Genomic DNA, 144179 nt, shown 5'->3' on the forward strand with positions numbered 1-144179 from the left:
AAACAGAAATGTCCCCATAGGTGGAAGGCTCCTGAACCAGGGGTCAAGATCTTTTATCTCATGCATAGAAGAATATTGCCTAATGGGGTGGTGAACGAAGATGCAATTAGGTCATCCAAAAGGGAATCGGTTAAGCACCTAAAAGAAAAAGTCCTGAGGGCCGCGCAGCAAGTGCAGGGGATTGTGACTTCGCAATTGCACTTGCAATGGCTGACACATATACAACATGGTAAATGGCCTACTCGTTCTACGATTAGTTCAAGAATATGTTGGCCAATACACTAATTTCATTAAATCAATGTTATCACTACAGCTATTTACAGTGGCATCATATATGTTGGCTGCACATAAAACGATGCCCATTTTGTACCGATTCACAGTTGGTTAAGAGTATTTTCCATTCCGTCAAACAATGCATTTCCAAGGCAGTGTGGTCAGACAGAATGGGAAGAAATTTGTGTAGCTTGGCCCAACTCCAAAAGAGCTGAGCAGGCACAGGAGAACAATCATCCTGGGTCTGTTCAACAATATACTAAAGCACTAACAAAACCCTGGCTTGGTCAAATCTAATTAGAAGCTAGCCTCACGTCAGATAATCCCTGGTCCCTTCCACTAGCACAGTGATGTGTTAGCATCTGTTGCACTGAATAAATTCTGCATCACATGCAATAACGCATTAGCATCACGTCAAAGAAAATAATATCTATGAGAGAAGGAGTATGCGAGCTAGTACAGTGCTGTCTTTTCTGTCTTTATGAAATGGGTTGCCGAGGCAATAGCAGCAAGCAGAAGGGGCATGGAGACTTGTAGCTTGGCTCTGTTCCAAAATGGCAAGTCTAGCACAGGAACAGCCAGCAATCTTGGACCATTCAAAAGTTTACTTTAGAAAAAATATGTTTCGAGGCAACCCCCATTCTCTCTCTCTCCCAACCTACCCACCCCCTCCCCCCACCACTTCCAGTGCCTCAGATGTAAACATGCTGGCATGTGAGGAAATAAAATTGTGTAGACCATACAAGATTCTACTTTTGACTTCCAGTCTGTATTGTAAAATGTGCTGCCCAATAGCTTTCTTTACATGCTATACAGAATACCTGGATCCCAGGACCTAAAAGAATCAGTGGGATGGTGTGGCAGGATAATTGGGACAGGGGAATATTGATGTTAACTAATAATTAATTGGGTAAAAACAATGACCCTGACCTTAAATTTACCTGGACCATCTCTGACACCTCGCTCCCCTTCCTGGACCTCTCCATCTCCATCTCCATTAGTGATGACCGACTTGACACTGACATTTTTTACAAACCCACCGACTCCCATAGCTACCTGGATTACACCTCTTCCTACCCTATCTCTTGCAAAAATGCTATCCTGTATTCCCAATTTCTCCGCCTCCGCTGTATCCGCTCCCAGGAGGACCAGTTCCACCATAAAACACACCAGATGGCCTCCTTCTTTAGAGACTGCAATTTCCCTTCCCACGTGGTTAAAGATGCCCTCCAACGCATCTCGTCCACATCCCGCACCTCCGCCCTCAGATCCCACCCCTCCAACCGTAACAAGGACAGAACACCCCTGGTGCTCACCTTCCACCCTACAAACCTTCGCATAAACCAAATTATCCGCCGACATTTCCACCACCTCCAAAAAGACCCCACCACCAGGGATATATTTCCCTCCCCACCCCTTTCCGCCTTCCGCAAAGACCGTTCCCTCCGTGACTACCTGGTCAGGTCCACACCCCCCCTACGACCCACCCTCCCATTCTGGCACTTTCCCCTGCCACCGCAGGAACTCTAAAACCTGTGCCCACACCTCCTCCCTCACCTCTATCCAAGGCCCTAAAGGAGCCTTCCACATCCACTAATATCATTTATCGTATCCGTTGCTCCCGATGTGGTCTCCTCTACATTGGGGAGACTGGGCGCCTTCTAGCAGAGCGCTTTAGGGAACATCTCCGAGACACCTGCACCAATCAACCAAACCGCCCCGTGGCCCAACATTTCAACTCCCCCTCCCACTCTGCCGAGGACATGGAAGTCCTGGGCCTCCTTCACCGCCGCTCCCTCACCACCAGACGCCTGGAGGAAGAACGCCTCATCTTCCGCCTCGGAACACTTCAACCCCAGGGCATCAATGTGGACTTCAACAGCTTCCTCATTTCCCCTTCCCCCACCTCATCCTAGTTTCAAACTTCCAGCTCAGCACTGTCTCCTTGACTTGTCCGGACTTGTCCGACCTGCCTATCTCCTTTTCCACCTATCCACTCCACCCTCTCCTCCTTGACCTATCACCTTCATCTCCTCCCCCACTCACTCATTGTACTCTGTGCTATTCTCTCCCCACCCCACCCTCCTCTAGTTTATCTCTCCACGCTTCAGGCTCACTGCCTTTATTCCTGATGAAGGGCTTTTGCCCGAAACGTCGATTTCGCTGCTCGTTGGATGCTGCCTGAACTGCTGTGCTCTTCCAGCACCACTAATCCAGTAATAATTAATTGGTACAGGCGTTAGGGTAGAAAGTGAAAGAAGAATCAGAATGAATTTGGAGGAAGGCAAAGCAGCTATGGGTATGAACTGCAGTGGTAAAGAAGTGAGAATGTCACTTTAGGGTGAAGGGGGAGGAAGAAAAGATGATCTCCAATTGAAAAAAAATGCTACTGCATCACTTTGGCAACAGCATATTTTAAAAAAAAATTAAATTGTACCACTGCACACTTACTTACCATCTGTAATCACTATTAGAAACGAATGAATCATTCTGAAAACCCTCCTCTAGATAGGTCATGACATTCTGGGTGTACCCACAGCCTCAGTTTTGACGGCTTGCTGCCCTTTCAGTATTAACTCCACATCGTAGGCTTCTTTAAATAAATGAGATAGAATTTGCAGCATAGAAACAGGCTATTCAGCCTGATCTCTGGTGGTGTTAAACCTCTTGCCACCCAAACTTCATTTATTCCTCAGTTTATCCTTCTATTTTGTTCACCCACAATTTAGCTTCAATTTTAAAAAAAAAGGTGTCTTAACATTATTTGTCACAATTATTTCTTGTGGTAGTGATTTGCATATTCTAACCACCCACTTGTTAAATAAACTAAAAATCATCATAATCCTCAGAAGGTTTTTCTTGTCTGGAGCTTTTGCGAAAAAACCCTGTATTGGACCATTAAATGTATCAATGTTTAAAAGAAACCCCAAATACTCTCTCTCCAGGCAACCCACTTTTGAGAGGACAGACTCAGAATTACTGAGTGTAAAACTCAACTAGAGACAGGACACAAACGTTTCACTTGCTTTTCACTGAACAGTATGTGAAGGGAGAAAAGTCTCCTCTGGGACACACTTTTAAAACTGAGAAACAAAAGAAATTTATTCTCTCAACGAGGGTAGTGAATGTTTGGAATTCTCTAATCCAGAGAGTTTTAGAGGCTAAATCACCAAAAATATTGAAAGAGGTGGTGGTTAGATTTTTGAAATATTGAGGGGTTAAGGGTTATGTTGAGTGGGCATGAAAGAGGATTTGAGGCTTGGGGTAAACTAGCCATGATCTTATAGAGTGGCAGGTAGACTCGACAGATTGAATGCCCTACTCCTGCTCCTATTTCTTACGATGTTCCAATGACTGTGGTTTTAAATCCGATTTCATTCCTGATACAAACTTTTGATTAAAGCTTATTTCAAGGGATTTTAACAAGGATGTACTGGGGCTTATTAGGCATGTTTCCCTGCTTTATAATCACAGAGCATTCTGAGAACCAATGATAGGAAGGGATAGGGAAAAATAAATATAGTTTGGTCTGATAATGATCATCCCAAATTTACAAAATTATACAATATAGGAGGACCCCATTCTGACCATCTTGCTGGCTGTGTGACAGAGCTATCTAATTATTACAGCATTTTCCCTGAAGGCCCTACAAAGTTTCCCTGCAAAATATTTTCTTTGTCAGCTGCTGTTGACTCAGCTTCCATTGCCCTTTCAATCAATGCATGTAACAGTATACCAAATCAAAACATATATACAGGTGTCGCAAAGCATTTTCTCTAATCACAACTACTGCGACAATTTTCTGGATCTCACCGGATCAACGGAGACCATTTGATTCTTGTCCTGATAGACAGCATTGTTCTGGTTTCCATATTTAGACATATAGGTCCGTGGAGGCACCTGAGGTGGAAGAGTCTTACTTCGACTAACGGGTTTCCCAGAGGTTTCTTCCTTTTTATCTTTTCTTTTGCAGATGGAGTTGGGGCCAATGCTGCCAACTCTTATCAGCTTTGTATTTTCTCCATAGGTTGACATTAAATTCAGCTTTGTTATGGCATCATTCAAATCATCATAGTCAATCAACTCAAACTCTTCATCAGAGATCCTTTGGTTGGAGTAAAAACTTGGTGGTTCTACTATTTTACCATTCGAGTCATCACTGTTGGGAGAGAATATATTGATGTCATTGGGTATGGTCAATTTCTCAATGCTGTCACCAGGCTGCCCCTTGGACCAATGATCTGTTAACGTGGCATTTCGACTGGGACCTAGAGGAACTCGTGGTGGAATTGGTGGAGCATAGTCAATGATGGAATAATCCCCTCGTTGGCAAGATGACCCCTCAGTGGTGAACAGCCCTGTACGGATTGGTTGCTGTATGCAGCCACTGATGGTGGAATTGGTGGTGGTGGCAGTTGTGGCTGTGGTAACATCCTTCCATAATGAATGGTATTCTGAGTCTTCTTGGCACTGGGGGTTTGGTGGCCTGGGAACTGAGGTAGTTGAGGAACACGCGATGCCTCGACTTGACAAAGAAGGGCCTTTGCTATAACTGAGACCGGGGTCTGACCCTGACAGACCATGGGTTCCTTTAAAGGTATTGCAGTCATTCCTCAATTGGCTGTATTCCAACAAAGGGTCCTCAAATGAAATCAGTTGCAGGCTGTTAATATGTTTGGACTTGCTGTCGTCTCTTGTTGTACTACTCTGCCGCAGCCTCGATAGGGCGTCATATTCCATCTGAAGAGCTTCTGCCAGTGCCAGCTCCTGACGGCTGATCCCAGAGAACTCCCAGGGTTTCCAGTGTTCCTTGCTGCCTGTGGGTTGAGACATCCTAATGGCCGGTATGGGTGAATCTTACTTCTTCTGGAATAGGTGACTGAGGGACAAAGTCATAATGGATTGCAGCTAAATAGAAAACACAAAACAAAAAAAAGGTTTAAATTCAATTTGTTCCTCAGCTAAGAGATTGATTTTTATTTTAGGCAGAAATGCTGAGAGACTGGAGAGGAGGGGAGGGAGAGAAGATGGTTGCATTGAAAATAAATTTCAAAACTAAAATCTTTGCAATAGGGCTAAAGAAATCTTATAGGAGTAGTTACATTTACCCATATATTTTCATTAAGTGTTCAGTTAAGTATTATGAAGATTGGACCCGTTGTTTATGGATACCACTGCAAATTCAATTTCTAGCTCCCGACTCCATCCTTCCTCCTAGAGAAGGTCTGAGATTAAGCCATTCATTTGCAAATTTGGTGTCGCATTTGACCTAGAGTTGAACTTCCAACTTACCATATCATCATGACCACCTATTACTAGCACTGTAACATCTCCCAACTTCATCCTGTCTCAGCTTATCTGCTGCTAGGAGCTTCATTCATGCCATTGCTACCTTAGGACTAGCTATCCTAATGCATTCCTGGTCCTTAGCTAAATTTGAAATTTTCCAAAACTCTGTTTCCCAAGACCGAACCCTTCTGCTTGTATTTGCCCTCCCAAAGAGCTACTGCCTTGATTATTAAACTCAATGTTTTTTTAAATCCTTCCATCGTCTCTCATCTCTTGTGTTCTCTCACACTGGGACTTGTAAAGGGACAAAGTCATGTCGTAGCGATTTACAGCATGGGTTCTGTTTATTTGAAGATCTTTTACAGGATTGCTGAACAGGTAGAAAAGCATAGCTACATTGCTACATGCTGTTAGTTAGATGGAGAATAGCTGCTAGTCACATGATGGAAGTGGGTACTGCAGATGCTGGAGATTAGAGTCAAGATTAGAGTGGTGCTGGAAAAGCACAGCAGGTCAGGCAGCATCCAAGGAGCAGGAAAATCGATGTTTCAGGCAAAAGCCCTTCATCAGGAATGTTAGTCACATGTTCTACATCGCGGTTACTTGCTCATTAGCCTGTTCCCTCTCAAAGTGATATAACAATAATCTCCAATCGCTTAAACTTTACTGCTTTAATTCTGGCCTTGAGAACCCTCAGAGGCTCCCCCATTGTCTAGGTACAAACTCTGAATATGCTCTCCAGATCTCTTCTCCTGATTTCCCCACTTTAAGATACTCCTCGAAACCTAATTCTTTGACCAATATTTTCAGATCTAATATCTCATCTAGTTTAGTGGTCTGTTTGTTTTGTAATGCTCCTGTGAAGCACCTTTTATTATGTTAAAGGTGCTATAGCTTGTCAGCATTCGAATAGTAAAGGAGTTGGCTTGGAGCAAGAAATTAGCTAAATGCCAACCTGGTGAATGAGGTCCAGCCCTGTGTGAAATAGGTATACAGACACAAGTGACAGGACACAAAACCCAGTACAGCAATTACAAAGTGCAGTCATCTGTCAAAGTCAAAAGGGTTCTATTTAAGAAGGGGTGATAACAGTGAATCAGACATTAATTGGGGTTCAAATGCCATCAAGACCTGAGGAAACTACCTGCCGGCTCAGATGTCCTACAGTCATCTCAATCAAATTCAGTTCCTGGTAGGGATGGGTGCATAGCATCAAACCGATCATATTTCTAACAGACCTCTGAAAGCTCCTTCCTTTATCTAGCCACATTTCCAGCAGTCTGCATTCTTAGCTATTCTCAGCAATTTGTTATCACCTGCAAATATCAATTTCATTTGAACAAGGAGCAGGAGTAGGCCATTGGGGTCCTCTGCCACTCAAAAAGATTGTGCCCAATTTGATTGTAACCCAAATCCACGTTCCTACTTATCGCTGATAACCCTACGACCCCTTCAACAATCTGTCCACTTCCCTCTTAAAGATATTTGATAGCTTAGCTATCACCACCTTCTCAGGAAGAGAGTTTCAAAGACTCATTATGCTCAAGGAAAGAAAAATACTTCACCTGTTTTAAACGGACAACCCCTCATTAAAAGTGACCCCTCATTCTTGTTTTTCCAAAACAGGAACCATCCTCCCCACATCTATCCTGTCAAGACCTCTCACAATCTTCTAATGTTTCTATCAAACCCACCTGGTTCACTAATGCCCTTTAGGGAAGGAAATATGCCATCCTTACCAGATCTGGCCTACACATGACACCAGCTCGACAGCAAAGTGATTGACTCTCAGCTGCCTTTTATGCAATTAATGATGGGCAATAAATGATGGCCTAGAATTCTGTGAGTGAGTCAAAAACGTGATATCACCTCTCCCCATTCTAAACTCTGTAATATCTGCAACTACCAAGTTCTAATCATTTGCATCGCAATGGGGTCCCCAGATCATCATTCCTCATTATTTGCCAAGCTAAGAAACCTGCCATAGCTCATAACCCACATTTTCTATTTTCTAAGCTATATATTCTGTTACCTGACAGGAGTCCACATGTACGATCTTTATCATGATCCACTGATTAAAGGCATTCTGAAAACTATTATTTTGATCAACACAGTCGTCAAGCCAGTGTTCTGCTTCCATTTAGACTCACCTAGCACTCTCCCCAAAAAGTTAGATTTCGTCTCCCCTTGCTCAACTCTTGCTGACCCACATACACTCAAGTGTCAATTATCCTTCCACCTAACTCAGTCTAGCGTCCTTCATCCCTGCAACCTCATCTCTAGAATTGAGGGAACTTAGGTTATGATAAGGGTGTTTAAGGGACTTTTAGAGTAGCACATGAATATGCAAGAAATGGAGGGATATGGACCAAGGGCAGTTAAAAGGAATTAGTTTAGTTTGGTGTCATGTTCGACACAATATCATTCTATATTCTACGTACTATAGTTAGAAGTCACATGACATCAGGTTATGGACCAACCGGTTTATTTGAAATCACAAGCTGTCAGAGCACTCCTGATGAAGAAGCAATGCTCCGAAAGCTTGTGCTTTTAAATAAAGCAGTTAGATTATAACCTGGTGTCATGTGACTTCTGACTTTGTCCACCCAGCCCAACACCAGCACCTCCACATGTTGTATAGGAGTTAGAAACTTGGAACTTGGGAGTAAGAGTAGGCCACTCATCCCTTTGAGAATTGCTTTGCCATTCAAGATCATGGCTGTTCACAATTCCACATTTCTGCCCCCGTTCTCTCTCATTTTTCTTCATGAACTTCAAAGTTCCATGTGTGGCAATGGCAACAGGAAGTAGGGATCATACAGCGACATGACAATATTCCCAGGACTTCCCAGCAACTCTGCAGCTTTGAGGGAGTGTTGATTCTTACCTACCCTTGATAACCTTTCAACTATAGAATTTCTGTACATAGTAGAAGCAAAAGGCCATTTGGCATGCCATGCCTGCGCTTCATATCCATTTTTCCCCTATCTCAATCACCTTTCTCTTTCTCACTCCCCACGTGACACCTCAGTGCAGTTCATCATCTTTTCCAGCACAGTTTCTGGTTAATCAACTCAGTCTTACCGGAAACATTGACCTCCCAGTACTGCACAGCTGAGGGACTGATTGTCACTGAATGCTGTGGGTAAGCATTCCTAAATCTCAAGATTTCCTGCCCACAATGCAGCAATGTTTAATTGCTTACAGGAGCAGGGTATCTCAAGAACCAGAAATACTGCTAAAGGGAGGAATCCACAGTGCTGTTACCTTTCATCAACAACACATGCACACTTCTGGAAACATTGACGAAATGCAAGTGAGCTAAAATATTTGCCAATGCTCGCCTTGCTTGCATTTAACAAAGTATGCTTTACATGGTTTTCCTTCAGAAGGGAAAACACTAACAGGTTTGACAGCCAAGAAGAAAATCCATAAAAATAGCACATACACAAATTTGATGCATTTGACAGATTCACTCAAGGAGGTACAGCACTAAATCCTAATCTCAGGGTAAACCAGGCAACAGAAATCTGGCAGGAGAAAAGATTGAGAGATGCCAGTGTTGGACTGGGGTGTACAAAAGTTAAAAATCACACAACACCAGGTTATCTGATGATGGAGCAGTGCTCAGAAAGCTAGTGCTTCCAAATAAACCTGTTGGGGCCACAACCTGGTGTGTGATTTTTAACTTTGACACTAGAAAGGTTGGGATTTAGAGTTTGTACCTGCAAGAAGTCCACAGAGGACATGGGGAGAGAGAAGCAAAATCGAAATCAGACAGACGCTGAAAATTTGAAATAAAAACAGAAAATGCTGTAAACATAAATCAGGTCTGGCAGCATCTGTGGGGAGAAAAATGGTGTGAATGTTTCAAGGCTGGGATCTTTCATTAGGACATTAATCTGTGGGGGCTGCGTGACACTCTGAGCATTTCCAGCATTCTCCACTGTTTGTTTCTGAATTACATCGGAAGTGATTAGTCTCAATCTCAACAGAGATCTAAAGATGTAGAACCGGTTAAGCACAACATGAGGCTCCACCCTCCTTAGGACGAGCTTGAGCAACCATCCAGGAAGGGAAAGGTGATTGAGGGCTAGGGTGTGGAGTTGCTAGCTGGCAGGTAAACAGAACAGCCTTAGGAGGGAAAGTTCAAGACTAGCTAAACCAATAATTGTATTTGTAAACAAAATAAAATCCCAAGAGGTTTCACAGAAGTACTATCGAACAAGACTTTACTCTGAATCACAGAAGGAGGTATTGGAAAACAACAAATCCTGGAGATCACAGTGGATCAGACAATATCCATGAAGAGAGAGAGAGAGCAAGCTAACATTTTGGGTCTAAATTTTTCTCTTTCTCCCTCCCACGTGACACCTCAGTGCAGTTCGTCTTCTTTTCCAGCACAGATCCTGATCTGACGTCAGGCAGAGGGGGCAGCATTTATGCTATAGTTGGGGGGATGGGGGAAGAGGTTTGGTGGTGGTAAGGTGTAGAATACTGGTGGAGAAAGAATGTTGTTAGTTCAGATTAAGTGATTGGAATGTGAAAATGGTAGAACAATAGTGTATCTAACTGTCGGACTGAAGGGGGTTGGGGGGGGGGGGGGAGGGGAGAAGAGGGAGAAGAGATGACATGGTTACAGAGAATATAGTAAGGAAAGCTGAAAGAAAGAGAAGAACTAGGAGTTGGTTCACAATTTGAGGTGTTGAGCTCAACATTAGGTCCAGAAGCATGTAAAGTGCCTAGTCTGAAGATGAGATGTTCTTCCAGTGTGCACTGTGATTCACTGGAACAGTATAAAATGCAGAGGACAGACAAGTGGGTATGTGAGTAGTACGCTGTGTTAAAATGACCAGTTATGGGAAGGTTGGGGTTATGCTTGCGTACACACCAGAGGGGTTCCATAAAGTGGTCACCCAGCCTGCGTTTGGTTTCTCCAATGTAGACTAGGCCATGTTGGGTGCAGTGAATACAATACACAAGGTTGGAGGAGGTACAGATGAAATGCTGCTTCACCTGGCAAGTCTGTTTAGGCCCTTGGATGGTGAGCAGGGAGGAGGTGAAGGAGCAAGTGTTGCATCTTCTGTAGTAAGATGGGAAGGTGCCGAGGGAAGGGTGGGTGGTGCTGGTGATTGAGGAATGGATTAGGATGTCCCGGAGGGAACAATCCCTGTGAAAAAGGGAGGTATTAGAACAGGGTGGAGACAATGGGTTATTATCACTAGATTATTAATCAGAAACTCAACTAATGTTTTGGGGACCAGAGTTTGACTCCCACAATGGCAGATGGTGGAATCTCAATTCAATAACAATAAAACAAATCTTGAAATAAGAATCTAATGACAACCATATAAACCCTGTAGGTTGCCAGAAAAAACCCATCTGGTTCACTAATGTCCTTCAGGGAAGGACATCTGCCTTCCTTTCCTGAGTCTGGCCTACATATGACTCCAGAGCCACAGCGATGTAGTTGACTCTCACAGGTCCAACACATCAGTGCAAAAGAAAAGGCTGAAGCATTCGTAGCAATCTTCAGCCAGGAGTGCCATAGGGAAGATCCATTTCAGCCTTCTTCAGTGGTCCCTTGCATTATAGAGGCCAGTCTTCAGCCAATTCTATTCATCAGATAAGATATCAAGAAATGGCTGATACTGTAAAGGTTACAGGCCCTTTCAACATTCCAGCAATAATACAGAAGACATGTGCGCCAGATCTTGCTGCAGCCCTACTGTTACAATACAGCTACAACACTGGCATTTACCCAACAATGTGGAAAAACCCCAGGTATGTCCTCTACACAAAAAGCAGGGCAAATCCAAACAGGCCAATTGCTGCCCCAATCTACTCTCAAATCATCAGTAAACCGATTGTAGGAGTCATCAACAGTACAGCATCTGCTTAGCAATAACCTGCTCACTGACACTTAGTTTGGGTTCCACTAGGGTCACTCAGCTTCTGACCTTATTACAGCTTTGGTTCAAACATAGACAACAGAGCTGAATTCCATGGCCCTTGATGTCAAGGTCGTGTTTGACCAAGTGTGGCATCAAGGAGCCCTAGCAAAACTGGAATCAATAGAAATCAAGAGGCAAACTCTCCAGTGGTTGGAGACATACCTGGCCCACAAGATGATTGTCATTAGTGGAGGTCAGTCATCTCAGCTCCAGGATATCTCTGTAGGAGTTCCTCAAGGTAGTGTCCTATACCCAATCATCTTCAGTTGCTCCAATGAATTTCCCTCCATCCTAAGTGGTGATGTTTGAACATTATACAACGCTATTCATCACTCCTAAGATACTGAAGCAGTCCACGTAGAAAGGCAATAAGACCTGGACAATATTCAGGCTTGGGCTGACAAGAGGCAAGTAACATTCATGCCACAAAAAAGCCAGGCAACGATCTAACCACCACCCTTTGATATGCAATAGAGTTACTAAAATAAATCCACAGAGGTTGGTATCCCACCAAGTCACCCTTTATTTACATGCAGAGAGTCCTTGACATTGATCCAGCTCTCTCAGAGCCGGCTCTCAGAGTGAACTGAACCCCTGACAATCATGTTCTTATCTGTCAGCCAGGCGTCCATGATTAGACTAGATTAACAGCCCCAGTCAGGGAACTCTTTCTCCAAATCCCCCACTGACAATATCCTGGGCTTTACCATTGACCAGAAATTCAGCTGGACTTACCATATAAATACAATGGCTACAAGTGCAGGTCAGAGACTAGGAATACTGCAGCACGTGATTCATCTTTTGACTCCCCAAAGCCTGTCCACCAGCTATATAGAGATGTACAGCACGGAAACAGACCCTTCGGTCCAACTTGTTTTATGATTAAAATGGCACAAGTCAGATATGTAATGGAATACTCTCCACTTGTCTGAATAAGTGTAGTTCCAACAACATTCAGGAAGCTTGACACAATCCAGAACAAAGCAGCCACCTGATCAGCACCACATTCACAAACATCCACTCTCTCCATCACCAATGCTTATTAGCAGCAGTCTGTACTGAAGAAATTTGCCAAACAGCCTTAGACATTATCTTCCAAACCCACAATCACTTCCACCTTGAAGGACAAGAGCAGCAGGTAATTTGGAACACTACCATCTGCAATATACCATTCAAACCACACAACATCCTGAGTTGGAAATATATCACCATTCCTTCACTTGAATCCCCTAACAACATTATGGGTCTACAGCAACTCAAACAGGCAGCTCAGTACTACCTTCTGAAGGGCAACTAGGGGCAGGGAATAAATGCTGACCAGCCAGCAACACCCACATCCCAGGAGTTAATAAAGTGGGTTTAAAGGAACGACTGAAAAATGAAGAAAAGCGAGCAGCAAATTCTGAGGGAAAGCATCTGGCTTTGAGAGTTGAAGGTATGGTGACAGTAGTGGAGTGGTGATATTGGGAGATAATCAAAGACCTTAGAAGTGGGAGACCTCAAAGGTTTATAGGGTTAGAAAGGATTACAGAGATATAGAAGGATGAGGCTGTGAAGGGATTTGAAAATGAGGATCAGAATTTTAAGACTAAAGGTGTTGTCAGATCAGTAGCTAACATAAAACAACAAGTATAGTGGCAATGGGCAGCACAGTGGCTCAATGGTTAGCACTGCTGCCTCACAGCACAAAGGACCTGGGTTCAATTCCAATCTTGGGTGAGTGTCTGTATGGAGTTTGCATGTTCTCCCCATATCTCTATGGGTTTCCTTCAGGTGCTCCGGTTTCCCCACACAGTTCAAAGATGTGCAGGCCAGGTGGATTGGCCATGGGAAATGCAGGGATTATAGGGATAGGATGTGATGCTCTTCAGAGGGTCAGTGCAGACTCGATGGGCTGGATGGCCTCTTTCCACACTAAGGATTCTAATGACATGACTTGAGATGGGATCGAACTGCAGAGGTATGGATGAGTTATAGTTTATGGATGGTAGAAAATGGGGGGTGGGGGTCATCCAGTGTTGTGTGGGAACAATTAAGACCACATGTAACAAAGGCATTCAGGTTTCAGGAACAGAGACAGGGAGAGGGTCAGTTGGGCTAAGGTGGTATGACGTGACAGTCTGGGTAGTGGCATAAATGTGTGCTTTAGAAGCACATCAGTGGGGGGGGGGGCGGAGAAGAGAGAAGGGGGGGCAAATCAAGGACAAAACCAACACACCAATTCAGCCTCACAGTTAATTATTTGTCACCATGTATACAGATATTAAAATATATTGTTACCTATACACGATCATTTTAAAGAAACACTCTTTGTTTGCTTCTCCCCATCTGCCCAGATGAAGTAGATCTTGCTAGGTTCCAGTTCTACCTCCTCTGGCTCCAACTAACTGGCCAAAATTGGACAGTGGACTATTGGTACCCTCTTCATTCAGAAAAGCAGAAAAAACTAAGCTCAACATGTTTTGAACCAATACACACAGCTTCCAGACAATGATCAGGAGTGGAAATCTTGTTGTGTGATTTCATTCTTTCTTTGGCCAGCGGTTAAAGGGAGACCCGCTTGCACATCTCAGCTGCCTCAACAGTGGACAGGACACAACTGAAGATTCAAACCCAGGATCTTCCTTTACAAATCAGCTAATCACTGGGTTACCCAACTGAACCATTATAGAATTACACTAACAATGCGGATCACCTTTTCAGGACTGAGTATTCCTGAGCATTACATAGACCATTTTTCCTTATCTTGCATTATCTACAAGATTACCTGCAGCACATATGCTCACTCTTAAGTGTGTAACATGTACAGATAAATAGTACAATTCCATCATTTCTGAGACATTTGCCAGAATGCTTTTGGGCTAAAGGACTTTACTTATAAATAAAACATGAGACAGGCTCAGATTATCTCCTTTAGTGCATAGGAGGCTAGTGGGTTTTTTTGTTTTAATTCATTCACAGGGTAAGGACATCTCTGGCTAAACCAGCATTTATTGCCCATCTCTAATTGCCCAGAGGACAGTTAAGAGTCAACCAAATTGATTTAGGTCTGGAGTCACATGTTGGCCAGACCACGTAAGGATAGATTTCCTTCCCTGAAGAACATTAGTGAACCAGATGGGTCTTTCCAACAATGTTGTATGGTTACCATTAGATTCTTAATTCCAGATATTTATTGAATTCAAATTCCACCATCTTCCATGACAGGTTTGGAACCCAGGTTCCCACAGCATTACCCGGGTGTCTGGATTAACAATCCAGTGATAATACCACTTGGCCATTGCCTCCTGACATATCTAATTTATGCAGAAGCCTAGATATAACAGAGTAAGGACCTATTATGTTAAGTGGGAGGGGTCAATAGCCAAGTGCAAATTAGTTGGCATAAAAGAAAAAAGGGGACTTGAAAGTTTTGCTTTACCTCTCGGGGGTCATGGGGGTTTGGAACTCTCTATCCGAAAGGGCAGTAGAGACAGCAACCCTCATCACGTTCGGAAACAGCTTTGATATGCACTCAAAGTGCCAAGAATTGTAGCTTATAAACCAAGGGCTAGAATGTGGGGATTAGGTAGAACTCTCTTTTAACAGCCAGTACAGACATGTTGGGCAGAAAGGCCTCCTTCAGTGCCATGAATTTTCCATGTGCCTAGGCAGCACAATACATTATGTCTTAGTGGGATATATTATCAAACTTGATCAGAATGACCAACTTCACATCATTCATAAACAGACTGTGACTCCACCACAAATTGAACAATGAACAACAATTCAGAAAACCGAATATAAACATGACCTCAACTGAGAATATGAATATTTTCTCTAGCCAGGATGTTCCACACAATTACATGACCTTTTGTACTGTATGAAACCATTAGCAGAAACTATTTTCTTTCTAAATGTTGATTTGTCAAGTTGAGCAACTGAAGAGAAGTTGGTTTGCTTTCTCAAATGCTGTCTGAAGACTGCTGATACTCATCTCAATCTATCCCTGAAGAACTAGCTTCAGAGAGTATGCAAAGGTTAATGAATATGGCTTTAAAGAGGAGAGGTTTCAGTCACGTGAATGGATTTTCTTTTATTCATTCATGGGATGTGGGCATTGCTGGCTGGACCAGCATTTATCACCCTTCCAAAGATGGTGATGAACTGCTTTCTTGAACCACTGCAGTCCATCCTTGGGCTTTAGGTAGATTCACACGTATTGTTTGGGAGGGAGTTCCAGGATTTTGACCCAGTGACACTGAAGGAAAGTTGATATATTTCCAAGTCAGGATGGTGAGTGCCTTGAAAGGGAACTTGCAGGTGGTGGTGTTTACATGTATCTGCTGCCTTTGTTTTTCTAAATGAAAACTGGTTATGGTTTTGGAAGGTTTCCTACTATCTTGTTAATTCCTGCAGAGCATCTTATAGATGGCACACGCTGCTGTTATTGGATGTCAGTGGTGGCCAGAGTCAATATTTGTGGATGTGGTGCCAATTAAGCAGGCTGCTTTGTCCTGGATGGCGTCAAACTTCTTGAGTGTTGTTGGAGCTGCACTCATCCAGGCAAATGTGGACTATTCCATCACACTTCTGACGTACCTCGTAGATGGTGAACAAGCTTTGGGGTCTCAGGAAGGGAGTTACTCACTGCAGGATACCTAGCTTGTGACCTGCTCTTGGAGCCATTGCATTTATGTAGCTAGTCCAATTGAGTTTCTGGTCAATGGTAAATTCCAAGATGTTAATTGTGGGGTATTCAGTGATGTAACGCCGTTGAATGTCAAGGGACAACGGTTAGTTTCGGTCATGTTGGAGATGATCATTGTCTGGTATTTGTGTGTCACAAACGTTACTTTAACTGGAAAAACTAGGACTTTTCTCTTTGAGAAGGTAAAGGAAAGGTTTGAGGTGATCAAAACCAAGAGGGGTCTTCACAGAATAGAGAGAACTGTTTCCATTGGTTCTTGACCAGTTCACCAGGTTGCACAGATGTAACTTGATTAAGAGAAGACCGAGAGGTGGACCTGACTGAAACAAACAAGATTCCAGGGGACTTGACAGGGCAAATGCCAAAACATCATTTCCCTTTTTGGGACCAGGAGGGCAAAAATCACAGAATAACAGGTTGCAGATCTCAGACAGAGATGAGGAGCTATTCCTTCTCTCAGTGGATAGTGAATCTGTAGAATTCTTTACCACAGAATCCTGCAAAGACTAATCATCAACTATGTCCAAGACTGAGACAGACATGTTTAATCTGGTAAGAAAATCCAAAAGGTTGTGGAGAAAGAAAAGAAAGTGGAGTCAAGAATCAGTCCAGCCATGATCTTATTGAATGATGGCACAGACTTGAGGGGCTGAACAGTACACTTCTGCTCCTATGTAAACAGAGACGCATGAAATTACCACAGCAGGCCATTCGACCCATTGAGTCCACACTGACCCTCTGAGCATCCCACCCTGACACCCAATCCCAGTAACACTGCATTACCCATGACTAACCCACATAGCCTGCGCATCCCTGGACACCATGGCCAATTACGCATGGCCAATCCATCTAACCTGCACATTTTTGATCTCTGGGAGGAAACCAGAGCACCCCGAGGAAACCTACATAGACAAGAGGAGAATGTGCAAACCCCACACAAACAAACAGTTACCCAAGGGTGGAATTAAACCCAGGTCTCTAGCACTGTGAGGCAGCAGTACTAACCACTGAGCCACCGTGCCATCCTAATGGTCTTGTGTTTTATGGACTGGCAAAACAACTGAAGTTGGCATGTGGAAAAGTGTTGTGATGTAATGAGCAGTGAAGGCACCTGAAGAGAAAATATTAGTGAGGACATGGGTAAAGCCTGGAAGAGTGGAAGTAGCTAAATTGAGCTGATTTGAACTCAAAGGGCCAAAATGCCTCCTCTTCTGTAACCATTCCATTCCATGTGGCGATGGAGCATTACCAACAGAAAGACGTTGATGCATTTGCCGACCATTCTGCAAATGGTCTCTATGTATAAACTATGGCTCTGTGCAAAACAGGCGTTAACAAATCAACAGCACCTCTCATATTCCTCCCAATGTTCTTTCTTGATTGAAGCCCAATTACAATAACATTTGCAAGTTGTAGTTCACTTGCACCAACTACATACCATCGCAGGAAGTCACATCAGCTTCACAGCATCAGGTATTTTGAAACAGTTTGATTCTGTGATAATGAGGTTAATCAAAAATAATATACACTTCTTTGTCAAACTGCACATCCTGGTAAGTATGGTTACAGATATGGCCTGTCATATTAAAGTCGAGACATTCCTGTCTAATTCATTATCCCTCAGGATCTCAAAGCTGTGCAGCTCCTTAACCTACTGGGGTCTTCTTCAAATCTTTTTCTCCACAAATCTGCTTCTGGTCATCACCAGACTTTGGTTTCTTCCATCAAATCACTCATTACAACATTTTCCTGGACAAACTTCCTTGGGAGAGGGTGACTTGCTCCCACTCTGGTTCAATGGGTTCTGACCTGACAGATAAATACAATTTATATGGAAGGTAGTGCTTGAAGTGGTTGGGTAGGGTGGGGGGCTGCTTGCAGGTTGTGCACTCCCTCTGATATCTCAACGTAACCTCCATGCGTTGACCACCAAGGTGTTTCCTGCTTTTCCGAATGAGCCTGATGTCAGGCTTAGCTGTTTTTGAACAGCAGAGGGTAGTTAGGAGTCAACTAAATTGCAATGGGTCTGGAGTCACATGCAGGCCAGACCAAGGGCAGAAGATTTCGCTCCCTGAAGAACATTAGGGAACCAGGTGAGTTTCATAACAATTGATAGTTTCAGTGATGATCAGTAAACTCTCATTCAACTTCACATTTGTTTATTGAATTTAAATGCCACCAATTACCTAAATGACATTTGAATCCATGTCCCCAGATTATTATTCTGAGCCTGTGGATTACTAGTTGGAGTTGGTTAGCTTAATTGGCTGAATGGCTGATCCACAAAGCGGAGCAGAGAACAAAGCGTGGGTTTCCTCTGGGTGCTCCGGCTTCCTCTCAGTCCAAAAATGTGCAGGTTAGGTGAATAGGCCATGCTAAATTGCCCGTAGTGTTAGGTGAAGGGGTAAGTGTAAGGAAATGGGTCTGGGTGGATTGCTCTTCGGAGGGTCAGTGTGGACTTGTTGGGCTGAAGGGTCTGTTTCCACAGTAAGTAATCTAATCTAATCTAATCTAAACAAAAACACTGTTGGTTCCATTCCCATCTCAACTTCACCGGAGGTGCAGTGACCCACAAGTTAAAAGGTTATCCAATTATCTCTCTACAGTGAGAGAATGGACTATAGCAACTGTACCTTTTACTGTGGTGACATTACCACTGCACCACCAGATTTTTGAAGACTTTGCAAAGGTGTGACTGCTGGTCCTCTGAGGCAGCTGCTTGAATCTTCAAAGCAGTGGGAGCTGCTGCGGAAATGACCCTATTTCTGGACTAGGAGACCTGGATTCATGTCCCACCTATTCCAGAGGTGTGCAATAACATCTCGAAGCAGATTAATTAGGAAACTATATACAGGAGCACAGGTACCCCTGCAATCCAATAAACCATGACCTTAGTCTCCAGTGCAGTTCAGTAAGTCCATCAGTACTTTGACCGAGCAACTTATTAATTCACTTCTGCCTTCCCCCATTTTTCCACAGCCCTGCAACACCCTCCTCGTAACCAGACCCTTCCGAGTGTGAAATTCACGATCAAATCTGCTTCCACTACTTCAAGCGTACATTCCAGGTCACAGCTCACTGCTTAAACCTCCCATGTTCCCTACCCTTTGCCAAATAATCTAACATTACTTTTTTTCCCCTTTTATTTCAAAAAGAGATGTTGCCATACTCCATGAATAAACAGCCCCTTCCTCCCACTTCAGTTAAACACAGCGTCCAATCCCTGAAATTGTCACTGAAACTGACGATTGATGGGGACAGGCTCTCGGCGTTAAGAAAGCAACCCTTTCATGTTCTGTCTCACACTCATATCTCCATCAAAATAAGACTGCAACCTAAATCAGGACACCTTGGGCAAAAAAAAAGCCTCACCTAATTCAATTACAACCCACCAGCCCCACACACAAATACTAAATGCAGTACCCCCCCTCCCCCGAAAACCGACAGTGAGCTAAACTCGCCAACCGAGAGACAGAAAAATCTGCATTATCTCCCTGCCCCCTCGCACTACACAATTAAACAAACGTGTATCAAATCCAGGCAAGCGCCAATCCACCTGCAGCTCACTGCAGACACCGAGATTCCCAGAATGGAAAAGGGAATTCCTCGCAGCTTTCCCCAGTCTTCACCACCCCCCACCTTCTCATTCCCACCCCTACCCAAGACAGCTCACAAGCCCCGGCAATAACTGCAGGAAAACCGCCCAGAATAATGCAGGAATAATTCACCTCGCTTGCTCTGTCTCGACAGAACGCAGGGACACTGCACACAGTCCCTTCCCGTGCTCCCTGTTCAGGTCCCGATGGGATGAAACAGCCTAAGCATCTCCGGGGTCGTTTGCCCTCTCCATTCCTGCTCCACACTTAACATACAGAGAGAGAGAAAGAAGCCCTTTTCCGGTCTGAAGAGGGGAGAGATGAATGTCAAATACAAAGATGGTTGAGAAAAAGCTGTCCCCTGCTGGACATTATCAAGAGCTGCACTAATGACAATGTGCCCCTGTGTGAGATGGTTTTTCTTTAGCTCGGCTGGGAGCGAGTGAGAGGCTCCCTCTTAATTGCATAGCCACTGCCTTCAGGACAGCAGACCAGGCCATTAAATGTGCTCCTTCTCGTTAAAGCAGAAAAAAAGAAAATATTTCCACTTGTGATGGCGCCTGCCAAAGTGATTCACAAAAATATTGTGAAGTTAACTTTTTGCAGTCACATTTGCGGTGTAGGATAGGCAGAAGCCCATTGGCACAGGAAGCTCCCATAAACAACATGAGTGGTGGCTCAGTGGTTAGCACTGCTGCCTCACAGCACTGGGGTCCCAGGTTTGTTTCCAGCCTTGGGCGACTGTTTGTGTGGAGTTTGCACATTCTCCCTGTGTTCGCGTGGGTTTCCTCTGGGTGCTCCAGTTTCCTCCCACAGTCCAAAGATGTGCAGGTTAGGTGAATTGGCCATGCTAAATTGCCCGTAGTGCTAGGTGCGTTAGTCAGAGGGAAAAGTGTCTGGGTGGGTTACTCTTCGGAGGGTCGGTGTGAACTGATTGGGTCGAAGGGCCTGTTTCCACACTGTAGGGAATCTAATCTATTGGGACCAAGGGAAGCTCAACTCCACCCAACACAAAGCAGCCCACTCAATTTTCACCATTTTAAAACATTCACTATTGTTCATGCACAGGGACAACAGTATTTGCAATCCCCTCTCACACAAAAGGTGTCACAGATCACCCCCCCCCCCCCCAATACATGCAACCACTATCACTTTGTTGAATAAGGGAAGCAGAGACATGACCAGGCCACCACCTGATTTGATTTAATTTGACCTGTGATAGTAACATGTACCTAGGTACAGTGAAAAGTTTTAGATTAGATTTAGGTTAGATTAGGTTAGTTTTCCTACAGTGTGGAAACAGGCCCTTCGGCCCAAAAAGTCCACACCGACCCTCCAAAGAGTAACCCATGTTGTAACATGTACCTAGGTACAGTGAAAAGTTTTATCTGTGTTTTATTTACAAGCAGGTAGTACCACACAAAGTGCATTAGGGTGATGGAACAAAGCAAAGAATACAAAGTTACAGCTGCAGAGAAAGTGCGCAAAGAGTGAGATCAACATTTAAAATTTGAGAGATCCATTCATAAGTCTAATAACAGTTGGGAAGAAGCAATTCTTGAATCTTTATGTAAAAGTGTTCAAACTTTTATATCTCCTGTCCAACAGAAGAGTACAACCGGGGTGGCAAGGGGTCTTTGGTTATGTCGGTTGCTTCCCTGGGAGCAGGAAGTATGACTGGAGTCAATGGATGGAAGGCTGGTTTGTCTGATGGACTGGGCTGTGTTCACAACTGTGTGTAGTTTCATACGCTCTTTGGTAGGAAGATCTGAAAATTTTCCTTCAAGCCACAAGTTGTCAGGACTTGGAAGAGACCCAGAGAATACTGGAGAAACTTAGCAGGTCTGGCAGCATCTATGGACAGAGGAGTAGCATTAACATTCCCAGTTTGGTATCCCTCTTTTTCAGAAAAGTCCTGAAGAAGGGTTACATCTAATGCGAAACATTAACTCTGTTTCTCTCTTCAAAGATGATGCCAGACCTGCTGGGCTTCTCCAGTGTTACTTGTGTTTGTTCCAGATTTCCAGCATCATCTGTATTTTGCCTTTATCTGACTTGATACAGTGTGACCATGCTTTCGCTGTTGCTTGTTAGAATCCTGGAACATCCTTCCCAGTCACAGCACATGGACTGCAGCAACTCAAGAAGACAGCTCACCAACACCTTCTTGTAGGCAATTAGGACTGAGCAGTATATACTGGTGATGCCCACATCCCAAAAACAATTGGCAATAGAAAAATCTAATCTGATTTTTGTGGTAAATATTAGCCAGGGGTGGGTGGTGAGTGTAGGGAGTTCTCCTCAGGGCCTTCGGGTCCTGGAGGGCAGTTGGGTGGTTAGTGGGACAGAATCGTGGCACAGTGGTTAGCACTGCTGCCTCACAGCGCCAGAGACCCGGGTTCAATTCCCGCCTCGGGCGACTGACTGTGTGGAGTTTGCACATTCTCCCCGTGTCTGCGTGGGTTTCCTCCGGGTGCTCCGGTTTCCTCCCACAGTCCAAAGATGTGCAGGTCAGGTGAATTGGCCATGCTAAATTACCCGTAGTGTTCGGTAAGGGGTAGATGTAGGGGTATGGGTGGGTTGCGCTTCGGCGGGGCGGTGTGGACTTGTTGGGCCGAAGGGCCTGTTTCCACACTGTAAGTAATCTAATCTAATCTAATCGAGGTTGGTTTCGTGGGCATGATGAGTGTGGAGAGAGAGAGAGTGAAAGGGAGAGAGGGGAGATCGGAGGGAAACTGGGCAATTTCTGAGTGCTGGCCTCAAGTGAGCGGGAAACATTAGAGAAGGTCAACAGGAGAGAAACAGCACCTGCAGCTGAACGGATGGTCTCAAATTAAGAGTAGATGCTCCGAGGACATGTTGGCAGTGAAGGAAGTCTATGATTAAAGGTGGAGCAGGGGTAGGCCACTCAGTCTCTCAAGCCTGTCCTGCTATTTTTTCTGATCTGATTTGGTTGTTGATTTAACTTTACTACCATGCCTGCCCAATAATGCATAAGTCCCTCGTTGATCAAAAATATTTTCCTTCTGAAGAAAGAGGATTTTCTCAGAGCATGTGGCCTGACCTGCTGAATAGCTTCAGTGATTTCTATTTCCGTTTCAAATTTCCAGCAGTATTTTATCTTCTCCTCTCCGTGAAACCTCAGTTTAACCACCATTCCTGATTCATCATCTCACTCAGGATTCACAGAATGGTTCCAGCACAGAAGGAGGCCATTCAACCCATCCTGTCTGCGATGGTTCTCTGAAGGACAGGCTTACAAAATATCACTTGCTGCCTTCTCCTTGTAACTTTGCACATTCTCCTTTGTACAGCACAGAACAGACCTTTCGGTCCAACCTGTCCATGCTGACCAGATATCCCATGCCAACCCAATCTAGTCCTACCTGCCAGCACCCGGCCCACATCCCTCCAAACCCTTCCTGTTCATATACCCATCCAGATGCCTTTTAAATGTTGCAGTTGTACCAGCCTCCACCACTTCCTCTGGCAGCTCATTCCATACACGTACTGCCCTCTGTGTGAACGAAATGCCCCTTCGGTCTCTTTTATATCTTTCCCCTCTCACCCTAAACCTATTCCCTCTGGACTCCCCCACCCCAGGGAAGAGACTTTATCTATTTATCCTATCCACGCCCCTCATGATTTTATAAACCTCGAAAGGACACCCTGAGCCTTTGATGCTCCAGGGAAAACAGTCCCAGCCTATTTAACCTCTCCCTATAACTCAAATCCTCCAACCTTGGCAACATCCTTGGAAATCTTTCCTGAACCCTTTCAAATTTCACTATACCCTTCTGAAAGAAAGGAGACCAGAATTGCATGCAATATTCCAAAAGTGGCCTAACCAATTTCCTGTACAGCCGCAACATGAGCTTCCAACTCCTGTACTCAATACTCTGACCAGTAAGGGAAAGCATACCAAACACCTTCTTCACTATCCTATCTCCCTGCAACTCCACTTTCAAGGAACTATGAACCTTTGTCTCTTTGTTCAGCAACACCCCCAGGACCTTACCATTAAGTGTTTAAGTTCTGCTAAGATTTGCTTTCCCAAATTGCAGCACCTTGCATTTATCTAACTTAAACTCCATCTGTCATTTCCCAGCCCATTGGCCCATCTAATCAATCCCATTGTAATCTGAGATAATCTTCTTTGCTGTCCACTACACCTCCAATCTGTGTCATCTGCAAACTTACTATATCTCTTATGCACACATCCAAATCATTAATATAAATGACAAAAGGTAGTGGACTCAGCACCAATCCTTGTGGCACTCCACTGGTCGCAGGCCTCCAGTCTGAAAAACAACCCTCCACCACCACCCTCCGTCTTTTGACTTTGAGCCAGTTCTGTATCCAAATGGCTAGTTCTCCCTGTATTCCAAGAGATCTAACCTTGCTAACCAGTCTCCCATTGGGAACCTTGTCGAACGCCTTACTGAAGTCCATATAGATCACATCCACCACTCTAACCTCATCAATCCTCTTTGTTACTTGTTCAAAAAACTTAATCAAGTTTGTGAGACATGATCTTCCAAGCACAAAGCCATGTTGACTATCTCTAATCAGTCCTTGCCTTTCCAAATACATGTACGTCCTGTCCCTCAGGATTCCCTCCAACAACTTGCCCACCACCAACGTCAGGCTCACTGGTCTATAGTTCCCTGGCTTGTCCTTACCACCCTGCTTAAACAGTGGCACTACGTTTACCAACCTCCAGTGTTCCGGCACCTCACCTGTGACTATCAATGATATAAATATCTCAGCAAGAGGCCCAGCAATCACTTCTCTAGTTTCCCACAGAGTTCGAGGGTACACCTGATCAGGTTCTGGGGATTTTATGTGTTTCATGTGTTTTATGTGTTTCAAAACATCCAGCACTTCCTCCTCTGCAAAATGAACATTTTTAAAGATGTCACCATCTATTTCCTTACATTTTATATCTTTCATGTCCTTTTCAACAGTGAACATTGATGCAAAATACTCCTTTAGTATCTACCCCATTTCCTGCGGCTCCAAACAAAGGTTGCTTTGCTAATCTTTGAGGGGCCCTATTCTCTCCCTAGTTTCCCTTTTGTCCTTAATATATTTTTAAAAACCCTTTGGATTCTCCTTAACTCTATTTGCCAAAGCTATCTCATGTCTCCTTCCTGATTTCCCTTTTAAGTATATTTCTATGGCCTTTATACTCTTCTAAGGATTCATTCAAACTATCTTATGTATACCTGACATATGCTTCCTTCTTTATCTTAACCAAACCCTCAATTTCTTTCATCATCCAGCATTCCCTATACCTACCAGCCTTTCCTTTCACACGAACAGGAACGTACTGTCTCTGGACTCTCATTATATCATTTCTGAAAACTTCCCATTTTCCAGCTGACCTTTCACTTGCAAACATCTGCCCCCAATCAGCTTTTGAAAGTTCTTGCCTAAAACCATTAAAACTGGCCTTCCTCCAATTTAGAACTTCAACTTTTAGATCTGGTCTATCCTTTTCCATCACTATTTTAAAACTAATAGAATTATGGTCACTGTCCCCAAAGTGCTCCCCCACTGACACCTCAGTCACCTGCCCTGCCTTATTTCCCAAGAGTAGGTCAAGTTTTGCACCTTCTCTAGTAGGTACATCCATATATTGAATTCGAAAATTTTCTTGTACACACTTAACAAATTCCATCTAAACCCTTAATACTATGGCAGTCTCGGTCAATGTTTGGAAAGTTAAAATTCCCTGCCATAGCCACCCTATTATTCTTGCAGATAACTGAGATTTCCTTACAAATTTGTTTCTCAATTTCCCTCTATCTATTCAGAGGTCTATAATTCAATCCCAATAAGGTGATCATCCCTTTCTTATTTCTCAGTTCAACCCAAATAACTTCCCTGAATGTATTTCCAGGAATATCCTCCCTCAGCACAGCTGTAAAAAATGCCACTCCCCCTCCTCTCTTGCCTCCCTTTCTGTCCTTCCTGTAGCATTGGTATCCTGGAACATTAAGCTGCCAGCCCTGCCCATCCTTGAGCCATGTTTCTGTAATTGCTATGATATCCCAATCCCATGTTCCTAACCATGCCCTGAGTTCATCTGCTTTCCCTGTTAGGCCCCTTGCATTGAAATAAATGCAGTTTAATTTATTAGTCCTACCTTGTTCACTGCTTTGTCCTGGCCTGCTCTGACTGTTTGAGTCACTTCTTTTCTCAACTGTACCAGCCTCTCAGTTTGGTCTCTTTCCTCAGTGTCTCTCTGGGTTCCCCCGCCCCCCACACCCCCGCCCCCCCCCCCCCCCCCCCCACCACCATCATCTTAATAGTTTAAATCCTCCCGAGCAGCTCTAGCAAATCTCCCTGCCAGTTTATTTGTCCCCTTCCAATTCAGGTGCAATCCATCCTTCTTGTACAAGTCACATCTCAAAGGGTCGGTTTGGACGTGTTGTGCTGAAGGGCCTGTTTCCACACGGTAGGTAATCTAATCTAATCTAATCTAATCTACCCCAGAAGAGATTTCAATGATCCAAAAATGTGAATCCTTCTCCCATACATTAGCTCGTCAGACATGCATTCATCTCCTCTATCCTCCTATTCCTACCCTCACTAGCTCGTAGCACAAATATTACTACTCTCGAGGACCTTTTTAAATTCCTGCCTCTCTATATTCTCATTTCAGAATCTCAACCTTTTCCTTTCCTATGACATTGGTTCCAATGTGTACAATGACTTCCTGCTGATCTCTCTCACCATTGAGAACTTTTTGCACCCTCTCTGAGACATCCTTGATTCTGGCACCAGTGAGGCAACACACCATTCTTTTTTTTTTGATGGCCACAGACATGTCTGTCTGTGCCATGGACTAGAGAGTCCCCTGTCACAATTGATCTCTTGGAACCCAATATACCCCTCATAGCATTATATCCAGTCTCGATACCAGAAACCTGACTGTTCTTGCTACATTCCCCAGAGAATCCATCACAGCATACTTGTTTGAAATGGGGACAGCCACAGCAGACTCCTGCACTACCTGCCTACCTTTCTTACCTTTCCTGGAGTTAACCCATCTATATGACTGTTTCTGTGATTTTCTCCCTTCCTATAACTGCCATCCATCACACCTCCTTACTCTTGTAAATTCCTCATTGCCTCTAACTGTCTCTTCAATCGATCCATTCGACCTGATAGGATTCGCAACCAATGGCATTTATTGCAAATATAATCCTCAGTAACACGTAAACTCTCCCTAAACTCCCACATTCGATAAAAAGAGCATATCACTCTACTAAAGGCCAGTTTTGCTTCTTCCAACCTAAAATTCCTCAAAAAAGGAGCAGCCTGTTACAGTCAGAAATTTTTCCCGTCCTCCATCTTGGATTACCCAGAATCCACTTATGCCTTGATTGAACTGCCTTCGTCATGTTAGGCCATATATTCTAGATCCCAATCTGTCACTGCATGAGAGCTTTTCTTCCCATGTGGCCATTGTTTCTTTTACCTTAAATTCATGCCCCCTTGACCTTGAGCCTCCATTACTGGGAGCAACTTTTCCTTGTCTCCTCCACTCAGGTATACATAATTTTGAATACTTCTATCAAAACTCCCCATAACCTTCTTTTCTTCAAGGTAAATAGTCTCAACATCTTTCAAGTAACTGATAGTTATTATCCCCAGAATAATTTTTCAGGGGGTCTATCCATAGCCTCCCTGAATGTTTTCACATTTTTCATGAAGTGTAATGCCCAGAACTGGATGCAATAGTCCAGGTGAAGCCAAACTATTGTTTTGTACAAGTTTAACATAATTTCCTTGTGCTTGAACTCTAAGCCCCTCCTAATGCAGCCTAAGATTCTGTTTGCTTTATTAGTTATTCTCTCAACATGCCCTGTAATCTTCAATAATTTATGCACCTAGACACAAAAGTCTTTTCCAATTTCAGTTCTTAAGCAGAGTTATAATTCTATTTCTCTTCACAGATGTAGCCAGACCAGCTGAGTTTCTCCAATATTTTCTGTATTCATTTCAGATTTCCAACATTCATGGTATTTTGCTTTTATTCACACAAGTCTGCTGAATCAACCACTTTAATCTGTTCAGACCTCTCATAGTTTTGAATACCTCTATCAAATCTCGGCAAACAGATCCAACTTGTTCAATCAGTTCATAAAACTCAAGTTTCTCATCACTGGAAGCATTGTGAATCTTGACTGCCACCTCTCAAATTATATTGTATCCTTCCTAAAGTATGGCGTAAAGACGTTTTGTGAGGCATTCGGTTTTTACAAAATGATTTTGTGAGCGCTTTTCATAAGGCACTTTATTCCTCCTGCTCATTTTGAATCTCCCCCAGTGTCTAACATAAATCTCCACATGTGAGATTTGGGTGGACAGCAGTATGCAGCTCCTAGTCCTTGTCCCAATCTGGCCGCTGAGAATGCAGTATTCTAGATGAAGATCTGATAGTGTCAGACGTAATGAGCAGCCAATGGGCCCGACTTCTACTTCAAGATGTACCAAATTAAATGAGGCACTTTTCCACCTCTCTAAGACAGTCCCTTGAGATTGAGGGACTGGAGTTGTGAACCCAATGCTGCATCAATGGTCAATGCTGGATCTGCACACTCTGCCACAAATGGGACAATTGTGTTTGAAGAGGTGGTTGAATGGGATGCGGGTTTTCCTGTGCTCCTTCCATTGCTTATGCCTGGCTTCCCTCTATTGGTGATACTTAAAATGGTTGAGCTCCTTTGTGGATGCTTCTTTTCCAGTATGGGTGACCTTGGGCTATGCATTGTCATGAATTGCTGATAGTGTTACACTTTTTTCAGAGAGGTTTAGGGAACATCCTTGACACACAATTCCCTTTGTCCTCCTGACAACAGCTTGCTGTGAAAAACCTAGTATTAGGTAGTGCTTGGTTTGGAAGACTTGTATTAAGCAAGTGAGGCAGTCTACCTAGCAACGCAGGGACATGATATGTTTCACCATCTGAGTTGTTAATTTTAATTGTTGGGATATACTGATGACAGCCAAACCAACCACAAAAGATTTCATTTGTAAAGATCCTTGTCATTTCATTGAAGTATCTTAAAATGCATCACCCATGAATTCTTGAGGGAGTACATGGTCTGTCACTATTTGAGCAAAATGTAGCAAAAATATTCCAATATGTTTTGATATGGAAGGGTAAATGGGATAAATGGCCTACTTTGGCTTCAATATTCCAAGTCCCGAACTTGGAGAAAGATTTTCAGTTGAACTAAATATGAGTTTATATTGGGAAGACAAAGTTAAAATAACATTAAATCACAGGGATAAAATGCCTCGTTTCTTTCCATTCATTAGAAGCCTGGCATATATCTTGAGTTGGATGTTGGGACTGTTATTATCTTTCATTGTGTGAAATCGCTCCAGCAGAGAATGGCTGCCTGCCATTATCCAGCTTGACTTGTTGGACTGATCCGGAGGGTTTCCATTAACAGCAGCACAAAGCTTTTTGGAAGAGTTGAGACTTGTTAGCTTTGCCATATGTCACATTAAGGAATTCATTGCTGCAGCTTGATATTACCAACGTATTTTATTCCTGCACTGTCTCTCCCTGTCTCTCAACAGTCGACAGAAAGTGGACAATACTTGGAGAGATTTGGAGGTAATCATGTCCCTAGGCATATATTATCCCTGTCCATCTATATTATTTTTGGATTTTACATGCAAAGCAAGTTCATACAGTGCAAGTTCTAAACTGTAAGTGTGGCTGCAATGTGCTCAATCTGCAGGATGTACTTCAGCAATTCACCAAGTCTTCTTTGCCAGAACCTCCCTAGTACCCAGCCTCAACCACTTGTAAAGTCAAGAACAGCAACAGAATCAGCAGGAAATTAGCACTCCTAGAATTCCCTTCCAATCTACTAATTTGGACATTTATATCGCCATTCCTTCATGGTTCACTGGATCAGAATCCTGGAACTGCCCATCCAGCAGTATTTCAGAAGCACCTTTGGTACGTAGATTGTCGCACATCAAGAAAGCAGTGCCAAGAGCAACTAAGTATGGACAGTAATTTCTGGCCTTACTCGAGGTGCCCATTTTTCAAGAATAAGATTTTTGTAATGAATGAATGGTTTTATTGTCACATGTATTTTACAGTGGAAATAAAGTCCTACATTAAAATCCCTACAGAGTGGAAGCAAGTCACTTGGCCCATTGAGTCCACACTGACCCTCTGAAGAGCAACCCATCCAAACCCAACCCCACATTTCCCAGAGCTAACCCAGACATCTCTGGTCACAATTTCCCATAGTTAATCCATCTAACCTGCACCTCTTTGGACTGTGGAAGGAAACCCATGTAGACATGAGGAGAATGTGCATACTCCATGCAGTCACCCCAGGGTGGAATCAAACCTGGGTCCCAGGTACTATAAAGCAGTAGTGCTAACTACTGAACCTGGATTAGTGGTGCTGGAAGAGCACAGCAGTCCAGAGCTGCTCCTTGGATGCTGCCTGAACTGCTGTGCTCTTCCAGCACCACTAATCCAGAATCTAACTACTGAACCGTTGTGCTACCTGTAGATATGAAGTTCATCAGGAATTCTCACTTGAAGTACAGACTCCAAAATCAAAATTTTGAATCGCAAATCAAAACAACTACTCGCATTTTCAAATAAGCTGACTAATGAAACACCCAAACAGGAGATGTGTTGACTCTGGATGGGGAAGAGAATTCAGGATCTTTGGTTGCCCTCTGCTGGTATGTAAAAGGATAAATGACTGCATTTCAAGGTTTTAACTGCACTGATCAACCAGGATAAGCCTACTGTCCATTACTTAGGAGACCTCAGCGACATTAAAAAAGTTTAATCAGTAAGATTCACAAATCCAGGGATATTAATGTATGACATTCTCTTATAATTCCTTTGCAAAAGGGGGCTCCTGTGGCTCAGTTGCTGATGTCTAGTTTTAAGTCCCATTTCAGAGATAAAACCTAGGCCAACTCTCCAGTGCAGGACTGGCAGAATGTTACAGTGTTGGAAGTGCTGCCTTTTGGAATAGAAGCTAATTGTCTGCTCGCTCGATGGGTGTGGATGATTCCACTGCATAATTACAAAAAAAAATAGCAGGGGAGTTCTCCCTTAGGAAGGAGAATCATTCTGGGCTCAAAATATTAATACTGTTTCTTTCTCCACAGATGCCTCCAGACCAGCTGAGTTTCTCCAGCATTTATTTGTGTTTGTTTCAGATTTCCAGCATCCACAGTATTTTACTACTATTTGAGTTCTCTCTCAGGACTGCGCCAATATTTATCCCTCCAGCAACATCACTAAAGCAGACCATTTGGTTATTCTCACATTGTTGTTTGTGGGACCTTGCTTTGCACAAAATGGTCATCATACTTCCTACATTACAATGGCGACTAAACTACAAAAATTGTGAAACTTGGCCTTCTTGCTTTTGTCCTTATGAATTCGAAATCATTCTGCCCTTATTCTGCAATATGCACATTCTGAATGACCAAAATACTTTAAAAATTCTGAATCAGTGTCAAGTCAAAGGAACATATACTTAGAAAGGAAAGTATTGCAGTTCTATGAGGGCGGACAATTGGGAAGTGGAGCTAACCTGATGGCATGGTGGCTCAGTGGTTGGCATGGCTGCCTCACAGTGCCAGGGACCTGGGTTCAATTCCACCCTTGGATGACTGAGTGGAGATGTACATTCTCCTTGTGTCTGTGAGGGTTTCTTTCTACAGTCCAAAGATGTTCAAGTTAGATGGATTGGCCATGCCATAGTGCCCTTAGCTTCTGGATATAGGCTAGGTGGATTAGCCATGGGAAATATAGGGATGGGGGTGTTGGGTCTTGGAGGGGAGTGGGGATTAGTGTGGATTTGATGAACCCCCACACGGTAGGGATTCTAAATGAGCCACTTCAAAATGGAATGAATGGCCTCCAGTAGGTGGGGTGTTTACATAAATGAGGTTCAGGTGGTTTCTCCTCTGGCTGTGGGAGATGGGGCTGGCCACTCATTGCATGCTTCATTTTATGGGGGGTTAACTAGGATGAGGTGTGGGGCTTGTCCAAGAGTAACCCTGAACATCATTGTTCGTAGAAACCAGGGAGCAATCTCCACTTTCTTCTTCCCGGGTTCCAGTCTCTCACTAAACGCTCTACACTTGCCAGTCTGCTTCTACAACGGTGAAATCCCCAGAAAAAAAGCGTACAACACTGGGAACTTTAAACTCACCCTCTGCATTGTAAAATTCTGAATCACAGGGATACTTTCCCATGTGGGAATGACTGGCTCCCTTTGCAATGATGTGCTCAGATACATCACACCATGACCCCTCACACCTGCCAAGCTACAGGTTCATTGGCAATAGTTGACTTACATAAGTATGTGGTCTTTGTTCTGAAATATCCCCATAAACAAGAAAACACTCAGATTGGCTCCTGATGAGCAGTTCTCAGTTAATTATTTACCTGTGCTTCATATCTGCCAGGCCCGGGAGTGGCAGAGACTCCTGGAAAAGGGCAAGGCTATGTGAAAATACCTGTAAATCAGGTGTTGGGATATCATAGGTGGACCTTGGCTATCTCTAACATTGTGTGGGACTGCAGCAGATCTTCCCGAGGTTCCAGTCAGTGCAGGCGGCTTCTGAGAATCACAGCAGCGAGGGGAAGCTGGAAATTTGACTCTTGTTATTGAGTGAATGCCATAGATTTTAAAATCATACAACTCTGGACTGGACTGACCAGGTAAAAAGAGATGTTTGTTTTCTTGATGAGTATCAATCTAAACCCGATTTCTTTTATATTGTATCTTAAACACTTTTATAGGTTTACTCGATGGAAAATGGCGCCGTGCCTAGTGTACTACTAAGGCAGTTGGTTTGGGAAATAATTGCCAGTATATGTTGAGTTAGTTGCTTTTCTATGCGTGACATGTCCTGTCAGGAATTAGCCCACTCTTAGTCATGATCCAGGGTCATTCTTTGCAGTATAGGCAGACGCCGATTTAAAAATGTCCGACGATTCCGATTACACACAGGGGTGTAAATTTTAAAAATCTGGCATACTGGAGCATTGGAGATTGTAAGGCGACCTTATAGAAGTTTATAAAATAATGGGGGTATAGATAGAGTTAATGGGAGTTGTCTTTTCCTTACGATGGGTGATTTCAAGACTAGGGGGTCTTTCTTAAGGTGAGAGGAGAGAGATTTAAAAGACATGAGGGCAATTTTTTTTAACACAGAGAATGGTTCGCATGTGAATTTTAGAATTAGAATTCCTACATTGTGGAAACAGGCCCTTCTCTCCACACCGACCCTCTGAAGAGTATCCCACCCTGACCCATTACCCGACGTTTTCCCCTGACGAACGCACCTCACCCACACACCCCTGAACAACTTAGCATGACCAATTCATCCTAACCTGCACATCTTTGGATTGTGGGAGGAAACCCACACAGACACAGGGAGAATGTGCAAACTCCACACAGACAGTCGCTCGAGGCTGGAATTGAACCCCTCCCTGGCACTGTGAGGCTGCAGTCCCACCCTAAACATTTTTTTTCTTTTTCTTGTAGCTACTTACAAAATCCTGAGTGGAATGAAAATCCATAGGAAGTAGTGAATGTGGATACAATTAAAATGTTTAAAAGACACTTAGATAAGTTCATAAACAGGAAAGATTTGGAAGGGTATGGGCCAAGAGCAGGCAGGTAGGACTACTTTAGTTTGGGATTATGTTTGGCATGGACTGGTTGGACCGAAGGTTCTGCTTCTGTGCTGTATGACTCTGATTCTATAAGGCTATTTTACATTGTCCTGTATTATGCTCTGGCTTATGGACGAATTAACTCAAAAATGGAACTTGTTCACTGCCTCTGGATGTGTATTTTATTTTTTCCAAATTAAGCATCTCTGCTGTAAGTGGGCCTGGGTCTCTAAAGCCAGTGGGAGGGGCACTGCCACTGCAGTACAAGAGCCCTTACACTGCACAATTCCTTTCTTTAACGTATGTAGGAGCTGCAGTAGGCCACACAGTCCTTTGAGGCCATACAGTCCTTCAAGATCATTGCTGATTTTGCACCTCAGTCACAACACCTCACATTTTTCCCATACCCCTTTGGTGGCCAAGAATTCAGAATTATTATGGTACAGAAGGAGGCCATTCAGCTCAGCGTGCCTGCACCTGCTCTATCTATTATCTAGTGCTAATCCCCTGCCTTTCCCCCACATCATACACATCATTAGCATCCATAAGAAAATCCAATGCCCACTTGCATGCCTCAATTGAACATGCCTCTACAACATTTCCAGGCAGTGCATTCCATAAGCTAACTACTCGCTCACTGACCATAATCCTGATGTACTCAATGACTGATCATCCACACTAGAGTAGAGAATTCTAAAACTTCCCTCCAGTCAGACTGAAGAAATTTGTGTTCACCTCAGTCCTAAATGGCTGTCCCTTATCCTGAAACATTGTCTGCAAGACCGGTGCTTAGAATTATAGAATCCCTACAGTGTAGAAACAGGCCATTTAGCCCATCAGGTATGCACTGACCCTCTGAAAAGCATCGCACATTGACCGACACTCCCACCCCCATCCTCATAACCCCACATTTACCATGGCTAACCCACCTAGTCTGCACGTCCCTGAACACTATGGACAATGTAGCATGGCCAATCGACCTAACCTTCACATCCTTGGACTGTGGGAGGAAACCAGAGCACCTGGAAGAAACCCACACATTTCAAGACATGAAAATTGTCATGAACACCCAGTGGGAGCTGGGAAAATTGGCCGAGAATGGGAGCATTGAGGTTGGAGACATCTGAGGATGCTGGGTGGAGATCTGTGAGGATTGGGAGAATGGATTGCTGTGAGAGCAGGAGCAAATCAATCGTAACAAAACTGAAGACACACTATGACCATTGCTGCCTTTGGAAAGCTGTGCCCCAGAGAAACACCCTCCCAGCATCTGTACCGTCAAGCAGCTTGATAAAAAAAATGACCACATTGTGAATGACCTTTTGTAGCTGTATAGTGCTTCATGATAGAACGATAGAAACATGTTGCTGTGAAAGAAATTGTTCAGCCCAAGTGTGCATTTGCCAGCATTTCGAAAAAAAACTCTCCAATCAGTCCATTCCTGGACTATAGGATCATGAAATTGTAAGATGTAGGACCTGAAGTAGGCCATCCAACCCTTTGGGTTTGCTCAATGAGATCATGGTTGATCTGATACACTTTCACTCTCTCTTCAAATCACTGCAAATATATATGAAATCCAATTTTGAACATTGATATTGAATCTGCTTCCACCACCTTCACAGGCAGATCATGCTCATGCAGATTCTGTGGGAGATTGACAGGGTGGATGTTTCTGGGAGAGACTAGAACTACAGGACACAGTGTAAAAATGAGAGCTGGTCTCATTTAAGACAGAGATGAGGAGAACTTGTTTATTTTTTCAGGGATCATTAACTTATGGAGCTCTCTTCCCTGAGGAATGGTGGAGGACAGGTCATTGAACATGCTTAAGGTTGCATTTGATCAATTCTTGATTGACAAGGGAGTCAAAGGGTACGGGGTGGGGATGGAGGGGGATGGTGGTTGGTAGACTGGAACATGAAGCTGAGGCCACAACCAGATTAACCCTTCAAATGCAGGGCAATCTCACCACGCAGACATACATGATAATATTCAAGTTGGATAGGCAAGTGCGGGGCTGGAAGAACACAACGGGCCAGGCGGCATCAGGAGATGGAGAAGTCAATGTTTCGGGTGTAACCCTTCTTCAGAACTCCTTCTTCAAGAAGGGTTACACCCGAGACATTGACTTCTCCACGTCCTGATGCTGCCTGGCTCACTGTCTTCTTCCAGCCTCCTGCTTGTCTACCTTGAATTCCAGCATCTGCAGTACTTTTGCCTCTAGCTGATATTCAAGTTAGAAGCAAGAGTAGGAGCAAATTATTGCAGATGCTGGAACCTATTCTGAAAGCAAAAAATGTTGGAGATCACAGCAGGTCAGGCAGCATCCATGGAGAAAGAGCAAGCTAACATTCCAAATTCATCAGAAAGTCTCCCCATGGATGCTGCCTGATCCTCTGTGATCTCCAGAATTTGTTGTTAGTAACAGATATAAGGCTACTAAACCCCTTGAACCTGCTCAGCCAATCAATAAGATCATGGATGATCTGATCACTCTACATCCTATCTACCCTCAATAAGCTTTCGTCCTCCTTCTTGTCAAGAATTTATCTACCTCTGCCTTAAAAATATTCAAAGACTCTGGCTCCACTGTTTTTAAGAGGTGGGGAATTCCAAAGATTGACAATGCTCTGTGGAATACATCCTCCTTACCTCTGTCTTAAATGGACAATGATGTGGAGGAGCCAGTGTTGGACTGGGGTGGACAAAGTTAAAAATCACACAACACAGAATTCTGTGTCTAATGGTCCTGCTCCACAGCGCTCTGAAAGCTAGTGCTTCCAAGCAAACCTGTAGGATTATAACATGGTGTTGTGCCTTGTTTTGAAAAGGAAAACCCTAGTTCTAGATTGACCCACAAGAGGAGACATCCTTTCCACATCCACCCTGTCAAGTCCCCACAGGATCTTATATACAGTCATAGAGTCATAGAGATGTACAGCACGGAAACAGACTCTTCGTTCCAACTTGTCCATGCCAACCCAATCTAGTCCCACCTGCCAGCACCGGACCCATATCCCTCCAAACCCTTCCTATTCCTTTACCCATCCAGATGCCTTTTAAATGTTGCAATTGTACTGGCCTCCACCACTTCCTCTGGCAGCTCATAATGTTTCAATTCAGTTACCTATTACTCTTCCAAATGTCGGCTGGTACAAGCCTAGACTGTCCAACCTTTCTTCATGAGATCATCTGCCCTTTCCAGGTATTAGTCTGGTAATAAAAACAGCAAGTGTTGGAGAAACCCAGCAGGTCTGGCAGCTACTGTGGAGAAGGAAACAGAGTTAACATTTCAGGTATGGTATGACTCTTCTTCTGATTCCGAACGTCAGGCTAAATCAGCTGCATTCAGACGTTTGGCATCTACAGTACTTAGCTTTTATATTAGCTTGGTAAGCCTTCTACAAACTGTTTCCAAAGTATTTCCACCTTTCTTTAAGTAAAGAGACCAATTCTGTTAGGTTTACTTAGTGATGGAAAGGGATAGGTGTACTTCACCGATCAAGAGTTACAGCTGGGGGAAGGGAAATTACGATGCAATTAGGAAAGATTTAGGAAGTGTAGAATGGGGAAGGAAACTGCAGGGGATGAGCATGTTAAAAATGTGGAGCTTATTCAAGGAAAAGCTCCTGTGTGTCCGAGATAAGTATGTACCTGTCAGGCAAGGAGGAAGATACAGAACACTTGAGCCATAGTTCACTAAGAAAGTGGAATCCCTGGTCAAGAAGAAGAAGGCAGCTTATGTTAGGACAAAATGTGAAAACTCATGCGAAGTACTGGGCTAACAGTAAGATTCTTGGAAGTGCAGACGAGCAGAGAGATCTCGGTGTCCATGCACACAGATCCCTGAAAGTTGCCACCCAGATTGACAGGGTTGTTAAGAAGGTATACAGTGTTTTGGCCTTTATTAATAGAGGAATTGAGTTCTGCAACCACGAGGTTATGCTGCAGCTGTACAAAGCTCTGGTACAGCCACACTTGGAGTATTGTGTACAGTTCTGGTCACCGCATTATAAGAAGGATGTGGAAGCTTTGGAAAGCGTGCAGAGGAGATTTACTAGGATGTTGCGTAGTATGGAAGGAATGTCTTACGAGGAAAGGCTGAGGGTCTTGAGGCTGTTCTCATTAGAGAGAAGAAGGTTGAGAGGTGACTTAATAGAGACATACAAGATAATCAGATGGTTATAGTGTAGGTGGGATGGGCTTCAGATTAGTATGACAGGGCGGCGCAACATTGAGGGCCGAAGGGCCTGTACTGCGCTGTAATGTTCTATGTTCTATGTTCTAATATTATACACAGTACTTAGATGTAGTCTCAGGGGACTGAATGATCAACTTCATATGTTTGCTCATAAGATGCTATATAAATATAAGTTCTTTTCTTTCTATCTTTGTACGTTTCAACATTGACTGCATTTCAGAAGTACCTCATTGACTGCAGACCACATAGTGACATCTTGAAGTTGTGAATGTATAAATGCAGGTGTTTCCTTCTTTATGTCATCCACTCCTCTGCATTATTGGTAACCACAAACTTCACATTCTCAGAATAATGGTTCATACCTCCACCATGGCTCTGTTACTAAGCTGGATGTTGTCAGAAGAGAAACAGCCTCACTGATTGTGGCCTTTTCCGTATCAATAACAAAGCAGAAGCCTCAGCAATTCTGTTTTTGAAATGTTGCCACCTGTGCTGAAGCACAGCAGCACTACAATTACAGTTGAACATAGAAAGAAAATAATTCTAATTGAAGTGTTTTGGAGCTGGCCAATAATTAGACCCAAGTAATGCATTAAGTACATAGGTCACCTACCTGGCAGAAATGATAAGTGACGTACACTGTCATGCGGAAAGGCTGAAACTCTGTTAACTCTTGGTTGATCACAGGCAGATTTTACAGTGTTTCTGACAGGCTTAGAGATTTCAACAGCAAAATGTTAACAGTCCTCTCACTCTCCCTCACTCAAGAGTCTGACTGAGAGCTACTTTGAATATATTAAAAATAGAAAAGAGGAAACTAGGCTGGATCTTGTGATTTCACGGAGAGACCATTCAGCCCATCGAGCCTTCTCTGCCATTCAATGTGACCATGGTAGACAGGCAGGAGGCTGGAAGAACACAGCAAGCCAGGCAGCACGAGGAGGTGCAGATGTCAACGTTTTGGATGTAACCCTTTTCTAATTCAATGTGACCATGGCTGATGGAATTCATCAGTGCCCTTTATTTGCCCCAACTGCATAATCCCAGTCATCAGAAATCTTTCAATCTCCTAAACATTTTCAAAGACTGACTTTGCACTGCCCCCTGTTGCAGACAATTCCAAAGGTTCACAACCCTTTGAATAAAATAGTTTCTCCTCATCTTGGACCTAAGTGACATCCTCTTTTGTGTGTCCCCTGATTTTAGGTTCCCCAACCAGGAGGAATATCTTACCTTCAACTCTAAATAAGTTTATCAAGCCTTGTTCCCCCATCTATCCCACTCTCCTTGAAATTATACAGAAGGCCAATTTTAATTTATTAATTATTTTCTTGCTGGCTTTTCTTCCTCTTCTTGATGCCTTGATGCTGGAGTAAAGGTTGCATTTCAGGATATCTCATCCAGGGACCCATTCCAAGTGTATTGAGAGCTAACATATCTGTGTTTCACATGTTGATTTTGATTTGATGCATTATTGTCGCATGTATCTAGGTACAGTGAAAGGCTTTGTTTTGCATCCATGGCAGACCATACCATACAAAGATCATAGGGAGATGGAACAGAGCATGGAACACAAAGTTACAGCTGCAAAGAAGGTGCACAACCAGCAAGCTCAACATTAGATTTAAACTTGAGAGGCCCATTCATAAGTCTAATAACAGCAGGAAAGAAACTGTTGGCACGTGTGTTTATACTTCTGTATCTTCTGCCTGATAGAAGAGATTGAAAGAGTTTATAACAGGGGTGCGTTAGGTTTTTGTTTATGTTAGTTGCCCTTCCAAGGCAGCGAGGATTATAGGTGGAGTCAATGGATGGAAGGTTAGCTTGCATGATGGACTGGGCTGTGTTCTCTGTAGATTAGATTAGATTAGATTACTTACAGTGTGGAAACAGGCCCTTCGGCCCAACAAGTCCACACCGCCCCGCCGAAGCGTAACCCACCCATACCCCTACATCTACATCTACCCCTTACCTAACACTACGGGCAATTTAGCATGGCCAATTCACCTGACCTGCACATCTTTGGACTGTGGGAGGAAACCGGAGCACCCAGAGGAAACCCACGCAGACACGGGGAGAACGTGCAAACTCCACACAGTCAGTCGCCTAAGGCGGGAATTGAACCCGGGTCTCCGGCGCAGTGAGGCAGCAGTGCTAACCACTGTGCCACCGTGCCGCCCACATTAGTTTCTTATAGTCCTGGACAGAGCAGTTGCTGTGATTTGGAGATAGTGAGAACTGCAGATGCTGGAGAGTCAGAGTGGATAAAGAGTGGAGCTGTAAAAAGTACAGCAGGTTAAGCAGCAAGCCGTGATAGAATCCATCAAGATAGAATTCTTTTTATGGTGCATTTGTAAAAGTTGGTGACAGTCATTATGGACATTCTGAATTTTCTTGCCTCCTGAAGAAGAAGAGGTGTTGTTGAGCCTTCTTGACTGTCTTATTAATGTGGGTGGTCCAGGACATGTTGTTGGTGATTATCACTCCCAGGAACTTGATGCTCTCGACCATCTCCACCTCAGCTCCAATGATATAGGTAGGGGATTCAGATAGTTTGACTACAGGGTATTAGAAACCAGCTGTGCTCCGCCTTTGAGCTTGGAGTCATGGAGATATGTACCATTTCAAAGATTTGAATATATGGTCTGACTAATTGACTATTTGGTATGATACTGAAGGAGTGCTGTAAAAAATCCATGGGCCTATCCATACTCTCAGGTGGGTATCAAAGATCTCACGGAGCTATTCAAAGAGGAAGAGGAGGTCTTTATAGTGTTCTGAAATATTTATTCCACCGCTACAAAACAATTTGTATCAGGAACCTCTTAATCCGGCAGTTAAATGCCCCACCACTGAGTTATACCCCTTCAGATGGATTGAGGGAGCTGTTTGGTTAAAATACATGATTGTCATGTGAAGGAACAATTGTGTGAGCAAGAAAAATGTAACAAAAGCAAAGAACACCAAATGCTGGAAACCTGAAATGAAAACAGAAAGCACTGGAGAAACCCAGCAGGTCTGGCAGCATGTGTGAAGAGAGAAACCGAGTTAACATTTCGATTTGAGTAAGGCTTCTTTGGAGCTAAAGTTTTATGCACTTGGTGCATGTGCACATTGGTGAAATCAGAAAAAAGACAGGAAGAACTTGCATTTATAGCACCTTTCTCTGTGACTCATTTCCTCACTATCCCCATTAATGCAAGGCCCAAACAGGGGATGCCTCCAGAGTCTAGATTAGAGTGGTTCTGGAAAAGCACAGCAGGTCAGGCAGCATCCGAGAAGCAGGAAAATTGACGTTTCGGGCAAAAGCCCTTCATCAGGAATGAGATGCCCCTAGGCCCTATCAATGGTTCAGGACAGAAAGCACTGGAGATTGTAAGCCGAGTCATTAGACAGCACCTCCCAAACCCATAATCACTATTGCCTAGGTCAGCAGATACTTGAGACCACCAGCTGCAGGTTCTCCTCCAAGCCACTCACCATTCTGAGTTGAAAATGTGTCATCGTTCCTTCCCTATCTCTAAGCCAAAATATTTGAAACTCCCTCCCTAACAACACAATGGGTCTAGCTACTCCACATGGACTCCAGTGGTTCAAGAAGACAGCTGACCATCACCTTCTCCAGGGTAATTAGGGATGGGCAATGAATGCTGACTTAGCTAGTGGAATATTTATTCCATGAACGGATAAAAAAAATTAAATCCCTTGATTGGGTAAGCAGAAAAATATTGTATGCCTTGAGCAAGACCTGTCATGTGGTAACAGTGGCGGAAATGAGTCTTCTTATCAGACTGAACATTATGTACTAGATGTGCCCTGTGTTATCAGAGCAATATAAATCTAATCACATTGTGGGAGGCACAGTCATGTTTACACCTGGAAACGCATGCAACAGGAGCTATAGACCGCCCTGGTGTTGCGGTGGTCGTGTCTCTTCATCTGGGTCAGAAGGTCAGTTTTCAAACCCTACCTGCTGTAGAGATGTGTAATAAACCAGGTTGATCAGAATAAATTTACGATAAAAGCTGTTGTAGCTCTGGTGTGCATTGAATAGTCATAGATTGCCCATGGAATCCTGGGAAAAGAGGAAATTGTTCTTTAGAGCACGTAATTCAGGTTTGTATAGGCCCAACGTTGACAGTTTATTCAGATCAGTTTGTATTAGGTCTTTAGACTTTTACACAGGCCTCTTGAAAGGTCAACTTGGTAATATTTTTGTTGGTACCTTTTGTGGACTTGTTCATGCTTGTATATAGTATAAACAGTTTTAGCTGCCCCTACAACACTTTCTCAACATTACTGGACTCAATAGCTTACTCAGTAGGGAGTTTATTTCAATACAGAGTGTCTTCCAAGCTTCAGAGAATCCAACGTAAACACAAAAGCCCTAGTTGGAGCTGTTTGACAACTAGATTGATATCTAACTTGAGGAGGCTGAATGTTAGCTTCACTAAATTAAAATTAATCATTAACCTCATGGAGTTATGGAAACTGGGCAGGTTGCCTCAGTATAAAGAGCTTGTGTCTAAACATACAGAGCTCAGCAGTGCATATTGCATATGACATTGCTTTAGAAATAGCTCTGATGAAGGCACTATTTTCTCCTTGTGTCAACTACAATTTATTTATCTTGACTGACTTTAGGTTGGATTTAAAATTTGGCTTTAGAAATCTAACTCCTTAAAGAAATCTCAGACTGGAGTCTCTGCTTGATCTGCATGGCTCCAAGATAGAACAAAGGATGGATCAAGTACACCAGCATTGCTTAAGTGATCCTGGTGCTCGAAGAGTGGCTTTAAGGTGTAAGTTGACAACAGGCAAATGTCCTGTTCATCGCTCATCCCACTTGCCCGCCCATTTGTCTGCCCACCAGCCATCATTCCCCTCACCCCTATTCTTCCAATATTCATAGTCCACTGAGATTCTTTGTCTCTTTTGTCTCCATGTTGGATGGCACGGTGGCTCAGTGGTTAGCACTGCTGCCTCACAGCGCCAGGGGGACTCAGGTTCAGTTCCATTCTCAGGCGACTGTCTGTGTGGAGTTTGCACATTCTCCCCGTGTCTGTGTGGGTTTCTGCCTGGGCTTCTGGATTCCAAAGTTGTGCAGGTTAAGTGGATTGGCCATGCTAAATTCCCCATAGAGTCCAGGATGTGCAGGCTAAGTAGATTAGCCATGGGAAAAGCAGAGTTAGGGTAAGGGATTGGGTATGGGTGGGATGCTTTTCGGAGGGTCAGTGTGAACCCGATGGGCTGAATGATCTGCTTCCACATTGCAGGGAATTCTATGATTCTGTTTTGGCCAATATGTGAAATTGCTGATCCATTCATGCTTCCAATGGCTCAACTTCTTAGTCCATACAGTTCCACCAGTCCCAACAATAAACTGCATCTTCAAAGTAGTAGTATGGCACTTCACAGGGGGATTGAACATGATTTGACACAGAACGACATGAAGGATTACTAGGCCTGGAGCCTATTGTCTAGTTTTAAGGAACAACTTAGAGAAGAGAGAGTCAGATGGTTTAGGGGAGAGAACTCCAAAACTCAGTGACAAGGCATCTGATGGCTCAGCAGCCCTCGGTAGAGAAATTGAAATGGAGGATGTGCAAGTGGTCAGAATTGGATGCATGCAGTTTAGGCAGTGTAAGTAAATTAATTGAACTTGAAATTTCTTTTGGGATTTCTATCTCGTGCCATTGGAAGAAGGCAGAGAGCCAGTGTGAAAATGCTAGAAATTGTGTATAATTTCAGGGCTACTATTTATAAACCTGATGCAGCAGGGGATATAGAGTCATTGAGTCATAGAGATGTACAGCATGGAACAGACCCTTCGGTCCAACTCGTCCATGCCAACCAGATATCCCATGCCAACCTAGTTTAATCCCACCTGCCAGCACCTGGCCCATATCCCTCTAAACCCTCCTATTCATATACCCATCCAGATGCCTTTTAAATATTGCAATTGTACCAGCCTCCACCACTTCATCTGGCAACTCATTCCATACACGTACCACCCTCTGCATGAAAAAATTGCCCCTTGGGTCTCTTTTGTATCTTTCCCCTCTCACCCTAAACCTATGCCCTCTAGTTCTAGCCTCCACTACTTCCTCTGGCAGCTCATTCCGAGTGATGCTAATATCAACATTAATTTCTGGAAGATAAAAGTCTCCAGTCAATACATCAGGACTTAATCAGATGTTCAAATATAGTTCAGGATGCATATGAAATTCAACACTCAGGTAGACAACCATATCTCACACTGCTTTCACCACGGAACATTAATGAAATTTGTTTTCATCCATTCTTTTTTGATCTTTTCAGACTTTATATTATTTAACTCCTTACAGGCTCTTTTTAATTTTATTAGTTTCCAAAGATTTGGGCATCATCTCTGTAATTGTCTGCATTCTAAATAAATCTAACTCGTGGTTCAGACCAAATAATGATCTGGCAACGAATCACCTTTCAGAGAAGGCAGGAAAATGTGGTATGCTATTCATTGATTTTTAGGGATAATTGTTAGGAACATAAGAGCAGGAGTAGGCCATTCAGTCCATTGAGTCTGCTTCACTATTCAATATAATCAAGGCTGATTATCCACTTCCATGTCTTATTCTCACAATATCATTATATCATTGGTACTTAGAAATCGGTTACTCATGGAATCATGGAATCCCTACAGCGTGGAAGCAGACCATTCAGCCCATCGAGTCCACACTAACCTTCCGAAGTGCATTCCACCTAGACCAACCCCCCCTTATCCTATTCCTGTAACACGGCCAATCCACCCAAACTGCACATCCTTACAAGCAAAACTGATTGCCCTCTGGGGTAGAGAATTTCAAAGCCTCATAACTCTTTATGAAAAAGAAACTCCTCATCCTGCTCCTAAGTGGCCTCCTCCTTACTGTGAAATTGTGTCCCTGATTTTAGACTCCCCAAGGAACCCCCAAGATGTCAGGTGTCCAGAGTTCCCCATTTTTTTCTCCTCTTCTTAAAAGAGTGAGACGACACTGGCTACCTTTTAATCTGCAGGAACCATTCTGAAAAGTATAGGATTTTGGAAGATGATGACCAACTTATTCACTATGTCCAAAGATATCTCTTTCAAAACTGGAGATGTAGAGTATCAGGTTTTGGGGATTTATAAACCTTTAATCCCATTAATTTCTGCAACATAGACTTTTTCCTTCACTTTCTCATTCTCCCTTGTTCCTTGGTATTCTGTTTCTGGAAGTTGCATTGCACCTTCCTCAGTGAACACAGATACAATGTTACCACTTAGCCTCTGTCATTTTGTTTTTCTTCCACATTGTACATTCTCATGGCTTTATTTGTGGTGATCCCATTTTTATTTTGGCCAAACATTTCCTTTTCACTTAACTGTAGAAACCCACCTGTGTTCCATTCTTATCATAGATCAGAGGTGGGGAACTTTTTCATGTTGGAAGGCCACATTATGTTCGTTGTAATCTAATAAGGCCGCATCCAAAAAACTTCAATTATATATTCTTCAAAATTCACATTTTTTAAATTGTGGCGGTCAGTCTGTGAGGATTATTTCGTTGAATTTTCTTTTACTTTCTGGTATTTTAAATACATTAATTTTAAGATTAAAATAAAAATAATAAAGGACGAAAAAACATATTAATAAAAAATAAAAGATTTGTTCTGCAAAATTTGGATTCATTCAAAAGGCCACACACAATGGCCAAGAAGGCTGCATGTGGCCTTAAGTCCATAGGTTCCCCACCCCTGTAGATCATAGATTTCCTACAGTGTGGAAACAGGCTACTCAGCCCAACAGGTCCACACCGACCCTCCGAAGAGTAACCGACCCAGACCCATTCCCCAACGCTATTACTATAGATTTGCCCCTTACTAATGCACTTAACCTACACATCTCTGAACACTATGGAAAATTTAGCCATGGCCAATTCACCTTATCTGCACATCTTTGGTCTGTGAGAAGAAACCAGAGCACCTGAGGAACTCACACAGACACAGGGAGAATGTGCAAACTCCACGAGGCAGGAATCAAACCTGGGGTCCCTGGCCCTGGGAGGCAGCAGTGCTAACCACTGAGTCACCATGCCATTTAATGTTCATTCACACTGTTACTCTCTCTTTCTTTATCATTGTCTTGGTCCTTCTTTGCCATATTCTAAAATTGTCCCAATCCACATTTATTACTATTTCATACAATGTTCTTAGTCTTTTATTTTAACCTTGTACTATCCTTAACTCACTTAGTTAGCCAGGTTTGAATAATTTTTAGGAGGTTTTGCATTTTGAAAGAAAATATAGTTGCTGTAAACTATGTAATAACCCTGTGTCTATGTACCTCTGTACTTTTTAATCCACCTCAACCAATTTGCTTTTATAATTTCCTTTGTTCAAATTTAATACCTTGGCTTCTGATTGAACTACCTCACTCCACACATAATGTAAAATGTTGGTTAAATTCATGGCATCCCTTTTAAGACTCATAGGATAGTAAAGCACAGAAGGAAGCCTTTAGGTCCATTGATCTATGCTGGCTCTATTGCAGATCAATCCAGTTAATCCCAGTCTCCCACTCTCTCCCTCTATTCTTTCGTTTTTTTTTATTTTCCAAGTATTTATACCATTCTCTTTTGAAGGCTAGTGTTGAATACTTTTACACCAAGTTATTAAGCAGTGCATTCCAAATCCCTAAACAAATATTTCATGAAAAAATCTCTCTCATGTTCCGTATGGATCCTTTGCTGATCAGTTGCAGCATGTATAAAGTTGCAGGTATCAGTTCATTAGGAACTTTCTTCTGAATCAAACTACTTTCTGCAGTTAAAAGCTTTTGGAGAAAGTCTGTGTTGGAAAATGATTGACAGAAGTTAAAGTCGCAGTTGACTGTTTTCACCTGCAGTGTCTGGCTGGATGGCAAGGCATGGTGTGGCATTGTAGGTTTCAAGAACATCCATACAGCATTGCCTAAGGCAGCAGGAGTAGAATGGGCGCACAACTTGTAGGTAGGGGAAACATGACGGGTCAGTGCACCAGGTGAATTCTGGGAAGGAGGCTCTTATTAATGGTGTTATATTTTCCCGTAATACCATGGAAAATAATTTATCTGTGCAATGACGTCTTTCATCCATATCACAGTTCAATCCTGCCCTGCAAATGTGCGCAGAAAGCTGTCCGTGTGCTGCACAGCTTTTGTACACAGGACGAAGGTGAAAGTGAGGACTGCAGATGCTGGAGATTAGAGTCAAGATTAGAGTGGTGCTGGAAATGCACAGCAGGTCAGACAGCATCCAAGGAGTAGGAGAATCGACATTTCAGACAGGTGCCCTTCCTGAGTGGGGTGTGTGAATGTGCGTGTGCACTTCATGAGGACAATGAAAGAAAAATGAAAAAAAAGTAATTAAGCTGTCAGTGCTGGGATTAAACACTCCTCTTTCTGATTTTAGCACAAGGTGATTTTTCTCACCTTCCCTTTTATGGTGGCAGGAGGAGAGTGACCTTTTGTAACTAACTAGCCCCAAACAGATAAATAAATTCAGCCTGTCTCTTTATGCCATTGGACACAATAATTGGACCTCCCATTGTTTCTAATCATTTGTAGGATGTGGGTGTCACTGGTTTAGTCCAGGATTTCTTCACTATCCCTAATTGACCTTGGGAAGGTCAATGCACAGTGTTAGCACTGCTGCCTCACAGCCCCAGGGAACTGGGTTCAATTTCACCCTTGGGTGATCATGCAGAGTTTGCACATTCTTCCTGTGTCTGCGTGGGTTTCCTCTGGGTTATCCGGTTTCCTCCCACAGGTCAAAGGTTTGCAGATTGGGTGGATTGGCCATGTTAAATTGCCCATAGTGTCCAGGAATGTGCAGGCTAGATGGATTAGCCATGGGAAATGCAAGTTTACAGGCTCTTTGGAGGAGCAGCGTGGACAAATGGGCTGAATGGCCTGTTTCCACAATGTAAGAATTCTGTGACAGTGATGGAAATTAGAGTGTTCCAAGATTACAGTTCTCTTTCTGTAACACACTTGAGAAATTTGCCAACAAATATCTTCTTTATTGATTGCAAAGAATGTTGGGTCACCCTGAGGTAATAAGATTTGTTGTCTTAAAAGCAAGTCCTTTTGTTGTTTTTGTGGAGAGAATTTAGGCCGGACAATACTGTCCCGAAGTTCACACCAATCACAACATCATTGAAATGGAGAAATGGAAGTCCGCTTAATGTAGCGCAAGAGCCAACATTTCCATAGTTAAATAAATTGATTAGATATGCATCTCACACTTTGCTCCCTGTAAAAAGGTCCATTCCACTCTCCCAGTTTCTCTGAGTCCATCAGATCTGTTCTAATGATACTACCATCTGCAGGGGGTGAGGGTTCAGAAATGTTTACCTTTTCTCCGCAACTGAGGATTCCCTGCCTCTGTGGCTGACAGGACTCTCAGCCATGTCCCAACTCTTCTCTTTCTGCTCTCACTCCTTTTCTTCCCTCATATCACACTGATAGGGTCACCTTGGCCCTTCCATTCCACCTCCCCATCCCCGCAGCATCCACAGCCAAAGGATCACTAACCACCTTTTCTGCCAGCTTCAGTGAGATGCCATCACCAGATAAATATTCCGCTCCCCTCTCTTTCCAGTGTTGCACAGGCACTGTTTCCTCTGGACACTCTGGTCCACTTCTCCTCCACTCCCAACATCTCCCTACATCCTCATGGCACCATCCCCTGCAATCTCAGAAGGTTTAACGCCTCCCCGTTTATTCCTCCATCCTCAGTGTCCAAGGTCCCAACTACACTGTCCAGATGAAGCAGCAGTTTACTTGCATTTCACACAATCTAGTCTACTGTATTGGCTGCTCACAATGTGGCCTCCTCCACACTGGGGTGACAAAACACAAACTGGGCGGTCCCTTCACAGAACATTTATGTTCATTGTGCAAAAGTGACCCTGACTGCCACTTTAACACATCACAGTGCTCCCTGGTCAATATTTCTGTCTTGGGCTTGCTGCATTGCTCTAGCAAAGCTCTGGAGTAACAGCATCTCATTTTCTGCTTGGAATCCTGCAGCCTTCAGTTCAGGACTCGACATTGAGCTCAATAATTTTAGAACCTGGAACACCTTCTTCCGTTTCCATTACCCACCCCACACCCCAGGCTTTGTCATCAAGTTTACCTTTGTCATCAAGTGGGCTGCTGTTACTACAGTCAACCCATTTTCATCTAATTATTGTACTTATTAACAGCTTTTCTCCTTATCATTATGCATCCCTTTTTTTGTCTAACTGTCTCCACCTCCACTTATCCTCTCACCCCTTTACACCACTCCTAACCAGCCCCTCTTACCCACTGTCTTCAGCTTATATACCATCTCTTCTTAGCTACTACTAGTTCTGAGGAAGGGTCATTGGATCTGAAATGTTGACTCTGCTTTCTCTCCACAGATCCTGCCAGGCCTGCTGAGTTTCTCCTGCAATTCCTGTTTTAGTTTGAAATAAATAGATTGTGTCATTTCCTACATTACAACAACAACAAAAGTACAGAATTGGCTCTAAAATGTTTTTTGGACATCCTAAGGTCATGATTCGTGCTTTACAAAGGCAATTTCCTTCTTTCTTTTGCCTGAATGGGCAAGAGACTCCTTTTTTAATATCTTGATGTGGTAGAAAGAGTAGAACTGAGCAGTACACAATGGCTCTACAATGGGGCCCTGTCAATTATACAATGAGATACAAACCACAGAATATTATTAATCGATGCAGAATTGCTGTATACATCACAATAAAAGCTTACTTGGTTTTATTTTTCTGTAGTGATTCCAGTGATTAAATATTTAACTTGCTCTTAGAGAATAGAGGCATTGGTTTAAGAGTGTGTATGTTGCCAAATATGCATGGGGTAGATTGCTGTTTGTCTCCAAATTCATTCAGTGATAACATCATAGAACATTATGGCACAGAGCCTTCTGGCTCATTATGATTGCATTAGTTCTCAAAGAACTCTCTTTTAAAAATAAAATATTCGGGGGACGCGAGCATTCCTGGTGAGGTCACCATTTGTTGACATTAAGAAGATCTAGTTATATCGATTGTCTTGCCCTTTTCAAACTCTTTTTCAAAACTTTCCTTTTTTTTTCAAATTATTATCCCTTTTCTTTTAAGGACCATGAATTTTTCTTCCATCCCTATTTCCTGTGAAGTATTTCAGGTCCTAACAATATAATTTAAAAATCATCCTTCCCTTGAAATACAAAACAATTGTTAACAGATTAGCCAGTATTTTCTTTTATAATTAAAAATATTGGCTTGCCCAAAGTCTGTGCAATAAATCACACAATTCTGCTACTCTCTAAGGTGCCAGGAACCCACTGAAAATGTCTTTCACCACCAATAGTGCAGTCAGTTCTGCATTGAAATATTAGTCTGGATCTAATACTCACTCCAGCCCCCACTATTGCATTTATGCTGCCCTCTCCGCACTTCATGTCAGCTGTGATGAAGAGTCATCTAGATTTAAAATGTTAGCTTGCTCTCTCTCCATGGAGCTGCCTGACCGCCCCACTGATCTCCAACACTTACTGTTTTCAGTACAGATTCCAGCATCTGCAGTAATTGGCTCTCACTTTTCTGGGTTCTGTACATTTTAGATTCAGGAGTCAGAGTTTAACCAAATGGATGGCCGGGAACTCATAACGGAGTTTATGATAGTTTATTAAGTCTACGAAGAAACTTTTTACCATCAAGGACAAAGCAACCCACTTACTTGGCACCACATCCACAAATATTAATTTCCTCCACCACCCACACTCAGTAGCAGCAGTATATACAATCTACAAGATACATTGTGGAAATTCACTGAGGCTCCTTAGATAGCACCTTCCAAACTCATAATCACCTCCATCTGGAAAGATAAGGGCAGCAAATACATAGGAACACCACCACCTGCAAGTTTCCCTCCAAGCTACGCACCCACCAGACTTGTAAATATATTGCCATTCTTTCAGTGACACTGGGTTAATATCGTGGAATTAACCATAACCCTATCTCCCTCCCTAAGACAATGTGGGTCTATCTATTGAACAGGGACTGCTATGTTCTACCTATTGAACATGGAGGGCTTACCATCACCTTTTCAGGGGCAACTAGAGAATTTCTTGTGGGATGCAGGCGTTGCTGGCTGGGCCAGCATTTGCTGCCGATTTCTAGTTGCCCCTTGAGAAGATGGTGATGAGTTATCATCTTTAAATGCTGCTCTCTGTGTGCTGTTAGAGTGGGAGTTCCAGGATTTTGACTCAGCGACAGTGAAGGATCGCCAGTACATTTCCAGGTCAGGACGGTGAGTAGCTTGGAGGGCAGTGGTATTCTCTCCACGGACAATAAATGCAGGCTCATGGTCCATAAGGTACAAGGACCAGAAAAACATATGACCTGTGACACATGTCAAAGTGGACGTTTATCCCTGAAGAACGTATGGACGGTTGGCTTAGTGTTGATCTCTGTAGCTTGTAGTATCTCCTGTCTGCTCAGTGACCAAAATATTAGAAAACGCTTGGCCTAGTCTTCCTCCAGCTGAAGATCAAATAACTGCAGAAGTAGGACTGTCTCGTACTTCTGAGCACACATTAGTATATGTTATTTCTGGATACTTTTTTGCACATCCTATGTTGAACATTTGTTCAAATACCTCTGACCAATGATCCCAGGACAGATATCCAAAGTGACACCTTTTCTGTTCATCACTTTAAACATGAGGTTTCCTTTTCATTACCTCATGCTGGGAGGCATTGTGAGTCTTTACTTTAAAATATATTGCCATTTATTTTGTGTTACTGGGTAAGAATCCTGGAACTAAACCTAGAGGTAAGAGGGCACAAGCCTTGTCAGTTGGGAATGTCATTATGGAAGTCCTCAGCTAGGAATCCTTAGAATTTCTAGGCATTGTTTTCTTGTTTTGCCAGAGAGAAGAGAATCCACCTTTCTGCCAGGTGGCTTCATGTTGTGTTCCTGGTTCCATAAGGATTATCTTTTATCTGACGGGATCTGAATCCAAAACACCTAACGCAACTCTTGGAATTCTACCCACGGAGCCAAGTCTTCCCCTGAAGGAGGAGTCAGTTTCTTCGAAACCCTTCTCCACTCCTCTGAAGGTAATTAATGTCAGGGGACATAATAACCTTGGTAGGCCAGCTTGCAAAGAATGTGTTCAAAGTGCAAGATAGCATGCAGGGTGTGGTTAATTCCGACTGGTAACCAAAACAAACTTTCTCACCAAGGAGCTGTTTGAGGTCAGAGTCTAATTAAGATTCCATCCACTGGCGATCCCAGTTCAAGGAGCAATTTAATCCAAAAGCAGATTAATGTTCATGTTGCTGTTGTGCATACATCCCCACAGGTTACTGTTTCGGTCCCTCAGACAGTAGGAACAAACAGAGCTCTGTAACACCAACTTACTACTGACAACACCAGTGCCCTCCCACATACTGTTCCCCAAAAGAATGGTAAAAACAGTCCTGTTCCTGGAAGGAGCTAAGGGATCAATGATAGGGTTTGTGTTGGTGGGTGTGGGTGATAGATGCATTTAGGGTAGGGGGTCAGTGGCAAGTTTCTTCGCAGGATCTGAACATCACTGGCCAGGACAATATTTGTTACACATCCTCATAAGCCCAGAACTATAAAGTCAACACCAAAATTGCTAATAGTAACTTCAAAAGTATCTGTTTATATGTTGCCCTGGGTCCCAATTGGATGGCCACTTGAAGGAAATAGTTATTTTCTAATCAATTTGTTTAATGATGCTAGCACTCACCTCTGGGAACTTGAATCTAGAATACCTGACTCAGAGGTAGTGACACTACCACTGTGCCACAAGTACCCCACACAAAGGAAAGAAACTTGCACAGCTACAGGATAGAGTGGGGAAATAGATCTCCACCCATTGCAAGGTAGGGTGCTCCTTCAGAATCCTTTCTGGGGAGAACCCACCCAACATTGGCTCAATAATCTATCATTCACCTGTACCTTAAGGCTCCTGAGGTAAGTTTGTAAAAGAATCTACTACAGTAGCACCGTGACAGCTAGTGGAATCTCACTCCAACTCAGACTTACTCAGGATGCAGAATGGCATAGAGCCAGAATTGACCTGAACGTCTAATCTGGAAATGGAATGGGAGGATGACTCTGTACCCCATCGAGAAAGACAAAGCAATGGGGATTAATCAGGGATGGGAACAAAGTATACTCATCAGAGAGAAGATGGGGTAGCACTTGGAAAGATAGGGAGTAACAGGCACCCTGACATTTTCAGAATGTTTTATGATCAAGGGTCTGATCTGAGATGGTTGTGTCCTTACCTTTGGGCCAACAGGTCTGTGTTCAAGTGAGACTTGCCATGGAGAATGGGCACTAACATGTCTTAAGCACTGATATTAAAAAGGTACAGGTAATTTGGTATAAGCTAAGTTGGGCATTTCTTTCTTGAGAGAAGTTTTTTTTAAAGAAAAGAACAGCCTTTTCAAATAGATCTCACCTATTACAGAGAACCAACATGTACCTGATTGTCTCTGTGGCTTTCTCCTGTGACCTAATGATTCTATGACTCTTTAGAAATAGTTCTTTAGTAAGTACAATATAAAAGTTATTAGCCAATGCATTTGCCTATCCTCCAAAACTTGGCAACATTTACTGCAATATCACATTTACCACCTATCAACCTATCACCTATTAGTCTGAATCTGATATAGAAACTAATTTGCTTTTGATCTTAACTCTCTCATCTTGCTGTACCAAATCTTCTGTTGCTTTTCTCAATTCCTTCATGCATCCAGACACCTGTACCATTCCCATAAGTCCTGTCAACCAGGAAATGTCATTGTTTATTCTAGTTAATATTAATGCTTACTCATTTACTTTGCAGGATCCTGATCAGTGATAGCAATGTACAGAGATTATGGCAATCAATGTATTCCAGATTATGATGAAAACAATTCCCAGACCAAGTATGTCTCTGAACTTACATTTAATATGCATTGCTCATAACTATAGCTTCTCCCAGGTGCTGTGATCCAGTGGTACTGCCATTTGTTATTTGAGGTTGATGCTGGGGATGTGAGTTCAAATCCCACTGGTACAGAAAACCTTGGTATGATATGAGTTAGCATATGTTGATTGCATTTTCATCTCAATTTGGGGTTAGAATGAGGTAGCAAGCTTTTGTTTAACTTCATAAGTAACAATCTTTTCAATCATTTAAGATTCATTGTTCATTTACTCTTATTGAAAAGAGAGTAGTCAGGTTAAGAAAAACTAATCTCAAACAGACCTACTCAGGATGCAGGGTGGCATAAAGCTAGAACTGACCCAGAAGCCTTATCTGGAAATGGAATAGGAGGATGACTCTGTACTACACAGAGAAAGACAAAGCAATGGGATTCGTCAGGGATGGGAACAAAGCACAGGTTTCACAGAGGAGATAGGGTGGCAGTTTTGGAATGTGTGATAAACAAAGGTCTTGCTTAAAACAGACCATTTCAAAATTTGAGTAATGTACTGCCCAGTTCATAAATATCTGATCAACCCTTTCTGAGATGTACTTGCCCAATGTTTGCTCTATAGACTGTCACTGGTCTGTACCTTGAGGCGCCTGAGATTATTTCATAAAATAATCTACCACAACAATGCCACAATAGCTGGTGGAATTTAAAAGGATCTTGTCACATGACGGTATGGTCCTTACCTTTGGGCCAACAGGTCTGTGATTAAGTGTCACCCACCATGGAGAGTGTGCACTAACATGTCTTAAATGCTGATATTAAAAAGGCACAAGTAATTTGCTGTAAGGTGAGAAGGCATCTTTCCCAAAGAGACTTCTTTTTTCAAAGAAAAGACTGTTCAATTGTGTGTTATGACACAGCTGTGAGAACTTAAACTCAGCCATTCTGGGTCAGAGGTCAGAGGACATTGCCATAGCAACACAAGACCCTGGCACCAGAGAGACAATTAGTTACAGAACTTGAGGGGCATTACATATGGCTTAATGAAGTCAGAGAGGCATCCAGGTGGTATGTGCATCTGCTTTGGTGTCACTCAAAGGATAGTTACTGATCTGTAATTAACATTTCTACAATTGAAGTATGGTAAGAAGACCAGAGTCCCATAGGGCTGCTGTCTCATTAGAGAGAGATGACTGGTGGTGCATTTAACCTGCCTCATGCGAGGTGTGAGGTTGAATAAACAAGATCTTCATGGTAACTTCATAGTGTGATAATTGAAATCATTTTTTTAGTGTTTGTACTCTGTTCAATGCAGAGTGCAGGAGAACATGCCAGGAGCAGAATCAGGAATACATGAAAATAAGGTGAAGCTACCAAACAGGACTTCTTGCATAAGTATAAGCAGCAAGTAACAGTCAGACCAAACCAATCTCACAACCAACGGATGCGATCTAACATCCGCCGTCCTACTACATTCAGTCATGAATGGTGGAGGATGATTAAACAACTCATTGGAGGAGGAGCCTCCACAAATATCCCATCCTCAACAATGGAAGAGCCTAGCACATCAGTGTAAAAGGTAAAGCTGAAGCATTTGCAGCAATCTTCAGCTAGAAGTGCCAAGTGGATGATCCATCTTGGCCTCCTCCAGTGGCAGGAGAAAGTGAGGACTGCAGATGCTAGAGACCAGAGTTGAAAAATGTGGTGCTGGAAAAACACAGCAGGTCAGGCAGCATCCGAGGAGCAGGAGAATCAACGTTTCAGGCATAAGCCTTTCTTCAGGAATGAGGTTGGTGTGCCGAGCGGGCTGAGATAAAGGGTAGAGGGGGAGGGAATTTGTGGGAGGGGCGCTGGGAATACGATAGGTGGAAGGAGGTGAGGGTGAGGGTGATAGGCCAGAGAGGGGATAGGGGCGGAGAGGTCAGGAAGAAGACTGCAGGTCAAGAGGGCGGTGCTGAATCCAGGGGTTGGGACTGAGATAAGGTAGGGGGAGGAGAAATGAGGAAGCCGGAGAAATCTACATTCATCCCGTGTGGTTGGAGGGTTCCTAGGGGGAAGATGAAGCGCTCTTCCTCCAGGCGTCGTGTGGTCAGGGTCTGGCGATGGAGGAGGCCAGGGACCTGCATGTCCTTGGCGGAGTGGGAGAGGGAGTTAAAGTGTTCAGCCACAGGGCGGTTGGGATGGTTGGTGCGGGTGTCCCAGAGGTGTTCTCTGAAATGTTCTGCAAGTAGAGGGGACCACATCGGATGCATCAGATACAGTAAATGATGTGTGTGGAGGTGCAGGTGAACTTGCGATGGCTATGGAAGGATCCATTGGGGCCTTGGAGGGAAGTGAGGGGGGATGTGTGGGCGCAAGTTTTACATTTCTTGCAGTTGCAGGGGAAAGTGCTGGGAGTGGAGGTTGGGTTGGTGGAGGGTGTGGACCTGACAAGGAAGTCGCGGAGGGAGTGGTCTGTCCGGTACGCTGATAGGGGTGGGGGGGTAAATATATCCCTGGTGGTGGGGTCTGTTTGGAAGCGGCGGAAATGATGAAGGATGATACGATGTATCTGGAGGTTGGTGGGGGTGGAAGGTGAGGATCAGTAGGGTTCTGTCCTGGTGGTGATTGGAGGGGCGGGGTTCAAGGGCGGAGGTGCAGGAAGTGGAGGAGATGCGGTGGAGAGCATCGTCGACCACGTCGGAGTGGAAGTTGCGGTCTTTGAAGAAGGAGGCCATTTGGGCTGTTCAGTAGTGGAATTGGTCCTCCTGGGAGCAGATGCGGCAGAGGCGAAGGAATTGGGAATACCGGATGGTGTTTTTACAGGGGGCAGGGTGGGAGGAGGTGTAATCTAGTAACTGTGGGAGTCAGTCAGTTTGTAGTAAATGTCTGTGTTGAGTCGGTCGCCCGAGATAGAAATGGAGAGGTCTAGGAAGGGGAGGGAGGAGTCTGAGACGCTCCAGGTAAATTTGAGGTCAGGGTGGAAGGTGTTAGTAAAGTGGATGAACTGTTCAACCTCCTCGTGGGAGCACGAGGTAGCGCCAATACAATCATCAATGTAGCGGAGGAAAAGGTGGGGGATGGTGCCAGTGTAGCTGTGGAAGATGGACTGTTCCACATATCCTACGAAGAGGCAGGCATAGCTGGGGCCCATGCGGGTGCCCATGGCTACTCCTTTGGTTTGGAGGAAGTGGGAGGATTGGAAGGAGAAGTTGTTAAGAGTGAGGACCAGTTCAGTCAGTCGAAGGAGGGTGTCGGTGGAAGGGTATTGGTTGGGTCGGTGGGAGAGGAAGAAGCGGAGGGCTTTGAGGCCTTCGTGATGGGGGATGGAAATGTATACGGACTGGATGTCCATCGTGAAGATAAGGCGTTGGGGGTCAGGGAAGCAAAAATCATGGAGGAGGTGGAGGGCGTGGGTGGTGTCCCGAACATAGGTGGGGAGTTCTTGGACTAAGGGGGACATGACAGTGTCGAGGTATGCAGAGATGAGTTTGGTGTGGCAGGAGCAGGCTAAGACAATGGGTCGGCCGGGGCAGTCAGGTTTGTGGATTTTGGGCAGGAGGTAGAAACGGGCGGTGCGGGGTTGTGGGATTATGAGGTTGGAGGCAGTGGATGGGAGATCCCCTGAGGAGCCTCATCTTCTGCCTAGGAACCCTTCAACCACAGGGGATGAATGTAGATTTCTCCAGTTTCCTCATTTCCCCTCCCCCCACCTTATCTCAGTCCCAATCCTTGGATTCAGCACCGCCCTCTTGACCTGCAATCTTCTTCCCAACCTCTCCGCCCCCACCCCCTCTCTGGCCTATCACTCTCACCCTCACCTCTTTCCACCTATCGTATTCCCAGCACCCCTCCCACAAATTCCCTCCTCCCTCCCCTTTACCTCAGCCCGCTTGGCACACCAGCCTCATTCCTGAAGAAGAGCTTATGCCCAAAACGTCGATTCTCCTGCTCCTCGGATGCTGCCTGGCCTGCTGTGTTTTTCCAGCACCACATTTTTCAACTCCTCCAGTGGCCGCCAGCATCACAGATACCACTTTTCAGCTAGTTCAATTCACTCCATATAATATCAAGAAACAGTTGGAAGCACTGAATATTGTAAAAGCTATGGGCCCTGACAACATTCTGGCAATAGTACTGAAGACCTTTGATCCAGAATTTGCTGATCCCCAGCCACATTTTTCCAGTCCAGTTACAACCCCGACATCTAAAATGTGGAAAGTTACCCAGATAGGTCCTGCACACAAAAAGCAGTAAAAATCAAACCCAGTCAATTGCTGCTCCATCAGTCTACTGTCAAACATCAGGAACGTGATGGAAGGTGATTTCAACAGTACTATCTAGCAGCACTTGTTCAGCAATAACCTGTTCAGTTGCACCCAGGTTGGGTTCCATTAGAGCCACTCAGCTCCTGACCTTAGTACAGCCTTTGTTCAAATATGGATGAAAGAACTGAATTCCAGAGTTGAAATGAGAGTGACAGCTCTTGACATCAAGACTGCATTCTACTGAGTCTGCCATCAGGGAGCCCTAGCAAAACTGGAATCAATTAGTATCAGGGACCAAACTCTCCTCTGGACTCACGTCTGGCATATAGGAAAATGGTTATTGGAAGTCAGTCATCTCAGCTCCTGGACATCTCTTCAGAAGTTCCTCAGGGTAGTGTCCTAGGCTGAACCATCTTCAGCTACTTCATCAATGACCTTCCCTCCATCATAAGGTCAGAAGTGGCATGTTCGCTGTTGATTGCTCAATCTTGGGCACCATTCACAACCCCTCAGATACTGAAGCAGTCCAAGTTGAAATACAACAAGGTCTGGACAATTTCCGGGCTTGCGTTGACAAGCAATGACCATCTCCAGTAAGAGATAATCTAACAAACGCCCTTTAATATTCAGTAGCATTACTGTCTATGAATCCCCCACTATCAAAATATTGGGGATTTCCTTTGATCAGAGATTCAACTGGAATTGTCATACTATCTTTTTGTTCATACATAGGATATGGATGTTACTGGCCAGGCCAGCACACATTGCCTATCCCTATTAGCCTGGAGGGCAGTTCAGAGTCAACCACATCATCTAATGATCAATCACTCATCCGAACTTGATTAACTCTTGATTGAAAACTGTAAAATAGATTACAAGTTTTGAAACAGACGTGACAACAATCCAACTGATTTCTGTGGGAACAGCTTGCAGACTGACAGTAGACTAACTGCCAAGCAGAATCACAACATTGTGTACCCAGAGGACAGGCAGTCGTTAAAGATGAAATTTATTAAAGGCAAGATGTACAAACAACAACACTGAATTCATAATTTAAAAACTGAAGAATGGAATGTTTATACAACTTTGAGGTGTTAAAACATGGAGAGCCTGGTGGCAGGGTAAAGCTCCATTTTAGCACGATGGGGATAGGTGGGGGAAAACAGAGCCTGCACTTATATAGCACCGCTCATGACCTTAGAACACCTTCAAGTGTTTCACAGTCATTCTGAACATGGAGTACAATATATCAGGAGCTTACAAAGCAACTTGAGAAGAGTACAATTGCATCAATAAAATGCAATGAGGTTAGAAAGATAGTAATGTTGTAAGAGAGTTTGGGAGCTAGAACTGAGAGAAGGGTCGCTAATTGTCAAGCTTGCTCATATCCTAGCATGTTTGGGTAAGAATTCTTGTCACTTAAAAAAAATGAATTAAATATAACAAATAAATACAACAAAGAGAGGACAGACCCTCTCTTTAGTTCTCATAGTCTAATCCTCCTCTTTGCATTCACTCTCATTTGTTGTCATTCAGTTCTGAACCCTTCCTCTCCAGTGAAGTTTATTCTTAACTTTCCATAGCAAACAATCTGACTGGAGGGAGCCATTGATTGTTTGTCTGAGTAAAGAGCATTCAAACCTTCTCGTCCATTCTGATACCACATAATCACACTGAATCAAATTATTCCCATTGATTAAAGTATCTATGAGGCCACAGTTCATTTCATAATCAGATCCAGGTGAGATTTCTCAAGCGTCAGCAGGAAAACCTGTGAGATCAAATAGGACACAATAACAGCTATTGGCCATTCAGCCCTTTAAGCCTGTTCTCTATTTGATGTAACAGATTGAACATTTCATTGTCATCACCCTGTATACCCTGGCAATCAGAAATCTATCAACCGCTACCTTAATAATACTCAAAGACTGAGTCTCCACAGCCCTTTGTGATAAAGAATTATATAGGTGCCCACAACCCTCAAATTGAAAAAGTTTCTCCTCATTTCATTTCTAAGTGACATTCCTCTTTATTTTTAAATTGTTCCCACTGGTTCTAGACTCTCCAACCAGTGGAAACATCTTACCTGCATCTATCCCTTTAAGTGCTTTGCAAGTTTCAATGAGATTGCGCCTCATTCTTTGTGTAGATTAAGGGCCCAGTTTGCTCAAATCCTTTTCATAGGATAGTCCTACCATTCCTACGAACAAGTCAGAGAGATGTACAGCACAGGAACAAACCCTTTGGTCCAACCTGTCCATGCCGACCAGATATCCCAACCCAATCTAGTCCCAAGGCATTTTATTAACTAGGATAATATTGGATTAAGTTATTGGGAATATTCTGATATATGAAGTTCGGAATGTTCATGAGTTATTATGGCATATTCTGATGGCTTGGATTACACTTCAGAAAGCTGTATCTTCAAGCTGTGTTAGAGAAACTGAGTACAGAATATAGGCTGACATTCAGGTGCATTACTGAGGGAGCACTTCCTTAAAAATCAGATAGTGATGTTGATGGTCCGCAACCACCTGATGAAGGAGCAGCACCTTGAAAGCTAGTACTTCCAAAGTAAACCTGATGGACTATAACCTGGTATTGCGTGATTTTCAAATCAGATGTGACACAGACGGCCTGTCTGCCTCTACAGTTCAATGTTCCAGATTCCCAGAGTGTCCTTCCCAAGTTTTTACCGGTTTTGATCACTTAATTAAGGTCACCCAAAACAGATTAACACATCTACAGTTCATGGGATCTTACTGTGTGTGAACTCATTGACTGATTTACCTATGAAACAACAAAGGCTGTGAGCTGCATTGGGATATCCTGTGAATGGAAAAAGTCCTATACCAATGCAGGTCTTTATCTTAGTGTTGTTTTCAGGCTGAATGATCTTGTATATACCAAAGCAAATTGTAACTAATTTGGTAGTAAAGTTGACATGTACAATATCGACCTTCATGTCTTCAGATGAAATTCCTCAGGTTGCTGATCTAATAAGTGGCTTGTTAATTGCTAATAGCTGATGGCAATGTTACACTTTTTAGTCCTGGTTTCTGTTGAGTTAGGTTAGTGCATTGAGGAGGGAGGTTATAAACTCCTGCTGACAGTTTAACAAACAACTTTCCAGCTCTCGAATTCAATGCATGTCGCCTTGTTGAGTCCCATCTGTCGATAATGAAATGCTGCTTTAAAAAGGTAGGTCACGGGCTCATACCTTGATATATTGCTGCTGTCAGTTTTCTCAGCTTGACAAAGCTCATTTGTGTACCCTAGACTAATGCAATGAAATAAACAATCATGAAATAGTGGGCAAGAAACATCAGCCTCTTACTTTGATAAGCATGTTGTATTTATTTTTCTCGCTAGTGGGTTTCATCCTGAAAAACCTCCATTCCAAAGGTCCCAAAGCATCTCCAAGAGACCAAGTGCCAAAACAATTTATCGTAAGTGTTAGATTTTTGATACTGTATGAGTGAATCAAGGAGATCTTAGCTATAGCCATGGCTACTTGTATAATGCATGTCTTTAACATTACGTCTGGCATCTTAAGCATTATTCTATCTAGTCTTCTCAGATATTGCTCAATGTCATGTGGAGTGAATGGGAATTAGTTAAATACTGGTGTTGGCAAAGGTGGAGAGCTCAAGAGAAGGCCAAAAAGGAGCACACACATAAAACACCTGACTGACTTGTAGTAACTTCAGCCCTGTCACATTCTGGCCTCTGTTATTGTTGATAATAATATAGATGTGTGGAACCTCCTCTGCTGGTTAGCTGCCTGATTGCACACTACCGTTCTCAATTGGGTGCGGCAGAGTTGAGGAACTTTGTCCCCATTCATGGATCGTTGGATTGCAAAATTCCATCAATGACATTTTGCTTTTGCTACTGAACGTGTTTTGGACTTTCCATTTTGGTTTCCCAGGACCAGCACAGCTTTTTCACTCACAATAGGGTCTTCCCTATCCCTCAGTTAACAAGTGGCTCAGTGATTAGAACTACTGCCTCATAGCACCAGGGGCCTGGGTACGTTTCTACCCTCAGGTGTCTGTTTGTGGGGAGTCTGCACATTTTCCCAATGTCTGTGTGGGTTTCCTCCTTTAGTTCAAAGATGCGCAGGCCAGGTGTATTAGCCATGGGAAATATAAGGTAGTGGGAGTGAGTCTGTGTGGGATGCACTTCACAGAGATTTGGTATGGTCTTGATGGGTTAAACAGCCTGTTTCCACACCATAGGGATGCTATGATTCTCTTTTGTCACCAGGGATTTTCTTGTTAATGAGGGTTATGTGATGGTGGATATGTCTGCTTTTGATGATGTCTCTCAGAATCTAGAGCATGCGAAAGAGAAGTAGGCCATTCAGCCCATCAAAACTGCTCTGCCATTCAACAAGATCATGGCTTATCTTCCATCTCAACTCCACATACTGCACCATCTCAATTTTTCTTAATTCTGCTGGTACCCAAAAATTCATTTAATTCAGCCTTGAATACTCCCAATGACTTAATACCTTCAACTCAGTGAGGTAGAAAATCCCATCACTCACAACCAATTGAGTCAAGAATTTGCTCCTCAGCTCAGTACTGATTGGTCGATGCCTTGTTCTGAGATTCTGATTTGTAATTCTAGATCCCTACCCAGAGAAAACAGTTTTCCAGCATTTACCCCAAAAGGTCGTTTTGGAATTGTATGTATCTTAGTTAAATCATGGACAATACGATAAATAGATGGCCAACCTTTCAGCAGTTTGTCAATTAGAATTCCTTCCAACGTGGGCCTAGTTATTATACACCAACAGGAATGAAACACTATATTCACTCAAACTTCCAACACCTCAAATAATGAGGTACACCATGCTTGCATGCAACAAGATTTCAATAATATTTCTGGGTTAGGCAGATAAGAATCATGGAATCTCTACAATGTAGAAGCAGGGCATTTGGCCCATCAAGTCCACAATGGTGCTCTAAAGAGCATTGCACCCAGACCAACACCTCTACCCTACCCCGTGACCCTGCTTTTCCTATGGCTAATACAACTAGCCTGCACATCCCTGGACACTATGGGCAATTTAGCATGGCCAATCCACCTAACCTGCACATCTTTGGACTGTGAGGGGAAACTGGAGCACTCAGAGGAAACCCAAACAGACATAGGGAGAATGTGCAAATTCCACACAGACAGTCGCCCGAGGGTGGAATCAAATCCCTGGTGCTGTGAGGCAGCAGTGCTAACTACTGAGCCACCGTGCCTCCCCAGAGCCACTGCTAAGTGGGAAGTAGCACACATCATACAAATTCCAGCTCAAACAAGAGAAAATCTAACCTTCACCTCTTGATGTTCAATCGTACAGCCACCATTGAAATCTCTTGTTTAACTTCTGGGGCTTGCCATTGACCAAAACCTGAACTGGACTAGTCATATAAATGCTGTGGCCATAACAGCAGGTCAAAGACCTGGAATTCTGTGGTGAATTACTCATCTCCCGGCTCCCCAAAACCTGTCCAGCATCTACAAGGCATGAGTCAGGAGTATGATGTAATACTTCCCACTGGCCTGGGTGAACGCAGCTTCAACAGTACTCAACAGGCTCCACACTATCTAGAACAAAGCAATCCAGCTAAGTAGCACCTACATCCAGCACTTACAACATTCACAAATAAAATTTGAAATTGAGAGTCTAACGATGATTATGAAACCATTCGGGATTGGCAGAACAATCCATTTTGTTCACTTTGTTTTAAATAAAGCAAAGAACTGCGGATTCTGGAGATCAGAAATAAAAGCGGAAATTGCTGATAAAACTCAGGAGGTCTAGCAGCACCTGTGAAATGAAAGCAGAGATGTTTTGAGTCCACTGACTGATGAAGATTCTTCAGACTCAACATGTTAACTCTGTTTCTCTCCAGATAGTTGCTGCCAGACTTGCTGAGTTTCATCAACAGTTTCTGTTTTTGTGACTGCCACCCTTTCCTTGACTGCCTTATATGTGGCTCTAGACCCAAAACAATGTAGTTGATTGTTAACTGTCCAAGGGCAATCGAGGATGGACAATAAATATTGGCCAGGCCAGCAACATCCACATTGCATGAATGAATTCAAGGAAGGTTGACAGCCTGCCTTCAGACAGATGGGATTTGTTGCAGGTCTCTATCTGGTGACTTTACCATCATTCCCTGTTCCTTGGTCCAAAGGATATCTGTCGGTTGATCTTGTTCAGGGAGGTAAATAACAGCAAGGCAATTTCACATAAGGCATGGCAGCATTGCAGAAGGATAGGCCAAAGCTAAACTTGTGTACACATACTGTCCTTCATGTTACAACTTACTTGTGTCGTTATTGCGATCTTGACTCTCAGTGAATCCCAATCATTTCTCTCTTTTACTGTTAAACAGAACAAAGAAAGGTCTATGCACAGGCTCTGAACTCCAGGGAAAATAACATTCAGTACCGGGTTGAGGTCTGTATCACCAAATTTTTTCTAAAATGTATAATCTTTTAAGGGAATTGCGAGGGTATAATGGGTCGGGTCCAATGCCCAATATAGTTTGACAGAATCACTTCAATGTTAGATGAATAATCAACTGCGACTCAGTTGGTAGTCCTCTGATCTCTGGGTCTATCAGAAGTATGATGATGGTGGAAATCCTATAGTTGATCACAGCATTGCAGGGACAGTACAACATGGTTTCACCGATGCACTTTAAATGATGACTCTGACAGACTCACTTTAATGGCAGTCTATCTGCAACATGTGACAGGTATGACACTATTATAAAGTTGTAAACATTGAACATTGTGTGAAGATACTATGCCTTTAAGAAGTGTACTTTGTTCCATTTTTGTTTGGAAAAGAGGTTTTAAGGCAGAGCTGATGAGCAGTCTATACAGAGCTATTACAGTAAACAATGTGTGAGGCCTTAGTTGTTTTGTTTTGTTGGAACAATAGAAGCATCCTGAATGGGTGTGGTCAAGCTCCCACAGAACCAGGATTTTTAGTTTGTTTTTAGTTTTTCAGTAGCAGTTGTTGCTGGGGTCTCAGCTGGGTTTGGAAGCTGCAGCACATCTCTCCCTGATAGGCTCTCTCAGAGTTTTCTCTTGATGTTTCTCCTTCTTGGGGCTGCTAGAACTGCATGTGAAACAATCTCTTTCATTGACTTGGTTTTTGACAAGAGCATCTTTATGGGATGTTACTATATTGGAACTGTTACTGTTTAGTAGTAAAATAATCTGTTATTCTGTTAAGTTTTCAAATAGAGTTAAATTGGTCCAATTTCCTCTTTCTTTTGTTGCATTTTAACTATAATTATGAATAAAATGTGTACTGCTTTAAATGCAGTAGTTTGTCCGATTGAGTTGCATCCAGAACACAACACCTTACACTTGCCTTTAGATAAAGAGGTTACTCGGCTATGTTCTGAATACATTGTTACAGTGGGATTGATAGCAGAGGGCCCAAACCAGCTGAATAAAAATGTGGCCTGAGTCCTATTGTCCCAGCCTCCCACCAGGACTCTACACGCTCAAATTCCTCTTTGGGAGAAACCTTTCAATGGGTCAGAGCTTACAACAAGTTTGGGTGTTGTTGGGTGGGGGAGGAGGGATGTCAAAAATGGGGCTTCAATTGGAAAGGCTAATTGGGAGGGGCATATGACGGGCAACTATCCCAATATTATCAGTGAAAATAGAAAGTCCCAGTGAGTGAAAGGAGCTCAGGAGAAAAATATAACAATTTTGTAGTGAGGGGACAGAAACTGTACCTCAGCTCACTTGAATTTATTGCTATTTTTTAGCGTTCCAGCATTCACTTGATTTTTACTGCAATTCTTGTCTGGCTTCTGTGTGCAGCACCTGATTACCTGTGACCTCAACTCAAAGGATATGGTGACGGTGGATCATTGTATTAAGAAGCTAAAGCTGCTTGATGCCAAGGGTAAAATCTGGGGACAAGACATGATCTTGCAGCTGAATCCCACTGCTTTCAAAATGGCTGATATTGAGACCAAGGTAAAGATTCCTGGAAGAGGTCAGCTATTGTCAGGACAGTGAGACGGGCTATGGGGGATGCTGACCATCCAACTCAAACGCTATTCCTGCTTTCTCCCCATACCCTTCAATCCCTTCAGCTGTAAGAATTGTATCCAACTCCTTCTCGAAAACATTCAATGTTATGGCCTCAACTGCTTTCTGTAGCAGAGAATTCCACAGGCTCACCACACTCTGGGTGAAGAAATTTCTCCTCATCTCAGTCCTAAATGGTTTGTCCAATATCCAAAAACTATGACCCCTGTTTACCCCACTGAGCCCTGGTTCTGGAACCCCTGAATCATTGGGAACATCCTTCTTGCACTTACACTCCCTAGTCCTGTTAGAGTTTCATATGTTCCTATGAGTTTCCACCTACCGCCAACACCCCCCCCCCCCTCAAACTTCTTCTCAGCACCAGTGAATGTAGTCCTAACCCATCTGGTCTCTGTTCCATGAGTCTTGTCACCCGGCAAACCTTCATTGCATTCTCTCCATAGCCAGAACATTCTTCCTCAGATACAGAGAAGAAATCTGCACACTACCCCAGGTGTAGTCTCACCAAGACCTTGTACAATTGTAGCAAGACATCCCTCCTGCAGGCAGGAATGTCAGTTTGAAGCTGTGATCCCAACAGCCATGATCATATTGAATGGTAGAGCTGGATCAAGGAGGTGCATTGCCTTACCCCTGATCCTTGGTTACATGTTTGTCTGTTTGCAACTTGTTTTGTTTAGTTACAGGCAGATGACAAACTGTAAGATCATTGATCTAATTCAGATATTGTGTGAGCTGTTGAAAGAATCAGGGCCAAAATCTATTGTTTTTGATATCTGCAGCTAAGATGTGTGTCATTCACCTTTCTGCTACTTTAAAGGAAGAGTTAATCCATAAGAAATTAAATGCTTTCCTCTATTCAAACATCAGGCAAGGAAGGTCTTATGAATGTTTCCCTGCTGATATCGTGATTCCTCAGATACTGACGCAGTCTATGTCCTGTGGAGGTGCCAGTGTTGTACTGGGGTATAACCTGGTGTTATGTGATTTTTAACTAGGTCCAAATGCAGCAAGCCCTGGACAATGTCCAGGTTCAAGCAGGCAACTGGCTAGTAATATTGATGTCAAATAAGTGTCAGGCAATACCCACCTCGAACAAGAGAGAATCTAACCGTTGCTCTTTGACATTCAATTGTATTGCCATCATTGAATCAGAGTAACACTCCAAAGTCCGCCATATAGAAGATGCAAGCCAGAAATATTTTCCACTTGCTTGGAATAGTGAGTTTCAACAACACTTGAGAACTCAACATCATTCCAGACAAAGCAGCCCACTTGATTGGCACCACATCCACAGACATTCATTCCTTCTATCACTGACGCTCAATAACAGCAGTGCTTATCTGCAAGAATCATTGCAGTAATTCACTAAGGCTCCTTCAGTAGCACCTTTCAAACCCACAACCACAGCCATCCAGACAGACAAGGGCAGCAGATATGTGAGAACACCATCAGCTGCAAGTTCTAAGCCATTCATCATCTTGACATAGAAAATTCTTGATGTTCCTTCAGTGTCAATGGATCAAAATTCTGTAACTACACTGCCCCCCCACCACACACACACACACACACACACACACACACACACACACACACATACACACACACACACACACACACACACCACTATAGCATTGTGGGTCTACTTACAGCAAATTGACTGCAGCGATTTGAAAATGCAGCTCGTCACTACCTTCTCAAGGGACAACAAGAAATGGGCAATAAATGCTGGCTCAGCCAGCAATATCCACATCTCATGAATAAATTTATAAAGATAGCCGGCAGTAGTTCTTCAATGAAGCATATAGTTTGAAATGTTTCACCGTACAGACAGAGGCATCACACTGATATTATTTGAACACTGGGACACTTTCCTTTTCTTCAGTTCACGCCATGACTCAAATCCCAATATTCCACATAGTTCAGTTATCACAGCCGACCAGTCAGGTACGCTGCTTCACAGAGGATTTTATGAATGTTTCAATTCTGTGTTCTCACCCTCAAGTGAAGGATACTGTGGAGAGCAGAGCAACAGCACAGGGAAAAAGGAAAGACCTCTAAATTATTTGCCGAATATGTTTGAAATGGAAGGTTGAGAATTATGTTGGAAAAGGCTGTTCACTGCCACAGGAAAGAATCCGACAGATTTTTGTCACGGGAATGTTAGTACCAGGAGCTACCATCAGCCATTTGACCCTGTGATGTTTCAGTGCATTGTAACTGCAATTTGTAAATCATGCTCACTCAAGTTGCCAGATTGAATAACACTAATTGAAGGGAGCTAAGTTGAGAAATGGTTTGGATAAGAATAACCATTGTTGTGTCTCATCCAATCTTGCAAAATTTCTGGTGTGTTTCTATTTTGTTCTCAAGAGCCTCACCCTGGGCAGGTGTCTCACAGACTGCTTGGGTCTAGTACTTCCATTCAATGAGATCGTGGCTGTATTCTACCTGAGCTCCACTTCCCCACTATCCACATATCCCTTGATTTTCTGAGCTTCCAATAATATGTCAGTCCTCCATGAATGGTGAATCACTCAGCATCCACATCTCACTTTGGATTGCAAATTCCAAAGTTTTACAACCCTCGAACTGAAGTAATTTCTCCTTACCTCAGTCTGAAATGCCTGACTCATATTTTTACGGACAGAGTCAGGAGGGAATGCTTAATTGCTTGATAAATTTTTTTCTTTATAATCAGTAAGCCAATGAGTTACAGAAGGAGGCCATTTAATCCATTGCGGCAATACCAGTCCCTTGTAGAGCTCTCCAATGAATCCCACTCCTCTGTTCATTCCCTAAGGACCTGTATTTTCTTTCTCTGTAGGCTTTTAATCCAATTCTGTTTTGCCTGTCTCTACTACATCATCTTCCATGACACTCTCTGGTTGTGTATTCTAACATACAATAACTTGAGTGGGTTAAAGAAACTGTTGCTTCATGCCACCTTTAGACCCTTTTAATGGGTGACTGGAGTGAATATTCTTTCAGATTAAAGATTATAAAGGGACAGACCTTTAAAGTAAATGCATTGAAAGATTCTGTCCTTCTGGATTTGTTTTTGAGGGACAGATACTTGCAAATCCCTGTTTGTATTTACCTCTTTGGTCAATTGTCTAGGATGATTTGGAACACTTCCCCATTGAAGATATTCAAGACTGTCAGGCAATATTAAACAGCTGTATCTACAACTCAGTGCTGGCCATCACTGTTAAGCACAGGACGAAGACGAATGCCAGTGTCTACTTGTTCCAGTGCGAGGAAGTCTCTGTGAGTCTGCATTATAAGGAAGTTAGAGGAAACAGGATAGATACTTTGTGAAATGCTAAGTATAGGAAACTATGATACTCTGAGTGCAGGTGGTGGCTAAGTGGTAATGTCATATTACCTCCCAAACCTTATAAAACAATTATAATATGAGTTCAAAGCCCACCACACCAATTGGTGGCATTTGATTTTTTAATTTTAATCCATCTGGAATATAAAAGTTGTCTTCATAATGGTAACCATGATGACTGTTGTTGTGAAATGTTACTCATGTGACTCCAGATCCACAAGAATGTGAATGACTGTGTCCGTGCTGTATGACTCTCTGACTCTGAAATAGCTGAGCAAACTACTCAGCGTAAGGACCATTAGGGATGCTGGCCTTATCAGTCCTGCTGAAAATGTGTTGCTGGAAAAGCGCATCAGGTCAGGCAGCATCCAAGGAGCAGGAGAATTGATGTTTCGGGCATGAGCCCTTCAGTCCTGCTGACAACCCATGGAAGTATAAAGACACACTGCACACATTTAACAAATAGATATTCTTACTCTCCGTTGTCACAGTGGGTTTAGAAGAAGTACATGACAACAGAAACTGATGGGTTGCATTGCAGGGCATTGGAAAACTGGTGATAATTTTCTTTGTTCACATTTTTCCCCTTTGGAAGATTGTGTGATGCTAGAAAACTGACTCATAACCAGAAAGGCCACATTGTAAACACTTCTTTCTACAATCATCTCCAAGACCTGTACCGAGACACACACACACACACACAGAAAAAAAATTTAAATTTCAACCAATAAAACTAAGCATTTAAGCTGAAATTTAAGCATCTCAGATTCAGTGAGAGAGAGAGATATGAGATATTTTATTCTAAATAACTTTAAATGTTACGACAGCTTTACTGAGTATGCTTATTGCTGTATCCCTTTTTATTTCAAAAGGCTGACCTAATACAGACTGATATTGATAACATGGTCAGAGGGAAGAAAGAGGAACAAGGGAACCATGACATGCTCAGGTTTGTAGTTCATAAGAACATAAAGAGAACATAAAGAACCAGGAGAAAGCTACACATCTCCTTCCATTAGCCTTGGGCCGAATAACATCATGAAATAACTCCACAGAGGACGATATGCCGTCACCAAGTCACCCTATTTTACACATGGAGAGTCCTTCAAACGGGTACAGCTTTCTCAGGGCCAGCTCTCAGAGTGAACAGAATCTCTGACATGCCTGTTTATGTCTGTCAGCCAGGGCTCTGTGATTGGGCCTGATTAACAGCCTCAATCAGGGAACTCATATTCTATCATTTCCAGCTGGCTGACCTCATTGCAATCGCTACAATCATGGCTAACTTGCCTTCACTTTCATTAATCTCTTGGTTCCATCAGTCATCAAAACAATTAGCAAAAGGCTTGGTTTAACAAAACAAATTCACTCTTGGGATGTGGGTGGCACTGGCTAGGCCAGCATTTGCCAAGAGGACATTTAAGACTCCATTACATTGTTATAGATGTGAAGTCAAAGGTAGGTCAGACAAGATAAGGATTGCAGATTTCCTCCCTTAAAGCCATTAGTGAACCAGATGTGTTTTTTTCAAGAATTGATAGCAGCTACATGTTTGTTCATAGGCTAGCTTTTTTATTAACTTCAAATTTCACCACCCTACAGTGTGGAAACAGGCCATTCAGCCCATCAGGTCCACACTGACCCTCCAAAGAACATCCCACCCAGACCCATCCAACCCTGTAACCCTGCATTTCCCATGACCAATCAACCAAACCTGCACATCTTTAGTCTGTGGGAGGAAACTGGAGCACCTAGAGGAAACCCGCACAGACATGGGGAGAATGTGCAAACTCCACACAGACAGTCACCTGAGGACTTGAAACAATATTCCCAGAATGTCAGCATGGGCTTCTCCATTACAAGTCTAGTGTCATTATTAGTGACAATGCTACTACCAGCTCCTTTAATTTTAACACCGCAGGATTATAACTTTAATAAGTGGACATCCACAGAATTCCAACAATTTGTAACCACTGAATGGAGAAATTTCTCCATATTTTAGTCCTAATTAGCTAACCTCTTAATCTCAGACTACAATCTCTATTTCTGGACTCTCCAGACGAGGAGAAACAGTCTCTGTTCATCAAACCTGTCAAGGTCACTCAAATTTTACATGCTTCATTGATCTCTTTTGAAATCCACTGAATGTATGTCCATTATACTCTTGAAAAGACAATTCTTTGGTTGCACCAATCAGTCCACTGATTCTAGATGATGGCAGTTCAGTGGTAATTTCCCTTGTTTAAAAGTGAAGACACTCTTTCTGTATCATGGGTTAAAATCCCCACTGGAACATTTAAATTCAGTTAATAAACCTGGAAATTTAAATTTAGTGAGGGTGCCTGTGGTTGTCAGCATATAATTTTTAAAAGAAAAAAATCTATTTCAGCAACTTGACCATTAGTTTTGCCATGCTTCACTCCCTAGGCCTTGTGAGGTAATTTGGGATTAGTCACAAATGCTGATTTGCCAATAAATCCCACATTCCATGATTGAATTTTAAAAAGCCTTTGATAGACTACTCCCTGAATGAAAAAAGACTAAATCTCTGTACTCTCTTCCAGATCTGACCTAGAATCTATATTACTGCTGCAAAAGTTATTTACACTTCACAGAGTGATTTTATAGTTAATTTTTAAATTGGATTTTAAATACCTATTTTGATTTTATTTCTTCATGGGATGTGGTTGTCACTGGAAAGGACATCTTTTATTTCCCACGTCTAGTTGAACTTGAAAAAGCATTGGTAAGCTACCTTCCAGAATATAACTGAGGCCATTCCAAAGTTCAGTTATGAGTCAACCACATTGATATGGGTTTGGAGTCTCATGTAAGTCAGATCAGCTGAAGATGGAAGATTTCTATCCCAAGGATATTAGTGAACCAAACGAGTTTTAATGAAAACCCAGGAAATTCCTAGATATTTTCTGATCAGCCCTGTTATGACACACCTCTGGTGCAGATGGGACTTGACCCCAGACCTCCTCACCCAATGCCAGGGACGCTACCTGTGCTCCACAAGAGCCCATCCAATAGTTTCCTAATCATCATTGCATGTATTGACTTTCTTCCCCTTAATTGCAGACTCTATTTCATCAGCTGAATTTAAATTACTTGGAGTCATTTTGAGATTCGAGCTCATGATCCAGTTGTTTTAGTGCAAGCCTTTGGATTATTAATCCTGTATCAATGCTACCAGAGCTTCCACACTGAAATCCTGAGGAAATCACACCAGACACAGGGGGAATCAGAAATAATAAAATGAATAAAACCTATTAAAAACTGGTGTAGAGTCGTACAGTCATACAGCGCAGAAACAGACCCGTGCCAAACAAGTTTCCCAAACTAAACCAGTCCCACATACCTGCATTTGACCCATATCCCTCTAAATCTTCCCCATTCATGTACCTGTCCCAATGCCTTTTAAATGTTGTAACTGTATCTTCACCTAGCAATTCCTCTGACAGTTCATTCCACATATGAACCACCCCCTGCGTTAAAAAGATGCCCCTTATATCTCTTTTAAAACTTCCTCCTCTCATCTTAAAATACGCCTCCTAGTTTTGAACTCCCCAACTTGAGGGAAAAGACCTTCACTATTAAACCTCTATAAGGTCACCATGCAACCTCCTATGCTCCAGTGAGAAGTCTCAGCCTATCCAACCTTTCATGAGAACTCAAACCTTCTAAATAAATTTGGAATTTATAGTCTAATGGTGACCACGAATCCAATATCAATTGTCAGAAAAACCCGTCTGGTTCACTAATGTCCTTTCGGGAAGGAAACTGCCATCCTTACCTGATCGAGACTACATGTGACTCCATACCCACAGCAATGTGGTTGACTCTTAACTGCCCTCTAAATAATTAAGGATGGGCAATAAGTTTTGGCCTAGCCAGTGATGCTCTCCTTCCCTGAATGAATAAAAAAAATTTGAACCCTCTGCATTTTAAAAATATGCTTCCTATAGCATCGCGAACCAAACAGGCCTCGCTACTTCCACTAAAGGTTATGCTGATTTGGAATGCAGTGCTTGAAAGACAGAAAATTTGATAAAAACTCTTATAAGGAAATAGAATAAAGGGGTGGCGGGGGGGAGAGTGTGGAATGTACAGGGCCATGGAGAAAAAACAACAATGGGAGACAAATTCAACAGCTTTTTGGCATAAATTGGTCAAATGACCATCTGCTATGATGTTCTCTTCTAAGGATATATAACTAATGATCTCTGGACTGTATGCAGAGTTTCAGAAGAAAATACTTTGGTTGTCCCACTTTACTGATCCCCCAGTGTTTGGTGTACTTTCCACAGGATTTCAGCGTGGAAGCTCTGATTTGCCAGCATAGTTACATGGTAGCATTGATGCAGGATTAATAATCCAAAGTCCTATGCTAAAACAACTGGATCATGAGCTCAAATTTCAAAATGACTCCAAGTAATTTAAATTCAACTGCTGAAATAGAGTCTGTAATTAAGAGGGGAAAAGCCAATATGTGCAATGATGATTAGGAAATTCCTGGCATTGGGTCAGGAGGTCAGGGTTCAAGTCTCACCTGCTCCAGAGGTGTGTCAACTATGGCTTTTGACAGAGTTGTCAGGTCTAGTGGCAATCAAACTATTGCCTGAACAGTTTCTGAGTAAGTTTACACTATTTTTATGAGTCCTGTTTTCTGTGTATCTATGATCCATCTTACCAGATTGTCCTCATGTGTTGTTATTAGCTGCGTTGATCACAACTTGATGCATTCTGTTGTTGCCCTGCTGTTAAACCCTAGTCCATCTCTCTCTCTCTCTCTCTCTTTCTCTCTGGAACCATTTCAGACACAATCTGGAGAGCATGCTGTCTCATCAATCTCGGCCACCCTATGGGAAACCTGCAATGCCCCTTCCTCATGAAAGATGGATGCCACCTGACTACGATAAGCCTCCAAACCCTGAAGCATCAGACAGCGGGAGCTGGATGGAGCAGCACTCCAGGGCACCTTCTGAAATCGGTACGGCTGCTATTCACTCAAACCCTGCTTTGTTCATTTTGCCTTGCCCTGAGATCTTTAATTTGAGATCTGCCTTGTTTTATCGCAAACTCTTTTCACTAGATTCAAAATCCGGTTTTGATGATCCAGAGAAGGCAGTGCCACCATTCTTGACAGTTCAAAAAAATATGGTGAGTCAACACATACCAAAAGACAACTTGCTGGTAGTTTCCATCAAAGTATTTTATTGCTACAAATGGTTTGATAACTATTCTTACAAGCTAATGAATGTCTTTATTTCTGTTCTGCATGTGCTTGCTTACCTACATTTGTCCTTGTCCACCTTCATTGTAATGTTAAACTTTCCATCCTTATGCTTAAATCCCTTCCCTTCCCTATCTTTGAAAGCCCTTCCTGTATAATCCTCTGAGATTTCTGATTACCTACTACTCTGGGCTCATATGCACTCCTCAATTCCTTCACCATGTAGCTATGCCATCAGCTGTTCCAGCCTTAACCTCGAGCATTTCTTTCCCAAACCTCTCGGCCTCCCTCTCATCCCTTCCAAAGAAACCTATTAAAACCTTGTGTATTATTGCTGCTGTCCCACATTTCTTCCTCCCCTCTCTTGATGTCATATTGATATATGGTTCCACATGATGTTAACCAGAACCCTGATACCTTAAACTGTGATTATTGTTGTGGTGAGTCCTGTCGGTGAGTTTCGGCATCAAATCCCATCCTCCCCCAAGTCATTTTCTGTTTCAAGTTATTTTGCCTCATCCCTTGATGTGTTGGAAGGATTTGCAAGTTGATAGTCAACCCATTTGACAGCATTATGAGCACACTACTCTTGGATGTCTTGCCCTGGGTTGATTCTGGCTCTGTGGCAGGGACACTACCCACCTCAAGAGCATGACTTCAAATGAGCAGGAGTTCTGGCCATTGGTTTGCTCCTTCTCTTACCCAGGGATGCAGGTAGGAACTGACATTGGTGATTCAGCCATTCAAACCTTCTGCACTATTCAATTTGATCATGATTTATAACACAAGGTTCATCACCCATCACAGCTCTATAATCCTTTTATACCTTTATCCAACAGAAATCTATTGACCTCATCCATGAAATCATCATCTCTTTCACAGGATCTATAGCCCATTGAGAGGAAGAATTTCAGATTGCTACTTTCCTTAATTAAAAGCAAAATAAAAACAGGGCATGCTGGAGATCGGAAATAAAAACAACGTGAGCTGGAGAAATTCAGCAAGGTGGAAGGGTTGGGTAGGGGCAGGGGACTCATTCTGGTCAGCCTGGGAGTGAGGGGCAGCTGAGTTTGAGTCCTGAGGGATGGAAGAGGGTGGGTAAGGTCAGGTCCAGATAGTGGAATGGCGGAGTTATTGTTGGGTTGAGGTCTGGTGGGGATGGGAAGCTGGGCCCAGGTATGGGGTCTGCTCAGGGGTTTATGAGAGGTGGGGTACGTGGGTTGGGGGAAGTTGTTTGCTCCCTGGGGGGAAGTTTTATGTCAGGCTCAGGGAGCAGTAAGTGGCAGTCCATCTGGGGACATATGAGGTAAATATGGGGCCAGTTAATAGTTATTCAGGAGTTAGACTAATATTTTAACCCTTCCTGAGTAACTAGTTTACTTGGTTTACTCAGATTTAAATAAAAACTTTTGGAGCATTCCAGGTATCGAGAATTGCTGAGCAAAATCTTCAGTTTCCCAGGCAATTCCTTTAGTGTTCCAAAGGAAATTCCATAAGATGCACATACTATGTCTGTCTATGATGGCATAACTACTGTGCAGCTAGTAGAAAATCTGCCTCTTCCAGACCTACCCTGCGCAATTTTTAAATTTCAAACACTTTGATCAAATTGTCCCTCCGTGCTCCAGTGAATACAAGTCAAGTGGAGTCTTGTTCCTAATTGTGACTGAGCTGGAAGCATTATATCAGCACAGTTCAGTCTTGACCCTGGGATCTTCCTGGATTCTATGTTTGTTCATTGCACTTGTAAGCAGTTATTGTTGATACAGCACATTTATGATACTGGATCAAGGTTCTCATTCATAGTGAGTGAAACTTTAAACGTTGAACACTTAATCTGCTGGTTTGTATAGGAACAAATGGAATGATCTTTACCTGACCATAACACCAAACTAGGTAGTCATTGTTGTTGTAACTTAAAGCAGATGACATGGCACAAGCTCAAGTCTGAGTTGTGACCTACAGGGATGGTGTGGAGTTAATTATGAGAGTCATAGAGACATACAGCACAGAAACAAACCTTTCTATCCAACTTGTCCATGCTGACCAAGTTTCTCAAACTAAACTAGTCTCACTTGCCTATGTTTGACCCATATCCTTTAAACCTTTCCTATTCATGTACCTATCCAAATATCTTAAATGTTGTAACTGTACCTGTATCTGACACTTCCTCTGGCAGTTCATTTCACATATGAACCGCCCTCTATGTGAAAAAGATCCCCTCAGCTCCCTTTTTAAGTCTTTCTCCACTCAATTTTAAAATATGCCACTAGTTTTGAACTCACTCATGCTATGAAAACCACTTTTGCTATTCACCTTATCAATACCCCTCATAATTATATCAACCTCTATAAAGTAACCCCTCAACCTCCTAAGGTCCAGTGCAAATAATCCCAGCAAACCAGCCTATACTTATAACTCAAGCCCTCCAGTCCCGTCAACATCCTAGTAAATCTTTTCTGAACCCTTTGCAATTTAATAATGTCCTTCCTATAGCAGGGCAACCGGAACTGTACACAGTACTCCAAAAGTGGCCTCATCAACGCTTTGAAAAAACTTCAACATGACGTCTCAACTCCTATACTCAATGGTCTGAGCAATGAAGGCAAGCAAGCTAAGTGCCTTCTTAAATACCCTGCATATCTGTGATGCAACTTTCAAAGAACTATGAACCCTAACCCCTAGGTATCTCTGTTCAACATTCCGGATTAGAGTGGTGCTGGAAAAGCAAGCAGTTCAGGCAGCATCCGAGGAGCAGGAAAATCAATGTTTCAGGCAAAAGCCCTTCATCAGGAGAGCTGATGAAGGGCTTTTGCCCGAAACATCGATTTTCCTGCTCCTCAGATGCTGCCTGAACTGCTGTGCTTTTCCAGCACCACTCTAATCCAGAATCTGGTTTCCAGCATCTGCAGTCATTGTTTTTACCTAGTTGATCTCTGTTCAACAACACTACCCAGGGCCCTACCATTAACTGTATAGGCTCTGCCCTTGTTTGTTTTACCAAAATGCAATACCTTGCATTTATCCAAACTAAACTCCATTTGCCACTTCTTAGCCCATTGACCAAATTGATCAAGATCCCTTTGTAATCTTAGGTAACCTCTCACTATTGGCTCTACCACCAATTTTGATATCATCTACAAACATACTAATCATGCGACCTAAATTCTCACCCAAATTGTTTATATAAATGAGCAACAAACTGGACCCAGTATTGATCCCTTTGGAACAATGCTGGTCACAGGCCTCCAGTCTGAAAAACAAACTTCCATCACCTAACCTCTGATTCCTACTGTCAAGCCAGTTTTGTGTCGAACTGGCAAGCTGTCCCTGAATCCCATGTGATCTAGCTTTACTAATTAGCTTACCATGCTGAACCTTATCAAAGGCTTTACTAAAGTCTAATTAGACAATGTTTAGCACTTAGCCCTCATCAATCTTTTTGCTTACATCCTCCACAACACATTGTGTTTCTAAGAATTAATGACAAATGTATATTCTAAATGCACCAGATATGTTGGATCAGGTAACAAATAGCATATCCATCCTTGAAACATCAATAAGGGTTTTTGCATCTGAACCTCTGCTATATGTGACTCCATTGGTTGTAGGATGAGGGAATCTATGTAAAATAGTGGTACATTATTGTCTATGCAAACCATTTAGGACAAAGTTGTGCTGTGTAAAATTACAGCACAGGAATGTGCTGTTCTGGGAAATATCATTACAGTACCAATATTCAAAAATGTTATATAAAATATCTTTCATCTCTTGGTTTGATTTATCTACATTGAAGCAAGAGTAAATGACTGCCCTTTCCCTTTCACTAACACCACCCCACCCCTCAGTAAGGGGCTAAGCAATTTTTTAGCACACAGATATCACATTTGAATTAAAATGTAATTCCCTAGAAAATAAGAGTGTAGTTACAAGGTTTTCTTGAGTGAAAGAGAGAGAAATCTCAGAATGCACTAAATACAAAAAAGAAATAAAAACATGATATCAAATCAAACCTATGCACAAACATCAGTAATAAGCTTACAGGGAACAGTGTTTGATCCTGACAGGAAGAAGAAATATTACACAAGGGGTTAAGTTTTCCCTAGAATCCTTGAAATGTTAAAATTTTAACTTGAGACCACAGTTTCACAGTGACTTTTATCCTCAGCAGTTGTTTTCCCAATTGGCTTTCTTACCAAAAGTTATATTCCAAGATGATGAGGGAACAGTCAGAGAGAGAGAGAGAGGGTTCATTTTGTCAGAAATTCATTTTCCTTGTTTCTGTTCTGTTGCTCAAACTTAGCTGTTGAAATAAAGTTCTTTGTGAATTTCAGAGTCTACTTCCATTGTCTCTCCAACTGGCAGTGAGATATAAAATCCTCATATATATGTGAATTAAACAGGAGATGTGAATTTCATGAAGCTGATTCAGTTGCTTGGGTTTAGTCTCTTTAGCTAAAATGGTAATATTAGCAAAGATGGTGAACTGTAACTAATGGGGTGTCTCAGGGTTCAGTTCTTGGACTTTAATTATTTACAATCTGCACAAAATGATTTTCAAACAAGAACAGAGTGAAACATAGCAACATTCATGGATGATATTAAAATAGGTGGGAAAGCAGACTGTGATGAGGAGATGAAGGGTTTCCAGTGGGTAATTCTAGGCTAGGAGAATGGACCAGAACCTGGCGATGGAGCTGAATGTGGATAAGTGTGAGGTTGTTTATTGTGGCTGGAAAAATAAAAGGGCAAATTATTACTTAAATGGAAAGCAGATTCAAAGTGCTTCAGTGCAGAGGGATCTGGGTGTCCTTTGTGCACGAATCACAGAAAGTGGGTGTGCAGGTGTAGCATATAATAAGAAAGGTAAATTGAATCTTGGCACTTATTGCAAAAGGGCACTTTTTAAAAGTAAAGAAATGTCACAATTATATAAGGCATTGGTGAGACTACACCTGGAGTATTGTGTCTAGTTTGGTCTCCTTCCTTGAGGAAGGATGTGGTGACACTGGATGCAGTTCAGAGGAGGTTCACCAGGTTGCTCCCTGGGATGAACGGGCTGGTGTACAAGGAGTGGTGGAATAGCTTGGGCTTGTACTCGCTGGAATTCAGAAGAATGATGGGGATCTGATTGAGGTGTATAAAATACTAAAGGGGATTGATAAGGTGGATGTTGAATAGATGCTCCCCCTTGTGGGACAGTCTAGGACAGATCATAGATATAGAGTGAGAGAAGATAGGTTCAAAAGTTAAATGAGGAGAAACGACTTCTCCCAGAGGGTGGAACTCACTGCCCAGAGCAGTGGAGGCAGAATCAATCAGCAGATTCAAGAAAGAAATAGTTATGTTTCTAATGAAAAGTGGGATAAAGGGCGACGGGGAGCAGGCGGGAGAGTGGAGCTGAGACCAGCATGAGTATCAGCCAAAATCATGTTAAATGTCAGAGCAGGTTTGAAGGGCTGAATTTCCTACTCCTGCTCCTAATTTATATGTTCCTATTACTTAAATGGGATAATTGATCATTATCATATTCCTGTTTGTGGGGTAATCATGTGGGTAAATTTGGCTGTTGTTTCCCACCTTTTGTGCTGAGCTTGTGAATGACAGTGTATAAATGTAAGCCTTTCATTGTCACAATAGCAGTGAATGGAGTTATATATGAACATGGTAACCAGCCTGTTATTCAAAGTGTCCAGTGCAAATATCAGTCAATTATTGTGTATATTGAATGGCATGTTGGCAAGCTTTCCATATGAGATATACTGTCTTTCTTTCTTGACAGGAAATCCTTAACCATGTCTTAGATGATATTGAACTGTTTAACAATAAGCTTATTCAAGCTGTTAGCTCCAACTCTCAGAAAGAGAAGAAGAAAAAAAAGAAATCAAAAAAGCAGAAAGGTAAGTCTATCACACAGGATCCTTTTCTTTTCCTGCTTTAGCTACAATTGCTATGTCCCAGCAGATGTTACAACTAAATAGGTCAGATTCCAGACTGAAATCTGGCTTGGTAGATAATTAAAAAAAAACATTAATTACATGGTCTTTCATGAAAATCAGGCAGTATTACAGATTTGGTTTTAACAAGAAAACAGAAGTTTATCATGCAAAAGAAGTTAAGAAAAAATGGAATACACAGAAATATCTAAATGTAACATAAATTGAAAACTTTTGAAATTCATAGTAAAAGATAATATTCCATCTACTTAACAATTCCCTTTTACAGTACTCACATATCAGAGAGAATTCCCTTCTTTATTATAATTTGACTTAACTGTTGCTGTCAATTCCTGGACTTGAGCATTTGATAGCTTCTTTCTTCAGTATTCACACAACTGAGCTTAGACTTTCTCAGCTTCTAATAACCCCTTCATTCTTCTAACCAAACTTTTCTGGTCAGGAACTAAACTCCTTACGTTGAGGTAATCTATTTCCTCACAGTTCTAAACTATTTCCTTTCTATTGGAGAAACTGTTTTACATATCTAACATCTGCCAGCGAACTGTCAACTGAAACCAAGCTAGACATGTTTCCTCTAAGCAAAAAGAAAACAACTCCAGATCCTTTTAACTGAAATCTTAATGCACTTTGGTGTTTATTCTCTCTGCTCATCAAAATCTGCCAATGCAAATGAATTCCTATTATTTTCATCAGGAAGTCTCTCTCACACTTTTGTTTTTGTAAAAAAAGACCATTACACCAGAAATACTGACAAGCTAATTATTGAACCCTTTTATACACAGATCAAACTCCACTTGCCACTAATTCAAAACCTGAACTCTAAAATAAATAGCATTAAAATGTATATATAAATCATACACCTGATATCACATAATTAATTGGCTTCAAATATTCTAGCTGGATGAAGTTCTGAAAATGGCAGCGGTATTTTGACTATTATTATCGACGCTGTTATATTTGGCAAAATCCTCGCCCCAGTCACATCTGTGGGATAGTATGGTTAAACTATCTGATTTAACGTATTTCTATTTTGTCTCTGGTGATCTGGAATTTAAATGTTCCAATGCCGTACATTGACGAGTAAGTGCAGTCAGCAACACTCCGTTAACTGTGTTTTCTGTACATGTTTTCTGCAGAAGCACTCCCCCCTGAGGAAGATTATGTGGACTGCCTGCAGAAAATAAAATACATCTTTAATATGATTGTAAGTACGAGAGTGGAGAAAGACAACAGGATTTTGCCATCACAACGCTGACGGGGAAAATCAATCACTGAAACATACATGTGTCACACATTAACATCTAGACCTCGCCTGAAGGATTTCACTCCTTTATGGTGCCCATCTCTCCGCTGTTTCAGTATTTGTTAACCCTGCTTAATTGAACCAAACACTCAATAAACTTTTCCAGAGAAGCTTGATAGCAAAACAGCTGTCCTAGCAAGACTTTCAGATGGCTACATGATCTATCCCCGTTCCCTTCTCTGTGCATTTGAATGCTATGTTGAAATTGTTACGCCACTGCCATGGAGATTTCAGAATGAAATTCCTCCTGTAACACAATAAGGGGATTGCCCACCTTTCTCTACAATTAATGATCAGGTAGTCATTTTGCCTCCCGCCCACAATTTCAATCATTTACTCTCTCCAGTGATGCACACTGGCAGCGGTCTATAATGTTTACATGATGTGCTACTTTGACAGCACCTTCCAAACCTCACACTCAACTACCCAGAAAGACAAAGGCAGCAGGCTCATTGGGAAAAGCACCTCCTGTAAGTTCCGCTGCAAGCCAGGCATCATCCTGATTTTGGAACGACAGCTTCATTCCTTCGCTGTTGCTGGGTGAAAATCCTGGGACCCCCCTCCCTAAGAGCTTTGTGGGTGTTCTTACACCACACGGTCCTCAGTGGTTCATGAAGATGACCCAGCACCAGCGCTTTGAGGGCAATGCTGGGATGCAACAAGATTCTGGCTGAGCCAGCAATGACCACATCTCATAGTGACTCAAAAAAAGTGAAATTAAGTTGTCTCTGAGACACACAATTTTTGATATTGCAATTTTCTTACAAATATAAGCAAATTTTAACAGAGCAATTTGGTTGGAAAAGAAGCACAATTGCATATAATAACAACTTGAAGCCTACCTCAAAAAAATGTTCAATTATGGACCAGCATAGATCTGTTGGGCCAAATGACCTGTTCCTGGGCGATAAATACGATGCATTTGTTCATTGGCCTTTGCTCTAAATTGCTGGCAGAACATGTGAATTGTTACTGTTAAAGTTAATTGCAAAGTATTTAAAAGTGATGATGAATTCTGTTCCTTCTGTAGAGTAACCTAGATGCCCATCTCCAGAATCCAAGTGCTAATGATCTGGTTCACATTTTGTTCAAGATTCTTGAATTTGTAAGTTAATGTTCCTGAACTTTTCAGTTTCTCTTTAACTCTGTTGTTTCTTAGCCTCATATGCAATGACAAATTCTCCTTTTGATGTGAGAGTGTATATCAAAAGGTATAGGGAAACTGTAGAGAAACAAATGAGAATAGTGCATAGCAATAGAGAAGCAAAGGGCCAAATAAGCTCCTTCTTTACTGACCTTTCTCTGATTTGTAAGAATTATTCAGTTCTGCGGCATCAACGCATCTGTTAATTCCAACAAATCCTGCATGAGCTGAGTCAGTAACCAGCTATTGTGTATCTAAAATTGCCATTCCCTTCCCCGGAGTGAGAATGTTAGTCATCTGTCTCTTTTCTCTTTTTCTCAGTAATCTGGCTTGGAGAGATTTTATAGCTTCATGGCTATTTTACAACGATGTGATCCAGAAAGAAGAATGGAGGAAATAGGAACAAATATGGGGGGCATAGTCACAGAATAATGGGATACCCAGTTAAACCTGAGATGCGAAGGAAATCCTTCTCTCAGAGTGTAGTCAATGTCTGGAAATCTCTTTTGTAGAGAGTTGTGGAGTCTAGATCACTGGAAGTGTTTAAAAGGGAGGAGGCTAGGCTTTTGAGATATCAAGATATTGAGAACTATGAAGGTCTGACGTGAATGAGAATTTGAGGTCTGAGGCAGATCAGCCATGATCTTATAGAATGGTGGGGCAGGCTTGAGGGGCTGAAGGGCTTACTCTTGCTTTATTTTTACTTTCCGAATCTCCCAAAGTTTCTTTGACCAGAACAGGTGTTTACAGAGTAGATCAGATACTGAGTAGGAATGAGCTTTGTTAAAGCTTCTGGCCACAGAAGTGCTGGAGGTTTGAGTATTCCTCAGTGAGTAATTCAACTCTGGTGCATCAAAGCCTGCGCCCCCCATTGACAAGACCTAAGACAGGAGTATGATGGAATTCTAGGAGAAAGTGAGGACTGCAGATGCTGAAGATCAGAGTCAAGACTGGGGGTGCTGGAAAAGCTCAGCAGGTCAGGCAGCATCTGAGGAGCGGGAGAATCAAGAGCACTTCATCAGGAATTCTATGTGATGGAATTCTCTCCTCCTGCCCAGATGAATGTGGTTCCAGCAACATGTGGCATTGAGAGAAAAAGTAGCCTGCATGGTTGGCACTCCTTCCACCTAGTTTTTTCCCAATTAGATTCCTACAGTGTGGAAACAGGCCTTTCGGCCCAACCAGTCCACACTAACCCTCTGAAGAGTAACACATCCAGACCATTTCCCTCTGACTAATGCACCTAACACTATGGGCAATTTAATGTGGTCAATTCACCTGACCTGCACCTCTTTAAGCATCATCCCTTTCCACTGCCAGTGCATCCTGACAGCAATGTATTCCAGCTACAAGATTCACTGAGAAGGATGAAGGCAGAAAATGCATTGGAACATCTCCACCTGCAAGTTCCCTTCCCAGCCCCATAGCGCCTTGATCTAGAACTATCTTGCTGATCCTTTACTGATACAGAACCAAAACCCTCAAACTCCCCTCTTAAAAGACACCACACCACATGGACAACAATGGTTCAATAAGGTGGTTCATAATCACCTTCGTATAGCAGGTGGGTATGAAGATTAAACTTGACATCCTTGAAGTGAATAAAAATAATCGTGTGCAATTCTAAAAATGACAAATTTCTTCAAAGCTTTTGATCTTGAACTCATCAGGACTATTCATGAGAAAATCAGTTCAATGGGAAAAACAACACTTACACTGGAGGAGAAGAGAGTGCTAATTGGTTGGCAAGTGGAAGCTAATCAAGACATTGCTATGGAGAATGCATCTATTAATGCTGATTGACAGTTAACTGCCAGAATTTATTTAAACTTTAAACTAAGTAGAGTCTAATTGATTAGGGTATTGCCCTGAGAAATGAGCCAATGAATGGCTGATACCTATCCTGTAGAGCTAAAACAAGAGTTACAGTGTGTGCACATGTTCATTCTGACTGTAAAGTATAGGGTTCTGTGCATTAATAAACGTAACTTTCAGCATACCGATATGTGGCACACTGTGAGACTGGCTGACAATCCCAAATTGGTTACACAAACCAAAATTACCAGAACAGCTCAGCACGTTTGGCAGCACTCGTGGAGAGAAATCAGAGTTGGCATTTCAGGTCCAGTGACCCCCTCCTCAGAACAGAGAAAGCAATTTCTGTTTTTGTTTCTGGTTTCCAGCATTTGCAGTTCTTTCAGTTTTTTAAAAAATCCTAAATTAGTTGTCACATAGTTGTTTGCACACTCAGGATTATCCAGCAAATGTTACCCATGTGTAATCTCGGGCACTGTGTTATGAATGTTATAGGCACAAACTGGTTGGGTACAATCAGTATCTTGCCTATACAACAGAAAGGGCATGCTGTTTAATATGATTCATCAGTCTCTGGAGCATGCAGTGTAAATACATCACACTGACATTGACATTCGTTTTCAACATTACTTATTGTGTAATAAGCTTGACACCAGCATCCTGTTGGTGACGAACACCACTCATGTTGCTATTGCAAAGTAGCTTCGTGAAGCAGCTAGTTTCACTTGTTGCTCAAACCCTACCAAGGATAATCTGAGGTACATTAGAAATGCCCACATTTCAGATCACAACGGTCCAATGGACGAGAAAGCCAGTATCCTGATAGCGTTGCATTCATTGACGATTTCAATCAAATTGCCCCAGATATAAGTTTCTCTCTTGGTATAATGGTTAACTAGACCAGGAAGCTTAGTCAAAACACGTGGCGCTGGCAAAGCACAGCAGGTTAAGCAGCATCCGAGGAGCAGGGCATAAACCCTTCATCAGGAACGCGTGAAACGTCGACTCTCCTGCTCCTCGGATGCTGCCTGACCTGCTGTGCTTTTCCAGCACCACACTCTCGACTCTGATCTCCAGCATCTGCAGTCCTCACTTTCTCCTAGACCAGGAAGCTCCCAGCCATGATCACAGATTTGGATGCTGAGTTTTACTGATTACAGAGTGTTGTTCACCTCCTCACTCTGGCCTCACAATAGGCAAACGTATCTTCAGCCATCAGTAAGTAAAACTACTCTTTCTGAACCAGGTGTCCAGGCCACACTCAATGAGTTGAACACATTGAATTACAGAGTGTTATGGTGTAGAAGGAGGCCGTATGACCCATCGTGCCTGCACCAGCTCATTAAATTATCGTTACCTAGTTCCTGCTTTCTCCCCATACCCTCGCACATTATTTTTATTCAAATAATTACCTAATTCCCTCTTGAGTGCCTCCGTTGAACCTGCCTCCACCACATTTCCAGGCAGTGCATTCCATACCATAACAACACGCTGGATGAAAAAAGATTTTCCTCCCATCATGCCTGCATATTTTGCAGATTGCTTTAAATCTACACTCTCTTGTTCCTGTTATGAGCCGGGAATAGTTTCTCCCTATCTACTCTATGCAGACCACACATACTTTTGAAAATCTCGATCAGATCCATAATCCATATTGCTCTGAGGGAGAGTGGGACTGTTGTGGTGCTCCTATTTGAAGTCAAAGCAAAGCTCTGTTATTGCTCTCAGAAGGATGGTATTTGTCTGATGAAGACTCCAGACTCTTCAATTCTGGAGATTATGAGATTGGTTTTCTTTTGGAAAACTATGACACTATTTCAAAGACCAGTAGTGAGGTGCTCAGTCTTCACTCATCTAATCAACGTCATGGAAATGTGTTATCTGGTCACGGTCAAGGTTGGATTAGTCGTCTTAATGTAGATAGGAAAAGGATTGAAGTCCTGAAAGTAAGCTATAGGCCAGAAGGTAGGAAATTAAAAATCAGACCCTCAAAATCATTCCTCTCAGAATTATTCCCAGTGTTAAGGTCTAGTGAGCATCAGAAGTAGAGAACTAAGACCATCTTAGGATGAGGGTTTTTTTATGCTAAAAGTTTATTTGTTTGTCCTGTTGAAAAAATGCGTTTTTCTCCTCAGATCCTGAACAATCTCCCAAAGCCTGACCTAGCGCAAAAGGTGGTTCTACCTTTCCTGATTCCAAGTGCCATATATCTCCTCAGCTCAACCACGAGTGTGGAAGAACAGGTCATCTGGAGGTCTTTAGGAGATGCGTGGAGCACGCCCAGGTGGGTGTATGATACAACAATCAGGAGTGTACTGTCTACCTTTATTGATCATTCATGGGTCCCATGAGTGTGAGATGGAGAGAGCTTTGTATAGTGGAAGATAGCGAGGGATGTGACTACTCCAAGTTGACCTGTTTTAAGTCATGAGCTTGTGGCAGCTATTATGTGATTTACAATGTTACAATTGTTCATTATAAGCATGTAATGAATCAACTGTACCCTGGCTGCCTTCTTACCCAAGCAGAGCTCCTGGTCCAGATTTACATACGCAAATTATTCCAGATCAACTCTTCCCTTTGTAATGGGACACCAGATCAAGCTAATCATATGATAACAGGGTCAAAATCAGGTCACAGCCAATGCTTCTTTGTCGGCCTTTAAGAAAATCATTCGATGGCGATGAAAGTTTACAGCACTGAAAGATTAACTCCATCTCTTTCTCCACAGATGCTGCTTGGCCCGACTGAGTGTTTTACTGCATTTCCTGTTGTTCTTATAACGATGTTGCTGTTTTTAAATGCAGGTCAGATTGGCCAGGCGGTGAGAGTTTTCCAAGTTATGTCCCCAAATTCTCTAGTGGTTGGGAAATGCCAGCCCTGGAACCGTTAAGATCTCCAACACCCAATCAGAGAGAACAGGTACTGGCTGGACAGGAAGTCCATTAGAATTGTTTATTAGCTTTCCTTAGGGAGAAAAGCATCTGACAACATCCAGATGGCCCAAGCCAGCAGGAATTTAGGAGTGATAGATGATTGACTCTGCCTCTGTCTATGTTTGTCAATTTGGGAGGATCTTCATGTAATCTAGAAGATGATGAGTTCAAGATCCATTCCAAAGAAGGGGTTCTGTAGACTAATTGTAGTCGATTTTCATACCCGTGTGGTTGACCGGTTATAATTAGATTTCCTACAGTGTGGAAACAGGCCCTTTGACCCTCTGAAGAGTAACCCACCCAGACCCATTTCCCTCTGATTAATGTATCAAATGCTATGGGCAGTTTAGCACGGACAATTCACCTGGCCTGCACATCTTTGGAGCGTGGGAGGAAACCGGAGCACACCTACGCAGACATGGAGAGAATATGCAAACTCTACACAGACAGTCACCCGAGGCTGGAATTGAACCCGGGACCCTGGTGCTGTGAGGCAGCAGTGCTAACCACTGAGCCACTATAACCATAGTATGTTGCTCAAATGGTGCTTAGATTTGAAGTGACTTCCCTCTCAGAGATGAGGTGTGTAAGTATCTACCTTTAGCAAGTGCAGGGACCTCATGTCACTCAGTACCTTCACATAGCAGAGAGCTCAGTGCCCACAATGCTGATGCTGGAGCAATGGATCTCCAATAGCAATTTCTGCATTTCAGTGTTTAATTGCACACTCCCCTGAAATGGTTTTAGGGACTTACATACTGTCAACCTCAGCAATAGTTTGCCAGGACGTTTGCCTGAGGGAGTTTGCCACAATCATAGTGTCATACAGCTTTATAGCACGGAAACAGACCCCCTCAGTCCAACTCGTTCATGCCACCCAGATATCCTACATTAATCTAGTCCCATTTTCCAGTATTTGACCCATATCCCTCTAAACCCTTCCTATTCCTATGTACCCATCCAGATGCCTTTTAAACATTGTAATTTGTACCAGCCTCCACCACTTCTTCTGGCAGCTCATTCCATACATGCACCACCCTCTGTGTAAAAAGGTTGCCCCTTAGATCCCTGTCAAATTTTTCCCCTCCCACCTTAAACCTATACCCTCTAGTTTTGGAGTCCCATACCCTGTGGAAAAGATATTGGCTATTCACCCAGTCCATGCTCGTCATGATTTTATAAGCCTCTATAAAGTCACTCCTCAGTCTCCAATACTCCAGGGAAAATAGTCACAGCCTATTCAGCCTCTCCCTACAGCTCAAACACTCCAACCCTTTCAAGCTTCACAACATCCTTCCTTTGGAAGGGAGACCAGAATTGCATACAGTATTCCAAAAGTGGCCTAACCAATGTTCCCAACTTCTAAATGCAATACTCTGACCAATAAAGGCAAGCATACCAAATGCCTTCTTCAATATCCTAGAGACTCCACTTTCAAGGAGCTATGAACCTGCATTCCAAGGTCTCTTTGTTCAGCAACACTTACCATTAACTATAAGTTCTGCCCTGATTTGTCTTTCCAAAATGCAGCACCTCACATTTATCTAAATTAACTCCATCTGCCACTCCCTGGCCCATTGGCCTATCTGATCAAGGTCCCATTGTACACTAAGGTAACCTTGTTCCATGTTCACTACAATTTTGGAGTCATATGCAAACTTACTAACCATACCTCCTATGTTCACATCCAAACCATTTATACAATAGATGAAAAGCAGTGGACCCAGCACTGATCCTTGTGGCAAACCGCTGGTCACAGGCCTCCAGTCTGAAAAGCAATCCTCCACCACCACCCTCTGTCTTCTACCTTTGAGCTACTTCTGTATCCAAATGGCTAGATTATAGAGTCATAGAGATATATAACACAGTAGCAGACCCTTCGGTCCAACATGTCCATGCAAACCAGTTATCCTAACCTAACCTAGTCCCATTTGCCAGCACTTGGCCCATATCCCTCTAAACCCTTCCTATTCATGTACCCATCCAGATGTTTTTTAAATGCCGTAATCATACCAGCCTCCACCACTTCCTCTGGCAGCTCATTCCATTTAAACACCACCCTCTGCGTGAAAAGGTCCCTTTTGTATCTTTGCTCACTCACCCTGGACCTATCCCCTCGAGTCCTAGACTCCCCAACCCCAGGGAAAAGACCTTGTCTTAGTCTCCCTGAATTTCATGTGATCTAACCTTGCTAACCAGTCTCCCATGGGGAACCCTGTTGAACACCTTACAGAAGTCCACATGAATCACATCCACTCTCTTCCCTCGTCAATCCTCTTTGTTACTTCTTCAAAAAACTCAATCAAGTTGGTGAGGCGTGATTTCCCGTGGTCAACTCGGCCTCTACATTTCTTAAAGCACAATTGCAACTCCACTTCCAAAATATTTCACTGTCTGTGAGTACACTCAGTTTGTGAATGATGCTACATAAAATGCACTTCCTTTCACACATGCTTCACAGCCAATGAACTATTTTTGAAGTGCAGTCATCATTGCCATGTAGGGGGTGGGGTCACCAATTAGGAGAAAATGAGGACTGCAGTTGCTGGAGATCAGAGCTGAAAATGTGTTGCTAGAAAAGCGCAGCAGGTCAGGCAGCATCCAAGGAGCAGGAGAATCGACATTTCTGGCATGAGCCCTTCATGCCCGGGGTCACCAATTAGTTTGCAGGAAGTTCCCACAAACAACACAGCAATGACCTGGTCTAGTGGCATTGGCCCATTAACAGAAATTGGCAGGGCCCCATGCTCCACTGTTTAAGAATGTGGTCAACACCAAAATAATTACATACCTCTGATAGGTCCATGTGGCTTCTGGCATTGTGATCACACACTGTATCATTCCAAGCTGCCTAGTTTGAATACATATCTGGTCAGATTTGAACCACACTCCAGCAGAAGCGACGGTCTTCAGGTGACCTCCCAAGTTTAAATAAACTGAACGAATTTATGAGCGGCGATGCAGAATAAGGGTTATTGGTCCTGTTCATGCATTACATGTTCATAAACACAGATGTTTCCTGCTGTACATCAGTGACATTCTTACACATAGACTTGATGCAAGCTCAGAAATTAACTTTACAAGAAACCTTCCTTTGGAGGAAAGCTTTGCTTTTCATTTGACCTCTTAAAATGTTGAATTGGAACAGCATTGAGAAACATTTCCACACTCCCATTGAGAGGCTGCCCTCTTGTGGCATGACTGATGAATGGCTCAATTTGATGCATAACAATAAAAGCCTGCATTTAAATAGCACCTTTTACTCCGGGTGAAAAGTCCCAATTCATCTGGCAAGGGTATTATCCATCAACGTTTGCCACACAGGGAGAAACATAGGACATGGGATGGAAAGCTTGGTGGTAGAGTTACTTTTGGGGGTTTCTTAAAGTAGAAGAAACGGAGAGATTTACAGAGAGGATTCCAGAAGGAATGATTGCCAAAGGTGGAGCAACAAAAAAATCAGGGATGTGTGAGGTGCCTGGACCAGACCTGTGTGGAAATCCTGCAGGGCTGTACGTTAAGGAAGAAGGGAATGTTGGTTTTTGATCTTCTGGACAGTTCAATAGATTCTGATGGCCAACCCCACACTTAATCTCAAAAAATTTTAAAGGAATCATGGAATTATTATGGTGCAAATGGAGGCCATTCAGTCCATTATGTTCTCACTGGCTGTCTGAATGAGCATCATGCTATTCTCCTGCCCTTCCTTCATAATCTAATCATCTTGGGCCTTCTTGAATGCTTTGATTGAACCTGCTTCTGCTACACTTCAAGGCAGAGCATTTCAGACTTCAAACACTTATCGTGTGAAATGTTTCACATCGCAATTACTTCTTTTATAAATCATTTGAAATGCTCCCTAAATCTTGATCCATTTGTGCGTGGGACAGTCTCTCCCTATTTACACAGTCCAGACCTCTCATGATTATGAAAATACACCTCCTAGCTTTCACCTCTCTAAAGAATAAAGCCTGAACCTCTCCAATTTGGTGGCACAGTGGCTCAGTGGTTAGCACTGCTGCCTCACAGCGTCAAGAGCCCAAGTTCAATCCCAACTGTGGGCGACTGTCTGTGTGGTGTTTACACATTCTTCCTGTGTCTGCGTGGGTTTCCTCCGGGTGCTCCGGTTTCCTCCCACGGTCCAAATGATGTGCAGGTTAGTTGGATTAGCCATGGGAAATGCAGGGTTACAGGGATGGGGTAGGTCTGGGTGGGATGCTTTTCAGAGGGTCATTGTGGACTCGATAGGCTGAATGGTCTTCTTCCACACTGTAGGGATTTTTTCCTATGACAATCCTTCATCATAAATGAAGTTTCCCATCCCTGTAACCACTCTTGTGAATCTCTTCTACATTTTTTCTGATGCATTCACATGGTTCCTATAATGTGACACCCAGAACTGTTCACAATACTTCAGCTGAGGTCTAGCCAGTGTTGTATATAGGTTCAACATAACCTGCTTACTCTAGTACTCTAGTAATAATAAAACCTATGATACTGTACAATTTATTAACTGCATTCAAGACTTGTCATGGCACTTCAACAATTTTCACAGATACACCCAAGTCTCTTAGAATTACTACAGTGTGTAGAAACAGGCCATTCAGCCCATCAAGTCCACACTGACTTTCTGAAGAGCATCCCACCCGGACCCATCCCCCTATCCTATATTTCCCATGGCTAACCCACATATCCCTGAACACTATGGTCAATTTAGCATGGCCAATCCACCTAACCTGCGTATCTTTGGACTGTGAGAGGAAACCGGAGCACCCGGAGGAAACCACATAGATATGGGGAGAATGTGCAAACTCCACACAGTCACCCGCGACTGGGATTGAACCTGGGTCCCTGGCATTGTGAGACAGCAGAACAGAGATAAGGAGAAACCTCTTCAACCAGACAGTCGGGAATCTATGGAATTCATTCCCACAGAAGGCTGTGGAGGCCAGGTCATGGAGTATATTTAAAACTGAGATAGATAGGTTCTTGAGTATCAAGGAGATCAAGGATTATGGGTAGAAAGCGAGGGAGTGGGTGTTGAGAAAATTATTAGCCTTGATTGAATGGCAGAGCAGACACGATGGGCTGAATGGCCTAACTTCTGCTCCTATGTCTTGTGGTCTTATGGTCAGTGCTAACCGTTGAGCCATCATGCTGCCCTCTGCTCCTGCAGTGCCTTTATTTTACACTGTTGCTGTATGTTCTTTCTGCCAGAATGTATCACCTCACACTTCCCCACATTGAATTCCCCCTTGTCCACTCCACCAACGTCCATGTGAAGTTCTACACTGTCCTCTTCACTGTTTACAATTTTGCCTAAGATGTGTATCATGCACAAACTTTGAAATTGTCCCCTGCACTCCCAAGATCATTGATATGAATCAAGGTAAAGTAAGGGTGCCAGCAGGGGAACTCCCCTACAAAACCTCCTCCAACCTGAAAAATTCCTGATAACCATTGACCTCTATTCCCCATGACTTGACCAATTTTGTATTCATGACACTGCTGTCCTTTCTAATAACTTTTTAATAACTTTTCTCAGAAGTCTGTTTTATGGCCTTCAATGAAAATACAATTAGGGGACAAGAGTTGGCCTCTCGGCCCTTTGCAACTGTTTCCCCACTCAATAAGATCATGGCTGATCCGATTTTAACCTCAACTCTGTATTCCTGCATACCCCTGATCATCTTTCATCCCTTTAGTAATCAAGAATCTATCTAGGTCTGCCTTAAAAATATTAAAAGATGTTGCTTCCTTTCAGAGATGACAATTCTAAAGTTTCACGACTCTCTGAGAGAAAAAAATTGTTTCCTCATCTCTGTCTCAGATGAACAACCTTTTATTTATAAACTGTGACCCCTAGTTCCAGATTCTCCCCAAAGAGGAAACGTCCTATCCACGGCCATCTGGTAAAGTCTTATATGTTTCAATTCGGTTACCTTTGACTCTTCCAAACTCCAAGATACAGGGCCTAGCCTGTCTAATCTTTTCTCATAAAGCAATCTGTTCATTCCGGATATTAGCAAACCTTCTCTGAACTGCTTCCAACACATTAACATTCTTCTGTAAGTACAACGACTGGCACTGTACACAGTATTCCAGATGAAGTCTCACCAATGCCCTGTACAACTAAAGCATAACCTTTGTATTCTTGCATTCAATTTTCCTTACAATAAAACCCAACACTCTAATACAGAGTTATACAGCATGGAAACAAACCCTTTGGTCCAATCTGTCTATGCCAGTTTTAATACCAAACTAAACTAGTCTGCACTTGGCCCATATCCCTCTAAACATTTCCTATTTATGTACTTATCCAAAAGTCTGTTAAACGTTGTAACTCTACTTGCATCCACCACTTCCTCTTGATGTTTTTCCACACATGAACCACCCTCTGTGTACAAAAAAATTGCCCTTTATGTTTTTTTCAATCTTTCTCCTCTCAGCTTAAAAATATGTCCCCTAGTCTTGAAATCCCCCACCCTAGGGGAATAAAAACCCGCCGTTCACCTTATCTATACTCTTCATGATTTTATAAGCCTCAATGAGGTCACTCTTCATCTCCGATGCTCCAGTGAAAAAAGTCCCAGCCTATCCAGCCTCTCCTTAGAACTCAAACCCCTATTCCCAGCTCATCTGAACACTTTTTGGAAGTCCTCTACACATCAATAGCTTTGCCTTCACTCTTAACTCTTTAGAGAACTCCAGCAGGTTAGTTAAACATGACTTTTCCCTGAACCTCCATGCTGCCTCTCCCCATGTGGTTTTTAATACTGATTATCGTACCTAGCCTTTTGCTCACTACTTTGTAATTGTTGGGCTTATCCTTACAAGCTTTTTGGTACAAGGGTGTAATGTTTGCAACATTCCAGGCATCTGTCATCACCCCCATGTCCAGGCAAGACTGAAGGGTCATGGCCAGTAGATGGAATGTCCATCATGAGCATGTTCATTAGGAATCTTATTCGGTTGATCAGAGTAAACCTGTGAAATAGGTCAGGCAACAGGATAGACATGTACGTGCAGTGTAGGAGCTTTGACAATAAACCAGCTGTCGTTCACAACGTTTTGATGTTACCTACTTTATCATTGGTATGTACTAATTAGAACAACTGAGTAACTGTAGCTGAAACTGATTCATTTAGTCCCATTTTTACTGATTTTTAAAATATCATTAAGGGTGTGATTTTGTTTTCATCCCTTTGAATTGTGCCTTTTGTTTTTTGTTTAGATGGAAGACCCACATGGTGGACCCTTTGAAAGGTAAGTAGGATCTCATAGAGTAAATGTAAATAAGGAAGGTTTTTTGACTATCTCTCTAGCCTTCTCATCACAACATCCACTGTAGCTCTTATTTTTTTTAAATCATTCATGGCATTTGGATGTCTCTGGCTAGGCAGCATTTATTGTCCATCCCTTATTACCCAGAGGACGGTTTAAGAGTCAACCACATTGCTGTGGGTCTGGAGTCACATATAGGCCAGACCAGGTAAGGACAGCAGATTTCTTCTCTGAAGTATACTAGTTGACACAGGTGGGATTTTCTTGACAATCAACAATGGATTCATGGTCACCATTATACTCTTCATTCATATTTTTAATCATTTGAATTCAAATTCCACAAACTGCCATGGTGAGATTCAAACCCAGGTCTCTAGCACATTATTTGGGTCTCTGGATTAACAGTCCAGCGATAATACCACTAGGCCACTGCTTATGAGACAGGTCTTAATTCTTTGAGGCTGCAATCAGATGCTGAGGAAATTTACCAGATTAGTACCAAGATTGAGGAGCTTCAAAATGCATAGAGACTACAGAAGCTGGGTTTGATCACTAAGTAACGTTGTAACAATACTGTGACTTTAAGAGGTGTATTTCGTCCTTTTTGTAATGAAGGAAGGTTGAGATTGAGCTGTTAAATGGCCTGCTTAAAGCTCATAAAGTAAACAGCTTGTGAGGCCTTAGGATGTTTTCTATATGGAACAATAGAAGCAGCCTGAATGGGTGTGGTCAAGCTCCCACAGGAATATTTAGTTTTAGCTTTCTGCAGTTGCTGGGGTCTTGAAGTAGGATGGGGATGCTCTTATTCCTTGAAAAGCTGGGGTTCTCCTCCTGCTGCTAGATTTGCATGTGAGACAATCTATTATACTGAATTTGTCTGTGCCAGGGGTGAATTAATGGGATATTACTATATTGGAACAGTTAATTAGCAGTAGTTAATACTTATATTTTGTCAAGCACTTTAATAGAGTAACAGTTAAGCTAATTACTTTATTTTCTTTATTTTGTCTCTATTTTAACTATAGTATAAAAATAAAGTTTTGCTTAATATTGAGTAGTTTTGACCAATCGAATTGCATCTAGAATACAACACCTTACAATTACCTTTAAAATCAGAAAAAGTTAGGGTCTAAGTTACCTTCTTAATATATTTTTTTTTGGGGGGGGAAATATGGTCTGGTCCATAACACAGTGTAACAAGAATGGCTTTGATAAGTAAGGATTCCTAAGGTAGGAGACTTGAAACCAAAGGCACTTATTTCAGATAATTGGCTCAATAATTGTTTATTAAGATAAATGGAACAAAGGAGAGGTGAGGACCTTTTTTGGTCAGTGTAAGTTGTTATGAACTGGAAAACCTCAGCTTGAAAAGTTTTAACAGTTACTTACAAGAAAGAATTCTAGACTTGAAGGGGAACAAGTTTTAAGACTCTGGGAAAGAGCATTTGGATTGGACTAATTAGACAACTGTTTCATGTTGGTCAGAATGGCCTCATCCTGCAACTTATCTGAAGAAAGCCATTGACTGTAGATCACCCCTTCCTTGAATACTCTACCCCACATCTTTTTGTCGTAGCATCCAAATGATTCTTCAATGGGTCCAGAGTGTTGGTCTCAATCACATTTTAGGTCGAGAATGTGGTGCTGGAAGAGCACGGCAGGTCAGGCAGCATCCGAGGAGCAGGAGAATCAACATTTCAGACATAAGCCCTTTATCAGGAATGAGACTTGTGGGCCGGGGGCCTGAGAGATAAACTGGGGTGGGGGGTGGGGGGGGCGCGGCGGTGGTGGTGGGACTGGGGGAAAGCAGCTGAGAATGCGATAGACAGATGAAAGTGAGAGAGAAGGTGATAGGTCAGAGAGGAGGGTGAAGTGGATAAATGGGAAAGGTGATATACAGGTCAGGAGGGTGGTGCCAAGTTGGAGGGGTACTGTGGGGTGAAGGGAAATGAGGAAACAAGTGCAATCCATACATGATCAATGTGGATTTCACCAGTTTCCTCATTTCCCCTTCCCCTACATTATCCCAGTCCCAAGCCTCCAACTTGGCACTGATGAAGGGCTTATGCCTGAAATGTCAATTCTCCTGTCCCTCAGATGCTGCCTGACCTGCTGAGTTTTCCTAGAACCATACTCTCAACTCTGATCACCAGCATCTGCAGTCCTCACTTTCTCTCTGTCACATTTTATGCTGAGTTTCAGTGAATCTCAACCTGTTAGTCAAGACTTTATTGATGTTGAAAGATTATAACATGCTTATTTTGACTTGAATTGAGCAGCAAGAGGCTGACTTGGACAGGAAGCACCCTGATCTCAGCAATATTAAACCTGGGTGTGTATAAAACCTGGGCAGGTGATTATCTAGTGGTATTATCATCAGACTATTAATTTAGAAACTCAGCTAATGTTTTGGGGATCCCGATTTGAATCTCCAGCGTGACAGATGCTGGAATTTGAATTCAATAAAAATATCTGGAATTAAGAATCTATTGATGACCGTGAATCCATTGTCAAGTTTCAGAAAAACCCATCGGTTTCACTCATGTTCTTCAGGAAAGTAAATCTGCCATCCTCACCTGGTCTGACCTACATATGTCTCCAGACTCTCAGCGATGGTTTCCTCTCAACTTCCCTCTCAACAATCACTGCAAAGTCTCGCATAGACTGCAGTGGTTCAAGAGACAACTCACCTTCATCTTCTCAAGGGCAATTCGAAATGGGGTAGTAATTGCTGGTCAGCCAATGACACCACAAGTGAATGAAATAACCAATGGGTCGTACTTGCCAAGCTAACAGCCAATTCTCAGTCTCCTCCCAAACCCCTGCTATTCCATTGCCCACCTGCTCCTGAGAATCGACAATGTCAAGCAGCAGGAGAGGTGACCAGCAGCTGGCATTCAGGTGTGTGGCAGAGGAGATGTTTCTGGTTGGGGACACATGCACTTCTTGGACCCAGGAATGAAGTCAGGGAGAATGTCATTTATTTTTTTCCACTTTGGATCTCTTCAAGTTCCTCTTCCTGGAAGGCTTGGCTTCTGAGGTAACTGCAAAGGCATCTCCTCTCAGGCCTTTGATTGGAGAGACGTGCCTAATGTCCTTGGTTGAGCATTCATCTGGGGAGCAGGATTGAGGTTGTTCCACTGGTTAAAAGGATTAAGGGAAAATGCCAAACTCAAATCACTAGTTGGTTTCTGTTCTCTTACGACAGGCCACAGAAGGATGAACAATTTGCCAAAGCAATGTACGATTTCATGAAAAGAAAAACCAGGGAACTCACAGTCATGAAAGGTGATGTTCTTGAGGTGAGGAAAGTGTAATGTGCTGGATTTAGAATTCTAAAAGAGATACAACGATTATAGGGATAATAACAGACACAAAAACACCCATCAGGAAAGATTGGACAGGCTGATGACGTCTTCTCTAGGAAGGAGTATGCTAAAGGGTGATCTGCTAAAAGTATGAAAGGGTGGAAACAGGAAAAAAAATGTCTCTATTTATGGAGAAGTTCAAAATCTGAGGTGCATATTAATATATACAATAGTTACAAATAAGGAGATTCAGAAGAAACTTTAAATAAATAAAGAATGGAGTTAAAATGTTTCATAACCCTGGGGCATCCCTCAGTAGTCATGGAGTAATCTTTTGAAGTGTAGATACTGCTGTAAAATTCACATATTGACCAGATGATCTGTCTTGCGATATTAATTTATGGAGAGATATTGGTTACAGGGTTGGCACGGTGGCACAGTGGTTAGCACTGCTGCCTCACAGCACCTGAGACCTGGGTTCAATTCCCATCTCTGTGTGGAGTTTGCATATTTTCCCCGTGTCTGCGTGGGTTTCCTCTGGGTGGACCAGTTTCCTCCCACAGTCCAAAAATGTGCAGGTTAGGTGAATTGGCCATGCTAAATTGCCCATAGTGTTAGGTGAAGGGGTAAATGTAGGGGAATGGATCTGGGTGGGTTGCTGTTTGGAGGGTCGGTGTGGACTTGTTGGGCTGGAGGGCCTGTTTTCACACTGTAAGTAAGCTAATCTAATAATATGTTTGCTTTTCCTTTGAAATGGTACCACGGAATCCTTTGGATCAACCTGCAAAGATCTCAGTTTAAAATTGCATCCACAAGCCAATATATCCAACACTCTTTGAATCAAAATGTTTGTGCTTAGGAACGGGAATTGAATCAACATCCTTCAGGGTTGAGCGGAAGTGTGCTTGAGGTGGGGATGTTGGGCAGGGTGCTGTCAACTGAGCTGTACCTGACATGACTCGAAGTGGAGGTTAGAATATTGAACTTCGTACCACATAGAGTAGTTGAGGTTAGTACTGAAGGTGCAGTTAATGAGAAGTCAGAAAAACACACAAGGGGAAAAGAAATAAAAGGTCACGTTGATGTGATTAGATGAACTGAAACTTTAAGGTTCTGCTGGTCTGTTGTGACTCAGTGTCACACTGCACAGAGCAATTAATCACCAACCTCTACAAAAATGAGAACAGGAACTCGTTTTACCAGCAATGCCCACATGCCAGAAACTTCAGAATGTTCAACCTAGAATTGCCTCAACATGAATGGTAAAGTTCAAAGTCATTTTTGTAACTTATTATCCAACTTTATTTATTTCCCAAACTGGTACTTAACTGTGTGGTGAATGTTAGAGTCTAGAAACTGTGGTCACACCTCCAGCATTTTCAGGTCAGTTGTAATGCATTCAATATAGAGAAAGGTGCTTTGCTAAGCTAACAGAAAGCCCAAGCTCAAGAAGAGGTTGAAGGATTTAAGGGCAAACTATGTATCAAGGAGAAAGGAATAACAGGGTTATGCTTTTGGGAGGCTGGGTGAATATATACCAGCATCCATCTATTGAGTTGAATTTTGTGATCTCAATACTTTATAGCTTTGTATGCAGCTGGGCCCCCTACTGCACCAATGGCAATGAGTTTGTTTGTAATATTCATAGCTTGATTAAATGCAGTCAACACAGCTTTGTGAGGGGCAGGTCATGCCTCACAAACCTTATCGAGCTCTTTGAGGATGTGACTAGAAATGTTGATGAGGGTTGAGCTGTGGATGTGGTTTATATGGACTTCAGCAAGGCATTTGATAAGGTTCCCCATGGTAGGCACATTCAGAAGGTCAGGAGGAATGGAATACAGGGGAACTTAGCTGTCTGGATACAGAATTGGCTGGCCATCAGAAGACAGCGAGTGGTAGTAGAAGGAAAGTATTCTGCCTGGAAGTCAGTGGTGAGTGGTGTTCCACAGGGCTCTGTCCTTGGGCCTCTACTGTTTGTAATTTTTATTAATGACTTGGATGAGGGAATTGAAGGATGGGTCAGCAAGTTTGCAGACGACACATAGGTTGGAGGTGTCGTTGACAGTATAGAGGGCTGTTGTAGGCTGCAGCGGGACATTGACAGGATGCAGAGATGGGCTGAGAGGCAGCAGATGGAGTTCAACCTGGATAAATGCGAGGTGATGCATTTTGGAAGGTCGAATTTGAAAGCTGAGTACAGGATTAAGGATAGGATTCTTGGCAGTGTGGAGGAACAGAGGGATCTTGGGGTGCAGGTACATAGATCCCTTAAAATGGCCATCCAAGTAGATAGGGTTATTAAGAAAGCATATGGTGTTTTGGCTTTCATTAACAGGGGGATTGAGTTTAAGAGTCGTGAGATCCTGTTGCAGCTCTATAAATCTTTGGTTAGACTGCACTTGGAATACTGCATCCAGCCCTATTATAGGAAAGATGTGGATGCTTTGGAGAGGGTTCAGAGGAGGTTTACCAGGATGCTGCCTGGACTGGAGGGCTTAACCTGAAGAGAGGTTGACTGAGCTCAGACTTTTTTCATTGGCGAAAAGGAGGAGGAGAGGGGACCTAATTGAGGTATACAAGCTAATGAGAGGCATAGATAGAGTCAATAGCCTGAGACTATTTCCCAGGGCAGAAATGGCTAACACGAGGGGTCATAGTTTTAAGCTGGTTGGAGGAAAGTATAGAGGGGATGTCAGAGGCGGGTTCTTTATGCAGAGAGTTGTGAGAGCATGGAATGCGTTGCCAGCAGCAGTTGTGGAAGCGAGGTCATTGGGGACATTTAAGAGACGACTGGACATGCATATGGTCACAGAAATTTGAGGGTGCATACATGAGGATCAACGGTAGGCACAACATCATGGGCTGAAGGGCCTGTTCTGTGCTGTACTGTTCTATGTCCTATGTTCTATGTTCTATGATCTATGTTCTAATATTAAATGATGCCTGCCCCAAACCCAGCAGGCGGTTGGTTGGAGATTTCCCCTATTTTACTGAGTGAAGACAATCAGTCTGCCACTTTGATCTCAGGTTGTAACCCCATCTGGTCCTCATCAAATGTAACCTTGTTTATCATCATGTTCTAATGGCTCAGTTAGATCTCAATGTCTTAACAAAGTATTCGGTTCTGCTTCATATTTCCTTAGCCATTGTGAGCTGTGACCCAGGTAAGCTTCACTGATACAGCTTGTACCTTTCAGGTATTGGAGGCCTCGAAGCAGTGGTGGAAAGTGAAGAACCTGAATGGTTCCATTGGTTACGTACCCTCCAACATCATGCAGTTAGTGAATGAGGAGGACTCCCTTCCTTCGGTGAGAAAACCTTGCAGCCTATTTAAAAAACGAAGTGTAGGTGATTATTTATGATAGGTGGATGGATGTGCATGTCAAAGCAGCATGGTTGACCCAAACTGCAACTACTGTTGGAGGTATGAGTGCGCAATGCAGTAAGAACCTCTCCCCCAACAGGATGATCTTACTGTCCCCCTTGGGGTTGTGACTTCCTCCCCTTTCTCAGCTTGTCTACCATCTCCAGATCATGTATTGCTTCCCACTCCCAATCCTTATGAATGTACGGTCAGAGAACAAGCGTAGGTCATCCATAACTTTCACTGCCAGCTGCAGTTTCTTCCTCCATTTGACTGGCTGTCAGATAAGAAACTGTGCTAATAAGTATTAATGGAGTCTTACAATTAATTTTGGGAAGATCTCTTCACTCTTTTAGGCACTCGGGTCATTTTCAGAACCCCCACCCTTTCCCCTTTTTGGGCCCTATATATTTATCTCAACCTCCATACAACCTCAATCCAAGTGTGAACTGTAATGTAATTTAAATGTACAATTAAATCTTCACTGGTTTGTTTAATCCCCTGTGGTAATCTCTCTTGTGCCGTCTGATTTTTTTTTATATAGCATGTTAATAACAATCGTGCTTTTCAATATCGCTCCTATACTGATTCACCTGATTTGTCAGTCCACTCCACACCCAGTGAGGTGACATCTTGGCTCCAGAAGAAAGGCTTTTCAAGAATGTAAGTACAGGTCATGCTGTTCTATAAACTCCACCACTTTCAAAACCACTGCAATATCATCATCAAACATACTCTTTGTTCCTTTGTTTTTCACACTTAACTAATTGTGAAGTGGGTTTTTCACAGCTTCTATCTCTATTCTTTGTGAAATTTGGTCCTAATCCATTTCAGTTTGCAATACCATGTCAGGTACAACACCCACTCAGTTCTGAATTTTAAATATTGCTAAAAGGAGACATGGATCAAAACGTGTCATTGTGTACTCATCAGGACTGAAATGCAAGAAAACCAAGTTTAGAAAGGGAATGATACAGCAGTGGAAGAGGGTGCTGAGTGGCTGAACTATAGTTGAATTGGATCTATTAACTTTTATCTTAGTTAAGTAAATTCAAACCAGGCAAATTCACTGCAATTAGTCAGCATATTGTACTGGGGATACAGCGGGGATGGGCTATCTCCATAGTGCTGTCTTATTGAAAAAGGTGCATTAAACAGGCATATTCCACTTTCTGACAAAGAACAGGGCTCTGAATGTGATCTGTCCTCCTTGTGGGTTCTGTTCATCAAGTGGATCTTTTTCTCCTTCCGCAGTACTGTGAGGTCTCTGGGGGCTCTCACTGGTTCTCAACTAATGAGTCTAACGAAGGAAGAGTTGAAAATGATTAATAACATGGAAGGACCCATTGTCTACAATGAGATTCATGGAGGGTAAGAAAACATGAATGTTTTACACTCCATCAACCATTCTCCTTCCCCAACCAATGTTCAATGTTATATTGATTTAAACATGATATTGGATAAGATTATAAACCCAGATCTACCCAGCCCTCTCACATGGACATAAAAGATCCCGTGATATTGTTGGAAGAAGAGTAGGGAAATGCTCTATCTGTTGGCTGATACACATACCCCTTCTCCCCCAAAATACCACCTAAGTAGATTACCTGGCCGTTTATCTCATTACTGTTTGTGAGAGCCTGCTGTGTACAAATTGGCTGCTGCATGTCTCTCCGTTGTTACAATGAGCACATGTCAGAAATACTGTGGCTGGAAAGCACTTCAGCAAAGAGTCACAGTGGCTCAGTTACTAGCATTGCTGCCTCACAGCACCAGGGACCTGGGTTTAATTCAGTCTTGGCTGACTATCCGTGTGGGTTTCCTCTGCGTGCTCCAGCTTCCTCCAACAGTCCAAAGATGTGCAGGTTAGGTGGATTGGCCATGCTACATTGCCCCTTAGCGTCCAGGGATATGCAGTCTAGGTGGGTTAACTATGGGTAAAAACTCCTTCTGGGGTTATGGGCTGAGATGTTCTTTGGAGGGTCAGAGCAGAGATGTGTAGGTTAGGTGAATTGGCCATGCTAAATTGCCCGTAGTGTTAGGTGCAGGGGTATATGTAGAGGAATGGGTCCGGGTGGGTGTGCTTTGGCAGGTCAGTGTGGACTTGTTGGGCCGAAGTGCCTGTTTCCACACTGTAAGTAATCTAAGTAATCTGTAAGTAATCTAATCAGACTTGATGTACTGAACGGCCTCCCTCTGCACTATAAGAATTCTATAAATGATACTGTATCATTTTTCATGATGTAATTTTTGCTCTGTAATAATAAGAAATGATTATACACAACATTTAAACTATGGAATGATTACCCCTCTGATTTAAGTAGTTCCTTGAATTTTCTATTATTCAATGTATTTGTTTATATTTGAGAAAACTCAGTGAAGTGTCAGCATTCACAGTTTAAGATGGAGAGGTCACAAAGATAGAAAATGTGATCATGCAGAGCCAATGCTTCAGCATTTGAAATGTAAAAGCTTTTGAATTGTAGATGGGAAAGATTAAGGGGGGAAAAAGAGTTTTCCAGTCTGAGTTTCTGAAAGAGAACAAACTTTAGAAGGTTTACTTGCTTGGAATGACTGCATGTTCCCACTTACTGGTCACTCCACCCACTCCCAGTCCCTTCTCGTCCCTCACACCCATCACCCTGGGAAAAATTCCCCCACTTCTCCCTCTCACATACAACAATTATCGATGAACAAACAGGGCACCCCAACTCTCTAACAGTATATTGCCCAATAACCTTTGAGCTTAAGTACAATTGACTCCAAACACCACATTATTTCAAGTCTGTACAATGTTTAGGAATGATCCCAGAGCATGGCTCTGTGAACAGCAAGTGGCCAAACTGCAAGCTGTTTTCAGCAAATGTGTATATGATATAAGGTGCATGGACCTTTAAGCATGCTCTTAAACTTCCATCAATAACTACCACTTTGAGATCACTCTACAAGCAGCCCCCGTATGGAAGATGCACTATCCATTGTCTTCAAACTGAAGTCTCCTTCTTTGTCACCCTAACTTCAAGCGTAGAATCCACCTTATTGTTTCACCAATCCTTGTGTTTGATTGGCTTGTTTAGTTTGAGAAAAGAACAAAACAATACTGAAAGAAATCTAAGATAAGAAGCACTGGTCAGAAAAAAAGTTTCAACCATAGTGCAGATTATTGTAATAAATTTAAGAAACCAAAATGCCTCAAGACCGATCTCGATAAAAATAGTTTTGATGTTTGTTCACATCAGATTAGATTCCCTACAGTGTGGAAACAGGCACTTTGGCCCAACAAACCCCCACCAACCCTCTGAAGAGTAACCCACCCAGACCCATTTCCCTCTGACTAATACACCTAACACTATGGACAATTTAACATGACCAACTCACCTGACCTGCACATCTTTGGACTGTGGGAGGGAGTCCATGCAGATATGGGGAGAATGTGCAAACTCCACACAGACAATTGCCTAAGACTGGGATCAAACACAGGTCCCGAGTGCTGTGAGGCAGCAGTGCTAAACACTGAGCCACCGTGCTGCCCAGGCCTTTGATGAAAAAATCAGGAATTTTGACCAAACCCTTGACCAGAGAAGTAGTTTTTTTGGTAAGTCATGGAGTCATAGAGTCATACAGCACAGAAACAAACCCTTTGGTCCAACCAGTTCATGCTGAAAATAATCCCAAACTAAACTGCTGCTCCTGGCTCATATCCCTCCAAACCTTTCCTATTCACATACTAATCCAAATGCCTTTGTCTTACAAGAGAAATGTTTAGAGCTTTAGTGAGATAATTCCAGGGTTTAGGAGTATATCACACCAGCCAGTGGTGGAACGGTTAAAATCATGGCTTTGGAGCAGGGATATTCAAGACTTTTCGATCTGGAAGAGTTTACAGGCAGGGAGGGACAAGACTATGGAGTGATTTGTAAATAAAAATAAGGATTTTAAATTTGAGGCATCGTCACTCCAGGAGCCAGTGAATTTCAGTGAGCATGGGGCTATCGGGGATGGCGATGGGACTTAGTGTGAATTAAGATATAAACCTCAGAGTTTTGAACGAGCACAAATTTATGTAAGCTGGAAAGTGAAGGGTCTGTCAGGAGAAACTAGGAATAGTCCAGGGGTAATAAAGGCATGATTGAAGGGTTTTAACAATGCAGATCGGTAGTGAGAACAACATGTACCCAATTAGATTTTAATGAAGAAAAATAACATTTTGCCTCTTGCTTTGCAGGCGGTAGGTGACCCAGACAGTCAATGTCCCATGTACATAGAAACTAAAGAAGGCCAACAGAGGACAGGCAATCTGCATCAAAGAAGCCCAAATTTTAACAGTGTTGTGGATCTAACTACGGGGACGACTCTGTTTAGATCCATACATCAGTATTTAGCTGTAAACAAGGTTAAAAGAGAAAAGTGAAATCAGTTGATTAAACACAAGTTATTTGCAATTGATAAGCACAAACACCTGTTTCTGCTTGAAGTTTCCATTTTCCCAAGATGTGAGGGCTCAAGCAAAAGCAAAATGTTTGACACTGAAACTTTGTTCCTCATACTGTGTTCACTGAAATAAATGGGTCCAAATACAGGCAAGCATTGATTTTCACAACCAGTGAGTGTCTCTGAAAGAGAGAGCTGACTTTTTGATGAGAAATTGTTGATGATATTGTAGCAAACTGTACGCAGGAGTATAAGCTGTTAGGGTTAGACGAAGGCATATGGAGGTGGTTGATGTTTTGCATAAACCCATTGGGCTGAATTGTCTGTTTCTGCACTGTACAATTCTGAGTAGTGGGTGCATTGTTGCAGTACATAGAATTTTACAGTTCAGAAAGAGGTCATTTGACCCATGTCCACACTGGCTGCTGAAAGAGCTACCCAACTGGTCAGTCCCAATCTCTGGTTCTATCATCAAGTCATTACAGTCTTGCTGGGCTGCATTCTCATTAGAGAGATACCAGGTGATGGTTTAACCCAAGGGTCCCATGCCTCAGCTGAAGGGAGATGCTGAGGAGAAAAGTCCTTCATGGTAATCTCAGCCGGTGCAGGGATTGAACCCACACTTCCAGTGTTACTCTGTATTGCAAATCAGCCATCCAGCCAACTGAGCTAGCCAGCCCCACTTTACACAGAGCAAATCTACATTGCATGTGATTTGATTAATTGGAAATCTGGATGACTATTGGTAGAAATGAGATGAAAAATACTACAGGTGATTTAGTGCATGTAAAAAGCTGTTCAGTTGTGTGTGATAACACTTCTGGTTTGAATGGCACAATAGCAGAGTGGTTAGCACTGCTGCCTCACTGTGCCAGGGAGCTGGGTTCGATTCCAGCCTTGGGTGACTGTCTGTGTGGCGTTTGTGCATTCTCCCTGTGTTGTTGTGGGTTTCATCCCACAGTCCAAAGATGTACAGATTAGGGTGGATTGGCCATGCTAAATTGCCCATAGTGTTTGGGGATGTGCAGGTTAGGTGGATTAACCATGGGAGATGCAGGGTTACTGGGATAGGTAGAGGGGCTGAGTCTGGATGTGATGCTCTTCAGAGGATCGATGAGGACCTGATGGTTGAGTGGCCTGCTTTCACACTGTAGGGATTCTAAACATAATTTAGGGCTCTTGTGACGGAGTAGTAGTGGTAGGGAATTTGGGCTGGATAAGTTGGATATGACCAGCCTCTGCTTTGATGTTTTACACTGCCTACAGTCCTACTGTTTTGGGAAACAAAAGTTATGCGATGATGCGAAAATTTTACCAACTGATTCAAAAGGGTTATGTCCTTAAATTAATGCAATGATAAATATGGATGGCTGAAGTTGAACAACTCAATCTACATTGCAGACCAGAGCTGTCAAGCCCATTTTGGATGATGGGTGTAATCTAATATCCTGGCACCAATACTCATTATGTTTAACAAATGTTATTAAAATGGAAGTATATAAATTGTTATGCCCTACACGATCATTTAATTGGTTCACCCTCCACTTCACCTTGATGATTATTTCACTCTCTGCTGGCAACTGAATTCCAAATGTGAGTCTGGGACCACTCCTAACACACAAATCCATGGAAGGTCTAGGGGCTGGGTGTAGCTGTTTTGTGGATCACATGCTTGACATCCCCAGTATAGACTGTTCTGGCAGGGATTGAATGTGTTAGTCTGTACACTGGACCTAAACAAGCAGAGACTTCGACCTGAGTAATGACCAACATCCATGTACGTCTGAATTATCTGTGTAATTGCAACCATTTCTTTATGCGTTATGCTGTATCATACCAACTAAATCATAATAAATTATCATCTTTGATTGTATTCATTGTCTTTGCCCGCATTTTCTTTATATTTGCTAAAATCCTATGTTTGTGATTCAGTGGAAAGTCTAAATGCCTTCATCCAGCTTGTTATGGACCAGACCAGACCCCCTCAAAATAGTTTATGAAGGTAACCCAGACCCTAACCTTTACTTATTTTAAAGGTAGATGTGAAGTGTGTATTCCAGATGTGATGGGACTGGTCAAACCACTCGACGTTAAGCAAAACACCATTTATTTAAACGTAAGTTAAAACAAAAGTAAAACAAATTTAGAATAACTTACCTTTTGGAACATTTAACCAAATAATAGACACAGTACCCATTACTAATTAACTATTCTAATATAGTAACATCCCATAAACATGACCCTTAGCAAAAAGGCAAGTTTAGACACAGATTCTTACATGCAGTTTTCCAATTCAGGAGGGAAAAGAAATCAAGAAAATTCAGGGAAAGTAGCAGTTAGAGATCATTCACTGAAGCCTCCAACTCATTTGAGACCTCAGTGGCTTCTGATGTTACTGAAAAAATAAAACCTCAGAAATCTGCATCTGTGGCAGCTGGCCACACCCATTCAGGCTGCTTCTATTGTTTCAACTTTTTAAAAAAATTCAAAGCTCACAAGTGGTTTACTTAAGTAACCAGTTCAGTACCTTTGCCTTACAACCTCCCTTAAAAAAAACTCGGACAAAATAACCTTTGGAAGTGACAGCAGAATCACAACCTTTAGAATTGGGAAGCAATCAAATTGCTGTTAAGATCATATTTCATTGAAACAAAGTTCTTACACATTTGACAAGGCAAATAAAGGAGGGATATTTCCCCTGGCTGGGGTATCTAGATAGTCTCACGTTAAGGGGCAGGTCATTAGGAGTGAGATGGAGAGCAAATTTGTGAACCTTTGGAATGTGCAATGGATGTTCTACCAATGTATGTTCACGTCAGAGATCAATAGGTGTCAAGATACTAGGGATCAAGGGAAATGGAGATAGTCAGGGGGAACAGTGCTGAGAGACAAGATCAGCTGTGATGTAATTGAATGGTGGAGCAGGCTCAATGAGCCAAATGATCTACCCCTGCCCCTATGTCTTAATATTCCTTACAAAAGCTTTAAAGTAATCCTTTTGGAGATGCAAAGATTACCCAACATGTTCCTTGAACTATTTAATGGAGCTGATTTCCTCCAGGCTAATAATATGACAGGGTAAAAGAATGAATATTCTTAAATCCATCTAGGGGGCAATTAGATTGAGAGACACAATGAAGTGCTGTAAATAGTGGCATAGGTAGGGAGGAAGAACTGGTTTAAAAGCCTTGAATATGGGACTGAAGGGAAAATGTGGGTAAGTGGAGTTGAGGTACAAATAAGCCGTAACCAAATGGAATAACATGACAGGTTTGAGAGACTGGATTCTGCTCAAGGCCTCTGCATGTCCCCAGCACTTGTTATTGCATCAAATATTATGGTGTAGACAGAAGTGACAGACAATATACACACAGCAAGCACTACAAACAGCAATCACATAAATAAGCAGCAAATCAGATTTTAGTGACTGATTGAGGGATAAACATTGACCAGGATGCACCTGCTCAGCTTTGAGTAGTACCAAAAGATGTTTTATATCCATCTCAGAAGGAATAGCTAGATGGACCCTGATCAACATTTAAGCCAAAGCTCTCGGACTGCTATGTTCCCTCAGTTCTGCACTGAAGCGTCTGTGGTCTGTCTGGAACTTAACTTGAGGAGAGAAGTGTTATCACAGAGTTACTGTAACATTCAAAAACATGAAGTTAAAAAGTGATGTAAAAAATCCTTGTTTAATATCAATGAACGCTAAATGACTTCCCTATACCTAACATTTTAATTAAAGTAATACTGTATAATGTTTCTCAGTTCCTGTATTAAAACAGTGGACAAAAGAGTGTCACACATGATGGTTATTTCTTGATCTCAGTATTTAATAAAGGTTATGTTTGCTGAATGGTCTATTCCTGCTTCTATTTCTTATATTTTTTGAGTTTAGATTAGAGCTGCCTATTTCAAATATACCTGACGTCGAACACAATTAGCTCAGGTGCCATAACATAAATAGCACTAAGAACTGTGGAGATGAAAATCTAAAATAAGCACCAAATTGCTGGGAAAACTCAGCAGTCTGGTAACATCTATGAAGGGAGAAACAGAGGTATAATTTCAAGTGCAGTGACTCTTCATAATAATTTTAAGAATTGTAGATGTAAGTGGGAAAGAACTGGGCAAGGAGAGAACCAATTGAATCAAGATAGGAAGAGGTAAATTCAGTGGGGCAGGGACGAGCAGAGACAATAGGTCTGTCTAGTCAGCCCTACTTGCGGATTTTGTTTTAATAGAATTGCGGATGTAAGTGGAAAGCCTAATTCTAGACCAGGTGCCAAGTGTGGCTTTGCTTGGAGCTCTATTAGTTGTGTGGCAGGAAACTTAATTGCAAAAATTCAAACATGGAGCTGCAGAATGGGTTGGGCTTCTAATAGTGAAGGGGCAGCGAGTTCAAAAACTCTGAGGCTGTTATAAAAGTGATTGATATATGTAAGAACAGAGGGAGTGAGGCTAAGTTGTTTTGTTGTTGGATTTCAGTTCAAACTGACAAAGAAAGCACTGCCCACAGACAACTAATTATATTTTTCTATAGGCCAGTCCTGATCGCTGATCCTATAGAAGGGGATGGGTGTGTCATTTAAGCCTTTGATTATTTATTTCCGAATTACAATTCTAGTTATATTTACTGAGCAACAGCTAGAGGCTGTGGATACTGATTGCATAGCTTAAGTGTACAGGTTGATGCTGCAGCATGCGATGTATGAATCAAAGGCAACAACAAAGACTTTCTTAAAATAGAGTTTATTTCCATTTAAACAAAAATAGTAACGGTGAGATTGATGCTACCTATTTCTAGCTTTCAATAGGCAAGTGACAATATACCACATAATAGACTTGTTAGCAAAGTTAATGCCCATGGGATGAAAGGGACTAGCAGAATAGATACAAAATGGACAGGAAGCAGAGTGGAGTGATAAGGGGGTATTTCAAGACTGGAAGGAAGTATACAGGTCAATACAGGGTCAATTCTATTTTGGATATATATCAGTGGCCTGATCTTGGAAATATATAGCACCATTTCAAAGTGATTGGAGAACTGGTCTTTACAGTGCACTAAGCTCAGAGCAGCAGCTGAGAGGTAGGGAAGGATACAATAACCAGTAAGCCTATAAATTTAGCAGGGTGCCGATAAAGCAGGAGCATCACGAGAATCTTCAGTGCGGCTACTCTTGATGTCATAAGTTCAAAAGGTGAGGAAGTCTGCGGTTTGATGAGTACTGGGCACCTGACAATAATTGGGAAAAAGTGAGGACTGCAGGTCCTGGAGAGTCAGCACTGAAAAGTGTGGTGCTGGAAAAGCACAGCAGGTCAGGCAGCATCTGAGGAGCAAGTCAACGTTTCAGGCATAAGTCCTTCATCAGGAATGTGGGGAGGGAAAAGGGGGCTGAGAGGTAAATAGGGGGGAGTGGGACCAGGGGGGAAGGTAGGTGGGAAGGTGGATGCAGGTGAGGGGTAATTGCGATCGGTTTTTGGGAGGCTGAAGTGAATAGGTGTGAAGGAAGATGGACAGTGAGGACAGGTCAAAAGGGCGGTGCCTAGTTGGAGGTTGTTTCTGGAATGAGGCGGGAGAGGGGAGATTTGGAAACTAGTAAAGTCGTTATTGACACTGTGTTGGCTGAAGTGTTCTCAGGCGGAAGATGAGGCTTTCTTCCTTCAGTTGTTGCATGGCTTGGATTTGGTGGTGGAAGAAGCCCAGGTCTTGCATGTCCTTGGAGGAGTGGGAGAAGGGACAGTGGAGGAGCCCAGGAACTTGCTTGTCGCCTGACAATTATTGGTCAACTTTTTTTATCCTACAGATTTAAGGCAGTGGGAACTTAGTTATAGTTAACCTTTTCATAACCTTAATGATAGAGTAGGAAATCTAACAAAATAAGTCTAATAATTGATAGTCCATTGTAAATTTAAGAGATGTCAGAAGTGGCCATCCAAGTGGAATGTGTAGCTGGTCACACGTTGGGGAGTCCTGGATGCTTCCAGTGTCGTTGATGACCACATGTGCAGAACGTGCTCCCATCAGCAGAAGCTGGAGGAAGACTCTGAATCTTGGAGTTTGAGCAACGGTCGGAGTCACTGTGGCACATCCGTGAAGCTGAGAGTTATGTGGATAGCACATCTAGAGAGATGGTCACATACAGCTCAAAGGACTAGAGGATAGAAGGGAATGAGAGACCAGAAAGAACAGGCAGGGAGTGCAGGAATCCTCTGGAGTCCCACTCACTAACCAGTATTCCAGTTCAGAGGTTGATGAGGGTGCAAATACCTCAAGTACCACGATCTGCTTGACTGCACAGGGGTGGAGGAAGAAGGAAGGAAGAGCAGTCGTAATAGGGGATTCTTCAGTCAGGGGAAAAGACAGGCAGTTCTGCTGCTGAAGATGTGACTCCAGGATTGTGTGTTGCCTCCCTGGGGCCAGAATCAAGGGTGACACTGAACGACTGCAGGGCAACCTGGAAGGATATGGTGATGAGTTAGAGGTTGTGGTAGATGTTGGTATCAACGACATGGGCAACGTGAGGAATGAGGTCTTGCATTGTCAATTCTGGGAGCTAGGCAGTAGATTAAGACCTCAACGGTTGTAATCTCTGGAATGTGCCTGGTGCCATGTGCTAGCAAGTTTAGAAATAGGAAATCAGGACCGATGAATGTGGGGCTCAAGAGTTGATGCAAGAGGGAAAGTTTTAGATTCAGGAATCACTAGGACTGTTTTTGGGGAAGGTGGGACATTTACAAATGAGATGGTCTGCACCTGAACCATATTGGGATCAACATCCTTGCAGGTAGGTTTGCTTGTGTTGTTGGGGGAGGGGACACAGAAAATTGATAAAACAGAGATACATCATGCTACAGCAAAGGAAGCAAGTCACAGTGAGTTCAAGTGTCAAGAGAGTAAGACAAAGCTGGAAGGTCTTTAATGCCAGGAGTGTAATAGTGAGTTAATGACATTGATTAACACATGGTAGTTTGATATTGTTGCCATCACAAAAACATAGTTGAAGGAAGGGCGGGACTGGTAATTTAATATTCCGGGTTATATGACCTTTAGGTGATCCAGAGGAGGGTGTAAAAAGGGTGGTGGTGTAGCACTATTAAATAAAGAATCAATTACTGCACTAAGCAGAGATGATATCTCGGAAGGCTCATCAAATGAGGCTTTGTGGGTAAAACTTAGCAATGTTAAGAGGGCAGCCACTTTACTGGGAGTGTATTATAGGCTCTCAAAGAGTCAGCAGGAAATAGAGGAGCAAATTATCTAGACAGTTCGCAGGGAGGTATAGGAGTAATAACCAGGAAATTACACCAAGAAATTTCAACATTCCCTACATAAATTGGGATAGTTGTAGTATTAAGGGTTTGGAGTGGAGGATTTTTGAAATGTACCAGAGGAGTTTTGTGTATCAATACATAGGAGGCCCAACAAGGGACAGCACAGTGCAGGATGTGGTTCTGGGGAATGAAGCTAGACAAGTGTTCAATGTGGAAGTGGGGGATCCTTTTAGCGAAAGCAACCACAACATGATATGGTTCAAATTTATTCTGGACAAGGAAAACTATAGCCTAAAAAAGATGGGGGATGTCAGATTCTTTTAAAATAAAGCAGGATCTTGCCATTTTTGACTGGGGACTGCTCCTTGTGGGCAAGTCTACAGTGGAGCAGTGGGGTACATTTGGAAAGGAGCTGGGGAGATTGCAGGTCCCACATATATCCTTTGGAGGGAAATGTAGGAGCAGTAAGTTCAGAGGACTCTGGATGTCTAGGACAATTCAGGAAGAAGATGAGGAAGAAGAGAAGAGATTTTAAGCAAGTCCAAAGGGAGCAATTCAGCCACGGCCCTAAAGAAATGCAGGAAGTGCAGGAAGGACTTTAAGAAAGCAATTTGAAGAGCAAAAAGATGCATGAAAAAGGACTTGGAAACAAGATTAGGGAGAATCCCAAGATATTTTTAAAAATCCATTATGGGAAGAGGTTAGCCAGGGAAAGAATAGGGTCCATTAGGGAGAAAGTAGGACACCTGTCTGTGAAGCCACAGGATATTGGAAGGGTGCTGAATGAATACTTTCTTTGGTCTTCACTCTGGAAAAGGAGAATTAGGTACAGAATTCAGGAAAATGGACTGTAAAGAACTTACACGGTTTGACATAGGAAAAAAGGGAGGTAATGGAGGATCTGTTTGGCTTAAAATGGACAAATCTCCTGACCCAGATGAATTGCATCCCAGATGGCTGTGAGAGACAAGGCAGGAAATTGCAGGAGAGAATTAATATCCATTTGGAAACCTTTGGGTTAATTATGGATAGTCAGCATGACTTTTTCAGAGGGAGGTCATGCCTTAACAAATTTGTTAGAATTTTTTGAAAATGTGATCAAGTGTGTGGATGAGGGAAGTTCAATTGATGTAGTTTATAGGGACTTTAGCAAAGCTTTTGACAAGGTCCCACATGTGAGACTGATTGAGAAGGTTAAAGCACATGGGGTTGAGGGAAACTTGGCAAGGTAGATCACAAACTGGCTTTGCACTAGGGCACAAAGGGTAGTGGTACTGTTTCAGTGAGTGGTGTACCACAAGGATCAGTACTAGGACCCTTATTGTTTGTAATGTACAGAAATTATATAGATGAAAATGTAAGGGGAATGCTAAGCAAATTTGCAGATGACAACAACAGTGGTCAATAGTGAAGAAGATGGTTGTAGATGACAGGAAGATATAGATGGGTTCGTCAGATGGGCATACCAGTGGCAGATGGTATTTAATTTTGATAAGGGTGAGGTGATGAACTTTGGAAGAATAAACAATATGAGGGAGTATTTAATGAATAGCAGGACACTGGGTAGCTTAGAGGAACAGATGGATCTTGGAGTAATTATTCACCGATTTGTGAATTCGGCTCAGCAAGTGAATAGGATTGTTATGAAGGCATATGGGACACTTGCTTTCATCAGTTATGGCAGAGAGTATAAGAGCAAGGAGGTAATGTTGGAATTGGACAGAGGTTTGGTTATGCCACAGCTGGGGTGCTGTATGCGGTTCTGGTCACCTGACGACAAGGAAGGATGTGATTGCAGTCGAGGAGGTACAGAGGAGTCAAGAGTGTGTTGCTGGAAAAGCACAGCCAGTCATGCAGCATCCAAGGAGGAGGAGAATCGATGTTGCAGGCATAAGCCCTTCATCAGGAATAAGGCTTGTGGGTCGGGGTTGAGAGATAAATGGGAAAGGGGAGGGGTTGGGGGGACATGGCTGGGAAAGTGAGAGGTGGATGAAAGTGAGAGAGAAGGTGATAGGTCATAGGGAGCAGTGATGGATGAGTCAGGAGGGCAGTCCTGAGCTGAAAGTTGGGACTGGGATAATGTGAGGGGAGGGGAAATGAGGAAGCTGTTGAAATCCACATTTATCCCATGTGGTTGCAGAGTCCCAAGGCGGAATTTGAGGTGTTCCTCCTCCAGGAGTCGGGTGGTAATGGTATGGCACTGGAGGAGGTCCAGGACCTGCAAGTCCTTGACAGCTTGGGAGGGGGAGTTGAAGTCTTCAACCACAGGGTGGTGGGTTGTTTAGTGAGGGTGCCCCAGAGATGTTGTCTGAAATGTTCCACAAGTTGGCGTCCTGTCACTAGGTGGGTTGGTGGGGGCAGTGTGGACCTAACAAGGGGTCATGGGGGAAATGGTCAGACCTAGACTCCCTTGTCAGGTCCACGCCCTTCACCAACCCACCCTCCACTTCCAGCACCTACCCCTGCCACTGAAAGAAGTGCAAAACCAGTGCCTATACCTCTTCCCTCACCTCCATTGAAGGCCCCAAGGGATCCTTCTGCATCCGACAGAGAGTTACTTGCACTTCCACACACGTCATCTACTGTATCCATTGCACCCGATGTGGTGTCCTCTACACTGGGGAGACAGGATGCCAACTTGTGGATCATTTCAGAGAACAACTCTAGGACACCCGGACTGACCAACTCTACCGCCCTGTGGCTGAACACTTCAACTCTCCCTCTCTCTCCCCGAAGGACCTGCAGGTCCTGGGCCTCCTCCATCACCAAACCCTAACTACCCGACACCTGGAGAAAGAACGCATCATCTTCTGCCTTGGGACCCTCCAATCACACAAGATCAATGTGGATTTCACCAGTTTCCCCATTTCCCCTCCCCCCACTTCATCCCAGTGCCAACCTTCCAACCAGGCACCACCCTCTTGAACTGTCCTACCTGTCCATCTTCCTTCCCACCTTTCTGCTCCGCCCTCCCCTCCAACCTATCACCTTCACCCCCACCTTCATCTACCTATCGCATTCTCAGCTACCTTGCCCCAAGCCACACCTCCATCCCATTTATCCCTCAGCCCCCTTGGGCCACAACCCTCATTATTACTTTTCTCGATCTATTACAGACAGAAACTTGTGCAAGGAAAAGTTTCAAAATTTTACAGCTGACACAAAACATGCAAGTACGGTATTACGACAGAAGTTGGAGGAGTGTACTATTTGCTTTCCTACTCCTACTCCTCTACTGGTCACAACAAATATCCAATGTAACCAACTTGGTGAGATGAACAAGTATGTAGTTTTCAGGTTCAATGTTAAGAATGGGCCAGCCAGGTTTCCTGAGTGAAGATGAATAACTGATTTATTATGGAGAAAAAAACTGAAACAAAGACGCAATATTGACAATCAGTTTGGATTACATAAATATATCGCTTTTTAAAAGAAACTGCTAGAGAGTAGAGGCTGAAATGTTCAAATATCTGGTAAGAAATCCAGCAAAAACTGCTTGAAACTGAGTTTAGGGAATTTGTATTTACTCCAAAGTTAAAGTGTAGGGAGTTGAGTTTACAGTTTGTTTCAGGCATTGTAGAGAGAGGTACCAAATGAAGAAGAAAGCATCTGGTATTGCTTAAATCAACCTGTTCAAACACACCTCCAGGGCAAGTGCAACTTGAACATAGACACTACCACTACACCACAGGGCCCTTTGGATGATGCATTTCATGAATGCACATCAATTTACTGAAAGATTAGTCACTGTTACGTTAGCTTGAGCAAAAGCCTTTATTTGGAGGTAGTGGTAACTCCTCACTGAGGTTTGGGTATTTGTAAAACCAGTGCTGGGTTGAAAGGGGTGCTGTGAGCTTGAATCCTTTTCTGGTGTTTGTAAAGCAATCTTTTCAACCTTTTTGTCTCATGTAATTTGGTTGTGAATTGTTTTTATTGATTAAATACTTTATTTGTGGCGTTAAAAATACATTGGTGGACTCAAATGTATTCAGTAACAGACTTTCATAGCTAAATCAAAATGTTTGACAAGCCAGGTTTCATTTGGGATCTGATTTGTTCAGTGTTAATATTAGTTGGGATTAGAACACTAACACACAGAACATAGAACATAGAAGAATACAGCACAGTACAGGCCCTTTGGCCCTTGATGTTCCGCCGATCCAAGCCCACCTAACCTACACTAGCCCACTATCCTCCATATGCCTATCCAATGCTCGTTTAAATGCCCATAAAGAGGGAGAGTCCACCACTGCTCTGGCAGGGCATTCCATGAACTCACGACTCGCGACTCACGACTCACTGAGTAAAGAAACACTAGTCTAAGGAGAAATGCAAAAAACGTAAACCTGCAGAGTGTTAACTTTAAAGTACTCTGACCAAGTAATACTTAAACTGACAAATAAAAGACAAGTCACTGATAATTGTGAAATTATTTTATGTAAACTACTGGGAGTGGAACAGCTGTAGCTGACTGAATTGTCTTTTCTTCTGACTGGGGGGAGATTTCAAGCTCCAGGAACACTCCCCAAGTGGCAAAGATAACTTTCAGTAAGTTTGCAGCTCCCTGATTTTGTTGAGAGGAGTTGCAAAGAAAGGAGGGGAGGTGGGGGTGGTTGGGGGGTGGGGAGCAATGGGCTGTTCTTCTCAGGCACCTTTCAAGTTTCCTTCTTTGAGTTTAAACATGCATTAGTCTTATCCCATTCACAAAATAGGACTTTTTTTTCCTGAAGGTTCTTCAAACTGCATTTTCAAACTCCATCTGATTTCTCTACTTCTTTCAGGTGCAACATTGTTACTGTTACAACTAATGCCTTTTCCTTAGCAACTGTCCTTTGCTTTAAAGTCCAAGGTATATTAATTTGGGTCTATATGAAACATTAATATTTGGAAATATGTCTTCATAACAACTGTGTACCTGTAAGGTGGATATTGATAAATTTCAAAAGTAGAACATCCTTTATTGTTACGTGTATTCAAGTACAGAAGCACAGGAGTCCAGTGAAAAGTTTTACAATGTTATTGCTTATGGTGTCATGTTAGGTACAAGTACAAGGTACAAATCTTAGAAACAAAAGAGGAATAAAAGAAGAAAAGCAGTTGCATTACTTTACCGTGTTTAAAGAATAAGTTAGAAATAAGACATAGTTGGGATGACATTACAGTCAGATGAAACAACAATTTCAAGTAAACATTACATTTCAGTATTCAAGCAAAGGGGCTTCCACATGGTTTGACTGCCCACACCAGACCCCAGTCCAACAACCATCTCTGCACCCCTCCAAGCCTTCCGCACCAGCTCTCAGCTGCTCCAGTATAGGTTTTTCTGGGACTGTTTCCCCGCACTGACCTCTGCTCAGGACTGCTTCTCTGCATCAGCCAATGCTCCAGCATTGCTTCCCTGCACCGGCCGCTATCCCACCGGAGGGCTGGATGTAGAATGAATTGTGGAATGGCTGGATAGATGGGAAATGCAATTTAACACCAAGAAATGCACAACGAGAAGCAAAATAAACTAAAGTGCCAATTCTAAAGAAGGTTAAAGAACAGAGAGTATCAGGGAGTATCTGGCAATGCATGTTGGGAAAGTCTTTAAATGGGCAGATGGATTTCTAGACTTTATAAAGACAGGCATAGGAATGTGCTCACAAAAAAGTTGTAATAAATATTTATAAAGCACTGGATTGGTCTCAACTGGTATATTGTGCTCAATTCTGGACACCGTACTTTAAGAAGGATGTGAAGGCTTTCAAGCGGGTCCAAGTGATGAGGGATTTCAGTAACATGAACAAACTGGAAAAGCTAGGGTTTTCCATAATGGACAACAAGGGAGATTCAGTTGAGATTTTCTAATTTAGGACAGGTTTTGATAGAGAAATTGGAAAGCATTACTCCCATTGGTGGAAGGGTTGAGAACGAGAGGGCACAGCTTTAAAGTAGTTGGCAAAAGAAAGGATCAAAAGCTAAATCAAAGGAGACAACTTTTTTTTTGTCCTGTGATTCAGCTGACCTGTTTGTCTTAAAGGCAGTCTGCCTCTTTTAGAGTGAAGCTGTATTTAGTGGAATAGAGTTGCTACTGGTTGCCTAATCCAGCAATGACTGCATAAATGGAAAGATAGGCAAGAGAGCTGCTAGACCCACAGATAAGGTATTGGAGAGCTTGGAATTGGAAATGGAGGAGGCTTGGAGCAGAGGGGAGGTTAATATTGCTGGTAGGGATGGAAGGCATGGGGACCTCAAAAAATATGTATAAGATGGTGAGATCAGGAGTTCATGGGAGTTAACACATTGAATCATGTCCCAATGGCCCATACCCAGTTCAACACAAGGTTTAATGACTGCACATGACTGGTTAAATACAATTAATCTGCTGCCAAAGGGCCTCATACCAAATGTACCATTTGCCTCTCACACTGCTGCATGCACCAGACCCCTACCCCTCAACCAACATCACTCTCTGACAATCATGACTCATTCCCAAAATCCAGATACTGTACCTCACCTCCAATATATTCCATTGGTGCCAACCCAACACCCAATTCCTGCCTCTTCAACTGTAGCAGGCATGTCACCCAAACATAGTGCCCTATCTCCACACCTTGGTCAGTGCCCTTTTCAAGATGACACCTCACACGGGACACACAAAGATGCAATGGGGGTGGGGGTGGGGGTGGGGGTGAGGGTGGGGGTGATATCTACCTCTCTCACTGGAACCGATACCACAGACCCTGACCAACCAGATGCCAGTAATCTGGAATGCACCATCTGGAAGGGTGCCAGAGGGAAATTCAGTAGCAACTTCCAAAAGAGAATTTCATAGGTATTTGAAATTTGTAAGTTCACAGAGATGTAAGTACAGGGATTGGGACTGAGCGAGACTCTTTTTGTTTTGTATGATTTATATAAATCAACATGGTATTAAATGTTAAACTAAATAGACTTTAGTCTTTATTCATCTCACAAAATTGATGAATATTTATGACTCATTCACGGGATGTGGACATGTATCATTGGCTAGCATTTATGACATATCCCTGGGGAAGGTTTTTTGAGAAGGTTAGAACCTCCATGTTGAATCAACTGCATGGCTTGCTAGACTATTACTGAGGTGTTGCTCAAACTACAAAGGTATTGGTCATCTGGTATTATCACTAGACTATTAATCCAGAAACCCAGCTAATGTTCTGCAGGCCCAGTTTTGAATACTGCCACAGCAGACGGTAGGACATGAATTCAATAAAAATCTGGAATTAAGAATCTAATGAAGACCATGAATCTGTTGTCAACTGTTGGAAAACCCAGGCTGGTTGACTGATGTCCCTCAGGGAAGGGAACTGCCATCCTTACCTGGTCTGACCCACATGTTGTGATTTGGAGATCCCGGTGTTGGACTGTGTACAAAGTTAAAAAATCACAGAACACCAGGTTATAGTCCAACAAGTTTAATTGGAAGCACACTACCTTTCAGAGCACCGCTCCTTCATCAGGTAATTGTGGAGGACTCAAATCTAAGGCACAGAATTTAAAGCAAAAATTTATAGTGAGATGTAACTGAAATTATACATTGTAAAATACCGAGATTGTCTGTTGAGTCTTTCATCTGTTCGAATACCATGATAGTTTCACTTCTTTCATGTGTAAATCACAAAACCTTTTTTTAAAAGTTGCATTCTCAGCTTAGTTATAACAATGGGTGTTAGCTAGACAATATGTTGAAGGTGTTAGCCCCCTGTGTTCTCTGTTCTATGTGAATTCATGTTTAACATGAATTGTCTGAATTCATGTAAAACTCTGAGCACAAAAACTGCATGAATTCATGTAAAACTCTGTTATCTCATTTTTTAGATTAAAATCAATCTAAACATCATGGCATAGACAGAGAACACAGGGGGCTAACACCTTCAACATATTGTCTAGCTAACACCCATTGTTACAACTAAGCTGAGAATGCAACTTTTAAAAAAGGTTTTGTGATTTACACATGAAAGAAGTGAAACTATCATGGTATTCGAACAAATGAAAGACTCAACAGACAATCAAGGTAATTTTCAATGGATAATTTCAGTTACAGCACACTATAAATTTTTGCTTTAAATACTGTGCCTTAGATTTGAGCACTCCACAATCACCTGATGAATGGGCGGCGCTCTGAAAGCTAGTGTGCTTCCATTTAGACCTGTTGGTCTATAACCTGGTGTTGTGTAATTTTTAACTTTGGCCTATATGTGACTACCAACCCCATGTGGTTGACTCTTAACTGCCTTCTGGGCATTATAGATAGGCAATAAACGCCAACCCAGCCAGTGCCACCCACATCCTAATAAATTGAGGTCCTGATGTTGTACTGGGGTGGATAAAGGCAAAAATCACACACCAGTTTATAGTCAAACAGATTAATTTGACAATACAATATTAAGCTTGTACTGCCAAATAAACCTGTTGGGACAATAACCTGGCGTTGTGTGATTTTTAACACTATATTTGAGGACTGATGTGGGTCTGGAGTCACATGTAGATCAGATCAGGACAAGGTGGAAGATTTCCTTCCTGAAGGGCACTAATATCCCAGGCGGGTTTTGATGTGGGCATTCCGCCAGATGCATTCTCAACATTTACCAAAAACTACCGTTGTTCCCAGACTACTGGGGGATTTGAACTCCTGCCTCTGAATCAGAAAGTGATTAATAGCAGTTACAGAATCCTGACGCTCAGATCCCACGTAATGAACCGTCTGTATGCAAACAGGAGGGGTGTCTCCTCCCTCTGGCCCATGTGATATGGGCTGTCAGAGCTGGAGGGGGCGGAGGAAGGGGTGGGGATGGCGAGGAGTGGGGGGTGTGGCACTGCTACATTTATTGCCCTCTCTGTACATTAGCTGATTCTCCCCTCGGTTTGGGAAGGAGCAGGGCGCCATCTTAAAATGTTCTGTTGCAATTTGCCTCCTGAAAGGTAAAAGAAAAATAAAACGCCCGGCAGTTTAGCATAAACAGGAGCTGGTATATGAGTGCAGAAACAAGACCCCTCCCGCTCTGATGAGACTGCTTTCTGTAAAGCTGCTGTTTCTCTTGTTATTATGGCGGCAGCCGCTGGCAAGAACTACTGCTTCAAAGTCGTGCTGTTAGGGGAAGGCTGCGTGGGGAAAACCTCCCTGGTGTTGAGATATTGTGAGAATAAATTCAGCGATAAGCACATCACCACGTTACAGGTGAGTGGGGCGGAGGACGTGACCAGAGCGCCCTGATACTGACTCGCTACATTGTAGCAACTGGATACAATATAGCAAATGAAATTGACAAGGGATACGCTGATTTCATTCAAAAGAAAATATAACAAAACCCTCGAGGGCTGTTTCAAGCCTGGAGGGAACTTACAGCGTTTCTGGGCTTCAGCTAATCCTGCTGGTTTTGTCAATCTTTAAACTCTCTCCTAATGAGGTTACTGACAAGATTTGGCGAAAACTTTTTTTTTGGGGGGTGGGGGGAGATTTAAAAAAAAAACAAGTCTGCCTCAATTATTTGGGAGGCTGGTGTGCTCCCAGCCCAGCTTTTCGAGAGGGTAGGTGCAGATGTTGCTGGTCGGGCTGTGTTCGATAATTACCAAATGACACCGCTCTCTGTTTAATGTGGCAGCTGGTTATACTGACTACTCTTAGCTTTATAAACACGCGGAGATAACCGAAGTGTTTTTCTTTTTTTTGGTGTGTGTAGTTGTTTGTTTTAAAAGGCAAGCTTGTGACACGGTTACATTGGAATTCACACCATGGAGCTGTTGACCCCAGATGTCCTACTGCCCACCCACCCACCAGCTGGCAGTTTTCAGCTCCAGCCTGGGCTCTCAGAATTGCCAGGATCCCATTTCTGAATCATGTCCTTTTTTAAAAAAAAAACAGGTCTAGTCAGAATTACTGGTTAGACAATCCACTCTATTTAATTCCCCCTCTAAGGATATTAAAATAACGCCAGTTGCTAACGCGACTAAAACATGATGCCTCGAATGTTTTTAAATGAATTGTGTGATAGAAAAGGCTATAATGTAATATTGGTCCGGGTTTCAGTTATGAACGCCTCTTCGTGAATAAATGCGCAATTACTTCAAAAAATTGATTAGTTGTTTTCACGTAACTTTATTGTCAAACGCTTATGTCTTCATTTAAGCTAAGCTTCCTTTATTGGTCAGAGTATTGAGTACAGGAGTTGGGAGGTCATGTTGCAGCTGTACAGAATATTGGTTAGGCCACTATTGGAATATTGCGTGCAATTCTGGTCTCTTTCCTATCCGAAGAATGTTGTGAAACTTGGAAGGGTTCAGAAAAGATTTATAAGGATGTTGTCAGGGTTGGAGGATTTGAGCTAAGAGGAGAGGCTGAACAGGCTGGGGCTGTTTTCCCTGGAGCGTCGGAGGCTGAGGGGTGACCTTATAGAGGTTTACAAAATTGAGGGGCATGGATAGGGTAAGTAAGCAAAGTTTTTTTTTTCCCTGGGGTGGGGGAGTCCAGAACTAGAGTTAATAGGTTTTGGGTGAGAGGGGAAAGATATAAAAGAGACCTAAGGGGTGGCATTTTCAAGCAGGATGTTGTGTGTTTGGAGGTCATGTTGCAGCTGCCAGAGGAGGTGGTGGAGGCTGGCACAATTACAGCATTTAAAAGGCATCTGGATGGGTATATGAATAGGAAGGGTTTGGAGGGATATGGGCCGGGTGCTGACAGGTGGGACTAGATTGGGTTGGGATATCTGCTCGGCATGGACGGGTTGGACCGAAGGGTCTGTTTCCGTGCTGTACATCTGACTCTGTTCAGTTCCAGTTGTTTACTGATATCGTAGCACAAGTGAATGTCTTATGAGTTTTTGTGGCAGAATATAAACGAGAGATCAGATTTATTTGATTTTACTTGCTTGTGCTGTAAAAGGGTGAAGTCTTCGTCTTGTGAAGTTTGTTTTCATTCAGATGTAATGTGCCACACCTCTGGGGCAGGTGGGATATGAATACAGATTTCCTAGTTCATAGGTAGCCACTGTGCTACAAGATCTGGTTTCTGTTTACAAACTGGCAGTAACGCTATCTATGGTAACCATGGTGTGGAGGAACTGGTGTTAGACTGGGGTGGACAAAGTTTAAGAATCACCCAACACCTGGTTATAGTCAAACAGGTTTATTTGGAAGTATTGGCTTTTGGAGCACTGCTTCTTCATCAGGTAGCTGTGGAACAGAATCATTAGACAGATTTATAACAAAAGATTAATGTCATGCAACTGATACGATATATTGAACAAACCTGGATTGCTGTTAAGTTTTACATTTTTCTTGAATGGGTTGCAGGTTTCAGTTCATTAATATGTAAATCCCAGAACACTAACTATGGTAAGAGATTTTTATGGTGGGCTTAATTTGCTAAGGAATCAAATTTCTTAAGGCTTTCAGGGAATGGATGTCACTGGCTAGACCAGCATTTGTTGCATAATTGTTCCTCTAATTGATTGGCCTGCTAGGGGTTAAGCCAATCACAACCTGCCTATAGGAACAAACAAAAACAGAAATTGCTGGAGAAACTCTGGTCTGTCAGCATCCTTGTAGAGAAAGCAGAGTTAATGTTTTGAGTCCAGTGGGGGCCCTCCTTGTGTTTTTTTTTCAGGTCTCCAGTATTTGCTGATCTTTTGTTTTATCATTGTCTAGAGGATGCAGTTTAAGCAAAAGAGGCTTTCCTGGTGAAGTGGCAATGTCACTACCTCTGGGACAGAACATCAGGGTTCAAGACCTTTCTGACTTGGAGTTATCAAAACATGTGTGAGAATTTTGACTTTAAAAATGAAATGAAAACAAATTGGTGGGAAAATTCCAAGCCTGGCAGCATCTGTGCTGTGAAAGTCAAGTTAATGTGTTTGGGTACAATTGGTCTCCTTCAGAACTATTTAACCAGTCTGGACAACAATGTGTAGTCCAGACAGATTAAACGTAGCAGGTTTACTTTACCAAAGGAGATTAGTGAACTAGATGGAGTTTAATCATCAATTCAGTCTTGGTACTTATGAAACTGAGGCTGGCTATATACTTTAGATTTATTTATTATATTGAATTTCCACCAGTTGCTGTGGTAGGATTTGAACCTAGCTGACATGACCAAGACACCAACATCTCCCCATTACATGTGCTGAATAAATCATTCTTGTTGAAACTGAGATATTTAGTGTCTCAATACTGGAAGCATTTAAAGTCATGGATCACTACAAATAGTATCGAAAGCTCAAGGCAATACAGTGTCTCTATACCAGGGACCTGGGTTTGATTCCACCATTGGATGGAGTTTGCATGTTCTCCCAGTGTCTCCTCCACAGTCCAAAGTTGTACAAGTTAGGTGGATTGGCCTTGCTAAGTTGCCAGCAGTGTCCAGGGATGACCAAGCTAGGTGGATTAGCCATGGGAAATGCAGGGTTAAGGAATATGGTTTGGTGGGTGGGTGGTGAGGGTGGTGGAGGAGGAGGTGGTGTTGGTGAAGGGGAGGAGACGAGATGTTCTTCAGAAGGTCAATGTGGACTCTAGCTGAATGGCCTGTTTTCACGCTGTAGGCACTCTGATTCTAACTATAATTCAAGGCATAGGTTGGAGGGGAGATGGAGTTTTTAATGCAGGGATTAATATTTGATTTGTCTGAAAACCCACTTTCAAAACATTCATACCTGATTGAATACTGTCATATCTTCAAGGAGCACTTTCTGACTACCTGCTAATCTTCAACTTCTGGGTCCCATTTGGCTGGTATAGCAAGCTATCTGTTGGTTCTTGATTTATGCCAAGCAGAAATCCTTTTTAATGAATTTGAATACAAATAACTAAAAATAAACTGCTTTCAAGTTACTGACCAAATAGTGTCGGGTACCCTGTAGCATGTAAGTCAATTAGTATAAAGGAGTCCAGTTTGGTATTTGTGTTCTACCAAAGACTATAGAATTAGACTAACTCTAGTGCATGTTTGAAATAGCAGATTGGCCACGAACCCTTTTTTTAAAAATGCAACCAGTTCTCTCAATGTACATGAGTGATAGTCCCAACAACCTTTTCAAGTTTATTTGAGTTCCACCAACTTGTTCTGAGCCTGTGAGCCATTGAATTGTGTTGCTGTTAACAGTTGAAGTGTTGTTTCATCCAATGAAAGAAATAAGTGGCCTCAGTCAAGTAAAATGAGCTCAAAGTAAATGCACGTTGGTGACCATTTGGCCTCTTGCAGTAGGTTTCCTGTGCATTTAACTATGGCATGTGTTAATTATAACACAATTCTTTTTCAGGACATCACAATGAATTATGCAGTCAAATGTTATGAAAGGCACTGTATTAATGGAAATAAAACATTACAATGGATGCTGAAGAAACTTTGCAGGTCTGATTGTACCTGTGGAGTGAGAAACAGAATTAGTGTTGAGTCCAATTCGTCTTATTTCACACATTCTTTGAAGAAGCCATATCAGACTTGAAATATTAATGGTGTTTCTCTTGCCGCAGATACTGAGTTAAATGTTTCAAGTTTGATATGACTCTTCAAAGGAGTCTAATAAGATTTGCACTAATTCTGTCTGACTCTCCACAGATGAAACCAGACTTGCTGAGTTTCTCCAATATTGTTTTTATTTCTGTACCATTACTGTTCTATTGAACATCTGTGGAGGAGCTGGCTGTGCGGTTTGGGTGGTGTTGGTTTGTGGAAGGACAGAGGTGGGATACAAATGATTTCTGTCAGATGTGGAGAGGGTGGGCTGTGAGCTATTATTCATGGATTTTGAGCTGTTTGTTTTTGGTGGTTGGCACCTCTTTAAAATTTTTTTTTCTCTCTATTGTGGTCTGGTGAATTGTGAAGTCGGTTCTTGCAATAGAAATCTTTTTTTATGGGAAACCATTAATCCACTTGCACTGGTGTGGTAACTCCCATGATGCAATGCACCATAATAATGTAACATTTGCAAGTGTACATAGAGCTTGCAGTATGGGGTGCAGGTAATCTGGTCCATGCTGCTGTTTATATACCGTTTTCCCTGCCAAACCTCGTGAAAGCCTGTCAAAATAGATTTCTATTCCTTTCTCTGTTCATGGTTTTTTTAAAACCATTCTTAAGAACTGTCTTCTGAATAGTCTCTCACAGACACAGACCCCCTCTTTGCCTGTCCTGTTTTACCAGCCTACCCAAACAGAAGTGTCCTGTGATGTGACGGCCATCTGCATTTCTGCAGCAACTTTCTAACATTGCAATGCAAAGCATTTCCAAAGTGCTTCAGAGATGTGCAACAATATTCTTGGCTGAGTGTTACAGAGCAACTGCAAGTAAAACAGTGGCACAGTCCTACCAGGCCATGGGGCTACCCTTTCAGTAGAGATGACTAGTGGTGGTTTAACCTGAGCATCACCACATCTCTGGTTAGGGAAGGGGTTGAGAGGTAAGACTTCTGTAACCTCACCCTGTGCAGTACAGAGCAAATCATTGCCAGTAAAAACTGATCTTGCCAGTGATGTTCAAGTTTGATGAATGAAGTTTTAAAACACTAACCTGAAGGAGAAAGATTAGTTCACGTTCAGAAAGTAGTTGCCTTTCAGAAATTCTCTTTCAAGTACTATTTTGCAATGAAGTTTCAAATGCAAAAGATTAATGCAGAATGCACAATACAATCTTTGTTCCTCCTGGATGATTTAAAACAAAAACAAAATTTCCTTAGGCCTGTCCCTAATCTCAGTGCTTGGTAATTCCCATATTCGAGTGGGAACAAAGCACTTCTGAGAAAGTTCAATATTTCCAAGTCCAATATATGGTTTAATTTTTGGTTCTCCGAAGTCTTTGGCCCTTCCTCCTTTTGTCGCTGTCACAATGTTTGCTGAAAGAACTTTGTAGGCCCAATATGCCCTTAAACAATACAACCACACTCTGCTCCCTAATGCTGTCCAGGGCTGGGCATGCCAACATTTTTAAAGTGCTCTGACACCAAGAGATATGGCTGAATTAAAATAACATGTGGATTGCCTTTAATTTAGGAAAGAAATAAGAGGACTTTTTAAATCTGAAAGTGTTGTAGGCTGAGGGGTGACCTTTTATAGAAGTTTGCAAAATTGAGGGGCATGGATAGGGTAACTAGGCAAAGACTTTTCCCTGGGTCGGTGAGTCCAGAGCTAGAGATTTAGGGTGAGAGGGGAAAGGGGCAACGTTTTCACTCAGAGGGTGGTACATGTATGGAATAAGCTGCCAGAGGAAGTGGTGGAGGCAGGTGCAATTGCAACATTTAAGAGGCATTTGGATGGGTATATGAATAGGAAGGGTTTGGAGGGATATGGGCCGGGTGTTGGCAGATCGGAATAGATTGGGTTGGGATATCTAGTTGGCATGGTTGAGTTGGACCGAAGGGTCTGTTTCCATGCTGTACATCTCTGACTCTATGACGCATTCTTCATTGCTGTCAGTTGGACATTATGAACGCACTTTTTTTTTGTTGTTCAATACATGAAATAGCCATGAGGTTTTGGGATTTTTTTTCAATGTAAAAGAATCTAGATGTTGACTGTCTGGAATGTGAGCTGCTGTGACTCCACTAATTAAATAGTTTTCTCATTTTTAGGCCTCTTTCTTGACCAAGAAATTGAACATCAGTGGAAAGCGAGTGAATCTTGCAATATGGGTGAGTAATGGACATGTGTCCTTCTGCTGTGGTCTCAGTAATAGGATGTCAATAACACTCCATGTCAGAGTCACGTGTTAGACAATGCTGCACGCAAAACCGTGAAGTGAATGAAGCTGGAGAGATTCATTACATCTTTCTGTCAGAATGTCTTCACCTGTATTAGTGAGGAGCTGGTCAAGTTAAGACCATGGGCTACTCGCCCATTGGGTAGTACACAAACAGATTGGAATCCCTATTGTAGGGCAGTACTGAACTTTTCTTTGGAATGTTTGCTAAACCTGCCAAATCTCCTAAGACTGTATCTTCCAAATCCATGTTCTGTACCACCGAGAAGGACTGTGGCAACCAACACATTGGAGCGCTGCTACTCACATGTTCCATTTCAAGCTGCATACCATGCAGACTTGGAAATATATCACTGTTCCTTCAGTGTCACTGGGTCAAAATCCTGCAGTCCCTTGCTAACTGCACTGTGGGTGCCCTGCACCAAATGGATTGTAGTGGTTCAAGATGGCTCCCCACTGCCACCACCATCTCCAGAGTAGTTTGGTCAAGGATGATAAATATAACCATGCTGGTGATGTCTAATCCTGTGCAGAAATATAATGAATTGGGTCATGTGACAGAAATTGTAATGACTATTCATAAATTGAGTTTCAAATGCTGTGCTACAAAGGATATTGAAGAGTCCATAGACTGGTGACACACCAGTCATTAAAATAATCTCTTACTCTAAAGCAGAGTGTTGCTTAACATTTCATCCATACCATGATGTTGTAGAAAACTGCATTAGATGGTTGGAAAAAGGAACTGTTGCAAAATTGGGACAAAAACTGATTTGCGCTCAGACGATGGTCTATCCTGTTGGGGGTAGGATTTGCCCCAGTCGGTGTTGCTTTGATCATCCTTAAGCAAGGATGGAAGTGTCTCCCCGTTACTGAAGCTCCAGGGAATCCTTGTTAAAGCTCATCCTTCCCTTTGGGATTGTAGACACATGTGCAATCGGGAATAGGCATATGTTCTGTTGATGGCAACAATGAAGGAGCTTCACGAAAAAGCGCTCTTCCAGTCCTGGTGATTAGCTGAGATCATCTGATCTATTGTGAAAACTGAGTGCTGGAGAAACTCAGTAGCTCTGGCAGCATTTCTAGAGAGAAATCAGAATTAACGTTTCTGATCTAGTGACCCTTCTACAGAACTTCAACAGTTTTGATGAAGGATCACTGGACCCACAAAGTTAACTGCTTTCTCTCCATGAATGCTGCCAGACCTGCTGAGTTTTTTTTTCAGCCATTTGTTTTTGGTTCTTATTACTACCTTTTTTGTTTGTTTTTTGCTCAGTGAACGAGGTGTCCAAGGGGCAAGATTTTCACGCAGAGGGTGGTGTGTGTATGGAATGAGCTGCCAGAGGAAGTGGTGGAGGCTGGTACAATTACAACATTTATAAGGCATCTGGATGGGTATATGAACAGGAAGGGTTTAGAGGGATATGGACCAAGTGCTGGCAAATGGGACCAGATTAGGTTAGGATTTCTAGTTGGCATGGACGAGTTGGACTGAAGGGTTTATTTTCATGCTGTACGTTCCTATGACTTTTTTTTAAAATGCCAATTACCATTAATGGCCATGAGACTAGCTTTTTAGTCAATACTGACTTCAAATTTCATCATCTGATGTGGCAAGAGTTGAATGGATGGCCCCAGAACATTAGCCTTGGGTTCAGATTACTAGTCCAGTAACATCATGTCCGTGCTACTGCCACCTCATGAGCTTGACGGTCGCTTGTAATTCTTGATGTGTCCTTGAGTTTCTCCTCCTACCTTCAGAATTAAACATCTGAAGTTCTCTGCCCTGTACAGGACACAGCTGGACAAGAGCGCTTTCACGCTTTGGGTCCCATTTACTACCGTGATTCTAATGGAGCCATTTTAGTGTATGACATCACTGATGAAGACTCGTTTCAGAAGGTGGGTAATTTAACATTCTGAAGGACCTCCATAAATATTATTTAAAATCATTATTACAATTTATGTTTTGTTTTAAAAGTGAAAACAGCAAGTCTGTGTTTTTGTAGCTTTGGATACTGTGGAGTGGAGACCACTCCCACCTCCCCACTCTTGCCTCCACGTCGCAAGGTTTTGACCTTCAGCTCCCACTCGTCAACTTGAGCAGGAAAATGGAGATTGATGTTCCATTGCAGGACTGAGGGAGAGCAGCACAGCCAGGGGTCATGTTCCTTTCAGACCAGGCTTTAAAATTAGGTTTTGTTTCCGTGCTTCTCTTGGACATAAATAATCCAAAAACTGATTATCTGGCTATTATTACATTACTGTTTTGGGTCGCTGAATGCAGATTAGCTACCTCACTTCTTACATTATGGCAGTGTTTACACTTGAAATGTAATTGGTTATGAAATGCTTGGATAGGTGCTGTGGTACTGAAAAATGCTATGTCAGTGCGGTTCTTTTGTTTTCCTCTATTGATTTCCAGCTCAATCCATCTTCTTTCCAAGCTGCCTCATGCCTGCAAATTGAGAAATTTTCAAATCTGTGTGGTGATGGCAGGTGGGAAGTAAGACTCAAAGTATAATTTTTATAGTGTTGAGCTGCAGCTGTATTGTGTCACATGTCTTCAGGTGCTGGGTTAATTGAGATCTCAAAACTTGAAGGTCAGTAGATTTCTCCTGAAAATGCTGGGGAAACTGAGTTTCTGTGGAGACAGTAACAGGTTAACGCTTCAAATCTGAACACGTCATATTGATGTTGGTTAACTGTTTTAAAAATTCCGATCTCCAGCATCTATGGTATTTTTGGTTTTTAGTCAGTAGATTTCTGGTTAATAAGGACACAGACTAATAAATAGAATTTGAGGTACAGTTAGTCATAAATGCAGTTAACGACTGAGAACTAGTTTGAGGAGTTGAATTGTCCGATTCACCCCTGTTGAATTGTTTGAATAGTATATAACCCATTTCCTCCATCCTTTATTAACCTGTGAGCTTGCCCTTGTGGCTTCTGATCTGTAAAGGTAAACTAATCTGCTTTTACCTTCTGCAGGTGAAGAACTGGGTGAAAGAACTGCGGAAGATGCTTGGCAGTGAAATCTGTCTCTGTATTGTAGGTATGCCGCCTCTGAACACTGTGTTTACCCATCTCGCTGCTTAAAATCCCCAAACCGTGCTTTCTTATTCCTGTACCTACAAGTGGACACTAGTAGCTTTTGTTGCTTTGGAGAAGGTGAGGACTGCAGGGTGCTGGAGACTGTGGCGCTGGAAAAGCACAGCAGGTCAGGCAGCACCTGAGAAGCAGGACAATTGACGTTTCAAGCATAAGCTCTTCATCAGGAATGAACACGATCCTTATGTTCGTCTTAAATAGGCAACCCCTTACTGAGCAGTTATGCCCTCTGGTCCCGATCACTTCCACAGAGGGAAGCAATCTCTCGCCGTCTATCCCATCAAGCCCCTTTTAAAGTTTCTGTGTCAAATAAAGTCTCCCCTCTCTTTCTTCTGAACTCTCTTGAACACAGACCAAACTGACGACGACCCCTCCCAGCAAGAGTTTCCAATTTTTATATTCCCTTTTGAAATAAAGGCCAACATCCCTATTACCTGCTGAATTTAGGTGCTTGCTTTCTGTGATTTTTTTTTATTATTATGCATGAAGACTCCTCTGTTCTGTAGCCTTCTGCAGTCTTTCTCCTTTCAAGTAACATTCCACTCAATGCACGTTTGCAGGAAGAATAGCATTACACTTTTCTCCATTAGAATCCATCTGCCAAGTTTGTTTTTGCACAATCACCAACCCCTCTATAATTCCTCTGTAAATTTTGTCACCCTCAACACTTGTTTTCCCTTAAAGTTTGTCATCTACGCACTGTGATAGCATATTCACCTCCCTCACTGAAGTCATTTAATATATATATTGGAAATAACTGATACCAGCACTGTAGTACTCCACTAGTGACAGGTTGACATCCTGATTTTTTTTAAGTGTAAGATCAATTTCAATTTTCTTAATTTTTGCCACCTTGTCTGGTGGTAGGGCTTGGTAGATATCATTCCTAATAACATTTTTGTTTTGAAACTGCAGGAAATAAAACTGACTTGGAGAAGGATAGGAATGTGTCTGTTCAAGAAGCAGAGGTGTAAGTATGGTCCAAATTTTACTTTGAGATTTGACCTGATCCCAATTGATGTCTTGGCTTTGATTAGGTAAATGGCAAAAATCAGTGCAACACTGCGTGGTTTTTGAATTGCCACAAACGAGTGCAGAAAATATCAGGAAGACTAATGGAATGCTGGCCTTTAGATCTAAAGGGCTGGAGGATAAGGATGTAGCTGTTATACTTAATTATTACAAAAGTCTGCTTAGACATCACTTGGAATACTGTGAGCAAATTTGGGCACCATGCCTTATGAAGGATATTTACCTTTTTGTTTTGGAGGTAGTACAGTGTAGGTTTACATGAATAATACTCAGACTTCAGGGATTAACCTCCTGAGGAGGGATCATACAAACCTGGCCTCTTTTTTTTGCTCTAGAATTTAGAAAGTTAGGGGTGATTGAAGTCTAAGATTTTTTTTTTGTTAAGCAAAGGTATTCAGGGATATGGTCCAAGGCAGGTATATGGGTTTAGGTCTTAGATCAGCCATGATCTGATTGTATGGTGAAATAACGTTGAGGGGCTGAATGGCTTCTTACTGTTCCTATGGAGCAGTGGCTTGCAGTACAATTAGTTATTATCTTTTGAGGTCACTGGACAGAATAGCATGCAATATCTCTTAGGCCCAGAAATGTTAGGGCTGCAGTCAGTGTTCATGCCTCCTTGTACACCCGCTGCTGTCTTGACTTCTAAGTGTTTGCAAACATTTTTTTTTTCAGTTATCAAAATATTGGTCGTCTGTCTCTCCATGTTCAATTTTTGGCCTTGCCAACCTCAACTCTGGCTTCCTGTTGGTCCAGATACTGGCCACAAATTGAGTTCTGTTTGCACAATGGCAATTACTCATCCTGCAGAGGTATCCTGTTTTTTTTGTGGCTCATCAGGTCACCCATTGTTACAACTGGTCGCTTAGTTCATTAATTCTGTTACAGACAAAGCGATTGCTGATCTGTCTCGTATGCTTTGGTTACTCAGTGGCCCAGAACTACTGAACTGCTTGGACAGTGAGGTCTGTTCAAACATGCAGTTTTACATTTGCAAAGCTACTCAAACTACTATGTTACTGAAGACCAGAATTCCACAAATTCCATTGTAGATTATTCAGAAGTAGATCATCCAAATTTGTACCAAGTGTAACTGTTTCTATCTGTGAATCAGGACATAACAATCAATGCCCAGTTGGAGATCTTTGAGCTGTGTTGGTAGGGAATTCATTGTTACCCAGTTTCCTGGGTTTTCCTACTTATAACTGCTCTTTGGCAACCAGAACAACAGTACATGTATGAGATATTCAATTGAGAGGGGATATATTGCAAGGGCAAAGTGATTAATTATACTATTGAGCAAAGGCTTTATCTTGGCAATTAGGCGGTAAGTATTTGTGTGCATTTCTTGCTTGTTGTATGTATGCACTTGTACAATGGAAATGCACACAATAAGTTGGTTGTTTCTCCAAACAAGGATGTTTATTGCTAAATTCCAGTTAAAACACTATGTATTAACTGCTGTGAATAGTTTGCTTCCTTCTCTGGTGTCTGAAATTATTGCACTCAATTTGTTTAGAATGTAATGTCCTCTTCCATTTGACTATAGCAGTGGGTTGTCCTGGCTTTAGAAACTTTATTTGAATATTGCTTGTGTAAATCCGTTAGAACTTTTAAGATCTTTTTAAATAGCAAAAGACTGGATGTAGGTTTGCTTGCTGAGCTGGAAGTTTCATTTCAATTCAGCGAACAAACCTACATCCAGAACCTCAACCTGAGCTACAAATCTTCTCAAAACTTGCTAACAAAAGACTGGCAGTTGGCACTATATGCTAGTTTGCACTGTTCGGGGTGGCATGGTGGCTCAGTGGTTAGCACTGCTGTCTCTGTGCCAGGGGCCCAGGTTCAATTTGTATGTTTTCCCTGTGTCTGCATGGGTTCTCCCCAGGTGCTCTGGTTTTGTCCCACAGTCCAAAGATGTGCAGTCTAGGTAGATTAGCCATGAGAAATGCTGGGTTACAGGGATAGGATTAGGCGGCTGGTTCTGGGTAGGATGTTGTTTGGAGGGTTGGTGTGGATGCGATTGGCTGAATGGCTTGCTTCCACACTATAGGGAGTCTATAGTGTGCTATTAGATCTTTGTATAACACTGTTCAGGAATTGTCCTGAATTTTGTTGAAGAACTGATGCAAGTCTTTTGAGTCATTATGTTGTTTTTTTATTTAAAAAGCATGACTTGCACTTTTTTTTTTAGTTTTTCTTTGCACTCCATGGTTGTATGTTTATGCCTTGCCTGGCTGAGAGGAACCAATGGTGTGGCCAGCAACAAATATTTGGTTAGTAGGGTGTTTGAATGAGTATATCTTCCTTTATGTCCCCTCCACCTGATTAATGTTGTTTCCATCTCAATTGTACAGCTCTGTGTATAGTGTGATTGCACAGTGCTGTGTTCTGAGATTTAGACTTTTTTTGTTTTGGGTGCTTGAAAGTTGAACATCCCTTTCTTTTGACTTACTAAACATTTGTTTTAATTGCTTCCCAATAGCTATGCAGCGTCTGTAGGAGCAAAGCACTTCCATACTTCTGCTAAAGTGAATAAAGGCATTGAGGAACTCTTTCTTGATGTCTGTAAAAGTGAGTGTTTTCAAGTCTTCTGACCCCTTCTCGTCTGTGGTGTAACGTCCCAGTGAACAGTGCCATCGCCAGATTTATTCCACAAAGTACTGTATGTGGAGCTTTCTGTGCATCTATTAAGCTGCCACATTTTTTACCATTTATAAAAGACACTGCACTTGGTTTGGATTTGACCTTTTTTGGGAGGGAGTATGTCCTAAGGATTATGAAGGCATTTCTTTTTCTTCTCACTCTGCCTCAGGGTCTTCAAGCTCTGTATGGGACGTGGTCAGTACTTGAAGTAACTGAGAAGCTTATGTTCTTCTTTTGCTATTTCAGAGATGCTTGAAGTTGCCCAAGCTGAGGAAGCTGCAAGAGAGAATGATCCCAGTCGGGCAGCCAACACACGACGGGGTGTACAGATCATTGATGATGAACCACAGCCACTAAGCAACGGAGGCTGCTGCTCTGGTTCTTAAAGCAAAACCCTTCAAAATCTGCCACTACGCAGAAAATGTAAGACTGTTGTGACCATTGGGCATTGGATGTGATAGGGCTTCTGTTAATAAGCAGCAGGGTTAACTGACTGGAGGTGCCATTTGTGGTCTTCCAAGTATCCATACTGAGTAGCTGGAAAACTTAAGATTTTATGTTTCTAGCTGAGGGTTGTAATTACTTATATAGGAAAAAATTAAATCTTGAGGGAAAAAATGACTTCTGTCGGAAGTAAAAGGCTCTTGAGAATTGGATTGAATGATGACTCAAAAGATCACGCAAGGCAGGATTTAATTTAAAGGATGGTCATGTACATTTATGTACAGCTCCTAAGTAAAGAACATATCATGCCAGTGTATGCCATCTATCAATATGCTAACAGTTGGGCATGACTCCAGTGCAATCCTTTGTGACTGCTTGCCCACAGCGAGTGGCACACTACAAATATAGCTGGTGATGTGGTGCTCTGGGAAAGGCACTGATGCTCCTCAATGTAAGTGAAGATTGTACTACTAACTGTGCTGCTACTGCAATTTTCCCCACCCCCACCCAATGCTCCTAACCAGACACAAGCTGATGTGGCAAGAATCTTAGCAAAACTGTTTTTTGTTTTTTTAAAAAACAAAATGTTCTATGGATGTCTTCCCACATTGGTAAGTTGCTAGAAACAATGCTGTTCCACCTCAGACTCTCTTATTGCACAGTGCCACCTTGCTTTATCTGCTAGCACACTACATATAGAGCTGGCTTGTGTTGGTATTAATTATGCTTACATGTTCTATTCCTGTTGAAAGGTGTTACATTTTGCTTTCAAAGGGGTCTCATACGTTCACCACACAAAACACACTCTCCGTATTCAAACCATAATCTAAATTTTGTTCAAAATATTCTTCTCAATATGAACCTGGGGAAACCGGCCACTACATTTGTGGTCAACCAAATCTATATCTGCCAAAATGAACAAACCCCTTTTCGGGAAGATGTTACAAAATGGGATACTGTTACTGGAAAATAGCATGGATATACCTTTGCTGTGATTACTTAACTGAAATGTGTTATGCATTTCCTTGGTAGACAATTTCCTTGGTAGACAAGTGCCATTTGAGTGCACTGTTGGGCTGAGTATATGTATTAAGTTAGTTGCTACAATCTTTCTGAAAGATGTGTTTTTTTTCCTGATGATTGATTGTAGTGAACTATAATTTTGACTTATCTTCAGTTTCTTTAAATAAAAATAAATCGAGAATTTGATTCAAACCGCCCGGCTATTTGAGATAAAATAGTTGCTGCATTTCATCTACTGTTTCAATATCTCAGCATTTTTAAATGTAATAACCAGCTTTTCATTCAGGCATTGAATTCTATTAGAGCAACTTGGTGATATGTGGAATTTTATTTTTCACATGCAGCAAAACAAACATTTCTGACATTCAAATGCTTTGATTAGATATCATTCCTATTTTTTGCACATGTAATTAACTGGGGGGGGGGGTGCAGGGAAGGGGGAAGAGAGCTATTCAGATTTATCCATTTAAAATCTCACTTTGCTGTTGGTAATATGTGATGAAACAGTCAGCATTTGTGACAGACATGTCATGTGTAATGTTTCCGATTGCTTTCTTGCAAGTGCATTTTTTTTTTTGTTCTTTCGCCCTCCTATTTTCATGTGACTTGCTGTGCCAAACCACGTGCTATTTAAAGCTGAATAGAAGACATTATCCTGCTAATGATGGGTTAAGCAAGACATGCTACGTTCTTTAAGAGTGCTTCCATTAAACTAAAGTGCAAACCAGGCGTCTCATCGAAAGTGTAATTTTGTCATTTATCTCCCTGATGGAGTTCGTGTCTTTACCAATTCAGAGACTGTACATCACTCAAATGTGTACCCAATAAGCAGATATTATTTTGTGATTTACTTGCTATATTCTCCCAACATTATTTTCAGCTCTATTTGCAATCTTTATTTGAACCTTTTTTAAATTTTAAACTTACCTATTTAATGCCAAATTAAATTTGAAAAGCACATTATACAAATTGCTGTTATAATGATGGTGTTAAAGGTTTTAGTTTGCTTCTCTTGGACTAACTGGGTTCAAACTTGCTGTTCTCTCGTTCCATCTCTGTAACATTGTCAGCTGACGTTTTTCTGGCATGTGGTAAGTCAAATAACACAACTTTGCTGCGATAAACTCAACATTTTTCACTCATGGACGAAACTGTATTAAGTCCAATCACTCCACAGCTTGTAACTAATTATGGTGCACCAAGTTTTGTAGTGTACTTAATGGGCGATACTTGCAACAATTTGAGGTGAATTGTATTCTATTCAGAGACCTCCTTTTACAGGTGAAATGAGTAAAAGAATTAAATGCACCAAGTGATATGTAATGAGTAATCACCAATTTGGTGAAAATAGCACTGAAGACTCATGTCAGCTGTAGTAATAAATAAATTGACCAACTTGCTTAAATACATCTGCAAGTAGTGCCTCTTTTTTTTAAAATGTTTTGCATTGAACTGAAATCAACATTCTCCTGTTTTGAGTTTGTGGCAGAAATCTTGCACCCCGATTTTTGTAGATGTTCATATGTCTTGGTAATGGGAGTTGTCTAAAGTGTCTTGGATTGACTTGTATATCACAGATTTTAAAAAAAATTGTTCCAGAATAGTTAATGGATGTTTGATTAATTTCTTATGGGTCTGCTTTACAACATGTTAATGTTGTTCATTCTTTTAGGCTTGTTATCAATTAATCTGCTTTTCTAATCCGTTTCATAGAACATAGAACACTACACTACAGTGCAGTACAGACCCTCGGCCCTCTGTTGCGCCGACCTGTCATACCAATCTGAAGCCTATCTAACCTACACTATTCCATTTACGTCCATATGCTTGTCCAATAACGACTTCAATGTACTTAAAGTTGGTGAATCTACTACTGTTGCATGCAAAGCATTCCATACCCTTACTACTCTCTGAGTAAAGAAACTACCTCTGACATCTGTCCTATATCTATCACTCCTCCATTTAAAGCTATGCCCCCTCATGCTCTCCGTCACCATACTTGGAAAAAGGCTCTCCCTGTCCACCCCATCTAACCCTCTGATTATCTTATGTCTTTATTAAGTCACCTCTCCACCTTCTCTAACGAAAACAGCCTCAAGTCCCTCAGCCTTTCCTCGTAAGACCTTCCCTCCATACCAGGCAACATCCTAGTAAATCACCTCTGCACCCTTTCCAAAGCTTCCACATCCTCCTCATAATGCAGTGACCAGAACTGTACACAACAACTGTATACAAGTGCAGCTGCAGCGTAACTTCATGGTTCTGGAACTTGATCCCTCCATTAATAAAAGCTAAAATACTGTATGTCACCTTAACAATCCTGTCAACCTGGGTGGTAACTTTCAAGGATCTGTGTACCTGGACACCCAGATCTCTCTGCTCATCTACACTACCAAGAATCTTACCATTAGCCCAGTACTTTGCATTCCGGTTACTCTGACCAAAGTGAATCACCTCACACTTGTCCGCATTAAACTCCATTTGCCACCTCTCAGCCCAGCTCTGCAGCTTATCTATGTCTCTCTGTAGCCTTCAACACCCTTCATCACTATCCACAACTCCACTGACCTTAGTGTCGTCTGCAAATTTACTAACCTGCCCTCATTCAGGTTGTTTATAAAAATGATGAACAGCAGTGATCCTAACACCAACCTTTGTGGTACACCACTATAACTGGACTCCAAGATGAACTTCAAGATGAACATTTCCCATCAACCACCACCCTCTGTGTCTTTCAGCAAGCCAATTACTGATCCAAACTGCTATATCTCCCACAATCCCATTCCTCCACATTTTGTACAATAGTCTACTGTGGGGAACCTTATCGAACGCCTTGCTGAAATCCATATACACCATAACCAGTTTACTCATCTACCTGCTTGGTCACCTTCTCAAAGAACTCCAAGGTTTGTGAGGCACGACCTACCCTTCACAAAAGCGTGCTGACTATCCCTAATCAAAGTATTCTTTTCTAGAAAATTATAAATCCTATCTCTTCTAACCTTTTTCAAGACTTTACCAACAACTGAAGTTTTGCTCACTGGTCTATTACCAGGGTTGCTTCTCTTCCCCTTGAACAGGGGAACCACACTTACTATCCTCCAGTTTTCTGGCACTATTCCTGTAGACAATGATGATTTAAAGATCAATGCCAAAGGCTCAGCAATCTCCTCCCTGGCTTCCCAGAGGACCCTAGGATAAATCCCATCCGGCTTAGGGGACGTTTATCTATTTTCACATTCTGCAGGATTTCTAATACCTCTTCCTTGTGAACCTCCATCCCACCTAGTCTAGTAGCCTGTATCTCCATATTCTCCTCGACAACATTGTTGTTTTTCTAGAGTGAATACTGTCAAAAAATATTCATTTTAGTGCTTTCCCTATCTCCTCTGACTCCACACACAACTTCCCTCTGCTATCCTTGATTGGCCCTAATTGGAACACTTCAACCCCAGGGCATCAATGTGGACTTCACCAGTTTCCTCATTTTCCCCTTCCCCCACCTCACCCTAGTTCTAAACTTCCAGCTCAGCACTGTCCCCATGACTTGTCTGGACTTGTCCTACCTGCCTATCTCCTTTTTTCCACCTATCCACTCCACCCTCTCCTCCCTGACCTATCATCTTCATTTCTCCCCCCCCCCACTCACCCACTGTACTCTATGCTACTTTCTCCCACCCCCACCCTCCTCTAGCTTATCTCTCCACGCTTCAGGCTCACTGCCTTTATTCCTGATGAAGGGCTTTTGCCCAAAACGTCAATTTTGAAGCTCCTTGGATGCTGCCTGAACTGCTGTGTTCTTCCAGCACCCCAATCCAGAATCTGGTTTCCAGCATCTGCAGTCATTGTTTTTACCTAATCTTATTCTCGTCATTCTTTTATTCCTTAAATACCTATAGAAAACCTTAGGATTTACCCTGATCCTATCCGCCAACAACTTCTCATGTCTCCTCCTGGCTCTTCTGAGCTCTCTTTAGGTCTTTCCTGGCTACCTTGTAACCCTCAAGTGCCCTAACTGAGCCGTCACATCTCATTCTAACACAAGCCGTCTTCTTCCACTTGACCAGAGATTCCACTTCCTTCGTAAATCACGGCTCTCTCAGGCTTCCTCCCTGCCTGACAGGTACATACTTATCTAGGACACACAGGAGCTTTTCCTTGAATAAGCTCCACATTTCTAATGTGCCCATCCCCCTTCAGTTTCCTTCCCCATCCTATGCTTCCTAAATCTTGCCTAATCGCATCGTAATTGCCTTTCCCCCAGCTGTAACTCTTGCCCAGTGGTCTTCACCTATCCCTTTTTATCACTAAAGTAAACATAACAACAGAATTGTGATCACTATCAAAGTGCTCAGCTACTTCCTAGTCTAACACCTGGCTGGGCTCAACAATGCCACACTTCCCCCCTCTTTTACCATTTTCTCTGTTCTTACTGAAACATCTAAAGCCTGGAACCTGCAACAACCATTCCTGTCCCTGCTCTATCTCTGTCTCCAAAATGGCCACAACATCGAAGTCCTAGGGACCAACTCATGCTGCAAGTTCACCCGCCTTATTCTGGATGCTCCTGGCATTGATTTTTGAAGTGTGTCGACTTCAACTTCTTGCTTGCCGGTGCCATCTTGTATCCCTGAAACTTTGATTTTGAACCTCCCTACTTCAACCTTTTTTCTATACTCCTATAACTACAATTTTTGGTTCCCATCCCCCTGCTGGATTAGTTTAAACCCACCCCAATAGCCTTAGTGAATTTCTCCCCCCACCCCCCCCCACCGGCCTCCCCCTCGGCTATTAGTACCCCTCTGATTCAGATGAAGACCATCCTGCTTGTAGAGGTCCCACCTACCCAGAAAGAGCCTCAATTATCCATGAATCTAAAACCCTCTCTCCTGCACCATCCCTGTAGCCATGTGTTCAACTCTTCTCTCCCAATTCCTCGCCTCACTGGCACGTGGCACAGGCAACAAACCAGAGACAACTGTTTGTCCTAGCTCCCTGAATTTCTGCCTTAAATCCCCATTTCACGTACCCTGGCACCTGGGAGGCAACACTGTGTCTCTCATCCCCACAGAACCTCCTATCTGCCCCAACTATGGGGAGTCCCCAATGACTACTGCTCTGTTCCTCTTCCCCCTTCCCTTCTGAGCAGCAGGGACAGATTGTGCCAGAGCCCTGTGCCACATTGTTTTTTCCCTGGTAAGTTGTATTTTCACCCCCCCCCAAAACAGTATCCAAAATGGTATACTTATTGTTGAGGGGAATGGCCACAGGGGATCCCTGTACTACCTACTGGTTTCCTTTCCATCCCCTGACTGTAACCCATCTGCCTTTTACTTGTACCTGAGGAGTGACTACCTCCCTGCAATTCCTCTCAATAACCCCCTCTGCCTCCCAAATGATCTGAAGTTCAGATATTTTAACACACCATCTGGGGTAGATGTAACTTGAACTGAGATCTCTTTGGACAGAGGAGGGTAAGGATAACTGTGCCTCAAGGGCCCTATGGAATAGGCATATGATCCTGTTGCAGCTATAAATATGTTAACAACCTGCAATATGGGAGTTTGGAGAACCAACTCTTTAAACTGCCTCAGTTTTATTATTACACACACTTTTCCTTCTAATTGCTGAATTAGGCATGATACTTTTTCCATCAATAATCCACAATTTGCTAACCACCCATATGTCAAATTAATTAGTGTAGAGTCCAGTAAGGGAAATGCAATGTTGCCTGCAGTGAGAGAAATGTAGGGAGAGGAAGGGGCCCAAATCAAACTGAACTTGGAAACGGAGAGCGAGAACTTCTCCCTGTTGTTCCACTTCTTCTAAAAGGAAGTACTGGTGGATGCAATATACTCCCTCTCCAAGAACACCCAGACAAAAATGTAGATGTGGAATAAAGGCAGATAATTGGCAACTCGGATCTTGAAGTCATATTGTATGTAGATTCGGATGCAGGACTCGGCAACTGCTCCATCCTGAATAATGTTTAATAAAAATATTTTGAAAGAGCTTTTTTCTGTTTTAGCTTGTACTTTATGCTTATACAGTGAAGTTTATAATAGAGGAAAATGGAAACTGGTAACCAAATTATTCTATATGGTTTATGGATAATCAACAACCTCCTTAAAATCAACCTGAAAATAATTTGGACATATCCGTTTGCTGTCATTATTGTTCAGTAGCTATCAATGCTTTTGAAGAGTGTTGACATTTTAGAATAGGTGATTAGCTGGTGTTCTCTGCATTTAAATGAATTCTTTGAAATCCTGTTAATATTTCTTAGGGACTTCCTGTAGACTTTAAAGAGATTTGTTATGAAGATGTGGGTATACTGTACCTTTTTTGCGAGTTAAAAGCTCGCAGAACTACCAGATACAGCACCAAGTGTTCTGAATAAGGTAATAACATAACACTTGGTTGAAGGCTGGATTAGCTGCTTGCCTGGAAACGACAAAACAGATTTGGATTAGGCCAATCAGTTTAAATTATACCCTGAAAAATTATAACTCCAATCAAGTTTGCATTTTATATATTTGCTTTTAAGTTTGTCAATGACACAATCCAATGCTCTGGGGGTGTAAGACCGAGGAAATTTGAACAGTTGGGAGGAGAACCACCAAGCCAATGACATCTGCATACTGCCCAGAGAATAGCTCTCTTAGAGGTACCTTTATTGATCTGTAACCTGCAAAGCAGAAATCTCTAAGAAGAAGAAAAGATGATTCAACATCTGCCTGGTTTTTGAAAAGCTGAATTTTGATAAATCTTAATCTGGGA

The 144179-nt window shown here is 42.5% G+C and overlaps 3 protein-coding genes across 4 annotated transcripts in view; 2 read left to right on the forward strand and 1 right to left on the reverse strand.

The window, feature by feature from the left end:
- The window catches only part of pik3c2b (phosphatidylinositol-4-phosphate 3-kinase, catalytic subunit type 2 beta), a 169679-nt gene extending 149552 nt beyond the window's left edge, over positions 1-20127 (reverse strand). Inside the window, exons 1-2 of the mRNA XM_072563818.1 lie at positions 19935-20127; positions 4087-5181 (exon numbers count right to left, since the gene is read on the reverse strand). Of these exons, the coding sequence (XP_072419919.1) occupies positions 4087-5106 (1020 nt within the window). The 5' untranslated portion in view covers positions 5107-5181; positions 19935-20127. The remainder of the gene's footprint in view (positions 1-4086; positions 5182-19934) is intronic.
- Positions 20128-32366: 12239 nt separating this feature from the next.
- eps8l3b (EPS8 signaling adaptor L3b) lies at positions 32367-108032 on the forward strand. Of its 2 annotated transcripts, none has more exons than XM_072563819.1 (21): positions 32367-32547; positions 51670-51858; positions 53625-53706; positions 61320-61396; positions 64349-64413; positions 65802-65960; positions 69156-69305; positions 70245-70321; positions 74196-74368; positions 74471-74538; positions 80394-80511; positions 81708-81775; positions 82905-82979; positions 86969-87117; positions 87641-87755; positions 95004-95035; positions 98262-98355; positions 101562-101672; positions 102273-102391; positions 102983-103099; positions 105954-108032. In XM_072563819.1, exons 3-21 carry the CDS (start codon positions 53645-53647, stop codon positions 105958-105960), a joined length of 1836 nt encoding a protein of 611 aa, XP_072419920.1. In that variant the 5' UTR covers positions 32367-32547; positions 51670-51858; positions 53625-53644; the 3' UTR covers positions 105961-108032. The 2 variants fall into 2 exon arrangements, with proteins under 2 accessions (XP_072419920.1, XP_072419921.1); XM_072563820.1 differs by lacking the exon at positions 32367-32547 and adding an exon at positions 41569-41662.
- A 14227-nt stretch (positions 108033-122259) lies between these two features.
- LOC140467452 (ras-related protein Rab-21-like) lies at positions 122260-138808 on the forward strand. The gene is made up of 7 exons (XM_072563821.1): positions 122260-122636; positions 129016-129075; positions 130938-131045; positions 132135-132198; positions 133170-133224; positions 135772-135860; positions 136179-138808. The coding sequence occupies exons 1-7, from the start codon at positions 122505-122507 to the stop codon at positions 136316-136318; spliced, it is 648 nt and encodes a 215-aa protein (XP_072419922.1). The 5' UTR covers positions 122260-122504; the 3' UTR covers positions 136319-138808.
- The last annotated feature ends 5371 nt before the right edge of the window (positions 138809-144179 follow it).

Source organism: Chiloscyllium punctatum, chromosome 45 (assembly GCF_047496795.1).
Source record: "Chiloscyllium punctatum isolate Juve2018m chromosome 45, sChiPun1.3, whole genome shotgun sequence".
In the NCBI taxonomy this organism is placed as follows: Eukaryota; Metazoa; Chordata; class Chondrichthyes; order Orectolobiformes; family Hemiscylliidae; genus Chiloscyllium; species Chiloscyllium punctatum.

Bases quoted from the DNA above. Each gene is read 5' to 3' on its own strand.
- LOC140467452 (XM_072563821.1), top strand. From the start codon at position 122,505: ATGGCGGCAGCCGCTGGCAAGAACTACTGCTTCAAAGTCGTGCTGTTA. The intron at 122,637-129,015 runs GTGAGTGGGGCG...TCTCATTTTTAG, and splicing joins AGCACATCACCACGTTACAG to GCCTCTTTCTTGACCAAGAA. The intron at 131,046-132,134 runs GTGGGTAATTTA...TACCTTCTGCAG, and splicing joins ATGAAGACTCGTTTCAGAAG to GTGAAGAACTGGGTGAAAGA.
- eps8l3b (XM_072563819.1), top strand. From the start codon at position 53,645: ATGTACAGAGATTATGGCAATCAATGTATTCCAGATTATGATGAAAAC. The intron at 74,539-80,393 runs GTGAGTCAACAC...CTTTCTTGACAG, and splicing joins TGACAGTTCAAAAAAATATG to GAAATCCTTAACCATGTCTT. The intron at 95,036-98,261 runs GTAAGTAGGATC...CTCTTACGACAG, and splicing joins CATGGTGGACCCTTTGAAAG to GCCACAGAAGGATGAACAAT.